General features: G+C 38.2%; 8 protein-coding genes, 2 long non-coding RNA genes and 3 pseudogenes across 14 annotated transcripts; 9 read left to right on the top strand and 4 right to left on the bottom strand.

Annotated features, from left to right (window-relative positions):
* LOC107841739 overlaps positions 1-9,962 on the top strand; it is a 16,346-nt pseudogene extending 6,384 nt beyond the window's left edge.
* Positions 9,963-16,954: 6,992 nt separating this feature from the next.
* LOC107841740 lies at positions 16,955-23,160 on the bottom strand (annotated as a pseudogene).
* Positions 23,161-25,584: 2,424 nt separating this feature from the next.
* Positions 25,585-30,613, top strand: LOC107843224 (solute carrier family 35 member F2). 3 transcript variants are annotated; one of them, XM_047395930.1, is made up of 11 exons: positions 25,585-25,937; positions 26,479-26,573; positions 27,450-27,507; positions 28,079-28,273; positions 28,575-28,651; positions 28,755-28,837; positions 28,967-29,018; positions 29,385-29,453; positions 29,651-29,737; positions 29,985-30,049; positions 30,358-30,613. In XM_047395930.1, exons 1-11 carry the CDS (start codon positions 25,808-25,810, stop codon positions 30,467-30,469), a joined length of 1,023 nt encoding a protein of 340 aa, XP_047251886.1. In that variant the 5' UTR covers positions 25,585-25,807; the 3' UTR covers positions 30,470-30,613. The 3 variants fall into 3 exon arrangements, 2 of the variants coding, with proteins under 2 accessions (XP_047251886.1, XP_047251887.1); XM_047395931.1 differs by lacking the exon at positions 30,358-30,613 and having other exon boundaries at positions 25,616-25,937; positions 29,651-29,822; positions 29,920-30,049; XR_007044355.1 differs by lacking the exon at positions 30,358-30,613 and having other exon boundaries at positions 25,617-25,937; positions 29,651-29,899.
* A 558-nt stretch (positions 30,614-31,171) lies between these two features.
* Positions 31,172-37,430, top strand: LOC107843223 (solute carrier family 35 member F2). 2 transcript variants are annotated; one of them, XM_016687465.2, is made up of 11 exons: positions 31,172-31,630; positions 32,162-32,256; positions 32,503-32,560; positions 32,775-32,969; positions 33,109-33,185; positions 33,277-33,359; positions 33,491-33,542; positions 34,324-34,392; positions 34,749-34,835; positions 34,968-35,032; positions 37,124-37,430. In XM_016687465.2, exons 1-11 carry the CDS (start codon positions 31,522-31,524, stop codon positions 37,200-37,202), a joined length of 969 nt encoding a protein of 322 aa, XP_016542951.1. In that variant the 5' UTR covers positions 31,172-31,521; the 3' UTR covers positions 37,203-37,430. The 2 variants fall into 2 exon arrangements, with proteins under 2 accessions (XP_016542951.1, XP_047251888.1); XM_047395932.1 differs by lacking the exon at positions 34,968-35,032 and having other exon boundaries at positions 31,175-31,630.
* A 2,011-nt stretch (positions 37,431-39,441) lies between these two features.
* On the top strand, positions 39,442-46,291 carry LOC107843225 (transcription initiation factor TFIID subunit 12). The gene is made up of 8 exons (XM_016687467.2): positions 39,442-39,998; positions 41,950-42,111; positions 42,234-42,743; positions 44,531-44,605; positions 44,927-45,005; positions 45,078-45,142; positions 45,278-45,313; positions 45,922-46,291. Exons 1-8 carry the CDS (start codon positions 39,501-39,503, stop codon positions 46,048-46,050), a joined length of 1,554 nt encoding a protein of 517 aa, XP_016542953.1. The 5' UTR covers positions 39,442-39,500; the 3' UTR covers positions 46,051-46,291.
* Positions 46,292-49,795: 3,504 nt separating this feature from the next.
* On the top strand, positions 49,796-56,240 carry LOC107843226 (probable uridine nucleosidase 1). Its single transcript, XM_016687468.2, has 9 exons — positions 49,796-50,181; positions 54,052-54,167; positions 54,321-54,380; positions 54,634-54,816; positions 54,900-55,004; positions 55,188-55,284; positions 55,391-55,498; positions 55,707-55,842; positions 55,924-56,240. The coding sequence occupies exons 1-9, from the start codon at positions 50,088-50,090 to the stop codon at positions 56,030-56,032; spliced, it is 1,008 nt and encodes a 335-aa protein (XP_016542954.1). The 5' UTR covers positions 49,796-50,087; the 3' UTR covers positions 56,033-56,240.
* A 2,207-nt stretch (positions 56,241-58,447) lies between these two features.
* LOC107843227 (GDSL esterase/lipase At5g03610) lies at positions 58,448-68,364 on the top strand. Its single transcript, XM_016687469.2, has 5 exons — positions 58,448-58,635; positions 59,494-59,784; positions 62,878-63,152; positions 66,617-66,920; positions 67,926-68,364. Exons 1-5 carry the CDS (start codon positions 58,593-58,595, stop codon positions 68,138-68,140), a joined length of 1,128 nt encoding a protein of 375 aa, XP_016542955.1. The 5' UTR covers positions 58,448-58,592; the 3' UTR covers positions 68,141-68,364.
* Positions 68,365-69,040: 676 nt separating this feature from the next.
* On the top strand, positions 69,041-82,427 carry LOC107843228. Of its 2 annotated transcripts, none has more exons than XM_016687470.2 (15): positions 69,041-69,861; positions 71,520-71,646; positions 71,741-71,781; positions 72,402-72,495; positions 73,295-74,289; positions 76,535-76,666; positions 78,100-78,172; positions 78,481-78,520; positions 78,759-78,831; positions 79,216-79,281; positions 80,062-80,142; positions 80,227-80,399; positions 80,844-80,896; positions 81,502-81,721; positions 81,807-82,427. In XM_016687470.2, the coding sequence occupies exons 1-15, from the start codon at positions 69,596-69,598 to the stop codon at positions 82,073-82,075; spliced, it is 2,703 nt and encodes a 900-aa protein (XP_016542956.1). In that variant the 5' UTR covers positions 69,041-69,595; the 3' UTR covers positions 82,076-82,427. The 2 variants fall into 2 exon arrangements, with proteins under 2 accessions (XP_016542956.1, XP_016542957.1); XM_016687471.2 differs by having other exon boundaries at positions 69,043-69,861; positions 80,850-80,896.
* A 784-nt stretch (positions 82,428-83,211) lies between these two features.
* On the top strand, positions 83,212-84,216 carry LOC107842269 (ubiquitin-conjugating enzyme E2 7-like). The gene has a single exon (XM_047395928.1). The coding sequence runs from the start codon at positions 83,601-83,603 to the stop codon at positions 84,099-84,101; it is 501 nt and encodes a 166-aa protein (XP_047251884.1). The 5' UTR covers positions 83,212-83,600; the 3' UTR covers positions 84,102-84,216.
* A 1,885-nt stretch (positions 84,217-86,101) lies between these two features.
* LOC124886972 lies at positions 86,102-87,058 on the bottom strand. Its single transcript, XR_007044354.1, has 2 exons — positions 86,948-87,058; positions 86,102-86,423 (listed from the first exon to the last, which is right to left on the bottom strand). It is a non-coding gene; the product is annotated as an uncharacterized LOC124886972 (long non-coding RNA).
* A 2,175-nt stretch (positions 87,059-89,233) lies between these two features.
* On the bottom strand, positions 89,234-90,088 carry LOC124886971. Its single transcript, XR_007044353.1, has 2 exons — positions 89,980-90,088; positions 89,234-89,483 (listed from the first exon to the last, which is right to left on the bottom strand). It is a non-coding gene; the product is annotated as an uncharacterized LOC124886971 (long non-coding RNA).
* A 1,564-nt stretch (positions 90,089-91,652) lies between these two features.
* Positions 91,653-102,414, top strand: LOC107843229 (protein NUCLEOLAR COMPLEX ASSOCIATED 4-like). Its single transcript, XM_016687472.2, is given in 17 exon segments — positions 91,653-92,010; positions 92,012-92,087; positions 92,608-92,700; positions 92,837-92,913; positions 93,133-93,194; positions 93,297-93,348; positions 94,370-94,470; positions 95,912-95,971; positions 97,836-97,909; positions 98,077-98,178; positions 98,758-98,816; positions 98,914-99,088; positions 99,794-99,967; positions 100,549-100,711; positions 101,292-101,349; positions 101,455-101,560; positions 102,047-102,414. Coding segments are annotated over 17 exon segments (1,890 nt in total). The 5' UTR covers positions 91,653-91,750; the 3' UTR covers positions 102,245-102,414.
* LOC107843230 lies at positions 95,984-98,069 on the bottom strand (annotated as a pseudogene).
* Positions 102,415-136,019: the final 33,605 nt, after the last annotated feature.

The raw sequence follows: 136,019 nt of genomic DNA, 5'->3' as shown, positions 1-136,019 counted from the left end.
TTCAACAATTCACAACCATTTCTTCAACGAAATTAAGCAAAACAAATCAATATCACCCAATATTCAATCACGTCTCACACAAATCAAACACGTATGATGAAATAAAATAAGAAGAGATAGAATTAGACCTCATGTGTCGATTTCAATATATATGGAGATAACACTATGCTCGGAAAACCTCAATTCGAACCTCGACCAACAAACCCGAGCTCGATATCTCCTTTTTCTCTGTTTTTCACCAACCCAGATCAAAAATTGAGAAAATAACAAAGACCCGTAACTAAATTCGCACACCCATCTACTGCTCCGTTCATTTTTTAACAATTCCCACTGGATCGGGGACTGGACAGGTTGAGAGCGGGAACTGAAGAAGGCTATTTTGTCGTTATTGTTTCCCCGGAGCTCTGGCAGCGATAGGAATTCGAGAATCAACCGAGTTTTGATGTTTTCTGGTGGGTTCTCGCCGGAACGGTGTAATTCAACGTCTTTTTCCTCTCTCCCTTCAGTTTTTCGATCACTCTCCGTCTCTCTCGATCTCTCCTTTCACTCTCAATCTCAGTTTTGATCTCTCGCTCTCTAATTACTGTTCTTTGTCCATGGTAGGTGTAGAGTGCGTATGAGTGGAAAAGAAGATTTGTGTGTGGAAGAGAAGATGGATAATGAGTGTTTGTGTGTTTGCTGTGAGTATGTATTCGGTTAGAGAGATGAAAATTGTGTGAGAGTGTGTGCTTCTCCTCCAATTTTCCAGTGAACTTCCTCCTTTTCTATTGTGAGATCTCTTTTCCTCCAAGCTAACACCGTGTAAAAAAAATATAGAGGGAGGGGGGTATTGTCACGTGGCAGGGTAGGGTAGATGAAGGTAGAGGTATGGAGTGGTGTGAGGATAAAGTTTGTAAGGATAAGATAAAAATTGTTAGGGGTTGTTATTTTTGTCATTTTATGAAGGGATAATTACATGGTTGAGAGTACATGATAGGATAAGGTAAAAAGGTGAAAGCTAATCTTTCGGAAAGATAAAATTAGGTGTCTACAGAAGGTTTCTAAACATCCATCTTCTTCGTCTCCAAATTCAAAAATCCCCAGCATCCATCTTCTTCTTCTTCTCCAAATTCAAAAATTCCCAAACTGAAAATTTCAATTCCAATTTCAAGTTACTAATAAGTTTCGAACGATTAACAATGGGTGAAATTCCTCCTTCTTCTTCTTCCCCCAATTCAATTCAACCACCGAACCTAATTATCGACCCCATCAGAGCTGCAAATGCGTACAAAAGATTTCAAATTTCACAATTTTCAATCTTTCCATGTCAAGAAAACCTCTGCATTTTGTGGTACAATTTTCACATTGTTTGATCTTTGATTTGACATCGTGGTTTATATGATTTAATTATGAAGTTTTAAAGTGAAAGTTTGATAATTAGGCTGACCAAGCTATATAACTAGCATTAGCAAATACATCAATAATTGGATTAGAGCTTCCATTAAGTAGTCATCCAGAAACACCCCATTTTGAGGCACTTTTAACATCATATTTATGTTCCATTTTTGCTGATCCTGTCCCTATGAAAATCACTAAAAGTTTTTCATAATCAGCAGGCTTGTCTGAGGAGAAATTTGGATTTTTGTTGGTGAAGTTTTCCATTATGAAGCTTTCCATTATACAGTTTGGGGATTGAGGTTGTTGTTGGTGTTTTGATGGTTTTAGTTTTGGAGGAAATTGTAGTACTACTGAGGTAGTGAGGTTTTGTAATGTGTGGGTAGTGTGTAGAGTTTAGGTGTGCACGATGGTATATCAATCAATCGCCGTCGGAGCTGCCTCACCGGCGATAAAATTGACGCAATTTTAGTGTCGCACCTTGTCTGCTAAACAAGGTAAATATCAAGTTAGAAAAAAAAATGATAAACTTTTCTGCACATATAATTAGATTCCACTATGCATAAAAGTGTATCTATAATTGGACATTGAAGAAAAAAAATTTGAGCTCATAACAATTGAGGTTTTGGACAACAATGGTGGTTTTGGATATTGAAGAAAAAAAATTGAACTCATAACAATGGATGTTTTGGACAACAATGGAGGTTTTGGATATTGAAGAAGAAAGAAAAAGAATTTAAATTAAAAAGAAAAAAGAAAAATTTATGAAAATAATAAATTTATTATTTTTTTCGTATCACGCTGACGTGGTGCTGACGTGGCAGGCGAGTGTGCAACACCACACCACATGTAAGTGGTATAATATTTTACAGGGTGTAAAAAGTTTCACTTTTATATAGTTAAGGTGTGTAATAGGTCACTTATATAGTTTAGGTGTGAACTTGACTTGTATAGTTTGGGGTGAAAACGATGCCTTTTTCCTGTTGAATTCTCTAAAATACACAATTTTTAATAAACCCAACACACATCTCTCGATATTATTGAAGAGGCTGAGCAACAAATATGTAATGTATCATGTACTAATTCTGTCCTGAGTCAGGGGTTTATCGAAAACAACCTCTTTCTACTTCTTTCGGAGGTGGTGGTATGAGCTACGTACGTATATTTTAGGTGGAAATACACTGGGTATGTTATGTTGTTGTTGTATTATCATGTACTAATTTTGTCCCAAGTGGGGGGTTTATCGAAAACAACCTCTTTCTACTTCTTCGAAGGTGGTGGTATGAGCTACGTACGTATATTTTAGGTGGAAATACACTGGTTATATTATGTTGTTGTTGTATTATCATGTACTAATTATGATGGTTTAAATAGGGGACTTAGGTCAAACAGAATGGACATCCTCAACTTTAGAACTTGTTGGTGTAAGTGACTATGATGTACTTTTGTTCCCTTCCTTCGACGTGGTAGGGTGCCACGTCATCATGTTGGGGTCCTACGCGGGTTTTGATGCCCAATTGGATCAATACACGTGTGGCTACAAGCTGACCTGGGGAAGGTCGATATAGGGAGGTGACACCATGGATTTTTGCGGTTTTACATGCACCATGGTACAACACTAATTTAGCTCATAAGGGGAAGGTGAAAGTATGAGGAAATCAATGGAAAAAATGTTGTACAAAGCAAAGAGTTGATGTTGTCTTTGGAGGGCATGTTCATGCTTATGAATGTTTTGTAAGTACTACTAAACTTATACATCATACATACGCTACGATATACTGATCGACAATATAAATAATTTTTACATTATCGACATAGTTTGACTTGAAGGTAATCGGACATATAAAAAAAGGAATCGAATTTTCTTGAAAAAAGTTCACAAATAACTAATTGTATGGTCATACATTGTAACAATGCTCTAGTAAAGTTGATGCCACGTGACTAGGAGTTCACGGGTTAAGGCCTTGGAAACAGCCTCCAGCAGAAATGCATGGTAAGGTTGCGTACAATACACCCTTGTAGTGAGCCCTTCTCCGGAATTGATATGCGTATAGCGGAAGTTTTAGTGCACCGAACTATCTTTTTTTTTACATTATAACAAATTTCACTAATTATTTGGTGTTATCAATTGGAGATGGAGGAAATAGGGAAGGACTATTGGGTTCATAGTATATGAAAGAAGTATGAATGGAAAAATGGAGAATAAAATGGTAGAGGGTAAGGAGACACTAAAATGAAAAGTGTACTCCCAAATTAGAAAGTTTACTCTTTCTCCCACATTGGTGGAAGAAGAGAACTTGAAAGTGTTTATAATCAAAAACACTTACTCTACATGGCAAGTGAGGTAAGAAATAATAGATGCATCGCGTCGTCGTCGTCGTCAATCCCTAAGACTTAATACACACTGACATTTATGATATGAACTCAACACCATCACGTGGTGGGAAAAAGTATTTCATAACTTTATAGACAATTGCACTAGATATTGTTATGTCTACTTGCTAAATAGTAAGGATGAAGCAATAGATGTGTTTAGGCAATATAAAACTGAAGTTGAAAATCAGTTAGACAAAAAGATCAAAATGATAAGAAGTGATAGGGGCGGAGAATATGAATCTCCTTTTGCGCAAATATGTGTAGAGAATGGAATAATCCAACATTGAAGGAAATGATGAATGTCTTACTTATAAGTTCTGGTTTACCACAAAACTTATAGGGGGAGGCTATCCTTACGGTCAATCGTATACTCAACAGAGTTCTCCATAGTAAGACACAATCAATTCCTTACGAAAAATGGAAAGAAAGGAAACCCAACTTGAAATATTTCAAAGTGTGGGGGTGTTTAGCGAAGGTTCAAGTTCCTATACCTAAAAGGGTTAAGATAGGACCTAAAATGGTGGACTGTGTGTTCATAGGATATGCTAAAAGTAGTAAAGCATGTCGATTTTTGGTTCATAAATCCAAACATCCGGATATTAATGAAAATACGGTAATTGAATCAGACAATGCTGAATTTTTTGAAAATATTTACCCGTATAAAATTAAACATGAATAGTCTAGTGGAGGATCTAAACGACCTCAAGATGAACCAAGTGAAAAATGTACATAATGAAGAAAATCTAAGACGTAGTACACGTCAAAGAATGTCAACTTTGTTTGGATCGGATTTTGTAACATTTCTCTTAGAAAATGAGCCTCAAACATTTAAAGAAGCGATGTCGTCGTCAGACTCATCTTTTTGGAAAGAGGCAGTCAATAGTGAGATAGATTCAATCTTAAGCAACCATACATGGGAATTGGCTGACCTTCCTCCCGAAAATAAACCGCTAGGTTCTAAATGGATATTCAAAAGGAAAATGAAGGCGGATGGTACTACTGAAATATACAAGGCAAGACTTGTAGTAAAAGGCTTCAAACGGAAGGAAGGCCTTGATTACTTTGATACATACTCGCCAGTAACAAGGATAACCTCGATTCGAACGTTAATTGCCTTGGCGGCGGTATATGATCTTCAAATCCATCAAATGGATGTGAAGACCGCATTCCTAAATGGAGATTTGGAGGAAGAAATGTACATGAAACAACCTGAGGGTTTTGTGGTTCCAGGAAAAGAAAATAAGGTGTGTAAACTTGTTAAGTCACTTTGTGGACTAAAACAAGCACCTAAGCAATGACATGCAAAGTTTGACTAAACCATGTTGGCAAACGGATTCAAGATAAATGAATGTGACAAATATGTAAATATTAAAGACAAACCAAATCACCAAGTCATTATTTGTTTATATGTGGATGATATGTTGATCATCAGCAGAGATATTTGTGACATAAATGCAACCAAACGAATGCTCAAGAGCAAGTTTGATATGAAAAACCTTGGAGTTGCAGATGTGATCTTAGGTATAAGAATCCATCGAACTCCACAAGGGTTAGCATTGTCACAGTATCATTATATCGAAAAAGTACTTGACAAGTTCAAGGATATGGAATTCGACTCGATTGGATGTGAACTTTGCACTTTAAAAGAATGAAGGTGAAAGTGACTCATAATTGGAGTACGCAAGAGTATTGGGATGTTTAATGTATATAATGAACTGTACACGACCAGACATAGCATGTGCAATTAGTAAATTGAGTCGGTACACGAGTAATCCCAACAAAACTCATTAGATGGCAATGAAAAGAGTTTGGGTATCTTAAATACACTCAAAACTATGATTTGCATTATAATAAATATCCTGCGGTACTTAAAGGATATAATGATGCAAATTGGATCACCGGATCGAACGAAGTAAAATCCACAAGTGGATATGTATTTACTATCAGTGGAGGAGCAGTTTCTTGAAAATCATCCAAACAGACTTGTATCGCTCGCTCTACAATGGAATCTGAATTTATCGCATTAGATAAAGCCGGTGAAGAAGCAGAATGGCTCCGGAATTTCTTGGAAGATATTCCGTATTGGCCCAAGCCAGTGGCACTAGTATGTATACATTGTGATAGCCAAGCGGCAATAGGTAGGGCAGGGAGCATAATGTACAACGGTAAATCTCGTCACATACGACGGAGACATAATACCGTTAGGGAACTTCTCTCTAGTGGAATTATCACTATTGACTATGTAAAGTCAAAGGATAATGTGTCGGATCCACTTACAAAAGACCTATCTAGAGAAGGAGCGAAAAGAGCATCCAAGGGAATGGATTTAAGGCCTAGGACGAGTCAACATGACGATAACTCTACCTAGAAAACTGGAGATCTCAAGAGCTAGGTTCAAGGAGATCAAAAAAAGTTGTGTCTGACAGGTTCAACATTGTCAATTACCCAACCCATTCTCATGATGTAGACAATGTATAGTAAACTAGGATAAGACTTAAGGTGAAAAGTCTTTTAATGATTATCTAAATTTGGCAGATTCGACCAAATAATTTAATCTACAAGATTGAACGTTTAGAAATCACCTATGCGAGGGTAAAGTAGAAGCCGCTTCAAAGAGAATGTTAGTAAAGGCCTATTCTCTAAGCTCTCATGAACCCGGGACGTGTTCATGGCTGAAAAGAACAAAATCATGAGAACCATAAACGTTAAAAGGCTGGTTGGGTGACATGAATTGTCTAGGTGTACATTAAAGCTCGACGGTTCAAAGATATCAAATCTACCGATTGACCGAGTGCATCCGATGCATGTTCACTACGGAAAGTTCAAAGGGAAACCCACTTATCCAGATGCAATTAATCTTTGCTTGATGATCCCATACTTGTCCGTAAAAATTTTACGAAAAATAGCCTTTCCCCATTCATGTGGGGGATTGTTGGGTTCATAGTATGTGAAAGAAGTGTGAATGAAAAAATGGAGAATAAAATGGTAAAGGGGAATGAGACACTAAAATGAAAAGTTTACTCCCAAATTAGAAAGTTAACTCTTTCTCCCACATTGGTGGAAGAAGAGAACTTGAAAGTGTTTATAATCAAGAACACTTACTCCACATGGCAAGTGAGGCAAGAAAAAATAGATGCCTCGCGTCGTCGTCGTCGTCGTCGCTCGCTCGGATGCCAAGCAAAAATGCAGTAAAAAATTTTCTGCAATTTCGAACCTCCATTTATATATACATGTAGTAACAGTTGCACTGTTTCAAGTGAACTGATGCATTGTTTTCGAACTAGTGCTTCAGAAATGATACATTGTTCTGAACTGAGGCTACAGAAGGTTACAATGGTTCAAAATGATGCTTCAGAAGGATGTAATCCTTCAATGAAGTGACACACTGATTCATGAAATAAGATGACTGTTCAGGAAAAGATGCAATTTTTGATGAACAAACATGAACTTACAGCAAAGGAGCAAACTTTGGAGTGAATCATTGCCTCTTTTCAGAAGAGGCATGTTGTGGCTATATAAACCTGGTTTCTTCTACAGGTTTAGTACAAAATTTTCAGATTAAAAATTCTCTTCTTGTCTCAAAAATATTCTGTGTGATCACTCAAAACATTTTGTGAGTTCAAAGATATTTCAACCGTTTGAGGTACTGTTGGTCTGTTAGCCATTTTATCCTGAGAGGAAAAATTTCACAACCTCGGGTACAGTGAGGGAGATTATTTCCTTAAGGAAAATCCGTGAATTCGGACGACTTGGCTATTTTCTGTTTCATCTTAATTTCTGCAAAATAAAATACACCTCTTGGAAAGGTCATTTTGATTTTCAGTTGACGGTATTTGATATACTTCATTGTGTTCTTGTTTATACTTGAACTCAAGTTGAAGTTGGTGTTGTAATATACAGATTCTATGTACCCGAAGTACAAATGAGCTAACAAGGACTTGCTATGATGTAAGTTTTTTGATTCTTGTTATGTTTTAAAGTTGGTTAATTAACTCGAGGTGTGTTCGTTTCATCTGAAAGCTTAACATATGTAGAGACTACACTTTTATTAACTTCGTCTTCAACACCATCTATATACCTCATGTTCGCAAAAAAGAATCGCACCGGCACGTGAGGGGCATGTTGATGATGAAATTAAGCAAAAACTTTTATTGAGATAAGCATCCAGTAGCCCCCCGAACTATGGCCAAAGTTGGTACGATACACTCCAACTTAACAGAGGTCCTATTACCCCACTGAACTCAATTTTAGCATATTTTTGTCACCCTTTTGTGCTGACGTGACACCTTTATTACATAAAATGTGGTCCACATGCATCAAAGATGTCACGTCAACTAAAAAGATTGACAAAAGGTGTCACGTCAACACAATATTACTCCATATATATATATTAGCGACACAACACAAAAAAAGAGAGAAAACAAGAAACAAAAGGCAAAACAAAACAAAACAAAACAAAACAAAGAGAACCATCTTAATTACTTATCTTGTTTTTTTTTAGTTGCTCTTTGTGGATATATGTAATTAATGTGAGTGTTATTAATTTGGTTCCGAATATATGAGTGTAAAGGTGCATGATTCCATACAAGAGAAGGTTAACGATGAAGTTGGAAAGCCCTGCTACCGACCATTCGTTATAACAAAAATTAACATATCATTTTAAAGCCGATCTAATCGGGACGGATAAATTTTTAAACATGCATGTTAGAATATTGCTAGCTTAGACTTGGGGAAAATGGGAATGATCCATATATAAATGCCACAAAGGCGTGAGAAATATATCAAAACTAGTGGTAAGGCCGAAAAGTACTACTATCAGTAAGCCACACATCAATAGAATTTTAAATATATTCAAAAATAAATAAAAGCGGGATATAAGTAACTTTTAGGCTTACAAATCCTCTATATTCAAAATATTAATTATATTTAAGCCAGACATAAGTCATTAAAGCAACCGTGCTAGAACCACGGGAATCGAGGGGTGCCTCACACCTTTCCCTCGATCGGTCAACCGAATTTCTTATCTGGAGAGAACAAGTCATTTCCTTTTGATTGGGGATTCAATAAGGTGACTTGAAACACCCAAACTCAATTCCAAGTGGTGACTCTGTAAATAAAATAATTCCTATTCAAAACGTCACTTTAATTGGAAAAACTCATTTTCTCTAAAACCTTCCCTAGCGGGATTGGATGTGGTAAAAATAGGGGTGTGACAATACTAGATGCTTTACTCTTTTTTTTTTGTTTATGGATGTTGTCAGTGAGACTCAAAAGCAGAACCTCTGCCTATTCAGACACCATACTGAAAGTTTGACGATATCATCTAAAAAAACTTTGTTAGAGATAGATCGCATTTTTATTTACTTAATTTCGTCTTCAATAGGCTAATATATATGACTGTTTTTGTTTATAGAGTGAAGTATCTCGTACCCCTGAACTATAACTAAATTTGCTACGACATACTACAACTTCATGTGGGTCCTATTACCCTTCTGAACTCAATTTTAGAGTATTTTTGTCACCCTTTTGTGCTGACGTGACACCTTTTGTCAACCTTTTTAGCTGATTTGGGCCTCTTTTTATGTAATAACGGTGCCATGTCAGCACAAAAAGGTGCGCTAAAATTGAGTTCAGGGGGTAATAGGACCAGTGGTGAAGCCAGGATTTTCATTGAGGGGGTTCAAAAGTAAACATACGAACTAATCGAAAGGGGTTCAACATCTACTATATATACATAAAAATATTTTTAACTGTATAAAAATAGTATAATTTTCCGTCGAAGGGGGTTCGGGTGAAACCCCTGATTACAAGGTGGATCCGCCACTGAATAGGACCCCTGTAAAGTTGGAGTGTGTCGTAGCAACTTTGGTCATAATTCGAGGAGGTACTGGATGCTTATATCTCTTGTTTATATTTTGAAGGTTTGAAAACCTAGCCCATCAATTATCTCAATGTTTAGAGAGGCAAGTTTTGGACATGGTAGATTGAAAGTATACAATGAGACACATGCACATTATTGGTCATGGCATAGGAACAATGAAACAAACAACACTTACACAACCATTGGTGATGAGTTATGGATTCAAAGTTTTGCTTCTTCTAAATCATGTTTGGTAGAGGAATTTCAAGAAATGAAGACTTATTTGACAAATGAAATTATTTTAATTATACATTTTTGTGTATCTCAATTTGATATTTTTAGACTATATTAATAGCAAATTAAAATCACATTTTTTTAAATATAAAGCATGTCGGTATATGTATATATACTAGAGGTGCATAGCCCGTGTCAGCACCGGCCCAACATTACAAATATTTTTTAGCACTAAAATTCGATATTGATGAGATATAAACATAAATGTACACTGATTTAATTAAATATTATAAATTCAAATATATAAATGACTTATAATAATTAATTAGGGGTAATATAGTAAAAAAAATATTATTAATTCTAATATATAATGACTTATAATAATTAATTAAGGGTAATATAGTAAATCACGAAGCAATTAGAGGTAATATAGGCAGACATGCCATCTATTTTTTAATTAAATATTATTAATCTTTTAATAAATAAATGACTTATAATAATTAATTAGGGATGATATAGTAAAATCACGGTTAAAGCAGCTAAAACAAACGCCATAAATATCTATTTTTAAAATTAAATATTATTTATTCTAATATATAAATGACTTATAATAATTAATTAAGGGTAATATAGTAAAAAAATATTATTAATTCTAATATATAAATGACTTATAATAAATAATTAAGGATAATATAGTAAATCATGGAGCAATTAGGGGTAATATAGGTAGACATGTCATCTATTTTTTAATTAAATACTATTAATTTTTAATAAATAAATGAATTATAATAATTAATTAGGGATGATATATTAAAATCACGGTTAACGCAGCTGAAAAAAGTGTCATACATATCTATTTTTTAATTAAATATTATTAATTCTAATATATAAATGACGTATAATAATTAATTAAGAGTAATATAATAAAAATATATTATTAATTCTAATATATCAATGACTTATAATAATTAATAAGGGGTAATATAGTAAATCATGGAGCAATTAGGGGTAAAATAGTAAATGACGAAGCAGTGGTCGAAACCAAATGATTATAATAATTAATTAGGGGTAATATAATAAAAAATATTATTAATTCTAATATATAAATGACTTATAACAATTAATTAGGGATAATATAGTAAATTACGGAGCAATTAGGGGTAATATAGGCAGACATGTCATCTATTTTTTAATTAAATATTATTAATTTTAATATATAAATGACTTATAATAATTAATTAGGGATAATATAATAAAAAATATTATTAATTCTAATATATAAATGACTTATAATAATTAATTAGGGATAATATAGTAAATCACGGAGCAATTAGGGGTAATATAGTAAATGATGGGGGTATTATACTAATCTATTTTTAATTAAATATTATTAATTTTTTAATACTTAAATGACTTATAATAATTAATTAGGGATGATATAGTAAAATTACGGTTAAAGCAGCTGAAATAAACGTTATAAATATCTATATTTTCAATTAAATATTATTAATTCTAATATATAAATGACTTATAATAATTAATTAGGGGTAACATAATTAAAAAATATTATTAATTCTAATATATAAATGACTTGTAATAATTAATTAGGGATAATATAGTAAATCACGGAGCAATTAGGGTGTAATATAGTAAATGATAGCGGTAATATAGTAAATGAAGAGGTGGTTGACTTGTAATAATTAATTAGGGATGATATAATAAAAAAATATTATTAATTCTAATTTATAAATGACTTATAATAATTAATTAGGGATAATATAGTAAACTACGGAGCAATTAGGGGTAATATAGTAAATGATAGGGGTTAATATAGTAATCTATTTTTTTGAATTAAATACTATTAATTTTTTAATACATAAATGACTTATAATAATTAATTAGGGATGATATAGTAAAATCACGGTTAAAGCAGCTGAAACAAACGTTATAAATATCTATTTTTTTAATTAAATATTATAAATTCTAATATATAAATGACTTATAATAATTAATTAGGGGTAATATAATAAAAAAATATTATTAATTCTAATATATAAATGACTTGTAATAATTAATTAGGGATAATATAGTAAATTATGGAGCAATTAGGATGTAATATAGTAAATGATTGGGGGTAGTATAGTAAATGAAGAGGTGGTCAAAACCACCTCACTAGAGGTGCATGGCCTGTGTCAGCACGGGCCCAATACTATAGACATCTTTTAGCACTAATATTTGATATTGATGAAATACAAACATAAATATACATTGATTTTAAACGATAACTTTTTAAATAATAACTATTTGACGGTACTCGCTAAGAAGTGAAGTTTTATAAGATAGTTTTTTTCCACATGATAAGAAAGCGCGATGTGTCGTGTAGTCGAGTTATTTTAATTGTTTGATAATAAGATTGAGACTGGTTACAAAATATAGAAAAGATGTAGAACTAATATTCATAGGATTATTTCATACAAAAACTGGAACAAAAGATACTTCAATTAACAATAAAGTCTTGGATCTCTTCTCAAAGATGATTATGGTTGAAGCAGCTGCAACAAATATGTCATAAGCGCATATGTTTCTTGTTTTAATTAAATATTATTAATTTTCTAATACATAAATGACTTATAGTAATTAATTAGAGGTGATATAGTGAAATCACGGTGCAACTCTTGAAGCAGCCATGTCGAAATCAATATTTTAATTAAATATTATGAATTTTTTAATACATAAATGACTAATAAAAAATATTATTAATTATAATATATAAATGACTTATAATAATTAATTAGGGGTAATATAGTAAATCATGGAGCAATTAGAGGTAATATAGTAAAATGACTTATAATAATTAATTAGGGGTAATATAATAAAAAAATATTATTAATTCTACTATATAAATGACTTATAATAATTAATTAGGGGTAATATAGTAACTCAGGGAGCAATTAGGGGTAATATAGTAATTGATGAAGCGCTAATCGAAACCATAGGTAGACATGTCATCTATTTCTTTCAATTAAATATTATTAATTTTTAAATACATAAATGATTTATAATAATTAATTAGGGATAATATAGTAAAATCACGGTTAAAGCAACTGAAACAAACGTCATAAATATCTACTTTTTAAATTAAATATTAATTCTAATATATAAATGATTTATAATAATTAATTAGGTGTAATATAATAAAAAACATTTTTAATTCTAATATATAAATGACTTATAATAATTAATTATGAGTAATATAGTAAATTACGAAGCAATTAAAAATAAAATGATAAATAATAAAGAGCTGGTCGAAACCAGCTCTTCTATAATATAAAAATATATATAGAGAGAGGCAGATGCAATACATCAGCTAATCGTTCATCTGAATTTCGAGATGGAGTAAGAGTTATAACTACGAGAGATAAGCATCCAGTAGACCCTTGAACTATGACCAAAGTTGCTACGATACACTTCAAATTTACAGTGGTCTTATTATCCCCTAACCCAATATTAGCGTATTTTTGGAACCCTTTGTGCTGACATGACACCTTTATTACATAAAATAGAGTCCACATCAAAGGTGTCACGTTAGCTAAAAAGGTTGACAAAAGATGCCACATCAGCACATAAGAGTGGCAAAAATACGCTAAAATTGAGTTCAGGAGGTAATGAAGCCCCCATGAAATCGAAGTGTGTCGTAGCAAATTTTGTCATAATTCAGAGATGTACATAATCCAATAGTTTTGACTAAACTTTCATATGTCTCAAGAAATACTTCACTTAATATGAATAAATAATATATCAAGAACCAAGTAAATTACGATTTCTAAAATGCATAAACTCAACATTCTAAATTTGTTTCCATATGAATCCGGTAACTTTAGCTTAAACCTTAAATATGTGTTAAATAATTCACTAAATAAGTATAAATTAATAAATTTCATAACTAAAATAATGTGTTCTTTATTTCGCTATTTTCTTTTTAAGTCATAACATATTACACAAGAAATTACAAAAATACAAATGTATTAAAGTTAAATATTTCTACCACATATTTGGTGCGAAGAACAACAACAAATGCAATTTGGATGCAAACTCAAACCTTGATGTAATCTAGTCAGAATTTTTTAAAAAATTTGTTACTATTGACACGTGTAATTAAAATTTCGTTGGCTAATGAGTTTAAAGAACTATTTTTTGTGGTCCAAATAATAATAGTAGTAATAATAGTTGGCAATGAGTTTAAAAAACTATAATGTAAAAAACAAAAAGAAAGGAGGACTCATGTCATTTAATTGAATGGTGAAGTGGCAAAGACAAAATAAATGACTATTTCATTTCACTTTATGTCAAATTCTACAAAAATAGCATATTTTTAAAAAATTTAATAATATTTTTAAAAATTCCGAGCAACTTTAGAGTAAGAAAAATCATAAATAGAAAACCTACCAATGAAGGGAGAAATTGTTTCGAGAGACCCTGACTCAAGTGCACCAAAATCAAGTAAAAGCAGTAAAGAAAGCATAACAGTTAATAAGGAAAGAGTGCAGAGCCTATGAGAGAAAAATAATAACGACAACAACAAAGAAGTAGCGTAATGATCTAAAATGATTAGCTGATTTTTCTTGTGTCAGTTGAACACTCTACCTTGCAAAATGATTAACTAAAAAACTCCAAAATTTCACATCACGTCAGCGATGAGATTCCATGTGACACAATGGATATGAGTTTCGAGTGTTTAATTGTTTAATTGCCAGTTGAGACTAAATTTAAAGGTTTGTTTATTAGGACTTTTACTTGTCATTTTAAACAATAATGCATGAATGTAAAAGATAATACTTAATAGAGCAAAATTATTTCTACAAAGCAAGCCATGTAGTATAAATTATTTTCTCAAAAAAAAAAAAAAAGGATAAATATTATAAAAGAAAATCGAAAAACAAAAGAAAAAATATACATTATGACATTCATATTTTTTTTGTGGAACCAAAACAACCCCCAATATTTTCCTTTCATTTCCAATTTGGTCCTCGTGGAGAACCACCACGATCACGATCACGATCACGTCGTTCCATTCCACGAAAGAGTCATCTGATCAGGCGGCTAAGATTAAATCTTCTCCAATTTCATCGCTTTGATCAACGGATTCTCCTTCGCTATTGTTTCTCTTCCCATTGGTTTAAAATCGAACGTGCATGCATGCAACTCCGGATACCTATGGGTCCCACAAAAAGTGGGCCCACACCTACACTTAAATCCCATTAACCACACCTTCTTCCTACATACTAAACACCTATTCCCCTCCACCACCAGTTTCTCTGCCGTATGCGGCGGCGCCACCACTATCTCCGGCGAGCTCAAAGGCGGAGAAAAATTGAAATTTTTAGCACATAAACTATGCTCTTCTGACATAGTTTTTTTTAATTCTGATCACTTAATTTTATACGAAAACAGTTTTTGTGAAGAAAATAAATTATGGGCTTTCTTATTGAGGGAAAAGGGTGTTGGAAAATAGAAAAAAATTGAAGATTTGAAGGTGAAATGAAGCGATGATCAAGAGAAGAAGAAGAACCAAAGGAGGGAATTTAATAATGAGAAGGATTTTTGATGATAATATATAGTGATATGATATAGTATTAATTAAAAAAATTAACAATAGGGACAGGCTGGAAGGGCCAAAAAGTAGCATATTTTTTTAAAAAAATCTTATTTGATATGTTCCTAATTAGAATTCAACTAAATTTAAATTAATATCAAAAAGTTCTACATCAACAATAAAAAAAAAAAATGACTTTGAAGTAAGAACTTAAATTTAAAATATCTCATTAAAAATGGGACAGTTCTTTTCGCTCCACTTTTATCATTGTTGGCTATTAGGAGCATTTCCATCATAATATTACTTATAATTTCAATAGAAATATATTATTCAAGAGTCTAACTCTGACTTAGTTGTAAAAGAAGTGAGTTAAGAATTATGAGGTGTATATTTGCATTTCGCGTAACAATTGTTCGATATATGTGTTGTGCAAGGTATTAGATATCTTGTGAAATTAATCGAGATGCGTATAAGCTGATCTAAACACTAATGATATACTATCAATTTTTATGTTTATTTTATAACATTTTTGTTATTTTTCTACCCCTTTTTTTTGTGCATGTGAAATGGGTCATAGAAATTCAAATAATATTGTAATGGGAATTAACACATCAAAATTTTCCAAAAATTGGTGGGGGATAATTTGGAAGGTTATCAACTTATTATGGTGGGATCACCAATGGATGTGGTGAAGTGGTTGACGTTGTTCCTCCGTTAATCAGAGATCTTAGATTTGAGCCCTGAGTATAAAAAAATTCTTGATAGGGAGCGCTAACCCTGAATGGTCCTACTAGACGTGAATCCAAATTAATCGGATTTCAATATGAGTACCAAAACATCGGGTGAAAGAAAAAAATTATCATGGTTGGAGTTCGGTGGATAAGAATGTGTGGTTGGCAATAGGTCGAGTGTTGATTAGGTAAATTGATTTGGTGAATGAATTTGATTAATTATATTGTTTTATAATATATCGTATCATATTATATTGTATTATTCTAATAAATATAATATTTTAAAAAAATTTAAGTGTTGCTTTTCGTTGTCAGATAATATCATATATAAATAATTTAAAGAATAAACTTACAAGAAATGTAAGGTACGTGTTAGGGCTGCTTTTAAAAAATAAGATAAAGGATAAAATATATACGATTATTAGAAATAACTAAATTCAAAATAAGAAGACAAAAAAGGCAATGACCTGATAAAATGAATCTTTTCGCCGTTATATAACAACAAATTCAACAGTACGATGCAATAAAATTTAAATAACAATCAAAATAAATTTATTATATTTAAAACAAATAATACAATACGGTACAATCATCCAAACAACGAAAAAGCTTCAATCAACATTTATTTACGACTCGTACTAAATCTGATCGACTGTCCACTCTCAAAGAATCAACAACGAAAGTAAAAAAGTGAATTAAACAGACTCGAATTTCTCATCGAATCAATAGTAATGTATTTTCACACAAGTGCAAACAAATGATATTTAATTATTTCAATATTAAAAATTAATTTATCATTTTCCCTTCTAGTGCATATTTTCTTACACCAAGAATATGTGTCTTTACCATATAATTTCTCCAATTGATTTTTGTCACATCAATTTCAAAATTTCTTTTTTCTTCTTCAGACATATCTTCCATTAGCTTTTGCATGTTGCCATTGTGAAACCTAGCAAAAAAAAAAAAACATTTATTAATGCATAATTTTAAGAATAAAAATTGTTTACTCCTAATAAAGAATCAAATTACAAATTGAATAGATCAATTACATGTAATATATTTTACACGTAATAAAGTTTTTAGCAATAACTACTGGAGTTCTGCATAGGTGTCTAAAACTATAACCAATATATTTATGTAATTATAAGACATTTCATGTAAAAGAAAATCATCTCTTTCCACCCTGAACTATACACAAAATTGCTGAGACACACTCGAATTTTAAGAGAGAATTAATTAAAATCGTATTTTGGCAACCTTAGTGCCTATGTGGACCGCCTTCAGTGTGTTGATTCACGTATGTGCCACGTAGGCACTAAGGTTGCCAAAAATATGATTTTAATTAGTCCCCTCTTAAAGTTCGAGTGTGTCTCAACAATTTCGTGTATAATTCGGGATAAAAACAAAGCATTTTCCTTCGTGTAATAATAAATGAAAAGTTTAAAAGTCTTAACTTGTTAATAAATATAAAAGTATTATATTATTTTTTTTTAAACGAACTAAAAAAGAAAAATCGCACGTACCATCCCTTTGTAGAACATGTAGGGTTCATAGAGTTTGCTGAAATTCTTCAAATATTCCACCTTCCTTTTAATTAAACGTATTTGAATATTTGTAAGCTGTTTTACATCTTGTACTTCATGCTGTTTAAGTAATACCTCCCATATATAATCTTCAAAATCAGAAATTTTGTCAAAAAATCTCATTTTTTTAACCTCGAATTTATCTCCTTTTGAATTAACAAAAGGAAATAATTGGAAAAGATCACAAGAATAGTCAAAAATTTGAGAAAATGTGACAGGATTTTGAGATGATGATGCTAAATGATAGACATTTAGTTCTGGATTTTGCAAATAGCCATGTTTTGCAATAGCAGCCATTGTTGCATTTACAACCATATCAAATGGAACCTGAATCATGTAAAAAGTGGTTAGGTAATGCAATAAAAAAATATTAACAATATAATTGTTGGGTATATATATATGACAGTTGAATATATAATTAAGTAAATAATAGTGTGTTATGTCGAATAGCTTAAACTTTTAAAAGAAATATCACAGTTCAACATGTAAGTATAGGGCTAGTTTAGGGTTCGAATCTCGCTATCACATTATTACTAACTATTACTGAATCAGGTCAGGATTAAAAGTTAGGGGGTGTAGATATGTCAAAGATATAATTCATTACGTAAAAATGTATTCTCTCTGATGGCTTTAACTTTTAAATGAGACGATAACACGCTTCAACATTATATTATAATAGACAGTATTATATTATTGGTCCTGAGTTTGAGTCTTGTTGCCACCTTTTATTTTCATGTGTTTAGCTCATAATAAGAAGGAATAAGTAAGCCAGGACATAGAGATATGTTGAAGATATAATTTAGTAAATAAAAAAGTATGATCTCTCTAATATTTTAAACTTTTAAATGAGACGGTCATCATGATTTACTGCATCCTTTCATAGTAGGTATTGGTCTAGGGTTCGAGTCTCGCCATCACATCACGCATTATGAAAAAAAAAAAATCACGTGTTTGACGCATGAAAAATAATCTTTCCAGAATCGGACGTAAGGGGGATATATATATATATATATATACACACGTATACCGATGATATAATTCATTAAGAAAAACATACTCTCTATAGTAACTTAAATTTTTAAATAAAATGATGACACACTCTAAAACTGTATATATCATATTAGGCAGTACGCCAGTACTGCTTTTGAGTTTAGTCTCGGTGCCACCGATTCATGTGTTTGTCCCATGAAAAAAATTAGATTGGGACGTGAGGACTTGTTAAAGATATAATTAAATAATAAGTAAATAAACATTTATTTTCTCTAATATCATAAAGATTTAAATTATATATTAAACCTATTGAAAAGGTATACTCACCAAGTCAACAAGGCAATCAGGATCAGCAAGAAGGCAAGGGAGGTTACCCTTTCGATAGAAAAATACTAATGGGTGGATTATGCTTCAAGAGAAATAAAAAATATTGTAAATGTTGATAATTTTACTAATTTATAAATAAGCAAAATATAGCGATAATTTTATATAAATTCATTAGTAAATTTCATTTAAACACTCGAATTATCTTTTATTATGATCGAGAGTATCTGAACATATGATGTAGTGTTCATATTATACACTTCCGACTCAAACGTTTGCAAAAAGCTTCTTGCATGGTCTCACAGATTCATTACATAGATAAATTAACTACTTAAAATATGTCACATCCTTTTATTATTCGTATTATCCTCAATAAACCATGAAATATGTCACATGTGATTAACTTTATGAAAACTTTTCTAGAATGTGAGACTGGAATGTCCGATATGAATGTTATCATGTGTCACGACCCGAGTCGGGGCCCTGACCGCAATGGGTATTCCGAATCATCAAGGTCCGAGAGACCCTCGTAACGTCCCGACCCACTAGTGATATTGTCCGTTTTGGGCTCAAGCTCGCACGACATTAAAACGCGTCATTAGGGAGTAAGTCTTGCTTACTTATATACTCAACATCCCTCCCGTGTTTCGCCAATGTGGGACTCGTTATCCTAAGTTGGGATATTGAGGTTTGCCCCACCGAATGGAATTTGCCTAGAGTCAGGACTGAGGTTTGCCCGCCTTACCAGAATTTGCCTAAACTCAGTTTGAACTCTAACCCACATCGACAGGGCTGACACAGGAGCAACTCTGATGATACCATTCTGGTCACGACCCGAGCCAGGGCCCTGACCGAGACGGGCATCCCGAACCATCAAGGCCCGAGAGACCCCCGTAATGCCCCAACCCATTAGTGATATTGTCCGCTCTGAGCCTAGGCTCACACGACTTTAAAACACATCACTAGGGAGTAAGCCTTACTTATTTATATACCCAGCATCCCTCTCATGCTTGCCGACGTGGAACTACTCCCTATTCTAAGTTGGAGTGTTACGTCATGTATTCATGTTCTCAATTAAAACAAATTATAATTGGAATATCTGAATAAATAATATTAATGCCTGAATCCTTGTATCCATCCTGAAAAAGGTTCTTTATAACTACTTGTTATTGTTGAGGGTCTAAGAATAAGTATTGGTATTTCATTTCTCATATTATTTATCAACATTTCACCAATTGCCTTTGTGAATGAATATGTATCTTGCGATCCATACAACTTTGCCCTATTTAATCAATAAGCATAAAGTAATTGTAAGAAAAAATAAAAAAGAAACTCTTTCTTATATATAATTAACTATTAAAAACACGCGAATTTTTAATAGAAATCCATCAGAAATATGTTTATCAGAAGCTTTTTAAACAGACATTTCATCAGAAATCTCACATTTTTTATGGATCTCTCTGTAAGCAGCCAGTCGTCAAATACCTTTTTGATAGTATTTCATTAAAAGTCTCATATTTATCAGAAATTCGCGATTCTCAAATAGTAATAATATATATATATATATATATATATATATATATATATATATATATATATATATATATATATAAAAAGAGAAAATACCTCTCAATTCAAAAAATCCTTCATTATTTGCTCCAAGCAATTGTTTGTAATATTGTTTTTCAATTTTGAGACTAACTCCATTTCATTTTCAGGATCCAATGATGGAAAATTAGTATAGGGAGAAATTGATGAGATTTTTTCTTTTATTATACTTTCTCCCATAGTAGAAGGCTTCTCCAATATTATCCCTTCTCTTTCTCCATTGGCAAAAGCTTTAAATTATATATATATATATATATTAATTCAAGATTGTAATCAAATGCATATATTATATACAGAGTAAAATATCCAGTATTTCCTGAATTATGATCAAATTTGCTACGACAAATTTCAACTTCACGGGAGTCCTATTACGTACCCGGCCCCTGAACTAAATTTTAGCGTATTTTTGTCATTCTTTTTAGTTGATGCCTCACCTTTGACATGGACCCCATTTTATTTAATAAAGGTGTCACCGTCAGTGCAAAAAAGTGATAAAAATACACTAAAATTGAGTTTAGTGGGGCTAATCGGACTCTTGTGAAGTTGAAGCGTGTCGTAGCAACTTTGGTCATAGTTCAGGGGTATCAGATGCCTATACATATATATGTTAGATTTATCTGTGGTATAATAATAGGTAAATCGATCTTCATATTAAGTTTGGTAATAAAACTTATCGTGTTCCGATCCGTTGAATCATACTGTCAGTACATATAACTTAAACACGATCAAAATATTCAAATGCATACCTGTAGAATAATGCATTAAAAGTTTAAGTTTCTTGCATTTCTTTGCAAACATCATGAGTTGATATGGACCATTCACATTAGCATTAAGAGCTAAATCATACCTAGAAACATATAATACAACAAAAAAATAATTAATTTTGTTAATTATATTAAATTGTTTATCCTAGTAGAATAATAATTTATTTTAATTTTTTAATTATAAAAGGAAAAAATAAATAACCTCTCATCAAATGTAGTGATGGCTGCTGAGTCAACAATCAAATCAATTTCTTGAGCAATTTTGTTATAAGTAATAATATCCATACCAAGATTTGGTTCATATATATTTCCAATTATAGGAACCAATTTATTTTGCATGAATATTTTGTAGGATTCACCATGCATTTCTTCTAGGTATTTGAATAATTCTGACTCCATAATCTGAATTTCAAACAAAATAAAAAATGTAAGTCGTTTCGTATTATCGACTGGTCGTGGCGAAGCCAGAATTTCAATAATAGAAGTCAAAATTAATCTGTTCACATTATCGACCAACGTAACCAAGTAAAAGAGCTAAAATTTTCATTACGTAAACGAAAAAAATTCTTAAAACTTACTTCATTTTTTAATCTGAGAAATGCAGCTTCTTTGTCCTTTGCTCTGATGAGTAAATAAATCTTATTTACCTTTGGTGTTGTTCTCAACATCTTTTCAATCAAAGCTGCAAAAATATCAATTATTTTAGATTTGCAAAAATATATCTACTGTGTCATAGCAAATATTTATATAACAAGATCACTTATTAGGTAATTACATGTAAATCTCTTAACAAATAGTATTAATTTGTAATGCTAAAAATGGAAATTAACATGCATGCTACTCCTTTTTAGTTTTTAGTATATGTCCCAATAATAAACAATGAGATCTTTCACAAGTAGGGTGGGATATTTTGGTTTAAATCGAGAAAATCGAAAAATCGAACCGAAATTTAATTTTGGTTTGATTTTTTGGTTTTTCGGATTGGTTTCGGTTTCAAATTTTTGAAATTTAGTTAAACAGTTTGGTGTTTGAATTTTCAAAAATTTTTTTTTGGATAAACCGAAAAATCGAAATTATATAAATAATATATTATAATTTATATATATATATATATGTATTATTATATATGTAAATATACTAAAATATAATATAATCTGATATAACATATAAATAGATAAATTAATCATTTAGTAACCCTAAATCCTAATATACTGCTTTGCTTTAGCCCCTAATATTAACGTGAAGGCTGCAACGACGCTCAATTATCCTCAGTTCGTCAGTTCATTTGAAATTTCAACATCGTCAATGGCAGTTGGCAGTCGTTTGCCCAGTTCGTCACTGTCGTCAGCAATTGCTGCCAAGTGCGTCACTGTCGTCACGCCAACAGCGATGACTCAACGAGGTCGATATTTATGGTTATTTCATGCGTGTTGAATTAATTATATTGGGGAATTAAAATAGGTTTGAAAAAAAGATTATTTTTCTTGAAAAATCATCAATTTTAAATGCTCACTATTTTAATCGTTAAAACTGAAATAAAAATCCAAAATAACCGAACCGAATTTGTAAAAATCAAACCAAACCGAAATAATTTTGGTTTGGTTATGGTTGTCATTTTCGTCAATCTAAAAATCAAAAAACTGAATCGATATTCAACAATCAAACCGAACAAATTGAATGTCCACCCCTATTCACAAGTGTTCGTTTCTTTATTAAACTTCATGGCAACTCAAAATGCAGCACATAAAATAAGAACGAGGAAGTATAATATTGGTTAAAAATAAAAAAAATGAATTACATTATAAACTGTAGCACCAGTGACAAAAATATTTTTCCCTTTAAAAAAATCAACAAAAATATTTTTCCCTTTAAAAAAATCAACAATTCCAATACCATTTTTGGCTTTTTGAGTTATAATTATTTCTTTTCATCCTCCATGGTTATGGCTTCAACATTATGTATTGCTTTGAGTTGATAATATTGTTGAGGGTGTCCAATATTTTCTAACTTCATGTAACATAATTTTTTTCTAGGTATTTTATGGTTTTCAAATGCTGAAATAGTTTAATTATATTCAAACCTAGGAGAGAGATAATTTTTGGAAAATAATTTAGTTGGTGATTCTCTTGTATTAAGAGGGAAAATATTTTTGAAGCGAAGCATATTGGACAAAAAAAAAAAAAGTTGTGGGATAGGAGATATACATTAATTCTTCTTTATTTATAGAGCTAAAATCTATGCTACTTGGTGTACCACTTGATGAATGTCAATAATATATATATTGATATTTTTTAATTTTTTTCCTTAACAAAAGAAATTCAAAACTTTTTCTTACCCCACCCCTACTACCTATTTTGACACCCCCACCCACCCGCGAACCAACCCCCTTCCCAAAAAAGATTTTTTTTTTAAAAAAGGATTCTAAAATGTATTTTTACGCTTTAGCTAAACACTAAAATGTATTTTTTGAAAAATATCTTTTCATTCACCAACCAAATACTAGAAAATATTTTTCATCCACCAACCAAACATAAGAAAACAAGTAAGAAATCAACTTGTTTTTCAGAAAAACATTTTCTAGGAAAATATTTTCCATGAAAAATATTTTTTTCATACCAAACACACCCTAAGTAGATTATTTTAATTTGTTTGACAAAAAAAAAAGATTATTTTATTGCAAATTATCTATTTGTTGTATCATCTGCAGATATTTCATATCCAATAATATCTCATATCCTAGATTCATAACAACTTATGACAGCAATTACATAATATCATTAATTACTTAACTTATTATAACTTCTTAAAATTTCAATCGTTTTAAATAATTAAAATTTCTCTATTGTTCTTAGATTTCCCTTTAGTTTTACTCACTGTTATTTTGTTGCTTGAATTATTAGTTGTAATTTGGATTCTCTAAGTATAATATACGTTAGAAATTATATGTGGATTTTCTTGGATCTTGTTTAATGCATTAATTTGAAATAAAATGAATAACTAAGTCTTTTGTAGCTTTTTTTTTTTTTTTTTTTGAGGAAATGTGCAACACATTAAAAGGTTCACAAGAAGACTAGGAAATATGCAATATATTTCTAAGTCCTAGAAAAAAAAATATAATATCCCCAATTATATGGAGTAGTAGAGTTGTCATGTAAAATGCTTGTGTCTATTCGTTAAATTTTATAATAATTTAAGTGTTTAGTTTTGCACATTCAAAGTTGAAAGTATTATCGATCGACTATCAGTTGAGGCCAAGTTCATGCATTATGCTTTAAAATACGAACTTTAGGTGGTGCAAAAGCACACTTAATTATCATAAATTTTAATAACTACATACATGCTCATCTTACGGAGGATATGATCCTTGATAGGAATGTATATATGGAGGACATTGATTAGGGTAAAGGGTTAGTGTGTAGGAGTATGTTTGTGGTAGTAGGGATGAAGAGTGTTTTGTCTGCATCTGTGCCCGTAGTTTCTTGTAGTCTCTTATTCGTGGTCAAAGACGGAGCTAGGATTTCAACTAAGGGGGTTCAATATTCAAAGCAAACATTGTCGATGGGGTCAACACCTATTATAACCACATAAAAAATAATTTTAATCATGTATAAATAGTATATTTTTCTGTCGAACCGAACCCCCTAAAGAAGGCTGGCTCCGCCCCTGTTCGTGGTATATTGGTGATATCTATATTTTTTGAATAGATATTTTATAGTACTACCTTGTGCGTGCCTTGTTTCGGTTATTATCCTTTACTATCTAACAGTGTGATATTCCTTGTTGTTGCTCGCTTTTAATCGATTTTTTTTGTTATATCGTTATTTTTCCTGAGCCGGTGCTTTATTGAAAACAGTCTCTCTACTTCATCTTAGGTAGTAATATGAACTGCGTACACTCTACCCTCCCCAGACCCCACTTGATAGGAATACGTACACTGAATATGCTGTTGTTGTATGCATGCTCATCTTATGTGATAAATTTTACGCGATACATGTAGCGTGCATGCATTTCATGCAGGAGGTCATAGATATCAGTCGAGCCCAAGTTAAAAGAACACGTTTACGTATATGCCTTTAAAGAAAGTCAATTGTGTTGACAGTTGGGTGGTTAACTCCCACCATTTCTCTCTCTCTCTTTCTCTTAGTACTAACTATTATTAATACTATAGTACTATTATTTTCTACTGAGTCCCCACAGAAAAAGAAACTTTAGCTCAGATTTGGGATCTATAAATGTAACAAAAAAAAACAAAGAAGCTATAAATATATTATATATCTTTCTTTTTCTCATATTTTTTCTCTATTTATAGAAGCTAAGCTTCTATTAATTGCTTTATTTTTCTGGTGAAGATTTGATTTTATTAGTTAGTTATGGATAATAGTAATTGGTGGAGGAATTATGAAGGCATATTGAAGACTTTTTACCCTGTATTATTGGGTCAACTTGTGTCTTTTGTTATGGCACTTGCTAGTTTTACTTCTTCTCTAGTAGCAAATCTTGGTAAGTTTTTGTTTTTGTTGATTTTCATTCTTTGATGTTGAAGCTGTTTGGGGTGTGTGGGGTGGGGTGGGGGTGGGGTTGGGAGGGGCTAAATGGGGTTATGTTTATTAATAGATTAGTTTGATTGTTTGGTTGGGACTTCACGACGGAGTTTAAGAAAGTAAAGAAAACGTTTTGAATCTTGTAATCTTAAATAAAGATATGTGTAATGTACCAAAATGTCACCAGGTGGGGGTGGGGTTACTGTTTTGTTTTGAATTATTATGATTTTATTTAGTTAGGCTAAATGGGGTGTTGTTTATTAATGAATCTTGATATTCCTCCGTTTTAATTTGTTTGTTTGGTTTTGACTTTGTCCTGATACGGAGTTTAATTAAGAAAGAAAAAGAGAGATTTTTGTATCGAAATGTGCTTTAATCTTGTCTGGTGTTAAACATGACACGTGTAAAGTTGAAATAGAACGTTATCAAAAAGGAAACAGAGACTGAAAAGGAAAGTACACAAACAAATTGATAGTTTTTTTTTTTTTGCATTTGTATAGGTGCAAAGACTCCACTTTCCCTATCATTTTTCTCTTACACATCTTTAGCTTTGGTTTATGGAGGAATCATGATTTATAGGAGGCAGAAATTACAGGTATTTTTGTTATACTCTCTCCGTTCGTTTCAATATGTTTGTCTGGTTTTGACTTGTTAGTGTCGGTTCGTGGTGTTTGGGTGATGTCTATGATTTCGAATAGATGGTTTATAATATTATCTTGTGGTTGTATTGTTTCCTGTATTAGCTAGCAGTGTTAGTTTATTTTGCATACTGTATTAATTTATATGCTTTCATGTTCCGTGTTTGTTATACCGTTACCTGTCCTGAGCGGCCGGGGGTCTATCAGAAACAGCCTTTCTACTTCATTGAGGTACTGGTATGGTTTGCGTACACTTTACCCTCCTCAGACCCCATTATGTGGGAATACACTGGGTATGCTGTTGTTGTCGTTGGTTTTGACTTGTCACGGAATTTAAGAAAGTAAAAGGAGGCTTCTGAATCTTATGATCTTGAATTAAAGATACGTGTAGTGCTTTAGATCTTGTAGTCTTAAACTTACCAGACAAAATGTTGGAGTTCGAAAACTTACTAAATATAGAAAGAGACACTCAAATGTGACGCTTAATCAAATGCAGAGCTAGGATTTTTAGTTTATGGGGTTCCGGACCATAGTTATTTTTGCTTACTAGGTTCTCGATAGATTATTTGTACATATTATATGAATTTTTTTAACACAAATACAAGGTTTGAGCCAAAACTACTAGCATTGTCGAACCTGTAGACACCATTGTGGCTCCGCTCTTGCCCTCAATCTCAAACTATCTCGTTTTGATTTATACAAATCCTTTATGCTTCATTCCGCAATGCTATTGACATCGACAAAACAAGTTTGTGAACAACTCGTTAGAATTTGTTCATCGTTATGCTATAGTAGTGAAAATTATTACGAGTATCATTGTCTTGAATTTGCAGGTTCCTTGGTACTGGTATGCCCTTTTAGGTGTAGCTGATGTCCAGGGAAATTTTCTCGGTAAGGCGCTTTTGTACTTTGTCCATACTAACTCCTGAACCATTACAGCGCTCGCAACATTGAAGTGAAGTGCTACCGATTCTTGCAATAGATACCGATAAATTTCCTTTTGTTTATGAAATGTGAGGTTCGGAATGTTTGGTGTTAGTATTTCGTAAGAACTTTAGGAATAGGTAAGTGCCAACGTGTTTAATTGTTCCCTTTTACATACTTCCTCTGTTTCAATTTGTTTGTCTGGTTATGACTTGACACGGAATTTAAGAAGACTTTTGAATCTTAAAGGCTTAAACTTAAGCACGTAGAATGTGCCAAAACGTTCTTTAATCTTGTGGTCTTAAACATGTCACGTGAAAAACTAGAAGTATAGAGTTGCCGAAAAGGATAGAGATCTTCTTGTAGAAACGGACTAAGAGGAAAGTAATACAAACAGATTGAAACGAAGGGAGTATCTCCTAGCGCGATCAATCCTCCGTATTGTGATTGAAAATATGTATTGTAAGAATTTTAGAACTTTACCGTAGTCATAATTATCCAGTATAAGAAAAATTAACTTTCGTTGAATGTATTGCAGTAAATAAGGCATATCAGTACTCATCGATCACCAGTGTGACCATATTGGATTGCTGGACTATAGCTTGGGTGATAATTTTGACGTGGTTGTTTTTGGGGACACGATATTCTCCGTGGCAATTCTTTGGTGCAGCAGTGTGTTTAGGTGGTCTTGGACTTGTGCTTCTATCGGATGCTAAGGCGAGTGGCGGAAGTGGTACTATCTGCTTTCTAAAATGGCTTATTTAGGTCATAAATCGAATAATGTTCCTCTATCTTTCATAATATTCTTATCGTCCTATCTCTCCCTCGAATTGTTGAAGGCTAAGTTACTCGGACTCTTCAAAAATGTTGTCGTACCCGCGTCAGATCCTCCAAAAACGCACTATTTTTGAAGGATCTGACACACTCCTGATGATATTTTTGATGTGACCTCTCTCTCGAGAGGAACAGAACGAGTGAGAGGCAAAAAGAAGCTAATTGTCCGCGTCCTTATGCTTCGATCATTTCTAACGCAGGTGGTTCCAAACCTATTCTTGGTGATATACTCGTCATCATAGGGACATTTTTCTTCTCGATGAGTAACGTTGGTGAGGTTGGTGTAATCTTGTCTCCTCGTATCTTCAAATGTTCCCTTCTACCGGAATAGTTACTCTAAAGACTTACGGTATGTTTAACTATAATTAGCTTTGGTGCAGGAGTTCTGCGTGAAAAAGAAAGATCGTATTGAAGTTGTTTCAATGATTGGTCTTTTCGGTTTGCTTATTACTATGATTGAGATGTACGTATCCTTTCTATCGAGAAACTGTTTTTCGCGTGCTTTTCTTATAGCCATGAAACTTCGAATCAAAATTTATCATTTCCAACACAGAAATTATGACGTGCATTAACAACTTTAACTTTCTCTCAGACCAATCTTAGAAAGGAAGAGTTTGGAATCGGTCAAGTGGTCTGCAGAGCTCGTAAGTGACTTAGAGTCGTTTTGTTATTTTCGCTCCTCTTAAATCATTGAGTATGAAAAGTGTCTCTCCAATGTTTAGTAGTTAACTGTGGCTGACGGTCTTGTGCCTTACTTCGTTGGAAAGGAGAATTCGAGACAAGAGATGAATATTTCAAAACCTTAGGATGGTTTAAAGAGTACCCTGCATGTTTGTTCACCATCCAGGATTGACATATTACCCAACTGATGTTTAACAGTTTGGTCGCGGGATGGGGGGTCGGGGTGGTTGGTCTGTCTAATGCTTGAATCCGAAAACTGTAGTGGGATGCAAGAAAAATTGGCTAATATATCCGCTATCGCGTGGTTTTTCTGTTTTCATTTTCTCCAGATATTAGCATTTTGTGGCTATGCAGCGGCAAGCTTTATGTTCTACACATTTGTTCCTTTTCTTCTCAAGGTAAAACTTTCGCTCTTCATAGTTTTTTCGCCTATTCTTTATGTTGAGCCGGGGGTCTATCGGAAACATTCTCTCTACTTCTTCGGAGGTAGAGGTATGGACTGCGTACATCTTACCCTCCCCAGACCCCACTTTGTGGGAACACACTGGGTTTGTTGTTGTTGTACTAAAGTAAGGCACGAGTAATTCAAACGCAGATGAGCGGCTCAACCTTGTTTAATCTATCTCTTCTCACATCCGACGTGTGGGCAGTTGTCATTAGAACCTTTTTCTACAAGCAAAAGGTACTTCTATCTTCTCTCTTTTTGTTTTCGATGAAGTTTGATGGTTTCCACCACACTTGCAGCCCTCGAGAGCCTTTCTCAGCTTAGTCTATGTTTGCTCGGACTCTTCAAAAATGTCGACGGATGCGTGTTGGATCCTCCAAATCGAAGGGTTCGACACAGGTGCGTCAACATTTTTGGAGAGTCCGAGCAACTTAGCTCTTAGTTTAGTTGATTTGTGCTGATCATTCTTAATTGAAAATTGCAGGTTGAATGGCTGTACTTTGTAGCTTTTGCACTTGTGTTTACTGGACTGATCATATACTCGAAAACGTATGTCATGCATTATCTTATCGTCGATTATGAACTCTCATATTATCATATTAAACATGATGGCGTAAATAACACGCCAAAGAATGTCACCTAGCGGTCAATGAAGAGGGTGATAACCTCGGAGACCAAATTCAAATCCCAACGGAAGCAAAAAACACTAGGTGATTTCTTCGTATCCCATCCACCTAAGCTTTGACGGACACAGTTACTCGGTATTTGTACTTGGGGAGGAAACAAGTACTTGTGAAATAGTCGAGGTGTGTGTCAGATCCTTGGGTTCCTAATATTACTTGTTTGTTCATCGACAGCGCGAAGGATCCAGTTATCGAAGAAGCAAATGCCGATGATCAACGGTACCAACTTCTTAACGACGACGAAGAGCAAGCTGATCATAGACATGATGAAAAAACTGTTTCATGAGTTAGTTGTATAAATCAATATTCATTGGAATTACATGTATTTCACATATTATTATACTTCTGAAATGTATTTTTTTAACCATAAGATAAAAGTTCTGTACTTCTGCAACATCTATATATATCAATTGAAGTTTCTTTTTTCCCATATCACTCCTTGAATTATCTCTCCGTTTCAATTTATTTGTCTATTTTTGACTTGACACGGAGTTCAAGAAAATGAAGAAGACTTGTGTGTCGTGTGATCTTAAACTAAAGAATAAAGATACGCAAACATTTTTTTTGAAATGGACCAAAAAGGAAAGTAAAGAAACAAATGAAACGGAGGGAGTATAGTTTATGTGGCGTAACTTAGTAGCCGTTTGAACGTGCATTTGAAATCATGATTTGAAATTATGAAATCGGATATAGATTGATCATTGAAGGGGAGCCTTGGAGTAACCGGTAAAGTTGCTGTCATGTGACCAGGAGGTCACACGGGTTCAAGCCTTGGAAACAGCCTCTGACAGAAATGCAAGGCAAGGCTGCGTATGATACAACCTTGTGGTGGGGCCCTTCCCCGGACACCACGCATACCGGTAGTTTTAGTGCACCGGGCTGCCTTTTTTTTTTTTGATATAGATTGATCATTAGGTGTGGCATTTAATTAATAATAAGCACTTGTTAGTACTAACCATAATTAATACTATTATTTTTCTGCTTAGTCCCCACAAATGATTGAGATTTGAGATCTATTATAACATTGTCAAAGAACACCATAAATACATCACAGACCTTTTCTTTTTCATCTGTTTTCTTAGCTTCTATTAATTGCTTTTCTCTGTTAATTTTTATTATAAAGTTTCGATTTTTTTTGCTTTTTTCCTATGTTGCTCGAACCCTTCAAAAATGTTGCCGCAAGCGTATCGGATTCTTTAAAAATTCATTGCTTTTGGAGTATCCGACACGCACCTGTTGATCTTTTTTAAGAGTCCGACCAACATAGCATTTTTCTGTTAGTTTTTCTTATAAAGTTTCGATTTTTTTTTCGCTTTTGGGGTGGAGTGGTGTTTAGATATGGATTATGAAGGCATATTGATGACATTTTACCCTTTGTTTTTGGGTCAAGTTGTGTCTTTTCTTAGGGCCCTCATGAGCTTCACTTCTTCTCTAGTGGCAAATCTTGGTAAGTTTGAAAATTCTTTACCATTTTTGGGAGGTTAAAGGTGGTGGCGGAGCTAGGATTTGTACGAAGGGAGTTCACAATATGAAAAAGTAAACACACGAAAGAGGGTTCAACATCTACTATAAAAAGGGCAGCTCGGTGCACCAAAGCTATTGCTATGCGCGGTGTCGGGGGAAGGGCACCACTAGAAGGGTGTATTGTACGCAGCCTTACTTTGCATTTCTGCCAGAGGCGGTTTCCAAGGCTTGAACCCGTGACCTCCTAGTCACATGACAGCAACTTTACCAGTTACTCCAAGCTCCCCTTCGGGTTCAATATCTACTGTATATGCATAAAACATAATTTTAACCATATATAAGCAGTGTAATTTTCCACCGAAAGGGGTTTAGCTGAACCCCCAGCCCTACCTAGCTCTGCCCCTGGTTGAAGGTTGTCGGGGAGGGGGGATGGGGGATGGGGTTTCGTTTATGAAAGAATGTTGATAGTTGTAGAAGCATTTTGAGTATGTGTATTTTGGTTTTGCATTTGTAGGTGCAAATACTCCGCTTTCGCTGTCATTCTTCTCGTACACAGCTTTAGCTTTAGTGTATGGAGGAATCATGATTTACCGGAGGCAGAAATTACAGGTACTTCGTTACTGTTCAATAGTCAATTTTGATATCGCTTAAGTACCAAACATAACTAACAATAACTACGCCTTGTTGCCTTCGATCGCACACAGATATTAACTCGTCACAGCAAAAATTGTTTATTCTTGTGTTGTTTTGAATCGTTTCTCTATTTTCTCATTGTAACGATGTACTCATCGCTGTATTAAGTGCATTTGGTTTTTTGTTTTACGTTATGGTTACCGATTGAATGTTGTCTTGCAGGTTCCTTGGTATTGGTATTCGCTTTTAGGCTTAGCTGATGTCCAGGGAAATTTTCTCGGTAAGGTGCTTCTCCGCTAAATGAACATTAATCAAAGCTATTCGTGCGCTAAATGAACTCGTTAACCATTCTGCGCCTTCAACATTGAGAATATAATTGTCTATCCTTTGCGCGTAGCTTGTTATGATTAAAGATATGTGGTAGAAAGGTTTCCGATATTTGTTTCATGTCATATCGTAGGATATGAAGTTAACTTTTGTTGAATGTACTGCAGTAAACAAAGCATATCAGTACTCATCGATCACCAGTGTGAGTATACTGGATTGCTGGACTATAGCATGGGTGATAATTTTGACGTGGCTATTTTTGGGTACGCGATATTCTCCGTGGCAATTCTTTGGTGCAGCAGTCTGTTTAGGTGGTCTTGGACTTGTGCTTCTATCAGATGCTAACGCGAGCGATAAAAGTGGTACTTGTCTGTTACCCAGAACGGAAAAAATGTTTCTCATCAATTTTGAGCTGAACGGAAAGGGTGGGAGGCAACGAGAAGCTAATTGCCACTCATAACCGGGAAGTTTGCTTATGCTTCGACCATTTTTCAATTGCAGGTGGTTCCAAACCTTTTCTTGGTGACATATTTGTCATCATCGGGACATTTTTCTTCTCAATAAGTAATGTTGGTGAGGTCAGTGTAATTCGTCTCTTCATAATTCGATATTGTCTCCTTTCTACCGCGTTGTTACTCTAAACATAAACGTAAGTGTTTCTTCTTATAGGAGTTCTGTGTGAAAAAGAAAGACAGCGTTGAAGTAGTTTCCATGATTGGTCTTTTCGGCGTGCTTGTTACCATGATTGAGATGTATGTATCCTTTCTACCTGAAATTTGCTTTTCACGTGCATTTCTTGTTTCCGCGGAACTTTGAAACGCGCAGTTTCTCACTTTAACACAAAGAAATCCGACATGGATTAATTACTTCAACTTCCTCTCAGACCAATCTTGGAAAGGAAGAGTTTGGAATCAGTCGACTGGTCTGCCGAGCTTGTAAGTGACAAGTCTTCTTATTTTTGCTCTGATTGTATCGTTTTTGTTTTCTGAATCTTGAGTCGAGGGTCTACCGGAAACAACCCTTGTACCCCAGAAAGGTAGGGGTAAGCTCTGCGTACACCTCACTCTCCCCAGACCCCACTTGTCGGGGAGTACATTGAGATAAAAGATGATAAATTCTTGTAGGAATATAGGTATCACGCTTGTAACAGATGATATGGAAGCCGCGATTCTTTCAACTGATACGTTCTATTGATGAACTAATGATTGCAGAATGGGAAGTTTCGAATAAATGCTTATTTGTATACATTTCGGACTCTTAATAGTAACTTAGAAACACTTCGGCTGCAAAACAAATAAGGAAACAAGGTAAGCCAGTTACGTTAGAAATCAAAGGTGCGGTCTACCCCCTGAGATTGAATTCGGATGGATGACCTTAACGAGAGGTGGATACAGAAGCGCTAATACAAGCTTGTGAGTTGTGTCCGAGTTCATTATCATTCGAACCAGAAACTTAAACCATCGAGTTTGAAATGCGGCTCACTAAGGATGGTTTGTGAGACACTTCCAGTGCTCATTCAGTGCGAAGACTGCCTCGTGAAAGTACTTTGTTGCATTTGTATTAAAAGCACACACACGTTTATGCACCATCGGCAGCTTCTCATCGTGGGGGTTCGGGGGGTGATTGGCTCTTTCTAAGGCTTGAACCTGAGAACTATAGCGGAATGAAAGGGAAATCGACTAATATGACATTGTTCGTTGTTTTTCTGTTTTTCAGATACTAGCTTTCTGTATCTACGCAGCGGCAAGCTTTATGTTCTACACCTTTGTTCCCTTTCTTCTCAAGGTAAAAACTTACTCTTCGTAGTTTCATTGAGTACTAGTTCTATAACCCACTTGATATGAAATTTATAACCCGATTCAATAACAACAGATATTCGTGTTGAGCAGAACCCAATAATCTTGGCCGAAACACTGTATTTGTGTGAAAAAATCGACTCAATATGTACAACTAAGTCATCCAGAACCCGTAAACTCAAAATTCTGAATCCTCTGATAATAGATTGACTTACTATTGTTATCGTAAATGCATGTTTCATTGCATACTCTCATTGTCTCACCGTCATGACATGGAATGACGCGTATAAATTTGAAGCATGCAATCTCATTATCATCTTTAATCAAACGGTAATTCAAATGCAGATGAGCGGATCAACCTTGTTCAATCTATCTCTTCTCACATCCGATGTGTGGGCTGTCGTGATCAGAACCTTTTTCTACAAACAGAAGGTACTTGTATCCATTATTTTCCGCGTTCAATGAATCTTAATGGTTTCAGCTGTACTTTCCGCCATTCATATCATAGCGTGTCCGATTTATTACATCAAATATTCTGTGCGGATCACTCAACGAAAATTGCAGGTTGAATGGCTGTACTTTGTAGCGTTTGCACTTGTGGTTACTGGGCTGATCATATACTCGAAAATGTACGTCGTGCTCTTTGAATTCGTTGTCTGATTATCGATAATGAATTCTCGTAGTAAGAAGATATACAACAACAACATACCCAATGTATTCCCGCCTAGTGGGGTCTGGGGAAGGTAAAATGTACGCAATCCATACCACTACCTCCGAAGAAGTAGAGAGGCTGTTTCCAATAGACCCCCGGCTCAAGACACAAGGACAGTAAATAAGATCGTAATAAAACATGAAACAAGATGAAATAACAGAAAAAGGCACCCACAGAGTATTACGATACATTAACACACCCCAAGCCCCGACCTCCCCCAACCCACCTAACACGCCATACCCTACTAACCTAACTCGAGTTCTCCATACTTTCCTATCTAGGATCATGTTCTCGGTAAGCTGTAACTGCTTCACCTCCCTCCAGTATTTATAAGCAGATATGAGATAAAATAACATATTGATTGCAAAATTCATACAAAAGTTGAGAAAAAGCAGACTTTCTATTGTACATCAGCTGCAACAAGTTAGTAGGATCTGAAAATGTGAACGAACTAAGTAGGCGTTTGGACATGCGATTTCATGTCATGATTCCAAATCAGCGTTGGACATGCAATTTCATGTTATAATTCCAAATTAGCGTTTGGACATGCGACTTCATGTCATGATTCCTGAATTGGCGTTTGGATGGACATGCGATTTCAAGTCATGATTCCTAAACCAACGTTTGGACATGATTGCATGTCATGATTCCAAATCAGCGTTGGACATGCGATTTCATGTCATGATTCCAAATCAGCATTTGGACATGCGATTTCATGTCATGATTCCTGAATCAGCATTTGGACATGCGATTTCATGTCATGATTTCTGAATCAGTGTTTGGATGGACATGCGATTTCATGTCATGATTCCTAAACCAACGTTTGGACATGCGATTGTATGTCATGATTCCGAATCAGCGTTGGACATGCGATTTCATGTCATGATTCCAAATCAGCATTTGGACATACGATTTCATGTCATGATTCCTGAATCAGCGTTTGGATGGACATGCGATTTCATGTCATGATTCCTAAACCAACGTTTGGACATGCGATTGCATGTCATGATTCCAAATCAGCGTTGAACATGTGATTTCATGTCATGATTCTAAACCAGCATTTGGACATGCAATTTCATGTCATGATTCCTGAATCAGCATTTGGACATGCGATTCCATGTCATGATTCCGAATCAGCATTTGGACATGCGATTTGAGATCATGATTTGAAATTCTTATTTACTCAAGGCCATGTAACAGCAATCTGAACTCAATCCCTATTTTTGAATCTTATACTAGTTGACTACGGGGTCTATCGGAAGCAACCTCTCTATTTCTTCGGAGGTAGTGGTATGGGTTGCGTATATTTTACCCTCCCCAGACCCCGCTACGTGGAAATACACTCGGTATGTTGTTGTTGTATACTAGTTGATTATATTCCTGAACCGGAGGTCTATCGGAAACATCCTTTCTACTTCTTCGAAGGTAGTGGTATGAACTGCATACATTTTACCCTCCCCAAACCCCACTATATGGGAATACACTCGGTATGTTGTTGTTGTATACTAGTTGATTATATTCCTGAACTGGGGGCCTATCGGAAACAACCATTCTACTTCTTCAGAAGTAGTGGTTCTTCAGAAGTAGTGGTATGGACTGTGTACATTTTACCCTCCCCAGACCCCGCTACGTGGGAATACACTCGGTATGTTGTTGTTGTATACTCGTTGATTATATTCCCGAGCCGAGGGCCTATTGGAACAGCCTTTCTACTTCTTCAGAGGTAGTGGTATGGACTGCGTACATTTTACCCTTCCCAGACCCCACTACGTGGGAATACACTCGGTATGTTATTGTTGTATACTAGTTGATTAAATTCTTGAGATAGGGGTCTATCGGAAACAGTCTCTCTAATTCTTCGGAGGTAGTGGTATGAACTGCGTACACATTTTACCCTTCCCAGACCCCACTATGTGGGAATACACTCGATATATTGTTGTTGATTATACTAGTTAGTATATATATATATATAGCTAGCTAATTATACTACTTGTTTGTTCATCAACAGTGAGAAGGATCATGTTATTGAAGAAGCAAATGGAGATAATCAAAGATACCAACTTCTTAATGAAGATGTAGTTGTATAAATCAATATTATGTGGTATAAATACTTTCTCCGTTCATTTTTACTTATCACGTTTCGCTTCATAAGCGTCGATCTGAACAGATACTGTAAGTTGCGATCCTTCTTGTATTAGTACGATGAAAAAATGTAGTTCAAAGTCGTTGCAGTTTGATTCTTGAGAAGCGAGACATGCCAAGTAAAAGTAAATCCATCTAATTCTATAATATGATGGTTGGTTGTTCGTGGCGTAGCTGTATTTACCGTCATATTTTAGGATCAATATCATATTGTCCGATGAAAAATAACAAGTGCTCAGTGAAATAATTAAGATACTAAGGGCCCGTTTGGCCATGGGTATTTTTACCTTTTTTTTCGAAAAAAAATTTTGAAAAAATTTTCCTGAGTTGGAAATTATGGTGTTTGGCCATGAAACTTTGAAAAATAATTTCGGAATAAAATTCCGAAAATGGAAAACAACTTTTTGTTGCTTTCCCGTTTTTCTACTTCCAATTTCAACTTCCATTATTATTACATATAACCCCAATCTTTAAATTTTTAAACAAAACCCTCTTATTAACTAAATTCCGTAATTTTTTTAAAAAGACCAAATTCAATAAAATAATTAATTCAAGTGAAAATAATTAAGAATCTTCATCAACAAATTTAAAATATATAAAATATATTTATATCTATCAATCATATTTATCAAAATATATTTTTCTGTATTTAATCGATTATGGTTAGATAAACTTATTTAGCTCGTGCTTGTGATATTTTTATTCAAATTTTAGAAGAATAACAATCATAATAATTAGTTTGTTGTTAATTATTTTATCAATTGAAGACATATAAATTATTTTCTCAACATTTGGTTGTATTTTAGTAGGTAAATTAGTAGTTGGGTAATTTTAATAATTTTTAAAAGTTGAGGGCATAAAATCATATTTAAAAAATATTTTTCAAAAGTTTTTAAAAAAAAAATTTCAAAAAGACATGGTGAAACATAACTCTAACTCCAACTTCATCTTCAACTCTGAAAAAAAATAATTTTCATGGCTAAACGGCTACTAACACGACGTATCTTAGTATCTAAACGAACACTTGATAAAATAGTCGAGATCCATGTGTTAATGATGAGAGATAACATTAATAACAAATTGTCGAGGTATTTGTATTAGTGGGAGATAGCATATTAATATCGATGTCATCAGCGTTACAAAACAGGTTCATCCATGTCATTACTTGTTAATTGTGATTTTTCAAAAACAACTTTGCCACATGTCGTTTTACTAGAGACCCACATCATTAATTAAAATTATGGAAAAAAAGGCTCAAATATGTCATCGAACTATCAAAAATGACGCATTTATATCATCCCTTAGAATTTCAATAATTTTTCCTTAATTGAAAGGAAATAAGAGATGGAAATTTTGTAGGGTTTTCATCGGATTTTACATCTTCTAAATGAACCTTTTAAAAGTACATGTATTTGTGATAGTGGTATATTAAGTTTTTTTTTTTAACATCTAAAATCTATGTGTATCTTTTTAATTAGGTGGCAGCATTTGGTTGGAGTACTAGTCCACGTAGGAGCGATTTTCACGCATATGTGTTGAAAGATCGAATTATTTTTTTGTTCAACTTTTATATAGTTAAAGAGTCTACTTGTACACTGACAAAGTTAACATCTAAAATCTACGTGTATCTTTTTAATTAGGTGGCAGCATTTGGTTGAAGTACTAGTTCACGTAGGAGCGATTGAGTTTCACGTATGTGTTGCAAGATTGAAGTATTTTTTTATTCAGCTTTTGTATAGTTAAAGGGCCTACTTACACACTGATAAAGTTAAAAATTATTGTTATAATTTAATGTCAAGTTAAAGGTCTTGTTTATGTATTATGCCTTTTGACAAAACGCTTAATAAATACTGGACTTGTTTTGCAACGACGATGATATAAACGAGTCAAACTTTTAATGGATGATATAAATGGATCATTTTTGATACTTTGATGGCGTATTTGAGTCTGTTTTCTTTGTTTTAATTAAAGATGTAGACCTCTAGTAAGACGACACGTGACAAAGCTGTTTTTGAAAAATCATGATTAACAAGTAATGGCATGGATGAACTTGTTTTATAATGGTGATGACATAAATGAGCCAAATTTTTAATGAATATAAGCATTTCTGACAGTTCGATGACATATTTGAGTCTTTTCTCGTACATATAATATACATACATATATATATATATATATATATATATATATATATATATATATATCCCCAAAATCCTCTCTACTAAGTAGTAATGATTTGAGAAATGGAGCAAACTCAACAACCACCCTCAACTCCAGCGACGGTGCCGTCGCCGGAGCCACCAGCTGAACAACCAATTCCACCACCGTCTTCCTCCTCCTCTTCCACCGCCGCCGCCGCCACAGCAACCACCACTACCTCAGTAGCATCACCACCTCTAAACCCTACCACAACCACCACTACTACTTCCGCCGCCGTTACCACTACTTCCGTCGCTGTCGCCATAGTTCAACAGCAAACTCCATTACTACCAAGACAGCCTTTTACTCGTACATGGCAACAGCCATCACCTTTTCAACACTTCTCTTTACCACCTCCACCACCACCACCACCACCTCACTCATTATCTTCATCTTCGGTTTCGGCTTCGTCTTCGATTTCTGTGCAAAACCCTAGAGGTAGTAATAGTAGTAGTGGTGGTATGGCAATGGGAGTACCTGCTCATCATCATCATCATCCGACGAGCTCTTTCTCTTCATTGACTTCCCCTTCTTATGGACAGGTAGGTATTAAATTGAACTTTTTTTAATGCTAATTTTAGCTAAAGTTAGATGATTTTTGGTTCGAGGTGGTAAAGTTGTCCTCATGTGACGAGGATGTCATGGGTTTGGGTTCGAGCTGTGAAAATAGTCTCTTGCATAAATGTGAGGTAAGGCTATGTAGAATAGACCCTTAGGAGTCTGTGCATAGTGGGAGCTTTAGTGCATCGTGTTGCTATTTTACAATTTTTGGTTCGAAGGGGATAGTTGGAGTAACTGGTAAAGTTGTTGTCATGTGACGAGGAGGTCATGGGTTTCGGTTTCTATGCAAAACCCTAGACTTACTAGTAGTAGTAGTGGTGGTATGGCAATGGGAGTAGCTGCTCATCATCATCATCATCCTACTAGTTCTTTCTCTTCATTGACTTCGCCTTCTTATGGACAGGTAGGTATCAAATTGAACTTTTCTTATGCTAATTTTAGCTAAAGGTAGATACTTTTTGGTTCGAGGGGAGCGTTGGACTAACTGGTAAAGTTGTTGGGATGTGATGAGGAGGCTGTGAAAATAGTCTCTTGCAGGAATGTGAGGTAAGGTTGTGTAGAATAGGCCCTTAGTGGTTTGATCCTTTCTAGGAGTCCGTGCATAGCGAGAGCTTTAGTTTATTGGGTATAAAGTTGTCCTCATGTGACTAGGAGGTCATGTATTCGAGTTGTGAAAATAGTCTCTTGCAGAAATGTGAGGAAATGCTGTGTATAATAGACCCTTAGTGGTTTGGTCCTTTCTAGGAGTCCGAGCATAGTGGGAGCTTTAGTGTATCGTGTTGCCATTTTATAATTTTTGGTTTGAAGTGAGCGTTGGTGTAACAGTTAAAGTTGTTGTCATGTGACGAGGAGGTCAATGGGTTTGAGCTGTGAAAATAGTCTCTTGCAGAAATGTGAGGTAAGGTTGTGTAGAATAGACCCTTAGTGGTTTGGTCCTTTCTAGGAGTTGGTGCATAGTGGGAGATTTAGTGCATTAGACTGCTATTAGACAATGTGTGGTTCTAGGGGGAGCCTTGGAGTAACTGATAAAGTTGTTTCATGTGATGAGGAGGTCATGGGTTCAACCTATGAAAATAGTCTCTTGCAGAAATGTGAGGTAAGGCCTTGTAGAATGGACCCTTAGTTTGGTCCTTCCTAGGAGTTCGTGCATAGTCGGAGCTTTAGTGTATCGGGCTGCTATTAGATGATGTTTGGTTCTTGAACAGAAAAGATTGCAAATTTTTGACTACTTAGAGAATTTTTTGTTCTCAAACAGCAAAAAGTTTGCAAATTTTAGCCTACTATAGACGCTTGTGGTTTGGCCATTCTTCGGACCCCAAACATAGCGGGAGCTTTAGTGCATTGCGCTTTCCATGAATAACATGATGTGGTTAGAATTCAAACAGTTTGCTTTACCACATTAATAGTTCCCCATTATTGGGTCATAGAGAATCAAAATCGGGACTTCAACATGTGTAGGACTTAAGGGTAGATGTAGGCAATGGATTGTGATTCTACCATGCAAGATTCATTCTCTGTCGTTCACCTACTGTTTATTTCGAGACACAATACAAAGTGCCATAGTCAGTAGCTGGGTAAAGTCTAACCTAACTGTCGGAGATAAATCGACCAAGCCATTATATTTTGTCAAATACATCTAATGGTTGGTGCTATTTAATTAGTTTCATACTGGGTATGCCAAACTTCAATCAGTGGACAAAGTAACCAGAGAGGTTTCTTGATAGTAAGACAGACATATAATGATTCAGATTGCTAAGGCGATTTTGGATCTTAGTTACTCTGGTTTATGTGGTTGGGTCTATTATTGTTGAATTATGAATTTGGTTCTTTGAGTTAGGAATTTGCGTACGTTATACTTTTGTGTGCATTCACACCCCTGGGCTCTCGGTTTATGTTGTGTATTGCATATTAACTGATTCTTGTTATCTGTAGGTGAGGCAGCCTATACAAGGAATGCATGGGATGGGAATGATAGGATCACTTGGCTCAACTTCACCGATGCGGCCTGCAGGAGTTACACCTCAGCAACTGAGACCCGTCCCCTCTCCTCTTAGACCTCAGACAAGCATCGGTAGTCAGTCTGCTGCTACACAGGTTAGTAATTTCTTGCGAGAGATATCAATTCTTTGTATTTCCTTTTTATTTGTTTGGTTCTTTAGGTCCAGGTAGCTGGAAAATATTGAGGTTAGTTGTTTCTTCTTCATTTACCCTTGCAGAATTTTCCTGGCCATGGCATGTTAAGAGTTCAGTCAGTGGGATTTCCTTCGCCCCAATCACATACTACTACCTCTCAAAGTCCCAGGTCCCAGAATCAGCCATGGTTATCTTCAGGCGCACCAGGGAAGCCCCCTTTGCCAACACCGTCATTGAGACCTCAAACTGGTCCGCAGTCTTTGCATCAAAGGTCCCAGATTCTTTCCTCTCATCAGCATACTGTTACTACCACATCCTCTGCCCAACAGTCACAACCTTCAACCTCAAGTCTGTCCCAAGATCATTTGGGGCAACAGATGCCTCCATCCAGGATTCAACAATCATTATCTAATCAACCACTTGCCCGGGGTCAGGGATTAGGAATCCAGAGACCTTCATCGCATGCATTGATGCAATCCACTGCAGTCCAGCAAGGACCTCCTAGTAAGGCTGCTACGCCTACCACTGTAGAGATGGGGGATCCTTGTGCTAGGATTCTAAGCAAGAGAAGCATCCAGGATATTGTAACACAGGTTAGTGTGGACATGTTAAAACTCGTCGTCTCCTATTTTTCAGAATATTGCATGATATACCTGATTTAGAGAGTCCTTTTTCTTGAAATTATTCCTTTATGTGCCGACCTTTTTATAAGTACTCCTGTATAGATTGATGAAAGTTAAAGGAGAACATATGTTCAGGCTTTACTGTCTTCACTATGTCGGCATGTAGATTAAGCTGGATCACTTCACAACGTTAATTTCCTGCATGGTATTACATTCTTGTCAAAGGATGAGGAGCTTCCACCATAAATTCCGAATTTTCATTTTGCTTGTTTGGTTGTCTTATCAGTGTTTCAGACTTGGGAATGAGACATAGTTGTTGGTTTTCTTATTAGTACTAATCTTGCTCTTACATGGCTCAAGTAATTTTGAAATTTGTGTTAAAAGTAAGATTGTTGAACTCCATGTCAGTTGATAGGATGAGATACTTTTGCTTGCGTTGTGTTGACAATGCAGCTATAATAGGTTGTCAGGAATTGAGAAGTTATTAATGTTAACTAGATGATGTAGCTAACAGAAAAAGGATACAGTTGCTTTGAATTTATTGTATCTTGTAGTTTGACATAGTCATCTTTTTTTGGGGGGGTGGGGGGTCGAACCCCCACTACTATGGTGAAGGTGTGAGCAGCTTTCCAACTGAACTACACCCACATGTAAATAAAGTCTTAATTAAGATTTTATGTAGTCTTTATCTTTACGTTTGGATATATGATTTAGTACAACAACCATCACGTACCCGGTAAAATCCCACAAGTGAGGTTTGGGGAGGGTAAAGTGTACGCAGTCTTATAATTTTAGTTAGATATTAAATTCTAGGTAGGTTCGAATGTTTTTATTTGCTTATTGTTAGAATTCGCCCAATGGCAAGATTGAACAGATGATGCCCTCCTAAATGGTGATGTTACTTGTAAAACTTTATCCTTTTAACTTGCAAGCTGAGATTAGTTAGCTTAGGGAACCTAGTAATAGGTAGCTCTCCAAGTCTTTCTAGCTCTAATTCTTGAAGAGGCAAGTAGGAAACTCCCTCAGAAGATGTTTCAGCTTGATAGGGGATTACAAGGCGGGAATCGAACCACCGCTAACAAGGTAAAATTTTAGGTGGCTAGACCATCTGGGCTACCATGATTCTGCAAGATAGTGACTTTTAATTTTTAGCAGTATAATATAAATTATGATTGCTACTTAGGAAGTTAATCTCAGTTATGCATCCTTGTTAAATTAGTAGGGAATAAGTAGTCACCATTTACCGGAGTGTGAAGCAGCACTACAGCTGTGGATTTTCGGTGTGCAGTCCATGGTAGTTTTTTTTCAAAGTACAAGAAGTTTTCACTATCCTTTATGAGGATGTGCTTTTGGCTTTGAATTAACCAAATGAGTGCTACAGTGATCTGTCACTTAAGCACTCATCGTGGGTTCAAACCCTACAACGGACAAAAGTATGTTAGTTAAGTGGATGACTCAATTGATAGTACTTTCAACAAAAAAAAAGAACTGTGTTTTTATCAGTCGCTGCACTGGGAATGGAGTGCTATCACTAGTTGGTGTTTTGGTAAGAGTACCTGTTTTTGCCTCATTTTTGGCCAAAATAACTCCTAGTGTACAAGGCAGGTTAAAAAAAGGAGAGCAATCATGTTGAATTCTTTGGTGTATAAATAAAATAATAGAAGCCTTGTCAGTCAGTCATACTCGTGCTATTTGATTTTGGTATCAGATCTCTGTCTGTTCTTTGCCTTTGCTTGACCTGCATCTGTCATTGACAGATTGATCCATCAGAGAAATTGGATGCTGAAGTTGAAGACATCCTCGTTGATATAGCAGAGGAATTTGTGGAATCTGTAAGTTCATATTCTAGTTATTTCACACTAAAGCGTGACTTCCATTTTGAAATCTCATCTTACTGTCTGATCGGTATATTGTAGCTTATTCTCAGAAGTACTCTAGTGGGGCTGAAGTTTTGGCCTTGCTTTAACAGAATAAAGCTAACTAGTTCGTTTTCATAGATAAATGCCATTACTTTTCAGTTGTGCAATTCCATTCAGCTTAATGTGTATCAGTGTCCCTTTGGACCTGTATATTCTCCAGCCAAATGAAAATACTATTATAACTCCTTGTTTCTGCACCGGTCCTTAACTACTTCGTGCTTTTTGCTTGAGCAGATTACCACATTTGGCTGTTCGTTGGCCAAGCATCGAAAATCCAATACATTGGAGGCAAAGGACATCCTTCTGCATCTTGGTAAGTTACCTTCTATTCCTGACTGGTGCAACAATATGCAGTACCTAACCTACTAAACTATACTTGATACAGAAAGGAACTGGAATATGACCCTCCCGGGTTTTGGCGGGGATGAGATCAGAGCCTACAAGAAGCCGGTGAGTTCAACTACTGCTTTATTTTAAAAACCTCAATACACATTTAGATTTTTCTGAAAGATACTTTCTTTTTGATGTATTTGTTATTCACATTTCTTCTGTTTATCTGATTGTTTCCAATTTCGGTTTTCTCAGTTTACAAGTGAAATCCACAAGGAGAGAATTGCTGCTGTAAGTTAAACTTTTACTTCCCTTTTGTTTGTTCGTAGTTGGTAAAGTTGCCTCCATGTGTCCACGAGGTCATCGGTTTGAGCTGTGGATACCGCCTCCTGCAGAAATGCAGGGTAAGGCTGCTTACAATAGACCCTTGTGGTCTGGCCCTTCCCAGGACCCCTCACTGAGCGGAAGCTTTAGTGCACCGGCTTTCCTCCGTTTGTTCAACAATAGTTCTTATGTATGTTCATAGCCCAAACACAAGTTGGCTGTTTGATTGTGATTTGTTATGCCTTTACATCGGTGAGAAGATAATATGACATACTCCCTCCATTTCTAAAAGAATGACCCGTTTTTTGACAACGGAGTTTAAGAAAATAAAGAAGATTTTTGAATCTTATGGTCTTAAATATGCCATGTAGAAAGATGTAGTTAAAGAGTTGCTATCCTTTTTTTTTTGAAACGGAGGGAATATATAGATTCGATGTTGATGTTTCTGGCTATGTTCCTTGGACTCTCCAAAAATGTACTATTTTTGGAGACACCGGTTAACATTTTTTCCGAGTCCGAGTAACATAGGTTTCCGGTTGCTATTATCTGCTGATCGATCGTTGTTCATTCAACAGATAAAGAAATCGGCTCTCGCGACCGAGATGGCAAATGCAAAGGGCTCAACACAAACTGGTGGGACTATGAAAAGCCATTTAGCAAAGAATGCAGCTAATATTTTGGGTTCCCCTAATGCCAAGACATGAAAAAAAACTGTGCAGTATGGTGAAAACAAAAGGCAAAATTTGATCTAATGAATTTTTTTTTACTGCCATGTAAAATTAAATTTCTCAACTTAGAAGTAGTATTGAGAAAAAAAATATTGAAAATGTATTAATCTTTTTTTGTTTTTGAGTTCAAATGGGAAAAAATGTGGGAAGTGATATATTTCTCAGATGTAAATATTTTAACAGATAATATCCATTTGGTTGATTTTTGCTAATTTTATACTCCCTGTCCCAATTTATGTGACATGCTTCACTTTTCGAGATTCAAACAAGTTAAGTTTAACCAAGAATTTGCACATGAAATTTACAATCTTTTTGAAATAAAATTTTATATATTTGAAAACTAGTGAAAAATTACTGCTCCCTCCATCCCAAATTACCTATTCCAAATTGAGATGACACATTGATTAAGAAAAATACTAATTAATAACATAACTAGTTTACCATAATACCCTTATTAAATGAAATTTACATTTTAATTTGAAGAAAAAAATAATTAATGCAAAGGGTAAAACATGAAAAAATTTTTTTATCTTTTCTTGATTAATGAAAAAAGATAAGTAAAATGAGAGGCTAAATTAGGAAATTTGGGATGGATAATTTGGGTCGGAGGGAGTATAAGCCACAATCATTGAAACATATATGAAAAAAATACGATCAAATACAGGCATATGTTTGAATTTCGAAAAGCGAAATATGTCAAATAAATTGAGACGGAAGAAGTATATATGTATGTGTGTATATCGACATAGATTAAATGAGCTAATCTTAAGTCTCTCTACCTTCACAAGGTAGTAGTAAAGTCTGTGTGCATTACACCTTTTTCAGATTTCACTCGTGAAATTTTATTGAGTATGTTATTATTGTTGGTGGTACTCCTGTAATATTATTTAATTGTTGGTAATTTTCTTGTATTTTAAAATCAAACACTTATAATTCAATTTTGTTTGGTGTTGAAAAGTCATTTGTATCAATCCATGTGCATGTTGAATTATTGAATGGATTATTAACACTAATTCCATGTATTTTCCAGGTCAAATACATGTGCTATAACGTGCAATAATTTATGTTCAACAACTTTATAATAGTAATAAATAAAATAACCAATATTATTCTCTTTTAACTTATGTTTATCGTCATCTCCCTTTTGTTTTATTTGTTTAAATTTTCGATAACTCGAAGTTAATTAGGTTAAATGATCTTTATTTATGAGTTTTTTTTTTTTAAATAGACAGTAAGTTTTTTCGCTTCACATTGACATATATAACGTATATGCGATTATACCATATAGTATACTATTATTTGATTTTTTATTTTCAATTTCTTTTTTTTTTTGCCTCCCCTCTTAGTCTTTCTTGTTTCACTAACTAGGAGGTAATTAAAGGATATACTTTAAGTTGGTGGCAAAATTCTACAAATTACAAATTTTTTATAATATATAGTTCCTTAAAGATCCTTAGTATAAATAGTTAATTCTTTGTTATGATAGTTTAACAAGAAAGTAAATTATTGTCTTTTAAGGTTAGGTTAATGTAACATGATGTTAGAGTCGTCAAAATAATCTCTTGTATAAATACACGATAAGTTGTATATAATAGTTTTTTGTGATTTGGTCCTTTCTCGAATCTCGTGCGTGGCGAAAGCTTAATGCATCGAGCTGTCTTTTATTAATGTAACACTTACTATCAAACGGTCATTTGATCACAAATTTTGTGCGGAGAAATGGTTTTCATGGAAAATTTCTTTTGTTGGAACTGAGGGGTGCTTTACCATCTGAGCAACCCCCTCTTTGTCTCGTTCCCCTTAGGAGTATTTATTGATTAAGTTTTATCGAAATTGGACGATCTTATTTGTCAAATTACCTAGCGACCATGCACCAACGACCCCAAGGCACCATGAGCACCGATGCACCGAGGAATCATGGGCACCCCCGGCGCCCTGTAGAGTAGATCTGGTTGGTTCGGCAGGGCTGTTGGAGCCATATTACAAAATAAACAGGCGAAACGGTACAAACTGAACCTTTTTGGCGACTTTCAATGAATGTTAGCCTACGGTTCGGAGGTGGGCCCGGAGGCAAAGATCTTAATTGGGTCCAAAACTGTGTTTTTGGATCAACATATTTATCAAAGAAAATCTAATAAGATCAAAGTCAAATCCCATTTTGTAAATCTAGAACTCTCTTAGTCCATATTTAAAAATAATTTAATGTGAAATTGTCAAAACATTGATAGTTTTGGTTGGAAAAAAAACCCATAGAAAATTAATGAAATTTAACACTATGTATTTTGGTATTATCTTCCAAGCGATTTAACCAAAGAAATATGCCATGGTATAAAAATAATATTTTTTATCCTCTTTATGAAAATTTTGAAAGAGCTTAATTATTAAATTATAACCTAGTTATTATTATATATTAATTTGAGATCGCTGAAGTAATACATAAACGATAAATTTTGGATTTCAATGAAACCTCGATCGATGTAACCTATATAAAAAGTAGTAAATGAAAATAAATACACGAGGTCTTGAATTCCACGTCTGGAAATAACGTCATCCTTAACTTTTAGATATCGAGTCCCAAGTGAAAAATTCAAATAGAATACAATGTAAACAAAATTAGAGTACTAATTTTTCGCGTGTCGGAATATACTAACTTGGGATCGTTGGTGCACGGCAGAATCCATAAACTTCAAATCCTAAATACTCTTCTATCTTCAAGTTCTTGAACCCTCAAAAATAAAAAGAAAAATAACATAAACATACACGTTAACTTATCATATTTTACATAAATTTTCACCTTTTCAAAGTAATTACAAAAATCTCAACTAATTATACATCTTTGTTGGATGTATCAAAAGCTAATTGTGTATCTCGACAGATCCAAAATAAAAAAATGTATATGTATCTATGTATTGAGAACTAATTATGTATCTAGACACACTCAAAAATAAAAATTTTCAATAATTATGTAAAATATCGAAATTTTTTTATAATTAAGCTCCAAACTGTAAAATTTACGTTGTTTGCCTAATATGTATCTTTATTGGATATTGGGAGCTAATTATGTATCTCAATAGATCCAAAATTGAAAAATAAAAAGTATCAAGAGCAAATTATGTATCTATGTATTAAGAGCTAATTATGTATCTCGACACACTCAAAAACAAATTGTTTCAGTAATTATGTAAAATATCAAAAAAATTTATAATTAAGCTCCAAACTATTAAATTTACGTTGTTTGCCTAATATGCGTCTTTATTGGATATCGGGAGCTAATTATGTATCTCAATAGATCCAAAATAGAAAAAAAAATGTATCGAGAGCAAATTATGTATCTATGTATTGAGAGCTAATTATGTATCTCGACACACTCAAAAATAAAAAATTTCGGTAATTATGTAAAATGTCAAAATTTTCTGTAATTAAGCTCCAAACTGTTAAATTTACGTTGTTTGCCTAATATGTATCTTTGTTGGATGTCGGGAGCTAATTATGTATCTCAATAGATCCAAAATTAAAAAAATTGTATCGAGAGCAAATTATATATTTCGACACACTGAAAAACAAAAATTTTCAGTAATTATGTAGAATATCGATTTTTTTTATAATTAAGCTTTAATTTGTTAAATTTACATTGTTTGCCTAATATAAAATTCATCTTTTAACTTGTGGATACCGAATACCGAATGCAACACATCGAGAATCAAATTAAGATACCAAATTTACAACTTGGACAAATCCAAATAACCTTATCTACTATTCTTTCCCGAAAAATTATAAATACACAAAAATTGACTCACCAAATCAAGAAAATCATAGCACAATTTTTTGGAAAATTCATATCCTTTTCCACTAACCCCACAGTTATTATTTTTTTTTAATCTATGATCTAATTTTTATTATTATATTACACTTTCATTGTCTCCAAAAATTCCCCCAATTTTTTTTTCCTCCTCAATTTTTTTCCTTTTTTTTTTTTTTTTTTTTTTTAAAAAAAAAAAGAATTAATTTCAAGAATGTCGAATTGTGATGGTGATTTGGTGAATTCCAACAAGAATTGTTTTGCTAAGCAAAGTGGAAAGATAATTATTGATACTGATCCTGGCATTGGTAATAATTCTTCTACCTATTTAGCAAATTTCAGTATTTTTTTTTTCAGTTTGTTTTTCATGAATGATTTTTATTAATATTCAGCTAAATTGTTTATGTAATGGAAATTGGGCTTTGGGTTTTTTAGACAAATAGTTTTTTTTTTTCAGTTTCTTGATTTTTAAGTGTTGTTTGTTTTTCATGAATGAGTTTAAAGATTAGATTTTTAGTAATATTCAGCTAAATTGTTTATGTAATGGAAATTGGGTTTTGGGCTTTTTAGACAGAGTTTTTTTTTTTTTTCAGTTTCTTGATTTTTTTTGCTGATGTCTGTTTTTTATGAATGAGTTTAAAGATTAGATTTTTAGTAGTTTTCAGCTAAATTGTTTGTTTGATTAAAATTGAGTTTTAGGTAGGGAGCCTTGGGTAACTGGTAAAGTTGTGTTATGTGGTCACAGGTTCAAGTCGTGTAAATAGCCTTTTGTATAATAGATAGCGGTTCAATGGAGTTGTGTTGAATATCATGAGGTCGCAGGTTTAATTCCCAACAGAGATAAACATTAGGTGAATTCTTCCCATTTGTTCTAGCCTTGGTGGACAGAGTTACCTGTACCTGATGCTGATGGGAGGTGGGAGGTATTCCGTGGAATTAGTCGAGGTGAAGGCAAGCTGGCCCCGACACCACGGTTATCAAAAAAAATAAATAGATAGCGAGAGCTTTAGTGCAGGGGGCTACCCTTTTGTTTAAATATTGAGAACTTTAGCAAATTTCAGTAGTTTCTTGAATTTGTGTGTAACTGGTGTAAATTTGCCTCCATGTGGCAAAGATGTCACAGGGTAAGGCTGCGTACGATAGACTCATTATGTATGTCCGGGCCCCATGCATAGGGGCAGTTTTAGTGCACCGTGCTTCCGTTTGGATTTCTTAGACAAATAGATGACTTTGTGGTATGATCTTCTCCCTTTTGTTTAAAGTTGGGAACTTTAGCAAATTTCAGCTGTTCTTTTTCAGTTTCTTGAATTTGTATATTCATTTTTCGTGCCACACACAGGACCTGAGGGTGTATATGACACTCAATGGCGAACCGTCCGTGGGTCTCAACACGTTCTTAATCGGCCCTCCGATAGTTAAGAGAGGGAGTGAGATTGCCTTCGTAATTGGGCAGCCGTTAGGTTACTACAAATCTTGGTCTCTAGTTACTTTGCCCCTCCACTATATAGTGTGGTTGGCAGCAAAGTATGCATACCCAACGAATACAAACCCTTTTGCTGATTACGCTTTAATAGGTGATGATATCCTAATCACTAATGTAAGATGGCAAAGCAGTACAAGACACCGCTGGATAGACTTGGTGTTTAGCAAAATCGATAATATCCGAGGCAAATGGACTTGTCTCCGATCTCTCTTAGTGTATTATTGTCTTGTCGGACGGCCGTAGGTCTGTGCACCCCCGCAACCAAGTATTCGTTTTCCGAATTTAAAGTTGAGATTTTTATTGATATTCAGCTGAATTGTTTGTTTGATTAGAATTGGTTCTGATTTTCTTAGACGAATAGATGACTTTTTGATAACATCTTCTATCCTTTTGTTTAAAGGAACTTTAGCAGATTTTTAGTTTCTTGAATTTAGGTGCTGATCTTTTTTTCATGAATGAACTTAAAATTGAGATTTCTATCAATTTTTGCCAAATTGTTTATTTTGATTGGAATTGGGTTTTTGAGTTTCTTAAACAAATATATTTGACTTTTTTTGGGTAATGTTGTATGGTTTTGGGAGTTCTTATGTGAATGTGGTGAAGGGGAACCTTGGAGTAATTGGCAAGTTGCTACCATGGACCAGGAGGTCACGCGTTCAAGCTGTGGAAATATCCTCTTGCAAAAATGCAGGGTAAGGATGTGTACAATAGACCCTTGTGGTCTGGCTCTTCCCCACGCATAATTGGAGTTTTAGTGCACCGGGATGCCCTTTTTTTACGTGAATGTGGGGTCTTTTTCTGGATTTCAGCTCTGTGTATCTTAGGAAACTTAAAGATTCTTCCTTTTTATTCTTAAAAGTGCTTAAGAGACTACTTTACCTGTGGTAGTGGTATGGACTGCGTACACTTTACCCTCCCCGGATCCCACTTTGCGGGAATACACCGGGTATGTTGTTGTAAAAGTGCTTAAGATGACAGATTCTAATATAAAAAAAGGGTCCAACTTACTTTATTGTGTCCATTTTTATTTCCATTTTGTTATTATTATATGGAAGATGTTCTCCATCTTTCTTGAATTTGTGAATTTTGGGATTCTTTCTGGTTGTTTTAGTGAAGAGAATCTAGTGATAAAGCTGCTTTAGTCGTACTAAATTAGTTATACTTTTATTAAAGTACGCTATTAACTTTATCTATGATCTTCTCCAATCCTTATTAACAAATTATAATACTTCTTTTAGTCAAGGAATGTTTTGTTACTTTCGTAAATAAGTAAGAAGATAGCACTAACACATAGGCACCTTTGAAATTATATTGCTTTTCTTTCTATCATGATTTGTCTACACTTCTTTTGAGCCGAGGGTCTATCAGAAACAACTTATCTATCCCGCAAAAGTAGGGGTAAGGTCTGTATACATCCTACCCTCCCCTGACCCGGGATTACACTGGATATGTTGTTGTTGACTAAGTTGCTCGGACTCTCCAAAAATGTTTCCACACCCGTGTCCGATCCTTCAAAAATACACTATTTTTCGAGGATCCGACATGCACCCGTAGACATTGTTGAAGAGTCCAAGCAACTTAGGTTGTTAGGTTGTTGATGTTTGGTAGCACCTATAGATGAATATTAGTTTGCAAACTTTGTTTACCTAGTGTATCACTCTTAGCTTTAAATCGAACATGCTATCATTAATTGGAGAATATGTAGCATCAACTCTGTATTGGAAACTTCGAGCTTCAATAATATCGAGGAAGCTAAAGTAGCAAAGATGGTTGACTGTTATATAACAAAAGGATAAGACGAAATATCAATAAGAGTATGCTGTGAGTTCTATAATGGAGAGAGTAAGCAAAGTATCAAATAAAGCAACCAAGGGTTGGGCCTAGTGGTCAATGAAGTCGGGTGTTGGTGGGAGGTGACAGTTATCCCGTGGATTCAGCCGAGGTGCGCGAAAGCTGACCCGGACACCACGGTTATCCAAAAAAATAGTATCAATTAAATGCAACCTTTGGAAAAAAACCAATATCGAACTCAAAGAGAGTCGTTCTTTTATCAGAAAAGGATGTATTCGAGAAGGGTAAACACAATGTAATAGCAGGACGTTTCCCTCGAATGCCTGATTTCCTTATTCTCCCCCGTATCCCAAAAGAGCTGAGTTGATGAGTTTTTCCAGTGTGTATGTCTTCTTTCATGTCGACCCAAATCAGTAAAGTTGGCTAACGCCAATTATCACCAGTTTGAAAAGTTTGTAGGAAGCTTGTCACTTATCTTAGATTGGAACGGCTTGCCCTTTCTGTTCTGAAATCACTTCTCCGGTAAAACTGTTTTCTTCGGGAAAGAGAAGTTTCCAAGGGCATATCTTGCAGTGACTTTCTGGCATAGAAATTGTGCTTCTTTCAAGTAGAAACTAATGTGCATGTGCCGTTAGTAATGTGAAACGTGGCATCTCATCAACCAAGAAGAAAGATTAAGTATAATACTTATTGATGCCTGAAATTTTTTCAAGAAATTCTTTCGTTTCTATCCTCTCAAATATGGGGAAAAATTCTTTCGGTGAATGAAAGACAAATACCTAGGTGTCTCTCGTAACAATGTTTAACAGGCTGAGTTGTGTTTATGTGTGTTTTCGATGAGCTTCATGTTCGATTTGGTTCCCGTTTGTCATGTTGGAGCTAATTATGTTTTCGTTGATGTTAGATGACAGTATGACAATACTAATGGCGTTTCAGACACCAGGAGTTGAAATCATAGGCTTGACTACAATCTTTGGCAACGTTACGACAAAAGATGCTACACGGAATGCGTTACTTTTGGTATGTTTTTTTTATGTTTTTTTTTATTTATCAGTACGTTGTGGTAAGTATAAATATCTTTCGTTTCTCCGTGTTTATGATTTTCATCTATGAGATGTTTGTGAGTCAAGTTCTTGATAAGTTACTTCTTTAACTTAATTTGCAAAATGATAGTGTGAAGCTGCAGGATATCCGGATGTTCCCGTGGCGGAGGGTAGCCCCGAACCTCTGAAGGTAATTTTGCCTCTACATTTAACAAATATTCCTTCTAGTAGCAACAATTTGTTCGCTTTGCAATCTCACGTACTATTCCAAACAACAAGAAGTAAATGAAAGAGACAAATGCAGGGTCGGAGTTAGAGCTTCGCCTACAGCTCGGCTGAACCTAGTAGCTTTGGCTCGCTACGTTCTACTTAAAATTCCACTTTATACGTATAAATAATTTATACATACTTCCATCTAACGTTGATCCTATTTTTTGCTATAGAGAGGGGAACCGCGTGTTGCGGACTTTGTTCATGGTTCAGATGGATTAGGCAACTTATTCTTACCTTCTCCAAATTCGAAGAAAATCGACAAATCTGCATCTGAATTCTTGGTGGAAAAAGTTTCTGAACATCCCGGTGAAGTGTCTATACTTGCACTGGGACCATTGACAAACGTAGCTTTGGTAGGTTTACGAAACTTCCACAACTTTTAAGTTTCTGATTTTTCCTTTCATTTACGAAATTTTGATCGTTATCTGTTTGTTAGGCTGTCAAGAGGGACTCAACCTTTGCGAGCAAAGTGAAGAGAGTGGTCGTACTCGGTGGTTCCTTCTTTGCTTTGGGAAACGTTAATCCTGCTGCCGAAGCAAATGTTGGTGATTTTTTCTGTTGTGTATTATACATCATTTCATATGTCGTTAGCATCTATAAGGCCAATGTTTGCGTGTTCACGAATTCATTACACGAAGCTGAAGAATCAGTCATTGTAGTATACATTATTCGATCATCAATTTCATTACCGTCTTCTCATTTGCATAGTTTTCTGACAAAACAGATTTATGGGGACCCCGAGGCCGCTGATGTTGTGTTTACGTCAGGAGCAAATATTGATATCGTAGGCATCAACATTACAACACAAGTCAAATTCAAAGGTGAATGTTCACTGTTTAAATACGTCGAAGACTTCTAATTTTTGCGCCTTTAATTGTATAGTATCGTTCGCTTCTCAATAAATAGTATGCGCTTCGATGATTTTAGATGATGATCTTGAAGAACTAAAGCAATCAGAAGGGAAACACGCTAAATTATTGTGCGATATGTGCAAATTTTACCGTGATTGGCATGTCAAATCAGACGGTGTCTACGGTAACTTCTGTTCTTATATTGTTTTTGGATGTCCGGCATTGCTTCTTAAACCACTTTCTTGCATTTCTATCGTCATCATCTCTTATCAACTGGCGCTCAGACTCTTCAAAAATGTTGCTGCACCCGTGTTGGATCCTATAAAAGTAGTCTAACGTCATTTTTGAAGAGTTCGAGCAACACAGAACTTAAACGTCTGTCCACTTTGCAGGAATTTTCCTACACGATCCAGTTAGTTTCGTGGCATTAGTTCGACCTGAACTTTTCACATTCAAGAAAGGCGTCGTGAGGGTTGAGACACAGGGCATTTGCGTAGGTCACACGTTGTTAGACCAAGGGCTAAAGAAGTAAGTATTTGCTATATGTCGCTTTTGACTCTCCGAAATTTGTTGTCGTACCCGTGTCAGATCCTAACATCGATATATTAGGTGGAATACAAGCAACCCTTGGACGGATTATTCCCCAGTTTCAGTCGCGTGGACAGTTGATGTAGATGAAGTTCTGAATTACATAAAGAAAACGTTGATGAAACCGTGAATACCATTGGATTTATCGGTCTCTGCCACGCGTGAATCCTGCACGGAGATCGAGGAACGTCGTGTTTTTCTAACAACATCCATCACAACTATTGTTTTTACTCTTGTTTTCCTCCATTCCTTGCTACTATAAATAAACCTCAGTTAGTTCTGGGAAAATATGTAAAGGGCTTATAAAATGGAGGTCATTTTCATGATTCTTCCTTTCATTTTTTCTTGTTTTATATTTTCGCCTCGTCCCCGAACCGATAAAGTTGCTGTCATGTGATCAGGAGGTCACTGGTTCAAGCCTCGGAAACAGCCTCTGGCTGAAATGCAAGGTAAGGTTGCATACGATACACCCTTGTGGTGGGGTCCTTCCCCAAACCCGGCGTATAGCGGGAGTTTTAGTGCATCGTGCTATCCTTTTTATATTTTCGCCTCATCCTTGAATTGGTAAAGTTGTTGACATGTGCACCAGGAGGTTACGGGTTCAAGCCTTGGAAACAGCCTCTGGCAGAAATGTAAGGTAAGACTGCGTAAAATATACTCTTGTGGTGGGACATTTTTTCGAACCCGGCGTATAGCGGGAGCTTTACTGCACTGGGTTGTCCTTTTTATATTTTCACCTCGTCTTCGAACGGGTAAAGTTGTTGTCATGTAATCAGGAGGTTACAGGTTTAAGCCTTTGGAAACAGGCCCTGGCAGAAATGTAAGGTAAGGTTGCGTACAATACACTCTTGTGGTGGTGGGCCCTTCCCCGAACCCTACGGATAGCGGGAACGTTATTGCATCGGGCTGCCCTTTTTATATCTTCGCCTCGTCGTTATTGATGTTTATGTCTATTTTCCCACTCCTAATCAGATCTCGAGTTTGAGCCGTGAGAAATTCCTGATAGAGAGCACTTCTTCTTTAAATAGACCTTACATTGCGCGAATCTTGATTAATCGAGCTAACGAGTTATAGACAAAATTGCGCATTTTTTTCGTAAAAATTATACGAGCTAGCCACTTTTCGATTTGTTTTTAAAAAATAGCCGGTATATGAAAACTCTTTGAAAAGTAGCCACTTTAAAACGGAAATACCATAAATTATTTTTCTCAAAGTTAACTATATAGTAAAAGTTTAAGTGAAAAATGCAACTTTAATTAAATTGGAATTACAATATTACACAAAAGAGAAGACTCATTTGATTTATACAAGTAACCTTTTTTAAAAAAAAATTATTTTATTGGGATTATTTATGAGTAAACTTTAATTTTCTTTTCCATTTAATAAGCAAAGTTTTAGCATAGAGTTGCATATTACTCTAACCAATTTTTCCCAATAACTAAAACTTACAAGCAACCCTCAATTATATGTTTTTCTTCTTTTTAAAATTTCACATAATAATAAAATATAAATATAATTTATCTATAAAAAGGAAAAAAGAAAAAGACATGTTGCCAAATGTATTTTTTTAGAAAAATAAGTTAAAATGTCGTTTTTTCCTCATCAAATAGTAATCAATAATCATCATGCAATTAATGACAATACAATAATATATAATTAATGTAATCTAATCTATTTAAAAATATTTTTGTAGAAATGAAATATATATATATATGTGTGCGCGCAATATACTCCTTTCTTCTCAATTTACGTGACATTTTATTTTTTAAGAGTCAAACAATTTCTCTTTCAGAAATACGACGGTCTATCGAAAACAGTATCTATACCTTCACAAGTAAGGGTAACATTGCGTACACACCATCGTCCACAAATCCCGCTTATGAAATTGCACTGATTATGTTGTTCTTCGTAAACAAGTTTCTCTTTGACCATGTTAATTAATTATTATGACTTGCAATAGTTCTTATGTAGCTTTCAAATACGTAAATTTTATTGTGAGTAAATACATTGTTTTCACCCTGAATTATAAACGAAATTGTTGAGACACACCCGAACTTAAAGGGGGTCTTATTACCCCCTAGACTAATTAAAATTGTATTTTTGGCAACCTTAGTGCCTACGTGACACATACATGTGCCTACGTGGATCTTCAGTGCGTTGATTCACGCAGTGTGCCACGTAGACACTAAGGTTGCCAAAAATACGATTTTAATTAGTTCAGGGGTAATAGGACCCCCATTAAGTTGAAGTGTGTCTCAGCAGTTTCGTTTATAGTTCAGCGTGAAAATAATGCATTTTTTCATTTATTTTAAAAAACTTAAAGATTTGACGTTCAAATTTATGATCAAAATTAAGAAATATAATTCTCGGTTTGGAATGAAATTAATTAATTTCGTAAAAGAAACCACCAATGTGAATATGAATTTTTTAATTTAAAAAAAATAATTAGTAGACCCCTTATATGAACTTTGTGGCTACTTTATTACTTTGAATTGGTAAAGATCCAATTATTATTTTTATATTTACCAAATTATACTCCACTAGTCAATGTCCCATTTCTACTCTTTTTATATTTATTTACTATTTTTATTTTTTAAAATCATGTCTATAAATAGGTTTTTATAATTCATAAATAGAATCTCACTTTTCTTCTTCCTCTATTTTCTCCATATCCTTCAAACAAAATCTCCATGAAGCTCTCTAATTTCTTCATTTTCTCCTTCTTCATCTCAGGTATATATTTATATATATATAAATTTATTTTTCACATTATTAGTAGTGACGAAATCAGAAATTTTGTACCGTGATAGAATGAATATCATTTTTTTTACGTTGTTAATAGTGGTGAAATCAGGAATTTAAAGTTATTTTGTGAATTATGTATACAGAATAATTATCGATAAAAGATGTTCAACTGTCCACCTTTTTTGTTTATATGGCTTTGCTAATGATTATTAGTGTTGTTAAACATATGGTTTAGGTGTAATTACATTATAAATATTTTTTTTTATTATCTTCCATTATTTTTAATATGAGCTGAGGGTCGATCGAAAATAAATCTTTTACCTTCACGATAGTGATAAAGTGTGCGTATATTCTATCTTTTCAGACCTCATTTGATGGGATTACATTAGATATAATACGTTGTTGTTTCAGCATGACTTCTTCACTATCATGTTTCTTTTTTTTTTTTTTCAAAATTGCTTCGAAATGATTCACTTGAACTGGAGAGTTTATCGTAAATAATTTTGCTACCTTAACAAGATATAAGTAGAGATAAAGTCTACATACGCACCACCTTTCTTAAATCTCATATGAAAATACATTGAATATGTTATTGCTATTACTATATCATTACTGCATAAAATTTAAACGATATATATTTACATGTTTCTTTTTTTTTTTCCAAAATTGCTTTGAAATACTTTACTTGAACCGGAGAGTTTATCGTAAATAATTTTTCTACCTTTAACAAGGCAAAAATATAGATAAAATCTACATACATACATGCGACCTTTCTTAAATCTCATATGAAAATACATTGAATATATTATTGTCATTATTATATATATATATTTGTAATATTTACAGGATTTTTGTGGAGCGTTCAAGTTGAAGGTTCGACTCGTCACCATCACAACCATCACCAGCACCAGCACCAACATAACAACAATAACCCAAATATTTACAAAAATGACCCAAAAAAACACCAAATATATGGTTTTAAACCAACAAAATTATTTGTATTTGGTGATTCATATGTTGATACTGGTAATAATAGAAAATCAATTGCTAATTCTTGGAAAAAACCTTATGGTGTCACTTTTCCCGGCAAGCCTTCTGGTAGATTTTCAGATGGACGTGTCCTCACCGATTACCTAGGTAAATATTTCTCGCTACGTTTTAATTTATTTGTCTGAATTTAACGTGACACAAAGTTTAAGAAAATAATCGTTTTGGTCATTGATATCTTTAAAAAGATGAAACTAAGGATCCGTTTGGTAGGAGAGAAAAGATGAAGCTTATAATCTCATATTTCGATGGGACAAATTAAAATGCATGGAATAACTTATCCCCAGAGTACCCGGATTAGTTATCTCGGGATCGTAGTATTTTTCTTATCCGACCTCCTTGAGGGTGGGATAACTAATCCCGAGATTAGTAATCTCGAGATAACTTATTTTCCAACCAAACACGCACCGCCGGTGCTCGCTTTTGTAAAAAAATTTAAGACTTTTGAATCTTGTAATGTTAGATTAAAGATCCTTAATGTAGTTGATTTTGTCGTCTTTAACATGTCATATGAAAAAATGAAATAAAAAAGTTGTTAAAAAGAGAATTATTCTTTTTAAATGAATTAAAAAGAAAAGTAGGCCATATATTCATTTGGTATATACATTCTTTTACATACATTCTATTTTCGCTCACCGGAGAAATTATAATATATATATATATGATGATGATGATTAGAATAGTGTAAATGAGGTTTGAGAAGGATAAAATATGTGCAGTTCGTATCACAATCAAACAGTAGAGAGAATGTTTTCGATAAATTTTCAACTGAGGACATATATATATATTACTGTTGTTGTTGATGATTAGACTAGCGTATATGAGGTTTGAAAAGGATAAAATATATGCAGTTCGTATCACTACTCAGACAGTAGATAGACTGTTTTCGATAGACCCTCGACTCATGACATTAATTAGAAGAATGTATATTTAAAAAATACTCGACCTGTTTAGTTGACGTGACATGTATTTGAAGAGAATAGTATCTTGCTAAATTTAGAATTTATTTTTAAATTCTAAACGTTTCATTTTGCTATATATTTTTTTTATAGACGTCCGATTCAAGTAAAATGTATTATTAAAATTACTAAAAGTTAGTAAAAAATTTCTAATATAAGAGAGTATTGCAAAAAATATAAAAGGATTTACTTTTTCTAGTGTGGATTAATCCTAATAACTTTTTTGCTTCTCCCCATGCCATTCTTTTTCATCATTGTGTTCCACTTTATCTTTATTATCTGTATTTCAACTTTTGATTTATATTAACAATTTGTTTTTTAATTTTTTAATTTTTTTCATAGTGGGTTGCTACTGACTTTTTTTCTTGTATGCTTTTTTTTCTGGGGCATGACATGTTGCATTATTATTCATACTTTTGCTTCTTTTTCTGCCTCATCTTGTCAGACCACCATAATTACTTTGATTACTTTTCTCTATCAATTAAAAAAAAAAAATCAACTTTTTTATCTTATACTAAATAAACATGTGGCTTTATATGTGAAAGTGTGACATTATTAAAGAAGAAAAAATGTTTTATTACCGCCTTGAATTATACGCAAAAAGGCTGAGACACATCTGAATTTTAGGAGGGTCTTATTATCCTATCGACTAATTAAAATCGTATTTTTTATAATCTTAGTGCCTACGTGGACCCTTCAGTGTGTTGTGTCACTTATGTGCCACGTACGCACTAAGGTTGTCAAAAATATAGTTTTAATTAGTTCAAAGAGTAATAGGACCCTCTTAAAGTTCAAATGTGTCTAGCCTCTTCACGTATAATTCAAAGTGAAAATAGAACATTTTCTCTTAAAAAAAATTAATAATTAGTGCAAAACTGAGTTTGGTTTTACTCTTTTATGGTCATTGTCGTTACCCTATTACTTGTTCAATGCACTTTTTATTTGTCCACTTTCTATGAATATTATTCTACCAACTCAATTATGTTGTCTTGAGTTAGGTCTTTTTTCAAAAATAAAATAATAATAATAATAATAATATGTTTGTAGCTTGCATGCATTTTGATTAACTTTTTAAATAATTTTTTATCAACACACGTTTCGACTAATTATCCATTTAGACTATGACAGAGCCGCCTTATGCTAAGAAGACCTAGTTAAACAATGCAATTTTTTCTTTCGTCGGAAAATTATGTTGTTTAGCTAGGTTAGAATTTTAGTTTTATGTATATACAATACATGTTGACTCCTATTTTTTTTTTTTTTTTTTTTTTACGTGTGTCTACTTTTGTTATATTATGTTATCCCTTAGTAAAATTCTCGACTTTGCTACTACTTTCAAGATTTAGATAAATGAGAAAACCCATTAATTAATATTTGTCCTCGATGTAATTCGAATCTGAAACCTCATGATTTTCGACTTATTTCATAGACCACAAGATCGATCACACTCTTAGGTGCAAGTTTAACTAATATCCTCTAATTATGTAGAGAAATTTTAAACCTATGTTGCTCGGACTCTTCAAATATGTCGATGGATGCGTGTCGGATCCTCCAAAAATAATGTATTTTTGAAGGAGCCGACACGCTTGCGGCAGTGACGGAGCCAGGATTTTCATTAAGGGGATTTAGAAGTAAACATACCGATTAGTCGAACGGGGTTCAACATCAATTATATATACATAAAAATATCTTTGACCATGTAAAAATAGTATCAAAATAGTATAAATTTTTGTTGTGGATTCAGGGTGACTCCGCCACTGAACATTTTTGGAGAATCCGAGCAACTTAATTTTAAACAATGTCATCTCTCTATCTATTGATGCAGCAGTTAATTAACTTGTATTATATTTAAGATTATTAATTATTATCACTTTTCATAAATAGTTATTAGAGAAAATGTTCTATTACCACCTTGAACTATACACGAAAAGGTTTAAACACACCCAAACATTAGGAGGGTCCTATTATCCCTCTGGACTAATTAAAATCGCATTTTTGACAACCTTAGGCACATAGGAGGGTCATATGTGCCACGTAGTTGTCAAAAATGCGGTTTTAATTAGTCCCAGGGGTAATACGACCCTCCTAAAGTTCAGGTGTGTCTCAGCCTTTTCGCTATAGTTCAAGATGGTAATAGAGTATTTTCTCTAGTTATTACAGATATTAATTTTTTGAGTAATCTGATAATATAATTTGTTTTTTTTTTTTTTAATCCAAAAAACAGCAAAATTCTTTGGAGTGAAGTCACCAGTACCATATAGATGGATGAAATATGCAACAAACAGATTAAGATATGGAGTAAATTTTGCATATGGAGGAACTGGTGTTTTTAATACATTAGTTCCAGAGCCAAATATGACAACACAAATTGATTTTTTCCAAAAATTAATGGCTGAATCAGTGTATACAAAGGCAGATATTGAAGAATCTTCATTGTTCTTGCTTTCTCTTGCTGGAAATGATTATGGTGCTTATCTTGCTACTGGTGGTACAGTTCAGGTACTTTAATATAGTAATAGTTTATGATAATATTGTTTTTTGAGATAATAATCCAGTACCTTTCCGAACTATGGCAAAAGTTGCTACGACACACTTCAACTTCGCAGAGGTCGTATTACCACCCTGAACTTAATTTTAACATATTTTTGTCACCCTTTTGTGCTGACGTGATACCTTTATTAGATAAAATGGGGCTCACGTTAAAGGAATCACGTTAGCTAAAAAGGTTGGCAAAAATATGCTAAAATTTAGTTCGTGAAGTTGAAGTGTCGTAGAAAATTTGGTCATAGTTTAGGGAGGTATTAGATGCTTTACTCTAGTTTTTTTTTTTAATAACTATGGTGGTCGAGTCAGCTTGCGTGTGATCAGTGAGGCTTGCTCATATGGTTTGAGCACCTCCATCGTCAACCGGTAGCTAGGTTGAGGATTCGAGTCATCCTGGAAGAGTAGGTGGAAACACTATTGATTCTACTGATGTAGTGGGATGAGATGGAACCAAAAAAGTCAGTTTGCATGAACTTCGATAAATTTTCCAATGTACCTACTACCTCTCATGCGAACAGTGAGGCTTGCTCGTATGATTGAGCGCCTCCATCATCAACCGGTTGTGAGGTTGAGGATTCAAGTCATCCTGGAGAGTAGGTGGAAACACTATTGATTCTCTTGATGTAGTGGGATGGGATGGAATAGAACCAAAAAAGTCAGTTTGCATGCAATTCGATTAATTTTTCAAGATACCTACTACCTCTCGTGCGATAAGTGAGGCTTGTTTATATGGTTGAGCACCTCTATCGTCAACAGGTAGCGAAGTTGAGGATTTGAGTCATCCTGGAGAGTAGGTGGGAACACTATTGATTCGATGTAGTGTGATGGGATGGAACCATTGCATACACTTTGATAAATTTTCCATTATACCTACTACCTCTCGTGCGATAAGTGAGGCTTGCTCATATAGTTGAGCACCTCTATCATCAACCGATAGTGAGGTTGAAGATTCGAGTCATCCTGGAGAGTAGGTGGAAACAGTATTGATTCTCTTGATGTAACGGGATTGCATAGAATGGAGCCAAAAAAGTCAATTTGCATGCACTTCGATAAATTTTACAATATACTTACTAACTCTCATCAATATGAACACCGAATAATTAACAAATCTATTCACTAGTGCGTAGTCAAATAGTTATAGATTTATGTAGTATGCAGTGTTGTCTCACAAAGTGGAGCATGGGAACAGTAAAGTTTACGTAAATATTACCTATATCCTAGAGATAAGATAGAGATACTGTTTCCGATACATAGCTAAAGATTGAATAGAAGGGCATCTTGTATATTAATGTGTGCTGACACTATAAGATATTGACCAAAACCTACTTTTCTTGGATTTTTATGTACAATTTTCATATGAAACAAATGTAAACAAACAAAAAAAAATTTGATTATTTTCTTGGCTCTTTTTATTAGGTGACATGCACTAATTTCCTAATGTGCCACACCAAGAAACAACAAAAAAGAAAAATATTTTAAATTTAAAATAAATAAATCGACCTAATCTACGAATCTATTTCAATTATCAACGAATTTTACATGAAATGAGGATTGTTATTCTTTTTACTTCTCGAGGTATAATGACAGATTGAGAGATTTGACTAGAAGGAATAGATGAAGAAATTTTGTGTTGTATCAGTAATCCTTTATAATATATATCCAAATACTTCTTATTTGTGAAATTTGTGAAAAAGACAAAGAGAGGGGGGGGGGGGGGGGGGGGGGGGGGGTTATTAAAACTTAAGTTGTGACTAAGTTGGGATAATTGTCATAACTCAAGCTCGTAACACGTATTGTCTAGTTTGATTCAGCAGTGTTCACGAATTTGTACCATAGACTTTGTTATTATAATTCCAAAAGCACGTATATTGTGTGAACTTATGTTATATCTTATATAATTCTTCACTTTTTTCTTTCAGTCTGATACGAGAATTGCTTAAGATATCATGCACCTCTTCTGTAGAAATTTGTCAGCGTAAAAGCCTGTCAGTCCTTTTATTTGACCCGTCCCTATCAACCCATCTTCCGTCATGAGTGTCGATCACGTAGATAGCATTATTATTTTTGTGTCACTGTTAAATTGTATGACTATCTCATCTAAAACATAAGCTATGATATCTCATCTAAAGCGTAAGTTGTTAGAGGTAGTGACATATACGTAACGTGTGTTTCACTCTCCGTGCTAATTTATGTGTCATCAATTAATAGTGAACATATCAAGTTCATAAATTTAGAATAAAAGTTTGACCGTATGATGATAAATTATAATTTCAAAAATAGTACTATAGTCCTTGAACTGAAAATGTTCAGTGAGCAGTTGATATTTAATCTAGAATACCAGGGCCTATTTGTATATTAAATGGTTGCTGACACCAATTTAATTAGAGGCTGACCAACCTACTTCTCTTGGATTTTTATCTACAATTATTATTTATTATTTTGGAACAAATTAAAGAATTTGGTGAGCCATATTAAAGGACAAAAACATATTAATTATAATTCTTTTCTAGTTTTATATTTCAAGTATTTTTTGTTCTCTTTACCTACTTAAAAATATTGTAGTCTCCTTTGAAAATAGTGAATTTTTGTAAAAATCTGACATTTGTCCAATAGTATTTGTAAGAGTTCGAACAACATAAATTTTCGGCACATATATATATGACACTATAATAATATGCATTTGTGCTATATTGCTCGGACTTTTCTTGTCATCATGTGCGCAGAGGCGGAGCTACACTTAGGATAGGGGGTTCATCCGAGCCTCCTTCGATGGAAAATTATACGATATATACATGATTAAAATTATTTTTTATGTATATAGAGTAGATGTCGAACCCCCTTCGGTTAGTTCGTATGTTCATTTGTGAACCCCCTTGGTGATCAAAATCCTAGCTCGGCCACTGCATGTGCGTGTTGGATTCTCCAAAAATCCGAGCAACACAGTTTATTTTACGTATAATGTAACAATATGCATTTATGCTATGTTGCTCAGACTCTTTGAAAATGTCGCCGCGTGCATGCATGTCTAATTCTCCAAAGATACGACAATTTTGAAGGATCCGACACAAATGCGCCCGACAACATTTTTTAAGAATCCAAACAACAAAGATATTACATACATGTGACACTATAATAATATGCATTTATGCTATGTTGCTCGAACTCTTCCTGTCATCATGTATGCGTATTGGATCCTCCAAAAATCCGAGCAACACAGTTTATTTTACGTATAATGTAATAATTTGCATTTATTTTATGTTTGCTCAGACTCTTTGAAAATGCCGTCGTGTGCATGCATGTCTAATTGTCCAAAGATACGACAATTTTGAAGTGCGTATGCCAATATTTGAGAATCCGAGCAACATGTTATAATTAATTAATTAATTAATTAATTAATTAATTTATTTATTTTTTTGTAGAATCTTCCTGCCTTCATAACAAGTGTGGTAAATCAACTAGTTATAAACATGAAAAGAGTGAACCAGTTGGGTGCAAAAAAGATAGCAGTAACAGCATTGGAACCATTAGGATGTTTACCACAAAGCACAATTTTAAATTCATTTCAACAATGCAATGCTACTGAGAATACTGCTGTGGATTTTCACAATTCACTATTGCAACAAGCTGTGGAGAAATTGAACAATGAAACAATTGGTTCAACTTTTATGATTCTTGATCTTTTTAGCTCTTTCAACACTGTGTTGAATAGCAAAGGAGTGCCAGGTATGTCACTCGATACTTCGTTTCAATTTTTTTGTCTGGTTTTGATGTGACACGGAGTTTAAGAAAGTAAAGACTGTTGAATCGATCGATCTTATAATGGTCTTAAATTAAAGATATACTTAGATTGTATCAAAATATCGTTTAATTTTGAGGTCTTAAACATGTCCTGTGGAACGTTAATCGTTAGAATTAAGGAGTCTTCAAAAGAAGATACAGGCAACCTTTTTGAAATAGACTAAAAAGAAAAATACGATAAATAAATTGTAACAGAGGAGGTACGTAGACCGGGTGGCGGGTCTAGGATCGGGGTCGAACAACCAGATCAATTACGAGTCATTTCCTAGCCTGATTTTCCTTTTTTTTTTTTTTAGTGTTTAAAATTAAATGAAATTAGGGTTGGGGGTCTAATATCTGTTTTGGAACCCTGACTAATTCGAATGACGACCGCATAAACCCTAGTAAAGGAGAAAGTACTCTCTACCAGGATTTTATTTTTTTTCAACTTGTAAAGTCATTTACAGGCCCATAGCATACGGTCGTGGAATGGTTGAGATCCTTCCACTTCTAAGCAGAGGTTTTGGTCCCACATGTCCCTCCGAGTGTAGCTATATATATTTAAATTTTGGCAAAATTTATTGTAACACGTCTCAAACATGAACCCCTTGACTATTTATTACCGTATTTCTGTGGTATATATTTGTCCAGCTCGACCATTTCAAACCCTCACGCGCTCAGTGTGTGTATTCACGCAGCGGTCCAGCTGGACAAATATATACCACAACAATACTGTAATAAATAGTTGAGTGGGGGGGGGGGGGGTTATAGGACCATCGTAATAAAGTTGAGGTATGTTACAACAAATTTTGCCACAGTTTAGGTATATTTCGAACCTTTTTCCCTTCACTTTATGGAAATAATCTATTCCAAACTCAATAATTTAACCTATATCAGCTGTAATACATAATTCATAAACTTAAAATCTTGATTTCGTTTTTATTTTTCCAGGAAGCACGAGGTTCGAGACACCACTAAAACCATGTTGTATGGGAATAAGCAAAGAATATTCGTGCGGAAGTATGAATGAAAAAGGTGAAAAGATGTATACAGTATGTAATGATCCAAAATCTGCATTTTTTTGGGATAGAGTTCACCCTACTGAAGCTGGATGGAATGCTATTTATAATGCTTTGAAATCTACTCTCACTCAAAAAATATTATAATTTTTTTTATGTTAATTAATATCTTAGGTTTAAAAGTTTGTTGTTATGTTTAATTAGGGATAGAGTCTTTGTACTTGGAAGTGATCTTAAGAAAATAAATGTAATTGCATTTGTAGTTCCAAAGTTTTTGTGATATTTATTTTAGGGTGATTTGTACAAGTAAGATTTTTCAGTGTCATCGTTTAAATTTTGATCTTATTTATGAAAGAGATACGCATTCAGTATCCCCTCGAATTATGGCCAAAGTTGCTACGAGACACTCTAACTTCATAAGGATTTTATTATCCCTGAACTCAATTTTAGCATATTTTTGACGCTCCTTTGTGCTGACTTGACACCTTTATTATATAAAGACTCTCGGGTCAATTGCTGAAAATATGAAGATGATAATTCTTGATTTACGAAAATGAGAAGCATAATATTAATAGGCGACTTATGTTCGAACTCTTCAATATATTATCACACTTGTGTGGATTGAAATTATTCTCGACTCTTGAGACACTTGATTTATTTTTGTTTCTTACTCGGTATTTGATATCTTCCATGGGGTTAGTTCTCATTAATTCAAATTCGCGATATATTAATGAAGAAGTGTTTTCTATTAAAATTTATTTCATTCTCAAAAGTCGAATCTGAAATCTCTAATTAGAAGTGAATGAATCACACTCTATCATTCCAACATAACCCTTGGGATATGATGGATAGCGGTGTGGCGGCGGAACTAGTAGCAATGATTAGAGGAAGAAGATCATTTTTTTTTTTAAAAAAAAAGGCAAATTAAACGCCCTCATCACGCGCGCGCTCATCTAGCGTGAATCACAATCAATGTGCCACGTAAGTACAAAATTATCAACTTGACCTTTAGCCCGAGTATCATAGTTGGTTAGTCATTAAATCAATGCTCATCTAGCGTGAATCACAATCAATGTGCCACATAAGCAAAACATGTTTAAGTGACACACTGATTGTAATTCACCAAAACGTGTTTAAGTGGTTCAAATTTAAACCGATTGAGGTGTTCAATAGGTATAAGATTGGTTACGGTGTTCAAGTGAATTATCCAAACAAGTTTAAGGGCCAAACCAATCCAGCTGGCCGTTCAATCTCGGAAATCTTATCGGTCGGCAGATCAGAGACGAACGACCACGATCCAGGCCTTACCAGCACTGAAGGTGTACGAATCAATGAACCCACGAAATCAACTTTCGTTTATGACAAAATAAACCGACATACGATCACTATATCTTATTGATATTGATTGAATTTCGACTTAAACCTCAAATTTTCTTACACCTAGCGTACATATCGAAATCATCCTTTCTATAATATACCAAAAAATATATATATTTTTATATATATTAAAGTAATATCCAGGTCGAGGGTTCGATTCCCCAGCAGCCAAAAAATCCCCACAAATAAAACCCGATTTCTCTCGCGCGCTTTTCCAACACCGTTATGGAAACCGCCGACGCCGGCGAACTTCCGGTGGACGGAGAACCGAGCCGCCGGAATAAATCTCCGGCAACATCGCCGGGAAAATCAACGGAGAAAGTTTCCGGCGAGTTTTCGTCGTCGGGAATTAGAGTGTCATTGTTCGATTATTCAGTGGAGAATCACTTTAAAGCTGTTGATATGATTTGTAAGCTCACCGGTGTACCGGAGATTGAGGATGATGATGAAGTTGAGGTTAATCGATTAGCTTCTTCCATCACATTCTTAACGTAAGTTGAAAAAAAAATTAATTTTGATTTTGAATTACTAGCTTCGTTTTACTTGTCATAGATTTTGCTTTTCGAGTGTTGAACTGTACCAATTTCACGTTTTTCGAGAGTCAAACTGTAGGAATTTCATGTTTGGTTTCTCGAGAGTCGAACTGTATGAATTTTCGAGAGTTATGAATTTCATGTTTAGCTTCTCAGAATCAAACGGTATGAATTTCTCGTTTTTCTTCTTGAGAGTCAAACTGTAAACTTATACATTTTGCTTTTTGAGAGTATGAATTTCATATTTTGTTTTTCGAGAGTCAAACTGTATGAATTTCAGGTTTAGCTTCTCGAGGAGTCAGATGGTATGAATTTCAAGTTTCGGTTTTTGATAGTCAAACAATTTCATGTTTTGTTTCTCGAGAGTCAAACGGTATGAATTTCAGGTTTAGCTTCTCAAGGAGTACGCTATGAATTTCAAGTTTTGGTTTTTTTGAGTCAAATTGTATGAATTGCATGTTTAGCTTATCGAGAGTTTAACTCTGAAGTTCTCATAGCTTCTCAAGATTCAAACGTTATGAATTTCAAGTTTCGGTGTTTGAGAGTCAAACTGTACGTATTTCATGTTACTATCGAGAGTCTAAATGCTTGGATTTCAGTTTTGCTTTTCGAGAGTTAAACTGTATGAATTTCACATTTTGCTTCTTGAGAGTTATGAATTTCATGTTTTGTTCCTCAAGAGTCAAACTATATGAATATCAGGTTTAGCTTCTCGAGGAGTCAGACGGTATGAATTTCAAGTTTCGGTTTTTGAGAGTCAAACTGTCTGAATTGCATGTTTATCTTATCAAGAGTTCAATTCTATGAAGTTCTCAGAGCTTCTCAAGATTCAAACTTTATGAATTTCAAGTTTCGATTTTTGAGAGTCAAACTGTACGAATTTCATGTTACTATCGAGAGTCTACCTGTATGAATTTCAGTTTTGCTTCTCGAGAGTTAAACTGTATGAATTGCATGTTTAGCTTATCGAGAGTTTAACTCTATGAAGTTCTCAGGCTTCTCAAGATTCAAACTTTCTGAATTTCAAGTTTCTGTTTTTGGGAGTCAAACTGTACGAATTTCATGTTACTATCGAGAGTCTAACTTATGAATTTCAGTTTTGCTTTTCGAGAATTAAACTGTATGAATTTCACATTTTTCTTCTCAAGATTCAAACTTTATGAATTTTAAGTTTCGGGTTTTTGAGAGTCAAAACAGTATGAATTTCAAATTTTGCTTCTTGAGAGTTAAAAAGTATGAACTTCACATTTGCTTATTGTGAGTCAAAAGATGTGAATTTTGATCAATATTTAAAGATAGATTTTTTCTATCATATTAATTATTAACATAAGAATGACTGCAATTTATGTATTTCTCATGTAGTTTTGGAACATCTGAAGTTTTAAATTTTGAATATTGGATTAATCTAATTGGATTTAGCTTCAAAAGTTGGTTAAATTGACTCTTGTAAAGCGAAACATGATAAGTAAAAGTGAATGGAGTGAGTATTTGTGACGTGAAAATTTGTTAATTTCGTGTAATTTTTCAAGCTGAGTAAGTACAAAGTTACTTCTTTTTTCTGCTCATATATGCTGAATTTTGAACTTTCGTGATGTAAATTATGTTGATACATGCAGAGAATGGAGATATCTCAATTACAAAAAAAGAGAAGTTAAATTTGCTTGTGAGAATGAGAGATCAAGAGGAAAAGATGTGATTGGTGAAATAAGTTTGCCTCAATTCTCTTCTGCGGAAGTTCCAAAGGTACATTTTTGTTTTTGACATTTTGCTGAATATTTTCAATATTTATTGTCCTTTTCTGGACATAGTTCTGATGAGATAAGCTGATCTGTCGCAGAAGCAGTTGGTTAATGAGCAGCCAGTTCCCAAAGAATCGAGGTAGGCAGTGTTATTATTTTATTTTGTATAATATTGACATAGATAAGTTTAAATGGAAGCATCCAAGGGTGTAGCTTAATGGTCAATGATGTGGGTTGAGCATCATGAGGTCTCAGATTCCATTCCCAGCAGAGACAAAAACATTATGTGGTTTCTTCCCATCTATCCTAGCCTTGGTTGATAGAGTTACTTGTTGCTGGTGCGAGGTGGTAGGTATCCAGTGGAATAGTCGCAGTGCGCCAAAGCTGGCCCAGACACCACGGTTATAATAAAAAAGAAGATAAGTTTAAATGGTCATCAACATGTGCGAGATAGATAACTTCTTAATCCAGAATCCGTTAATCCATTAATTATCTGTTTTCAGAAGTCTTCTCCTCTCCTTCTTGTTTCATAGTACTGAGTTGGTTATTGAATCTATCTTCTGAACATTGAATTTTTGAAACTGTTTCTCTCTTTAATGTTTCCATTTTCTCTCGATTGTTCTGTTACAGACAGCGCTTCTGATCCCTTGAATATTTTGGACAAGACTTTGTTGTGCTTTTGGTTACACACTGGTCAATTTATTTATAGATATGTTTGCACAATGATTTAGACTGGCGTCTATATTGTATCTTTTGCAGCAAAGATTTTGTAATGTATATTGGAGGTCAAGTGTGGGGGATGGACTGGTGTCCCCAAGCTTATGAAAATAGGGATACTCCTATCAAAAGTGAGGTAGTGCTCTTATAAATCTACTTTTTCATCCTTTCGTTATCCTCCTCAAAAATAAGGTTAAATAAAAGAAATTCAATGATGTCGAATGGACGAGTCTGTCTCCTCGCCAATTATTTTTTGGTGCCTTCTCTTTTGTTCTAGAGAGAATATTAATTGATGAATTGTATATTGAAATTTTTCACTGAGACTTGACTATTCCGAGAATTGAGCAGACATTCCACATCCATTATTGTTTATTTGATGTGCAATTGGTCACTACAGAGAATGAGAGCTAATCTTGAGTTACCAAGAAAGATATTAAGGTAACAATGTAAGAGAAAATCTGGTTAAAGAGTGAGGACAATGAACTGATAGATCCTATCTTTGAGTCACAGTAGCACAGTGAATTTCGCTTGATTTGTAGCATTTAACCCTGAACTATTTGATTCTTCCTCCCTTTAATTGTTTTAAAAAGCTTATGGAAATGCAGCTGTTTTCGATGTGTCGTTTAATATGACGTCTTACTCATCAAAAATTACTATGTCCGAAACAGTCTTAATGGCCCAATGGAGAATTCTAGGGAGGCGTAAGAAATGGAATCAACTTTTCATCATAACTGTTTTGCCATTATAATTTTTACTCACTCTGTACTGAATGTCTCATGGTGATCTATTTTATCGAGAAAGCTCATGTCTGTATCTACTCCTTTTTTTTATAGGCACACTTACAGCTCATGTCTGTATCTACTCCTTTTTTTTATAGGCACACTTACCCAGATATGATCCATTTTGATTTCTTGCTTTTTCAATCGATTCTGCAGTTTATCGCAATTGCTCCTCATCCTCCCGAGTCATCATATCACAAGTATGGTGTCCTATATACAGGCAGAGGTGTAATTCAGATATGGTGTCTGTTAGATCTCATTCAAAAAAAAGATTTAATTGTGATAGAAGATTTTTTAGCTCAGGTAAACAAAAAGACTTCTCGAAATTCAACAAGAAGTGAATCAGCATCTGGACCTCAAAAACCAAAAGGAAGACCGAGAAAGAACCCTAGTGAAGCAGTTAAGAAAAAAACACCCGGACCCCAAAAGCCAAGAGGAAGACCGAGAAAGAAACCTGTAACTGAATCTTTAGGTGATAGAGATTGGGACGACCACAATTTACAACCTCTTGCTATAGAGTACCCGCAGCAATCAACAGAAGTACCTGAAGATTTGTCTTGTGGAAATATGATTAATGTCCAAGTAGATTTTGGGCAAAATCAAGAAAGATCTATTAATGCGGCATCTCTAGATTCTCAGCTTACTACTTCAAAGAGGAGAAGTGTGAGAAACAAGGCAAGATCGAAACGTCAGACTGATAACTCTGGTGTGATTCCACAGCCAACACAAGATTTTGCTGAAGCGTCTTCAGTTGTGAGTTCCCAGACATGTGATAGCAATGGTCTCGATTCAGCAGGGTTCAATGAGAGTGGTGCTTCTGCAAACAGAAGAAAAAAAGAAAAAGGAAGGACGGAAAACCAAACTCATAAGTCTACCTTGGATTTGCCAACACAAGATATGAATGAAGAATCTCCCGACATGTCCCAAACACCTGAGAGCCATGGCAATGTTTCCACACAGTTTGATGAGAATGGTTCTCATGTAATGCAGCACATACCAACGGATGTTTCTCTACCTAGAATGGTGTTATGTTTAGCTCACAATGGAAAAGTAGCATGGGATGTTAAATGGAGGCCTTTAAATCACTATGATGTCTCCAGACATAGAATGGGTTATCTTGCTGTGATACTGGGAAATGGAGCTTTAGAAGTGTAAGTTCTCCCTTTAAAATTTTGCTCTATATAAAACTTTCATGGAAAATCTTTATTTTCTCTGGGTTCCTGGTGGGATTTTAAACAGAATGAATCCCCTTGATGCAATTAGTATGTCGGTAACACGTTTATTTTGAAATCGGAAAGATATAGGGTCGCCAATTTTATAACCTATTAAGAGCTTCAAAGACGAGAGTGCAGAACAATGGAGCTGTGAATGTGAATTAAACTATACCCATTTCCAAGCGCCATTTTGAAATCCTTTCCTTTGTCACACAAGTTATGGAAACTGACAAAGACGTAACATGTGAAGGTTTTCCTTTCCTCTTCTATCTATAAGGCACATATATGGACAGCTGCTGAATATCTTAGACATCAGAAAGCAAAAAAGCTTTCGAGATGAACTTCAAAAGAAAAATCTGCAAAGGGTGTTTTCTTCTTTGCCTCCCTTTGTAAATACTTCTAACTGAATAGTCAGTGCTTTGCACCTCCTAATCTCAATATGAGAGTGCAACATTGCATATTTAAATCATATGTAATACAAAGCAAATATCTGGTTTGATTTGATTTTGACTTAGTTCTACGTTACAGTTTCTTATTCTTTTATAAGGGACTAGTGTTACATCTTTAGGTTAGAAAGTTATCCAGACATGTATATAAAAAGTAATGATAGCAAGGTTCTAAATTCACCCCTTAAAAACATAAAAAGATGTTTTAAATGCAGTATCACCTTTAAAGATCTCTCACCTTTGAATATTGAAAGATTCAACATCTCCCACCTGAAAGTACTCTTAACTTAGTTTGTAAAACTACTCAATCCAATTGCTGTCAAAAGTAAATCCCAGCATACCATCTCCTTATACTGTTGGCAGATGCTCATGGAGCCTCTGAAATGAGGAAAGTTAGGTGATCGACTGAGACATTTCCAACCATCTCTTCAGGTCCTTCTCTCTCTCTCTCTCGAACTTTGTTCATTTAATTTAAATTCCTTATCATTCTAATTCTGCTCTTAAATTCCTTCTTCTTCTCCATTTTTCTTATGCCACTCAGCCTTGTTCAAATATTCTTTTCTTCTCCTAGGAGAATTCAGGTCCTTCTTTTTTCTCTGTCACTTTCTTGAATGTGCGACCTTTAATAGGAGCACAAATTGTGTGATTTTTCACTCTTTTTTCCTTATCTTCTTCACTTAATTGGTCCTTTTATCTCTGTTTATTGAAACTTGTGTCGAGCTTTCTGCTGCTATGTCTATTCACTTGTTTCTCCATGTCAAAGTGTATAATGCTTTTGTACAGTGTTGAGGAGTTTGTGATTTTTTTGAATTCATTTTTTGGAGAAAAAGGAGTTTGGCACATTTCTTTGATCTGCTTCCTACTTTTTTCTATTGATTTTAAGCACACGTTTCCATCTTTTCTTCAGCCATCTGTTTGCAATTTGGAATCAAAGTTTAACAGATCTTCATATAAAACTTGAGTTCACATCCACATTGTATGCCATGATCTTTGTATATGGCTGAAGAATTGTAAATTTCACTTCTGATGGATTTCCATAGTTCCTCCCTATACCTCACTTTGTGGGAATATACCGGGTATGTTGTTGTTATGGATTTCCATAGTTGAGGAGGACGAAGAAGAATAAGGTTCCTCCTATAGTCAAATTCTTTGTAGGCTGCAGTAGTCTAGGCCATTTTGATCATTAACTAAGACACATGGATGTTGAATAGCACCAAGAAGGCTGAGCTTGGAGTAATTTCTTAAATGTTTAAGGCCTAAAAAGTATTGGCCTGGGGAAATGACTGTGATTCAGTTATACCTTTATCTCCATGAAATGGACCAATTTATTAGTCATATATGGATGTTGTTAAGTATCCCACCTTGGAAGAGGAAAGGGTCCTTGGTCTCCTTATAAGGCTTGGGCAATCCTCCTCCTCATGAGCTAGCTTTTGGGGTGTGAGTTAGGCCCAAGACCAATTTTCACATATTCAAGATTGTTTTCAAATCTTGTTCTTCCGCATGCACAAATACAAGGAAAGACTGCGTACAATAGACTCTTGTGGTCTGGCCCTTCCCCCGACCCTGCACATAGGGGGAGATTTAGTGCACTGGTCTGCTCTTTTTTTTCAGTTCTTCCTCATTGCTACGTCTTTTAGTTTTGTACAACTTCTTGCATTCCATCTTTCACCCACCATTAACGGTGTTTTTGGTGTTATATGATAATGCAGTCTCATAACCCTCATTATCTAATGCAGGTGGGAGGTTCCTTTTCCTCATACAATTAAAGCTATTTATCCTTCTGGTCAAAAGAAGGGTACTGACCCTCGGTTTATGAAACTGCAACCTGTATTCAGATGTTCAATGCTCAAGGGCAGTCATGGGCAAAGGTAGTTTAGTGCTCAGAGTTCAATTGCTCTTTCTGTTCTGTTGGATGATTCAAAATGTTTTTGCTGTGACATATTTACTATGATTTGTACATATGATTTTTTAAGAAGTTTTACTTTCTGCATTTGCATTCCTTTCTTTATGACTTGTTCACTGTTAACAATATTTGTCTTGTTGAAGTTGAGATTATGTTCCATGTGGTGAACTAAGATCAGGAAAATTCTTGGAACAGTACTGATGTAATTGTGATTTTGATGATTGACAAAATAACTGGTGGACCTGGTACCAGCTATGCATGTTTGCGTGGTCAACTGTACAGCTGTGATTCGTATTCGTACTATCTGTGCAGACGTGTGGCAGCACTGCAGCAGGACTACAGTGGTCCTTTCTTTCCTAAGCCAATAGCGTTCATCCTAGGTTTTGGCCTCTCTCTTATATAAGCGGATGGGACAAGAGGCAAAACCTAGTTTTTGCATATCCTAAAAATTCATATTTGTCTCTGCAAAACCCGCCATTGTTTTCCAAATCAAAGCTTATTCAACAAGGGACCTGCTCGCTGTCAACGATAATTTGTCTTAGTTCTTTGTTGTCTTAAGTCTTTGTATCTTGCTCTAATATCGTAAGAAGCTTTTGTAGTGTTGTTATCTTTGTTTCACTGTTCAGTTTGGAGTTGTATCTGCTAGAGCTAGTTGATAGTGTGAGATTACAAATAGGGTTATTGTAATGAGTTACAATAGAGTTGTTACAAGGGTGAGGTGGTTAAGAGTTTAATCCTAGGATTACAAGAGCTTGTGATCAAACGTTACGCAGTTGATATGGTTAGTTGTTGAGAAATCCTACGAGGTAGGTCGTGGTTTTACTCCCTTGATTAAGGAGGTTTCCACGTAAACAGTGCGTGTTCTCTTTACTTGTTGTTTTCATTATTTACCTTCCACTGTTAGTAGTCGTTCTCAGTCAAGGACCTGGTCCCTTGACTCGTGGTGGATTCATACAAGTCATCAAGTACCATTCGAATAGATTTTCAATTTTTCATGATTCAGCATAGTGATGGATATGGGGTTGTAGACTTCAAAGTTGGCACTTAGACAAGTGTTGAACTTCAGAGTAGACGAGCAACATCTCTCTGTATTGGTTGAGCTTTCTGCACTATTAACTTTGTCTCTTTTTATGATATGTGCATAACCATATCTGCTAGTGGTTTTCTGCTCCCCCATAACTTTTCATCTTACAAAACCCATAGTGGGTATTGGGCATGATAGATTCTTAACTTTTATAATTGTCTGTAGTACTTTTATAAGTGTGTGTATTACAAGTTTAACATTGTCCTTTGTGTGTGCAGCTTGTTTATTACTGTAAAACTTATAGAATTTTCTCTTTCTGCATGATCTGTCAATCTGTCTAAATTAACCTCTCGTCTTTTTCATCTCTGTTGTAGCATTCCGTTAACATTAGAGTGGTCTGCTTCACCTCCGTATGATATGATTCTCTGTGGATGTCATGATGGAGTGGTATTCTTCTTGTTTCCCTTTGTTTTTTCAAAATAGTTGTACAGGCAACGGTAAATTCAGTTGCATCGCTGAACCCAAGTACCTGTAGTCTGTTTCAAATCTTAATTGTTGGAGTCTGTTTGTCCTATCTGTCTTGCACTTATTTCATTCCCTTGAAGCCATGCTGCTACAAACTATAATAATCTCATTATCTTTAATCAATATCTTGTTCATGCGAAATGCGCTTTGAGTACTAACAAAAGATTGAGAGTGAGTCTGCTGGACTTCTACTATATAGCATTGTAAAACTGATAGGTGCATTTGGATAGGTTGCTTTGTGGAAGTTTTCGGCCAATAATTCATCTAAAGGTATTAATTAACTTCTGTATTGCGCTTTTCTTTGGTTTCATGAGATTCAATTTAATGAGGTGGCTATTTTGTTAGCTTATTCCTCTTTTCACTTTCTGGTTATGCAACATGTCTTGAATTATGGTTTGTGTTTAAAGTTTGAGTTACATTCTTCCTTCCCAAAAGACTTTTCTCAAGTAATATTATAGTGTGCTATTTTTACAGTTGTGATTTCATGTTACAGTCCTTTTGCCTGCAGACACAATGCCTTTGCTTTGCTTCACTGCGGATGCAGGTCCTATTCGGGCGCTTTCCTGGGCACCTCTGGAAAGGTTTGTGGTGCTAAACTTATAAGAAGTCACTTCGAAAGCAATATATATGGTAACTTCTCTAAAATAAAGGCTATGTTGCTTTTAATTTTCATAAAGCAGCATTAATTGCATAATTCTGTAACTGGTACATTTTGAGTCTACTTAGTTATTTTGTGGCTTGTAATTTGTTTCAACATAAGTTGGAATATGAAAATTGTAGGGTGAATCAGCATGAAAGGTTTTGTTGTGATGTGTATCTTTCAATGCCAGCTATTTCTTATTGGTTCAAGAATTTCAGTTTTTTCAACAGTATGATTAAGATAGTGAGAATGTAGCGACTGTCTAAGCTTCTCATGTGTTTTATCTGGTTCACTGGTTGTCTACTTGATACAATGTTGTATGCAGTGACTCAGGGAATGCAAATATTATCATCACAGCTGGTCGCAAGGGGCTGAAATTTTGGGACTTAAGGTAAGCTTGTTTCTTTATATGCTTTACATCCTCTAATAGTGTCTATAGTTGCGATTTTTCCCTCGGGTAATTATACCGTTTAATTTTCATCCTGCTGAAAGAATAGAAAGAGCAGAAGAGATACATAATGATTTGAAGTAATCCATACACGTTCTTCTGTATTTATTTCCACTCACAGTCCTCGTAGTTTCTTGAACGACGATCCTTTTTAAATAAAAGATTGCAAGTTCTTTTTGTCCTTTCCGTGATTCACTGTGCATCCTTTTTTTCTTTGAAGAGACCCCTTTTTTTAAAGGAAAATATGTTTCGTTTTGATTAGTTTGTATATATGTAAGTCCCAGGGCTCATCATACTTATGTGAATTATACATAGCGCAGCTCAAGCAGTATTCTGCAATGGAATATGACCTGTTTTATATTGCTTTGCAGTAGTTTCTAATGAAAAACTATTATTTGGTTGTATGCTAATGCCCTGATAATTGATGTGGACTGTAAGAAAATTGTTTATCCTCAGATTGTGAGGATAATGAAGGGTACTTTCTCGTTCCTTTGCTATATAGTTTCTTAAGGCAAACATATGGTTAGAACACAATGGTCAACCCTGCTATACGAAATCTGTAGTCGCCAGTTGGATTGATTTTATTAAGGGGCTTTCAAGCAATCTTTAGGTTGCAAAGCCCATATCAGTTACTTGTTGTATTGCGTTTGTATATATGTGTGTGTGTGTGTGTGTGTGTATCTTTTTTCTTTTACTTAATATCCTACCTTGTACTTCTTACAGGGATCCTTTCCATCCTTTGCGGGATTATAATGTTGGTCAGGGAGTTTATATATGCAGTGTGGACTGGTTGCCAGAGCCTAGGTATGAGCATATCCTGCTAACGAATTTGATTTAGATATCTACTTTTCACGCCTTTCTCTCAATTGTATTTGTTAATGTTCATAGATTTATCATAATATCATGTGATGATGGGACACTAAAGATCCTTAGCTTGCCGAAGGCTGCATATGATGCACCTGTCACTGGAAAGCTTTTAGTTGGAACTAAACAACAGGGATTCCATAGTTGCACTCGGTCTCTACTTGGGATATGGAGTTTGCACGCTTCTCGAGTAACAGGTTTCAACTTTTCAAATATCTGTTACTTTTTCCATCCTGCAATGATCTTGCCACTTACATAGACTTAAGTAGTATCGAAAGGAGATACTCGTGAGTGATCAAACAATCGTTTGCATAATGGCTCTGAATTTCTGTGAGAAAACAAGGGGCAGTGTCTATTGTTTCATGAGCTTTCTGTCTTCAACTTGCACTTTCTGTTTTCACTAAAGGGGACTGAGGAGGGGGTTAGAAGAGAAGGGCATGCAATCTAACTCTCTATGCACACTGCAGCTTAGATGAAGACAAAGGATCGGCTTAACTCTAAGGCCTCGGGTGTTGTGGATGGAGGCATTGTGTGTCTGAAATATATATTTGATATCGATAGATAAAGTTACATTTTCCTTGAATTCTAGCTTATATGCTTGTAATCTAACCTGAAACATTTCCCTTGAACTTTTTTGCAAGTTCCAGGCATGGTTGCATACTGTGGGGTAGATGGTACAGCTGTTCGGTTTCAGGTTTGTACTGATTAAGATGAATTTTGTTAAATATGTTCTTTTCATGGTTTTCCTGCTGTATTCTATGTATTGAATGTTCAGAATGGTCTGGCCGACATTGTTACTGTGGTCATAGATATCTGGATAAGGGTTGGAAAAGTTATACTAAAGAAGTTTATGGTAAAACATACAATGGAATCTATACAGTTTCCTTGAGGAGGATATTTCAAAAGATAAATTGTCCATTCACACTGACCTCTGTGCTTTCACTTAACTAGCCTGGAACTATTGTATTTCTCGATGTAGTAACGTAATCAGCCTTCTCTTTTTTCCTTTTAGTTAAAATTACACCCCTATGATCCAGTCATCAATCCCTTGTTCTCATTGATAGGAGAGCAAAGTAACAATATGATTTATGAAGATTCCATTTTAATGGCCTTGCCCGCCTAAGTTCTAACACAAGGGGTGTGTTTGGCATGAAGGAAAGCATTTTGCTTTTTTCTCATATTTGTTTGGTTAAAATTTTAGAATTTTTTGCTAAAAAGAAAGTCCAGAACTGTATGTTTGGGAGGTAAACTGTATGTTTGTCTAATTAGAGGCCTTATTCATATTACCTTTATACTCAGATGGCTAGCAAAATGGAGAATGATGCTGTGAGAACTCGTATGCCGCATTTTCTCTGTGGATCATTTTCCGGGGATGAATCAGGTGTCTGCATTGTTACTCCAGAGCCAAATACTCCCTTCCGAATGATCTACTCAGGGAAACAGTGGCGTGATGCCATCCCGAGATCTCCCCATGGTGTCAATCAACGAGCGATGGATCAATCAGATGCACAACCTCTGGGTAACATATTCAACTGCTCTACTGATTTTCATTTACCAATTTTGCTACCTCAATTCTTAGCGTGGTTCATCCTGTCATCATGCAGCTCTATGTTATGGCAATGATCCGAACGTTGAAGGAGGATCAGATGACGAGTTAGCATCTCAGACATCCAAAACAAAAACAAAAACCACAAGCAAGGAACCGTTGGTTGCTGAAGAAGAACCAACAAGATCGAAAGTGAAATTTGAACAGTTACCTCCCAAAATTTTGTCAGTCAACCGTATAAGATGGAACACGAACAAAGGCAGTGAGAGATGGCTATGCTATGGAGGAACTGCCGGACTGGTACGTTGTCAACAGACTGATTTATAGACTCTTTGATTAACTAACTTCAACAAAGGGAGGATGTAGAATTGTAAGCTTGTAGTAGTATTAGTATTAGTAAAGGGCATCCCGTTGCGCTAAAGCTCCTGCTATATGCGGCGTCCGGAGAAGGGCCGGACCGCAAGGGTCTATTGTATTAGTATTAGTAAAGGACAGCTCGATGCGCTAAAGCTCCTGCAATGTGCGGGGTTCGGAGAAGGGGCAGACTACAAGGTTCTATTGTATTAGTATTAGTATTAATTGTCATGTGTTTGACTATTTTATTTATAAGTTATCCCCTTGGAGGTAGTGTATGTTGTATGTATATTATAGCAATTTCAAAGAGAAGTATTGGAGTTCATTGAGCATTTGGATATTTAATAAGCTATTTCAAGAGAAGTATGGTCATAACTTATTGGTAAAAACAAAGTGTAGTCTTATGAGTGGGGTTTGGGGAGGTTAGCGTATAAAACAATTTCACTTCTATCTTATGAAGGTAGATAAATCCTCGGTTTGCGTGACGCATTTATAAAATACAATATGGAAAGGAAACATAGTGAAGAAGTCATGCACTAAAAATATATGCACTCTTAAGAATTGCTTCTAATTCAAAGAATAAAATCAACATAAATGATGCATATATGATCACTATTTATATTCAATGTACATCGACAATACTCAATAGGACTATAATTGACCAATAGATTCTTGATTTACACAAAAATAATTTGACTTTAAACTACATATAATTTCTTTTAATAACCATACAAAATACTACAAAACCATAACTCAAAAATCTTTCCTTATTTCTTAAATTCTAATAGGAATTAGAGAGTTTTTAATTTTTTTTTTGGGAAATCACGTGCATGCACTATTAAAACTTAACGTAGTTATACCAAAAAAAAATAAAAAAAATTCACTTAGAATCCACCGTAAATTTGGAAAGCAAAAAGTCAATATAATACCCCTAGTTTTCAAAATTGTTGGCCCTCTTTCTAGAATGATTTGTTTCAATTCCTGTTTTTTTTTTTTTTTTTTAAATCAAGAGAATATTATTATATTGACCAAATAAAGTATACACTCAAATATATATTATCAAAACATAATTAATAAGATTAATTTGATAAAATAAATCCCTAATAATTTTGTTTTTTTCACTCAACTAATATAAAAACCCAACATAGATTCCAACACAAATTTGGAAAACAAAAAAGGTCAATATAATAAGCAATCGAATTTAATACAAACTAGGAAATATTAAAACACAACTCAATAATTTCTCCTTTTTTTTCAACCTTTGGTATCCCAGTTATTCACAAACTCCCTCTCACTTCTAAAATAAATCCAAAACAAAACCCAAAAGAACACATAAAAAAAAGAAAAAAAAATATACCTATATATACCCCATATACAAAGAAACAATAGGTCTCGAAGGAGAACTCTTTCTTTCTTTCTTTCTTTCTTTCTTTCTTTCTTTCTTTCTTTCTTTCGCTTTTTGTGTTATACACATAATATACACACAATAATAACAATAATGGCTTCTTCACAAGCTGCTCTTCTCCTTCAAAAACAACTCAAAGACCTAAACCGGACTCCGGTAGAGGGATTTTCAGCCGGTTTAATCGATGAGAACAACGTATTTGAATGGAGTATATCGATCCAGGGTCCAGAAAACACATTGTTTGATGGTGGATTGTTCAATGCCACGATGATTTTCCCTATCGATTACCCTAATAGTCCACCAACGGTGAAATTCATCACCGATATATGGCATCCTAACGTATACCTTGATGGTAGAGTTTGTATATCCATCCTTCATCCACCAGGTGATGATCCATTGTTTTATGAGTTGGCTAGTGAACGTTGGACCCCGGTTCATACTGTCGAAAGTATAATGTTGAGTATAATATCAATGCTTTCGAGTCCTAACGATGAATCACCAGCCAACGTTGATGCAGCACAAGAATGGAGAGATAATAGGGCTGAGTTTGTGAAGAAGGTGAAACGTTGTGTGAGGAAGTCACAAGAGATGTGAGTTTTGCATGCATGCATGCAAGGAGAAGAAAAAAAAAAGAAATTTTTATTTATTCTTTGTTGGTTTTTAATTAGAATTTATTTTTTGGTATTAAAAGATTGCTGGAGATTTTATGGTTTGGGTTATTAGGTTGTTTTGAATTTTGTTGAAGTGTGGTTTTAGGTTGTTTTTGTTTTTCTGCAATTTAACTGTTATTGATGTTTTTGTTTTATCATGTTAGGGTAAAAATTTACTAAAATTGTGATAAATAACCAAACATGCGCTGTGGTGTAGTGATGTGGTTCGACCCCCAGGTATGGAGAAAGAAAATCCTATTGGGAGCGCAATGGAATCTGGTGGGGGGGGCCCCCCCCCCCCCCCCCCCAGAATAGGCCCTGCAGTGCATCACGATTTGAATTAGTCGGGATCCTGTTGGGAGCGCCACCCCCAGAATGGGCCCTGCAGTGCATCACGACTCTCCAATGAGGGTACCGGAGACCGGGTGACAAACCAAAAAAAACAAATTGTGATAAATAGTTTGCATATACGAACTTTGAACTTAGAATATATTGAAAGTATAGTCTTAATGGTTGATAGTATAGAATTGAAATCCTGAATTTGCTTCTGAATAGAATAGTTAAGGTATATATAGCAAACGGTGGACGCCAAAACCTACATGACTTGGAAGAAAATAGAGAAAGAGAAACGTTTTAAAAGATTTTAGGAGAGCGCGCTAAACCTTGATTGAAACTCAGCCTTGGTGGATAGGGTTACGTGGTACCTGTTGCTGGTGCGAAGCGTGACAGGTATCCTGTAGAACTAGTCGAGGTGAAAAATAAAAATCATTCTGAATACACCAACTGATGTCAACCTCCAGACTCTATGGTGTCAAAGACTTTGCCATGTAATTGGTTTGATTGTCCAAAAAATTCCCAAATTAAAGACGATGAATAAATTTGTCATTCTATTCTTTGATAAATGCCTCTTCTATCACTAGGTCCTGGATTACTATATTCTTCTTTTGGTGCAACAATGTGTTCAAATTTGTCATATGATAACTCCAAAAGAAAAAAAAAAAGGGCAGCCACGTGAACTAAAGCACCCGCTATGCATGGAGCTGGGAAAGGGCTGGACCGCAAAGGTCTATTGTGCGCAGCCTCACCTTGCATTTCTGACAGAGGTTGTTTCCATGGCTTGAATACGATGACTCCAAGCATTATGTTTATCTTTGGTGATTCACCATGTATAGGGAAATTTGATGAGGTTGAGATTAACTCACTTTTTTTCTTTTAAGTTTTGTATAGGGAAAAGGAGATCTTTAATGGATTTCTTAAGGCATAATACATAAATATGTCCTTTAACTTGACCTCAAATCACATATATGACCTCCAACTTTGGGTGCATAAGTAGACACTTAAACTTGTGTAAAGTTGAACATGTAGACAGACACAAACGTTCTATGTGGCATAATACACGTAGGACGCCATGTAGGACAAGTTCGTGTGTCTACTTTCCTAATGTATAGGAAACTATTTTTAATGTATATATAGTAAACGTCGAAACCCTTTCGACTAGTTCGTGTGTTAACTTCTTTATATTTTGAACCCCTTAGTGAAAATCCTGGTTCTGCCACTGCTTCTTATGCCGAATCATCTTGTTCAACAACATTGTATTTATTCTTCCTCTAATAGTCTCCCAAACATATTTGTAAGCAAATTTGTCATTTGAATTAGCTATTCTTTCTACTTCTTGAGGTATAATGACTGATCCAGGCTCAACTAGAAGGAATAGACGAAGAAATTGTGTTATATTTGGTAACCCCTTATAACACGAAGATTTTCAGTCCTTTGATTTATCAATCCCAATTGAAATCGTTAACACGAGGATTTTGAGTCCTATAAATCCTCATTCAGTTATCGATTTTTTACACTATCAGATCATTTTTACTTGTTCTTGAAGGTAACATGTCAAATAAATTAATGCTAAGGAATGTATCATAATTATGGCAACATGTATCACTCTTAACATAATAGTTTTGAAGTCCACATTTATTTAAGAAATTGAAACATACATAGACAAGAGTCGATACATCGACGATACTAAAAACTTATCCCACACCCAATGCAATATAAATGTAAACATCGAGCGTGAATAAATTTTTATCCCGACGTCATCAATTCTTGGGTTTCACACCACCATCCATTTCAAACATCTTTGAATCTTTAAGGCAAATGCATTGATGTGCAACACAAATGGCTGGAACTCTACAAATTTTGAAACATTCACCAGATTTGTTGCAGTGTTTCAGACCAGAAAGCATCTCAATGGGAGTACTATTTGCAACTGCATATATATCAAAATATTTAATTAGAAAAAAAATAAATCATCATTTCACATATATATGATTAATTGATTAATAATTAGGTTCACGATATGCATAAATATTTAATGAATTTCTTAACGTGTATATATATATATATATATATAAAGCATGATTTTGGATAAAAGTTATTGGTCGACCGTGCTGCCTCAGGGAGGCTGGGGAGCAGCGTAGTGTGGGCCTTTGCGGCCGTTTGGGTGGTCAAACGGTCGAAACGGTGCGAACGAAGCATTTTTGGGGTCAAATAGGTGTGCTATAGCTCACGGTTTGCGAGATGGGCCCGGGGCCCGGGCTCATGTTTAGTGATCTACCCCTAACGCAAACATCAAAGCTAATTACATAGCTTGAGTTTAATTCGTGATCTATAGATTACATGGGAACAACTTACCGTTACTTCAAAGCTACCGTCTTCACATTATAATGAAAAATAATAAAATTAAAATAAAATTAATAACATATGATGATTAATAAGAATTGAGAAACAAACCCATGATGATCAGCAACAAAGCAACAAAAGAAGCAGATTTCATCACAATTTTGGCCATATTTTTTTTTCACTACTTTACTTTATAAAAGAAAATATTATAAACTTTGGAATGATTTGGAGAAAGTTCTTGTTTAGCATTATATATATATATAGTGGTAGTGCAATAAAAGCAATTGGTCAATACTTGTTTTCTTTGGGTTATTGATTTGAATACAATTTGCTAATAAAATTATATGGTTAATGACATTAATTAGAAGTTAATGCAAATGGGGTGATTCGGTAGCTGGTTAGAATTATGCTATGTGTGAGTAATGAAGATATTAACTATGCAAAGATTCGTTATTCATGTATTAATTATCCCATCTTTTGTCCGAAAAATAATATATAGATTTCATCATAACTTGTACATGTATAATTATGTGGATTTCTAAATTGCAAATCAAACACAATATGGGATTTAATACATATATTATTCACCTCCAAACCAGCTACCAAATGACCTTAAAGATTAATCAATCTTCATTTTAGAAAATAATAGAATATGGGTCAACCTTGTCCTTATGAGGTATTATTATTTAATCCACCCGTCTTTCCCAGTCCCTAAAAGCTCTTTGAGGGTCTCGCCCTCTTTCTCCACTCAAGTTTGAAGTTCAGCGACTTTCATCATTGACGAATGTCTGCGCTAGTAAGACAAAGAAATGGAAAGTCTATGTCTTTGAATGAATTAGTGTATTTTAAAGTCGTGTGAGTCACCAACATGGGTTGTGGTACAGCGGATGGGGCTGTTCTACCCTTAACCAGAGGTCGAAGGTTCGATCCTGAGCATGGAGAAAACTCTGTTGGGAGCGCTACCCCCCGAATGGGGCCCTATCCGGCACGAATCCAGATTAATCGGACTCCAATGGGGGTACTGGACACCGAATGGAAAAAAAAAAAAAAAAGTCGTGTGAGTCTAAGCTCAAAAAGCGGACAATATTATTGACTAATTGGGTAGTTAAAGCTATATAACTCTTGAAAATATTCTTATTCTTATATGTTTCCAATGATGCAGTTGAACATTGATCGAAGGGTGGTCAGTTGAACATCCTTCATCAAAAAATTATACCGTATATAAAAAAAATAAAATTATATATATATAGATCAAAAACTACTTTTGAGAAATATATTTAAATTTTTGAACACCCTTAGCAAAATTCTAGAGTATAATAATTAGTTATAGTTGCATTAAAATTTAATAATTAATTTAGCAGAATATTCAGTTTTAATGAAATTTTGTGACGCAAATTCTCTTCAATATTTTTGACCTTGCATCTCTCTTAAAAGTTTTGAAGTCCACATCGAAACATAAATGATAAGAGTCTATACATTGACTATTAAAATTTATTCCACACTCATACATAGCATTTAAATATCGAGTGCAAATAAATTTTCTTTGTGACATTAATCCTATGCAAAAACATCTATAAAAAATACACTCAGGCATAAAACAATAATGACAATCACGTTTTTCATAACATTTTTCCAATTTTTCTTCTGCCACTGTATTAAATGGAATATCTGCAACTGAAAATAATTAAACAAATTAAATCATAATTTCAAATATAAACTAAAATATAATCCATTCATTTTTGAATTACATAAGCAGATTTAGGATTTTGCGTTAATAATTTTTGTTTTCTCACTCAATTTTTTACATATACATACATAAAGATTGGATGAACAAAAAACAAAAGGAAGGGAAATTAAATAGTTTATACAAAAAAAAAATAAAATGAAATTAATGACATAAAAGTAGCATGATTAAACAGAAAAAATTGAACTGCTAATCATATATAAAAATGAACTTAAAAATTCTATTTAATAATGGGTTACATATGATTGATCTATTTAGTGATGAATTATCAAAAATATTTTGTTAACCAACAAATTATTTAACGATAAATTAGGGTTAGGGAGAAATAATTAATTATAACTTTTAATTGATTTTGAGAAATATATTCTATTCATAGTATTATATTATATAGGGGTGAAAGAAAATCTAACTTGTTATTAGTGTAATCTCATGAATTTATATAATTTTATTTATAAAAGAGGGTCATGGACAAGCATTCATAGTTATATATATATATATATATATATATATATTTTGTCAATTTTTTTGCCTTTTAAAATAATTTTAGAAAAGTACTTAATTAAAGGAAATTAAGTATTTAATAGTTAGGATTTCCTATTTCTCTATATCAATTCTTTAACACATTAGTATTCATAATTTTTAGGAAATTGAAATAAACAGAACAAGAATTTTGAAGTTCACATTTATTTAGGAAATTGAAACATACATGATAAGAGTCGATAGATCGACCATAAAAAATGATTCTCCACTCGATTCATGTGAATAAATTTTCATCTTTATATTAATTCTTGGGTTTAACGCCACTTCAAACTTGGACTTGCCAATGCAATAACATCTATGGAAAATACACAATAAAAACAATCACTTCTTCGTCTGCAACCTTATTGGATGAAATTTCTGCAACTGAAAGTATTTAAAACAAATCAAATTATCATTTCAGATACAAACAAAAATATAATTCATTTGTATTTGAAGTACATAACCTCATCAAGAATTTTGAGTTTATCATCTTTGAATTCTACTGAAGGTTACTTATTGAGTCTTGAATAAATTAGTTATACGTAAAAAATAATTGCTAATATAAATACAAGATTTTGGTCAAAACTATTGAATTTTGTCAAGTCTATAAAAAAAAAAGGGACAAACGAAAAATAAGAGATGATAAATTAAATAATTTATACAACAAAAAAGAATTGAAATTAGTGATAGAGAGATTGCATAAAAAAAAATCGACTGCTAATTATATTTAACAACTATTTTTTTTTTGGAAAGACTATTTAATAATAGGTTATTTATGGATTAACAAAAAAATATTTTTTTCAGTTATTTCTCTCGCTCTCTATATATACTAGCAAGGAATTATAAAAAAAAAAAATCTATTAAAAAATGAATTACTTACCCATGATGATTAGCAATAGGGCCTTAACAAATATTGCAGATTTCATAAGAGTCTTCTCCATTTTTTTTCATACACAAAAATTTCTATTGAAAAAACTAATTAATTGTAACTTTTAATTGATTTTGATTTGTAGCTATGTATTCTATAACATTATACTCCTATATGGGGGAAAAAAATCCCACTTGTTATTAATGTAATCTCATTAATTTATAACATCAAGACAAGGCTCATTTACTGCATTAGTTATTTATAGGGAAAATAGTCTTATCTAGGGGCAGAGCTAGCCCCTTCGTCGAAAAATTATATTATTTATACAAATTTAAAATTATTATATATATATATATAGAAGACATTTAACCTCCTTCGACTAATTCTTTTATTCACATTTTTTAATTTTAAATATTAACTCCGCCACTGATCTTTATCTCCCTCTACATTTTTTTGTTTGAAAATGTAGTTGTTAGTCAACTTAGCTTAAAAATGCTTTTTAACTAACCAAATAGTTCATAAATATATTTTCTACAAATGATTGCTTTTAAAAAGGGGCCAATCAAATCTTTTTGACATCATTAGTCCTAGGCCCAACCACTGAACTGTGGGCTAACACCCATAAAAAATGATCCGTTCACATCGTTTCACCCGTTTGACTATCAAAATGGCCCTAACGGCTCCGCTGGGACTATCCAGATCTGCTCGACAGGGCGTTAGGGGGCCTTCGGTTGATTTTTGCCAAAATACGCTCCTGGCCCACCAACCGAACCGAAAGTCGTCAAAAACAGCCGTTCGCGCCATTTTACCTATTTGACCACCAAAAGAACCTCACCGGACCACCCACATCTGCTCCACAGAGCGTCTGGAGGGGGGAGGGTAACCTCCCTGGCCTCGAGCCCACCCACCGAAAGTCGTCAAAAATGGTCCGTTTGCATTGTTTCGCCTGTTTGACCATTAAAATGTTGCCCCTCATCGTTCGTCCATACCATCGCCATAACCTTGGCCGTTTTCTTCGAAAATATAGCAACTAATTCTTCAATTTCTCCTCTTTCCCTTGATGAATATTGACTTAAAAGATTAAAAAAATATTCAAGATTGATTAAATAATTCAAAAAAGACAATGAAATTGGTGAAATCGATTTGATATGGATAGGTGCAGAAGTGAGAGAAATAATAGTGCTGAAGTTTCAAGTGGAGAAGTTACCCCTAGTTTTGGGAGTGGAAGGTTGTCATAAATCAAAAAACGTGATTTGGAGAGTAAATGGTGGAGTGTTACTTGGTTGAGGGAAACTACAATATGTAAGTAAATTAATAAAAAGGCAATTTTAAATGATATTTACAATATAATTTGAAGAAAAAATAATTAATGCAAAGGATAAAACGTGAATTTTTCTTTTGTTTTGTCATGATTGATAAAAAAAGACAAGTAAAATGAGACATCAAATTAAAAAAATTGAGATCGATAATGGAATGAAGGAAGTATTAATGACTCTAAGTATGTGGATTTGTGTAATTTGTATTTTGTATTTTTATAAACTGTTACTACAAAAATATAAATACATCTATATTTTATATTTTTATAAATTATTACTATAAAAATATAAAATACATATCTAGAGCATTAAAAATTATATATATTTATATTTTGATATTAATAATTTATAAAAATATAAAATACAACTTGCGCTACCTTAAACCCTGTGTTTGCGAACATCCTCCTTCCTCTACACTTCCTCCATTGCTTAAATTTGTAAGCTATTTGCAATTGAGTCAAAAATCTATGGCAGCAGCAAAGAAGCAGAAGAAAAACAAAGAGAAATACACATTATCAGAACTGAAAACCCTAGGTCACCAACTTCTTTCATCAAGAGCACACATCAACAATCTTCCTCTTCTCCTTTCATTCATCAATCCATCTACTCGCAGTCCAAAATACACACTCGAATCTCTACTTTCTCTTCAGTCATTTTTCCTTCCTCTTCTTCCCCGACTCCCTTCTTCTACTAGTTCAGTCTCGCAGAGTGATCCAGAGTTTATTTATTCGTTCCAAGTTTGATGACCTCGTGCATTCCCTCCTTTATATTGCTATTTGTTCCGAATCCGATGAAGCACTCAGAGTAACGGCCACTCCGACTTACTCTTTAAGTATTTTTCAATTTATGTGGCTCACTTTGAATTTCGACAGTCAGAATGTTAGTTTCATTCTGAATAGTTTTTGTTGTGAAAGATGATAGTATCTGGTTGCCCATGAAATGCATTAGAGTTGTTTTATTGAATTTTTCTGGGTAATTTAGAGTGGAAAAAGTAAATACCGAAATTTTTTGAACGTGTAACACTGGGAAAAAAGTGAAAGAATTTCATGGCCAAACGGCCCTTAATTTTTGACTGTGAATTCGGGTTAATGATCTTTAATTTTTTAGAAAGAAAATTTACATATTTGAAAACTACTTTTATAAAGTATTTAAGTGACACGAATGAAAATATTAAAAAGATTATGGAAAAATTACTGTTAAAGAAAAGACTTGTTTGAATCTCAAAATTTGAAAGGTGCTACATAAATTGGGATAGGGGAGTAAAGTTTTTCTCATTGAAGGATGGATATGATGTGTGTGTTTTAACTTTGGGTTGGATGATTAGGAAGTTGTGTTGGATACGTTGATGGAGTTTGTGAAAGTTGGAAATGGTGGGAAGTTTCACTCTGCTATTTACCACAGGCTTCTTGATCGCATTGTAAGTTACAGTAATGGCCACATCTTTTATTTATTGCATTCGTAGTTTTTGCAAGGAACTTCATTTGAGGATACTTTTGTTTTCTTTCTAATGGTCGAAAAAAGATACATACTTTGGTTCTCTTTCTATGTTGCAGGTTCATTCCTCCCTCGATGTCCATGATGTTTTGCTCGATTTGCTCTCATCGAAGTATTTTAAGTACATTGATATACGGTATGAAGACTATTTCCTCAAATGATTATGTTTTTAAGGAGAATGGAAGTAGGGGATTCTCTTAATTCTATTTTTAGCATGGCTGAGATACGTTCTTATATGCTGAGACATTTCATTGAGCTTCATACAGTTCTGTCTGTTGGCTGCATTCATGTTTAATCAGGTTAAATAATGATCAGCCCAAATACATTTTTATATGTTTTTGGTTTCTTTCATCAGATATTTTACTTATATCAGCTTCAAAAAGCTTTCCCAAAGCATAGGAGCCAAAGATATCTCGGGTATAACTACCTTATTTACCCCATATTAATATCATCTTCTCTTTACCTCGTTTATTTTTCTTGCACGTGTTCTCATCCCTTTTTTGTTGTTTCTACTATCAGATGATAGAAGGGAGGGCCTAGACACTAGCAGTGTGAACAAGCCAGAATCAAGGTTGGTCTAAATATCTGATTGATGCTTATTTCCTTCCGTGAGACATTACTTGATGGTTTAATTCCATTTTTTATCATGTGGACAATTTTTTTCCTTTCTCAATTAATGTATTATAACTATTTTTCATTTTGTATTGGGTGCTGATTGTTTGCAACATTTGATTAACTATGGTAGATATTTGTGTTACGGAAAGCCAAGGCAAGTAATATTGTATCAAATATGATTATGTCATGCACCCAAGGGTGTGGCCTAGTGGTTCAATGAAGTGGGACGAGCACCATGATGTCTCAGGTTAAATTCCCAACAGAGACAAATACTAGGTGATTTCTTCTCATCTGTTCTAGCCTTGGTGGACAGAGTTACCTGGTACATATTGCCGATGGAAGGTGGCAGGTATCCCATGAATTTAGTCGAGGTGCGCACAAGCTGGTCCGGACACCACATTTATCATAATAAAAATAAAAAATATGATTATGTCATCTACTTTTGATGCTTCTGTGAGATTTATTTACCCTGATCAAATTTCATCTGCATGATGGTTCTCAAAAAGAGTATTAGTTCACCTTTTATGTCCTTATCTAATTATAGATGCCAAGGCCCAAGTTCAGCCTTGCTTTCTTTTCAATTGGCTTTTCTTTTCCAACTCTTCTACAGATCACAGAATTTGCATGTCTTAGAGAATTGAAAACGGTTATTTTGGCATGTCATTTGTAAACTGCGCCCTTTAACACCTTTTCAGATCCAGGATATATATATATATATATCTATTTAATTTGCAATAGAAGTCTTGTTTCTTTCCATCCCATCAGATGTTTCTACTTTCTACTATTAAATACGTTGACATTTGTTTTGACCAAGTGTATATGATGGTTTTTTCTTTTGGTTCTGCATGCCGCATCTATTTTCAACTAATAGAAGCAATTCTTCCTTTTAGTCATTACCCAGGAAGTTTTAGTTTATTCGTGTGAAAACATTGGGCTCATTATTTTTCTTTTGTAACTTTGTTTTTCATGGTTTAAAGCTTGGACCTCTCAGTTCACAAGTTATATTATCTACTATCACGTATCCCTCCCTTGGAAGGTTCAGATGTCAAGTCAAAATATGATATGTGGAAAGCTGCAGGTAATTTCACTTTCCCAATTATTTAATCCAGACATAGTGCTTCATCCCTATTTAACTTCTAACACAAGGATAACCACTAAGACTTAGTCCCAAGCACGTTAGGGATGACTATAAGAACCTCAATGGCCATGTTATTCCATTTACCTCTATCCGACATCTACTTGTATTGATATATGGAAAAATGTTTATCCTAGCAGAATTCACGATCCATCATCGTTATTTTGGCTATTTATTGTTGTTCAATCACTTTTTATCAACAAATAGCTTTTTATGTTTTTAACGGTATATTGCAACTGTCGTTAAGAATTGGAAAGATAACATTTCAAGGTTCTGATCTAAAGATTACACTTCATAGCCTTGTATTTTGGGTATTTGCAATTTTTACACCTTATGTATTAAGTTGGCAAAGTAAGTCGGTCTAAAGACCATATGAAGGGAGAGGATTGTGATGGGTTGATGATCAGGTAGAAACAATCAGCTTTTTTTTTTTTTTTTTAAGAAAACTGGTATGATTGTATTCTTCAGCATTAAGGGTATGCTAGAAAGGTCAGTGACGAAAATGAAGTGATGCAATAATCAACACAAAACACTAGTGAAAGCTAAAATCGAAGCTCAAGGAACTACAATAGTGAAAATGCGGGAGGTCCAAGAAAAACCTCCGAGCCTATCTCACAGGGAAGTGAGAGACCCTCGGCTATTAACTAACCTTCAACCCTAATACGCGACCTCTAAACTCTCCTATCTAAGGTTGCCCTAGGTAAGGTCAAGATGAACCAGGTCCTATCTAATCACTTATACCCAATACCTTTTTGGCCTGCCTCTTCCTCTCCTAACGCCCACCACTACTAATCGCGCACAACTTTTCACTGGGGCATACGCACTCCTCCATGCCCAAACCATCTCAATTTCACTTTCCTCATCTTGTCCACCGTGGAAGTCACTCCTACCTTGTCCTGTATCTCATCATTCCTAATTATGTCTCTCATAGTATCACCACGCATCCACCTCAACATTCTCATCTCCGCAACTTTCATCTTCTGAACATGAGAGTTCTTAACAGGCCAACACTCAGTCCCATACAACATAGTCGGTCTAACCACGTAGAACTTACCTTTTAGTTTAGGTGGTACTTGCTTATCACACAATACCCCAGAAGCTAGCCTCAATTTCTCCATCGCGCACCACTATGATGTGTGACATCCTCATCGGTCTTGCCATTACCTTGGATTACAAATCCTAGGTACTTGAAACAATCTCTCTTGGGGATAACTTGAAATAATCTCGCCATTCCACATCGATCTCAGGTGTAGATACTTGCTGAGTGAGGGCAGTAAAATACCTAACGCATAGCTGTAATGTGTATACGGTGCATGTATCACTCTATTTGGTTTTGATTTTTGAAACATTCATTTGGCAGGATTGTTTTTATTTTTTTGCACAGAATATGGTTGCTGGCTTTGCTTATGCATCACTAATCTCCATCTGAGGCACCAAGTCAAATGTAAGTTTCTACTTAATGAAAAGAAGAAAAAGGAATACTAAGTGGCAACAAAATGATCATTAAATCTGCGACTATGAATGAAATAATTTTGATGCGAAGGACAATTGTCCTCGGATGTCTTGGCTGAGAACTTTGCCAGTGCAACTTCAATTATTCCGAACTCATCACCACCCGTATAGTAGCCAACATTGTGTCATGAGATAGCATTCTTTGCTTGTTTTGAAATTGAGTCCTGGCCTTGTTAAGGACTGAATTTGGTGACTTGGACATACTCTTTTCAGTCCCAGATACACGTTGCTCAGCAACTGGGATTTTTTTTTTTTTTTTGGCGTGGAACCAAATACATTATGAAAAGATTTATTTCCTGAATAAGCTTCAAATCCTCCTCCAAGGAAGAGCTTAAGGAAATTAATTTTATCAGATGAAGCCATGTACTGGTGCTAAATGGTTCTCCACCAATCTTGATTGAGATCCCGGGACTATAGCCATCCTCTAGAAATTCCAATTTCCAATATATCTCGAAATGTGTTTATTTGATTATTAAGACCCTTTTCGGCTGGCCCTTTACTTCCAGCCTCTGCTGAAAGGGTTCTTACCTGGTTCAGGACTTTTTTCCTTGATCCCTGTATATGTTATATTCACTAGATTTGTTAGCTTCATCTGTGGAGCTGTCACTAGATCCTTTAGATTTTCCAGAAAACTTTTCCAGACTCCACTTCAAAAACTAAAGCAAGTGCTTTGTCTGCTGCAATGCGCACAGATCGGTCTTCCTTGTCTAGAAGAGTTGAGAAGCAGGAGATTGACCCTTGCCAACTTTTTGGGGTTAGGTGTCCATCCATGGTAGTAAGAAGGGAAGACCATGAAGATACAACTGCTGTTATCGTTGCTCGTAAAGGTTTAGCAGTAGCCACATTAGGACCCAGTTTTGGATTAATGACTTGCCTCATCAATTGCATAGACTTTCTGTTTATTTTGGTTCTTCACCACCAACAAAGGTGATAATGCCAAACACTCCAGTATCAAGGGTGTTTTAGAAGTATCAGACCTAGATTTAAGAGCCTCTGAGATAGGTGTTGCTGATTCTTCCAGAATCTTGTGCTTTGACCCTAGGGCCAGCAGTTAAAATTAGACGCCCAATAACATGCGATGGGAAAGCTGTCTCCTCGGAGAAACCATGTTCAATGGAACTCAAATATTGTTACAATAATGTGGCTAACTTCTTTTCAAGAAATTTGCGTTGGATCTTGAAACCCTCTTAAATTGATGTCAAGCCTTCTCTCTTGTTGAGTCCCTTTTTCTCATTAAGGGCATCCATGCGTTGATCAAGGACAATCTCCTTATCAAATTGAACCTCATCCAAACCAGATAACATCATATCCGACCGAGTAGTTGCCGATGAACTCACGCTATGTGTCATCACTCTCCAGCATCGCAGCATTCCTACATTGTGAACTTCTTCTACCCATGGTGAACGCTTCCTGGTAACAAAGGTTAGAAGCAAATACAAGGTTCACTAAAAATCTGACTATGTAAAGGAAAGGAATCAAAAGGCGAAGCTGGCATTGAACAAACAGAGAAATCAAACTTCTAAATTGAAGAACAATTTATCTATAAAAAAGCTTTTGAAAGAAAAATCGAGAGGAGGGGAAGATGTAGAGAAATTACCAGATCACAAGGAAAAGAAAAAGAGAGTTTGACAGGATTCTACAGTTTAAATTTTAGCAGTTTTTAGTTTTTACTAGTTCAGGCCTAAAGCAAGCTGCTCGTATCATTCTTCTTGGCAATGCGTGCAATGTGACCTATTCTAACTTAATATTTTTGTCTTATTGCCTGTTGATGTGATTTTATATTTATGTGGATTTAGGTATATTTACTGGAAAAGAAAATGAGAAAGAGCACACCGGAAAGCAGTGCAAGGATGAATCAACTAATATCAAGGTATCTAGTGAAAAAACTTCGTAATTAAAAAAGAAAAGAAATTAAGAATTAAAAAAAGACCTTTTTCTTTGTGTACCTCACATTGTTAGAGTGTTCGTTATGGACATTTACTGATTCTCTTTGGGTTTTGATGCAAGCTAATATTTTAAATACTTCGTGATTTTCAGGTTTTATCTCCAGCCAACATTGCAAAAAAGATGAAACTGAGATTTACTAAAGCCTGGATATCATTCCTTGGACTTCCACTTCCTGTTGATCTTTACAAAGAGGTAAATAAACAGTCCATTGACTGGATATCTATTTCATGCATTGGAACAAGGTCTTGGTGCTTTTATTGTCTTTTTAATTTCATATTTTGGGAACGTCTGTACTTCCATGATCTCTTCTCCTCCTATTCTTTTCTTATCCAGTACCACAACTTGATCCAAGTTGTGGTTAGTGGGTGCTGTCATATTACACCGTGATTTTCATTTGAATTTTAATGTTTTGTAGTGCATGTTTATGTGGAAAAATAGATATCCGTCCTATGGCTAATAGTCCCTCAATATGATTTAGCAGTTTTCACGAGTTAATCTTTATCATGAAACTGTACAAAATTGTGAAATTTTAGCATAACCTTAGCTTTGACCAACCTCAACTAGCATTTGAAAGTCGATGGGCAACAATTCTGGGACAGAGAAGTAAAATCTATTTCACATTAACTTTTCCAAAGACCCTCTCAAAAGATTTGGTTGAAGTGGTATTATTCCAAAGTCAGCTTTGTTTGTGTTTCTGTTCTGCTTTCTAACTCCTGAAACGTGATTGTTATGACGATTTCTAACATTCTCTCTTTTGCTTTCTGATCTCAGGTTCTGGTGAACCTTCACCAAGTTGTTATTCCCTATCTGTCTAACTCTCTCATGTTGTGGTAATACATTGTACTCTGTTCTTGTTTGTCTCATTGATTCTATTCATTCAGACTTAACAAGTCTTGATGAGTGACTCCAGTACTTTTTCATATGCAGTGATTTCTTAACCCGGTCATATGATATTGGCGGGGTAGTCAGTGTGATGGCTCTTAGCAGCTTATTCGTTCTCATGACACAACATGGTCTTGATTACCCCAACTTCTATGAAAAGCTTTATGCTCTATTGGAACCTTCTATTTTTATGGCAAAACATAGGGCTAGGTTCTTCCAGGTAATAGCAAAATTTTTATTTTTCTCTCGTTGTATGGTTGCTATGCGGACTTTCAAACAATGAGATCTTTTTTTGGGGATTATAGTTTGTGTTTGTTTTGGTTTGGAGTTACAATTGACTTGAGCTGCTATACCAATCCCATATGTAACATGAATTTCCACCTGAAGGCAAGGACTATCAGACTTTCTTTGTTGCATGCTCCCAAAGAAAGTATGAATTACTGTAAACTTGGAAATGTTCTGCATATGCTACATTTTCTGCCTATCGGAAACAGCCTTTCTACTTCTCCAGAGGTAGTGATATGGACTGCGTACTTCTTACCCTTGCCAGACCCCACTGTGTGGGAATACACTGGGTTTTTTGTTGTTGTTGGTTTTCATTGGATTACTGTCATCTCTGTAGTTTAGGAAGTGAATTCAGATTCATGAAGTCCATCGTAGTTCCATCATTGGTTCTCTGGAGGAGTATGCATACTGAACTGATCTTATCAAGCAGAAAAGGGTTATTTGAGATATGTGATATTTCGTGTGTTGCTCATTGAAAAATGAGTTAATTTCTGATCAATAAAGAGAAGGTGTCAGTACAACATGGTTTACTTGTCAATTAATTTGTGATTGTCTTGGATGGAAATATTTTTTTCAATATGTTGCAATATGGTAGATCTAGTTATGTTTATGGACGCTAATTGCAGAATGTCACTTGCAGCTTCTTGATTCATGCTTGAAATCACCACTTCTTCCTGCATATTTGGCAGCTTCATTTTGTAAAAAACTCAGTCGGCTATCACTTGCCGTCCCTCCTTCAGGAGCATTAGTCATTGTCGCTCTAATTCATAATCTCTTGAGGAGACATCCTTCCATAAATTGCTTGGTGCACCAGGTAAGACTATGGCATCTTACCCTACTTTTCTGCTGAAGTCATTGTTTGAGATGTTGTATCTATGTGGGGCAGTGAAGGACTAAACTGAGATTTAGGGAACCCCTAGTTTGTGTAGAAAACAAATTTATTGAGCAATGGAGCGAAACGGATCTAAATAGAGCAGAATGGATGTACAACACTCATTTAGTTAACCCTGACTAGTTTGTGATTGAGTAGTTATTATTTATTTTGTGAATGGATGACACAACTTGTGTGACGCAGGAAGGTGAAATGTCTGGCCCTTTTCTATTTTTGGTGTAAACATGAATATATGGAAGATGTAGAATCTATTGTTGATGTTATAGGATCTCTGTAAGTAGGTTATAGCTTAGTACTTCTTCCTTTATTCCATTGTAAGTATGAATGACTGCAGTTTTTATGCAGCAAATAGTTATACAAAAGATGTTACCTTCTCAAAAAAAAACTTGTGTGACGCAGGTGCAAAATATTTCTGTTTGTAAAATGTCATAGTAAAGTTTTTACCTGCTACCTTGTAACTGTAGATTTGTAAAGCTCATATTTGAGGTAAAAATTCTTTGTAGGAGGGTGGTAGTGAGACTACTACAGACATTAAAAGTGCAGAGAGTAGTGGGGCTGATGATAGCAACAACGTCTCCAGTCCCAGCAGATTAAAATCAAGCATGAAGACTGGCATTGATCCTTTTGATGACAAGCAGACTGATCCGTTGAAGACTAACGCAATGAGTAATTTTCTCGTTTCATGGCATATTATAAAGTTCAATAGTTCAGCTATCACAGTCTCCTGCACCACTTCTTGTTTCCTTCGAAATTGTGTTGAAAATGCATTCCCATGACCTTATAACTCTAAGCTTCAGTGGTTCAACCAATGTCGTGTCAAGCATTTTGCCGTCTCCTCTTTTTTCTTTCTAATCTGTTAAAAGGCTTTTCAAAGTCCCCAATCAACTTGAATTGGTACTTGTCTAATTATTTTTTTTTGTTTGGGGTTATATTACTACCGTTTTTGGTGGAGAATACTTTCCATTCTTCTTTCGGTGGAAAGGGATGGCCAAGGAATTACTTGGCCTTTTTTAGCTAGAGGATCTTTGCATTGGTGTTGGGATCAAGTATGCCTTTAAGTGGAAGTTAAGTTTTCTGGATCAATATTCCGAGTGTTTTTGCTTAGTCATTAGAAATGCTTTGGTTGTTGGGGTATTTGTAAGGTATAGAAGTGACTAGTGAGCGCTTCCTCAATGTAAAGTTCATTTTGCTTGTTTAAAACACTATTTTTGACATAGATGATGTGTTGAATTCTACCATTCCACAGGGAGTTCTTTGTGGGAAGTTGACACACTTCGTCATCACTACTGCCCACCGGTTTCAAGGCAAGTGTATCATATGATTATAGGTTCTCCTGTGTCAATGGGCATTTATGGTTGGTTTAATTGAGCTTTTGAACTAAGTCTGTTTCTTCTTTTACGTGTTGTTAGATTTATTTTGTCCCTTGAGAATGATTTGACAGTAAGAGCTAAAACTACTGAAGTTGCAGTCAAAGATTTCAGTTCTGGTCCATATGCAACAATTTTTGGTGATGAGGTAATGTTCACTAAGCAACTACAGTTGTTTTGGTTACATAATGATAATCATTTACTTATCGGTTGACAATAATTTTTCTAGAAAAGTTTGCTGCAATTGGCTGACATACTCTCTTCAGTATTACAATTGCTTTAACCGATGAATTGTGTCATTTGATTAAATGGCCTGAGTTGCTTTTTCTCTTTTGGGGCTGTCGTAGACCTCACAGTCGCAGGACTAAATTTCCTTTCGTATTGGGTTTTTGACATCCCTTTTTCGGGTTTTGGCATTTTAACTCCGGGGTCTATGGGAAACAACCTCTCTACTTCATTTGAGAGGTAGTGGTATGGATTGCGTACACTTGACCCTCCCCAGACCCCACATTGTGGGAATACACTGGGGGTATGTTGTTGGCATTTTGACTCGTCTCCATGTTGTATGCTGGCAATCTGCCTCCTGTAATGTTGCATGTAATGGCCGTTCGTAACTATGATACTTAAAATGCAGATTAGGAAGCGAGTTAAACAGGCCCCCCTTGCATTCTACACAGCAACTCCAACTTTGTTGTTTTCGGAGTCTGATTTTCTAGGTTGGACTTTCAAATTGAAGGAAGATAAGGATAGTACTGTAGTTCTCGACAATATATCCAAGGAAAAAGGTCATTTTTCTGCGAAGCAAAGTCGAGGGGAGAGCGAGCTCTCATGATTTTACCGGAACCAAATGGTTCTCAACCTGATGTAAATGTTCGTTACTAATTTTTTGTTTCTAATTTGTATCATGATCAAATCAAATTTCTCATTTCTTTCGGGAAGCAAATCTTTTGACAGTTTCACTAAGCTATATTTTAATGCATAGTGGCTTGTTAGCATTTATTCTTGATAAAAGTCTTGTATCTTGTCACTGTGGAATGTCGAGGAAAGGATAGAAATTTTGGGAGAATTTACTTTTACTAGTTAAGTGTACGGGCGTTATACATATATTTCACGTTGATCAATGCTCTATTTCGCACGTTTGACCACACAAATGGCCCTGCCCACCTCAAAGGCCCGTCATAGGCTGCCCACCAGTCTCTCTGGCATGCCTTAGTTGATTTTCGACCCATGGCACGCTCGGACCTCCGGCCAACCTTCAGAATTGTGGGCTACAACACATCGATTTGGTTCGAAAATACCTCGTTTGCGGCGTTTCTTCTGTTAGACAACCCAAATGGCCTCGCCCCACCCAAAGGTCCACACTAGGTTGCTCACCAGCCTCCCTGGCACGCTTCCGTCGATTTTTAGCTCACAGCATGCTTGAATTTCGGGCCCACCCCTAGAACTGTGGGCTATAGCACATCGATTTGGCTCGAAAATGTCCCGTTCGCGTTGTTTGACCACCAATTTGTCCCTGCCCACCTTAAAATCCCACACTTGGTTGCTCCCCAGCCTACTTAGCATGCCCCAATCAATTTTGGGCCCATAGCACGCTCGAACATCGAAATCGTAGGCTATAGCACATCGACTTGGCCTGAAAATGCCCCGTTTGCGTCGTTTCGCTCATTTGACCACCCAAATGGCTCTGCCTACCCCAAAAACCCACACTACTCTCCCCAACTTCCTTGGCACCCTCCGGTAGATTTTTGGCCCACAGCACGCCCCGACCTCCGGCCTACCCCCAGAACCGTGGGCAATAACACATTGATTTAGCCCGAAAATATCTCGTTCGTGTTGTTTCGCCCATTTGACCACCCAAATGGACCCGCTTACCCCAAAGGCCTACACTAGGCCGCTCCCCAGCCTCTCTGGCACAACCCGATTGATGTTGGGTCCACAGCACACTCGGACCCCAGGCCCACCCTTGAAATCATGGGCTATAGAACACCGATTTGACCCAAAAATGCCCCGTTCGCGCCATTTTGCCCGTTTGACCATCCAAATGGCTCGGACCACCCTAAAGGTCCACACTAGGTCGCTTTCCAGCCTCCCTGACACGCCCCAGTTGATTTTGGGCCCACAACAAGCCCGAACCTCGAGCCCACACCCGGAATCGTCAGCTATAGCAAATCGATTTGGCCCAAATACGCGCCCTTCGTGCCGTTTCGCCCGTTTGACTACCCAAATGGCACCGCCCACCCCAATGGCCCATACTAGGCCATTCCCAAGCCTCCCTGACACGCCTCAGTCAATTTTGGGCCTACGACACGCTCAGACCCCGAGCCCACCCTCGAAACTATGGGCTATAAGACACCGATTTGGCCCAAAATCGCCCCTTTGTGCCGTTTCGCCCGTTTGACCACCCAAATGGCACCACCAACCCTAATGGCCCATAGTACGACACTCAAGCTTCCATGGCACGCCCCAGTCGATTTTAGGCCTACGACACACCTGGATCCCGGGCCCACCCTCAGAACCGTGGGCTATAGCACACCGATTTGGCTCGAAAATGCCCCTTTCGCGTCGTTTTGCCCATTTGACCACGGAAATGGCGCCGCCCACCCCAATGGCCCATACTAGGCCGCTTTCAAGCCTCCCTGGCACGCCCTGATCGATTTAAGACCCACGACACACCTGGACCCTAGGTCCACCCCAAAACCGTAGGCTATAGCACATCTATTTTCTCGAAAATGCCTCCTTCGCGCTATTTCTGTAGTTTGACTACCCGAATTTCATCGCCAACCCAAACGGTCCATGCTAGGCAGCTCTCAAGCCTCCCTGGCACGCCCCGATCAATTTTGAGCCCACGACATGCACATACCCCGGGCTCACCCCCGACATTGTGGGCTATAGCAAATCGATTTAGCCCAAATACGCGCCCTTTGCATTGTTTCGCCCGTTTGACAACTCAAATGGCACCGCCCACCCTAATAGCAAACACTAAGCCGCCCCAAGCCTCCCTGGCACGCACCATCGATTATGGACCCACGGCCCGCCCGGATCTCGGGCTTACCCCCGGAACCGTGGGATATAGCGCAACGATTTGGTTCAAATACGCACCCTTTGTGCCATTTCGCTCGTTTGACCACCTAAATGGTACCGCCCACCCCAATGGCCTACACTAAGCAGCTTCCAAGCCTCCCTGACATACCCCGATCGATTTTGGGCCCACGGCATGCCCGAATCCTGGGCCGACCTCTGGAACCATGGACTATAACATACCGATTTAACCCAAAAATGCTCCCTTCGTGCCGTTTTGTCCTTTTGACCACCCAAATGGCATCAACCACCCCAATGGCCCGCACTACGCCGCTCCCAAGCCTCCCTGGCACACCCTGATTGATTTTGGGACCACGGCACGCTCGGACCCCAAGCGCACCCCAGAACATTGGGCTATAGCACACTGATTTGGCCCAAAAATGCCCCCTTTGCGCCATGGGCTATAGAACACTGATTTGACCCGAAAATACCCATTCACGCTGTTTCGCCCGTATGTCCACCCAAATGGCCACGAAAAATTAAATGGACCAATCTGGGATGATCCTCAACCTCCCTGGCACGCCCCGATCAATTTTTGGCCCACAGCACGCCCGAACCCCGAGCCCACCCCCACAACCGTAGGTTATAGCACACCTATTTGGCCCGAAAATGCCCTGTTTGCACCGTTTTGCCCGTTTGTCCACCCAAATAGCCACGAAAAATTAAATGGATCACACTGGGATGATCCCCAACCTCCCTGGTATGCCCCGATCAATTTTTGGCCCATAACACGCCCGAACCTTGGGCTCACCCACGAAACCGTGGGCTATAGCATATCGATTCATCCTGAAAATGCCCAATACACACCGTTTTGCCCGTTTAACCATTTAAATGGCTACGAAAAATCAAACGGACCACACTGGGACGATCCACAACCTCCCTTGCATGCCCTGATCAATTTTCGACCCACAACGCGCTCGGACCCTGAGCCCACCCACAAAACCGTATGTTATAGCATACTGATTTGGCATGAAAATGTCCCGTTCCCCACGTCGCCCGTTTATCCTCCCAAATGGCAACTAAAAATTAAACTGACTACACTGGGACGATCCCCAACCTCACAGGCATGCCTCGGTCGATTTTCGGCCAACAGCACGCCCTGACCCCGGGGCCACCCCCAAAATCGTGGGCGTTAGCACAATGATTTGGTCCCAAAATGCCCCGTTCATGCCGTTTCGCCCGTTGGTCCACCCAAATGGCCACGAAAAAAAATGGACCGCACAAGGACGATCACCAAACTCCCTGACATGCCCCGATTAATTTTTGTCCCACAACACGCCCAGACCCCGAGCCCACCCCCAAATTTATAGGATATAGCATATTGGTTTAGCCCGAAAATGCCTCGTTCGTGCCGTTTTGCTCGTTTGTCCACCCAAATGGCCACGAAAAATTAAACGGACCACCCTGGGATGATCCCCAATATCCTTGGCATGCCCCGATCGATTTATGGCCCACAAAATGCTCAGACCCCGAGCCCATCCCTAAAATCGTGGGCTATAGCACACCGATTTAGCCCAAAAATGCCCCGTTTACACTGTTTCGCCCGTTTGTCCACCCAAATGGCCACGAAAAATTAAACAGACCACACTGGGACAATTCACAACCTCCATGGCAAGCCCCGGTCGATTTTCGGCTTGCAGCAAGCCCGAACCCGGAGCCCACCCCTAAAATAGTGGGCTATAGCACACCAATTAGGCCTAAAAATGACCTGTACTCACCGTTTTGCCCGTTTGTCCACCCAAATAGCAATGAAAAATTAAACGGACTTTATTGGAACGATCCTCAATCTCCCTGGCATGCCCCGATCAATTTTCGGCATAGAGCACGCCCGAACCCTGGGCCCACCCCCGAAACCGTGGGCTATAGCATACAGATTTGACCCAAAAATGCCCTATTTGCGCCGTTTCACCCGTTTGTACACCCAAATGCCCACAAAAAATTAAGCAGACCACACTGAGATGATCTCCAACCCGCCTAGCACGCCTCGGTCGATTTTTGACCGTCATCACACCTGGACCCCGGGACCACCCCTAAAACCGCGGGCTATAGAACACCGATTTGGCCTAAAAATGCCCCTTTCGCGCCGTTTCACCTGTTTGTCCACCCAAATGACATGAAAAATTAAACGGACCACACTGGGTTGATCCCCAAACTCCCTGGCAATCCCCGATTGAATATCGACCTGCAGCACGCCCGGACCCCGGGCCTACCCCCAAAACCAAGGGCTATAGCACACCGATTTGGCCCGAAAATTCTCTGTCTGCACCATTTTACCCCTTTATCCATACAAATGGCTACAAAAAATTTAATGGACTACACTGGGACGATCCCCAATTTTCCTGGCACGCCCAGGTCAGTTTTCGGCTTACAGAAGGCCCGGACCCCGGACCTACCCCCAAAACTGTGGGCTATAGTATCCCCAATTTTTTGCCGTTTTGCCCGTTTGTCCTTCCAAACGGCCATGAAAAATTAAACGGATCACACTGAGATGATCCCCAACCTCCCTGGTATGCCCTGATCAATTTTTGAACCACAACACGCTCGATCCCTGGGCCCACCACTAAAACCATGGGCTTTAACACAACTATTTAGCCCAAAATGCCACGTTCGTACTGTTTCACCCGTTTGTCCACCCAAATGGCCACGAAAAATTAAACAAACCGCATTGGGAAAATCCCCAACCTCCCTGGCACGCCCCGGTCGATTTTCGACCCATAGCATGCTTGGAACCCGGGTCCAGCCCCAAAATTGTGGGCGATAGCACACCGATTTGTCCTGAAAATGCCCCGTTCATGCCATTTCACCCGTTTGTCCACCCAAATGGCCACAAAAAATTAAACGGACCACATTGGGATGACCCCCAACCTCCCTGGCATGCCTCGATCAATTATCGGCCAACAGCATGCCCGGATCCTGGGCCCACCCTCAAAATCATGGGTTATAGCACATCGATTTTGCCAGCAATGCTCCCTTTGCACAGTTTCGCCCATTTGTCCACCCAAATGGCCACGAAAAATTAAACGGACCACACTGGGACGATCCCCAACCTTCCTAGCACGCCCCAATCAATTTTTATCCTACAGCATGCCAGGACCACGGGCCCACTCCCAAAATCGTGTGCTATATTACACTAATTTGGCCCGAAAATGCCTCATTAGAGCCGTTTAGCTCGTTTGTCAACCATAATGGGCACGAAAAATTAAACGGAGAACATTGGGATGATCCCCAACCTCCCTGGCACGCCTCGATCGATTTTTGGCCCATAACACGCCCGAACCCCTGGCCCACCTCCTAAATTGTGGGATATAGCACACTAATTTGGCACCAAAATGCCTCGTTTGCGCCTTTTCGTTCGTTTGTCCACCGAAATACCCACAAAAAATTAAACGGACCACACTGGGACGATCCCCAACCTCCCTGGCATGGCCCGATCGATTTTTGGCCTACAATACGCCCGGACCTCGGGCCTCCCCAAAATCGTGGGCTATAGCACATCGATTTGGCCCAAAAATGCCCCGTTCGCGCTGCTTCGCCCGTTTGTCCTTCCAAATGGACACGGAAAATTAAACAGACCACACTAGGATGATCTCCAACCTCCCTGGCACGCCTCGGTCGATTTTTGGCCCACAACACGACAGAACCTCAGCCCCACCCCAAAAATCGTGGGCTATAACACACCAATTTGGTGCAAAAATTCTATGTTCGAGCCATTTCACCATTTGTCCACCCAACTAGCCATGAAATATTTAACAGACCATATTGGGACGATCCCCACCTGCCCAAAAACACGTCGTTCATGCCTTTTTGCCCGTTTGTCCACCCAAATGGCCACGAAAACTAAACGAACTACATTGGGACGATCCCCAACCTCCTGGGAATACCCGAATCAATTTTTGACCCACAGCATACCTGTACCCGAGCCCACCCCCAAAACCATGGACTATAGCACAACGATTTGGCCGAAAAATGCCTTTTTCCCATTATTTCGCCCGTTTGACCACCCAATTGGCCACGAAAAATTAAACGGACCACACTTGGACGATCCCCAACCTCACTGGCATACCCCGATCAATTTTTTGCCGATAGCACAACCGAACCCCAGACCCACCCCACAAACCGTGGGCTATATCACATCGATTTGGCGAGAAAGGCCCTGATTACGCCGTTTCGCCTGTTTGTCCATCCAAATGGCCACGAAAAATTAAACGGACCACATTGGGATAATCCCCAACTTTCCTGGCACACCCCGATCGATTTTCAGCCTACAACACACCCGGAACCCGATCTCACCCCCGAAATCGTGGGCTATAGCACACCGATTTGGCCCAAAATGCACAGTTCGCGCTATGTCTCCCGTTTGTCCACCCAAATGGCCACGAAAAATTAAATGGACCATACTGGGATGATATCCAACCTTTCTAGCATGCCTCGATCAATTTTTAGCCCACAGCACACCCGTACCCCATGCCCACCCCCGAAACCATGGGTTATAGCACACTAATCTGGCCCCAAAATGCCCTATTCGCGCCGTTTCGCCCGTTTGTACACCCAAATGGCCACAAATATTTAAATGGACCACACTGGGATGATCCTAACCTCCCTGGCATACCTTGGATGGTTTTCGACCCACGAAACGCTCGAACCAAAGGCCCACCCCTGAAATCGTGGGCCATAGCACACCGATTTAGCCTAAAAATGCCCTATTTTGCCTATTTTTCACCCAAATGGCCACAAAAAATTAAACGGACCACACTGGGACGATCCATAACCCCCTGGCACGTCTCGATCGATTTTTGGGCCACAGCACGCCTGGACCCCAACCCCACCCCCAAAACCGTGGGCTATAGCACATCGATTTGGCCCCAAAATGCTCCATTGACACCGTTTCACCCGTTTGTCCACCCAAATGGCCTCAAAAAATTAAACGGACCACACTGGGACGATCCCCAACCTCCCTGGCATGCTCTAGTCAATTTTTGGTGCACAGCACGCCTGGACCCCAATCCCATCCCCAAATCTGTGGGCTATAGAACACTGATTTGGCCTGAAAATGTCCCGTTCATGCTGTTTCACCCGTTTGTCCACCCAAATGTCCATAAAAGAATAAACGAACCACGCCAGGACGATCCCTAACCTCCCTAGCATTCCTCTATCAATTTTTGGCCCACAATACTTCCAAAACCCGAGCCCACCCCCAAAACTGTAGGCTATAGCACACCGATTAGGCTTGAAAATGCCTCGTTCGCGCCGTTTCATCCGTTTATCCATTGAAATAGCCACAAAAAATAAAACAAACCACACTAGGACGATTTGACTTGAAAATGACCCGTTTGCGCCGTTTCGTTCGTTTGTCCACCTAAATGGAAACGGAGAATTAAACAGACTACATTGGGACTATCCCCAACCTCCCTGGTATGCCCCAACTGATTTTTGGCCCACAACTTTCCCAAACCCCGGGCCCACCCCCAAAACCGTGGCCTGTAACACACCAATTTGGCCCGAAAATGCCCCGTTCTCACCGTTTTGCCAGTTTGTCCACCCAAAAGGCCACAAAAAATTAAACGAACTACAGTAGGAGGATCCCAACCTTCCTGGCACTCCCCGATTGATCTTTGGCCCACAGCACCCCCGAACCTCGGGTCCACCCACGAAACCATAGGCTATAGCTTACCAATTTGGCCCGAAAATGCATCGTTGTGCTATTTTGCTCGTTTGTCCACACTAATGGCTACAAAAAATTAAACAAACCATACTAGGATGATCTCCAATCTCCCAGGCATGCCCCAATTAATTTTCGGCCCACTGCACGATCGACCACGATACCATCCCTGAAACCGTGAGTTATAGCACACCGATTTGGCCTGAAAGCACCGCATTCGCACCGTTTTGCCCGTTTGTCCATCCAAATGGCCACAAAAATTAAACAGACTACACTGGGATGATCCCCAACCTCCCTGGCATGTCCTGGTCAATTTTCATCCCACACCACGCCAAGACCCCGAGCCCACCCCCAAAAGCATAGACTATAGTATACCAATTTGGATCGAAAATACCTCGTTCGCGCTGTTTTGCCCGTTTGTCAATACAAATTGCCACAAAACATTAAACAGACCACACTGATATGATACCCAACATGCCTGGCATGCTCCGGTCAATATTCGTCCCACAGCACGCCCGGACCCTGGGCCCACCCCCAAAACTGTGGGCTATAGCATATCGATTTAGCCCAAAAATGTCCCGTTCGCATTGTTTCGCCCGTTTGTCCACCCAAATGGCCACGAAAAATTTAATTGACCACACTAGGATGATCCCCAACCTCCTTGGTATGCCCTGGTTGATTTTTGGCCAACAGTACACCCAAACCCCGAGCCCACCCCCAAAACCGTAGGCTATAGAACACCGATTTGTCCCGAAAATGCCACGTTCATGTTGTTCTACCGGTTTGTCTACACAAATGGCCGCAAAAAATTAAACGGACTACACTGGGGCGATCCCCAACCTTCCTGGCATGCCCCGGTCGATTCTTGACCCACAACACGCCCAGACCCCAGGCCTACCCCCGCTACCGTGGGTTATAGCACACCGATTTGGCTCGAAAATGCCCTGCTATGCCCATTTGTCAACCCAAATGGTCACAAAAAATTAAAAGGACCACACTATGACTTTTCGCAACCTCCCTGGCACACCCCGATTTATTTTTGGCCCACAGCATGCCAGACCCTAGGCCCACCCCCAAAACCGTTGTTTATATCACACCGATTTTGCCCAAAAATATTGCTTTCGCACCGTTTCACCGGCTTGACCATCCAAATAGCCACGAACAATTAAATGGACCACACTAGGATGATCCTCAACATTCTTGGCATGCCCCGATAGATTTTTGGCCCAAAGCACGCCCGTACCCCGAGCCCAACTCCAAAATGATGGGCTATAACACACTGATTTGGCCCAAAAATGCCCCATTCATACTAGTTTGCTCGTTTGTCCACCCAAACGACCATAAAAAATTAAACTGACCACACTGGGACGATCCCCAACTTCCCTGGCATGCCTGGGTTGATTTTCGGCACACAGCACACTCGTATCCCAGGCCCACCCTCAAAACCATGGGCTATAGCACACCGATTTGGCCCAAAAATATACTATTCGCGCCATTTCGCCCGTTTATCCATCCAAATGGCCACGAAAAATTAAATTGACCATACTGGGACTATCCCTAACCTCCCTATCATGCCTCTGTAGATTTTTGGCCAACAGCACACCCAGAACCCAGGCACACCCCTGAAATCAAGGCTATAGCACACCGATTTGGCCTAAAAATGCCGCTTTTGCGCCGTTTCGCCGGCTTGTCCATCCAAATGGCCACGAAAAATTAAATGGACCATACTAGGATGATCCCTAACTTTCGTGGCATGCCCTGATAGATTTTTGGCCCACAGCACGCCCATACCCCAAGCCCACCTCCAAAATCATTGGCTATTGCACACCGATTTGGCCCAAAAATGCCCCGTACGCACTATTTTGCCCGTTTGTCCACCCAAATGACCACGAAAAATTAAACTGACTACACTGGGAAGATCCCCAACTTCCATGGCATGCCTCAATTGATTTTAGGCCCACAGCACGCCCGGACCCTAGTCCCATCCCCTAAACATTGGGCAATAGCAAACCGATTTGGCCCGAAAATGCCCCTTCCGCACTGTTTTACCCATTTGTCCACCCAAATGAACATGGAAAATTAAACGAACCACACTGGGACGATCCTTAAACTCCATAACACGCCCCAATCAATTTTCAGCCCACAGAAAGCTTGGACCCCGTGCCTACCCCCAAAACCATGGGCTATGGCACATCGATTTGGCCTAAAAATTCCACGTTCATGCTGTTTTTCTCATTTATCCACCCAAACGACTACAAAAAATTAGACGGACCACACTGGGATGATCCCCAACCTCCTTGGAATACCTCGATCGATTTTTGCCCCATAGCACGCTTGAAACCCGAGCTACCCCTGAAACTATGGGCTATAGCACACTAATTTAGCCCAAAAATGCCCTATTCGTGCCATTTTTCCCATTTGTCCACCCAAATGGCCATGAAAAATTAAACGAACCACACTGGAACGACCCCTAACCTCCTTGACACACCCCGATCAATTTTTGGCGCACAACACGCCCGGACCTCAGGCCCACCCCCAAAACCGTGGGCAATAGCACACTAATTTGGCCCAAAATTGCCCCATTTGCACCGTTTCGGCCGTTTGTCCACTCAAATGGCCACAAAAAATTAAATGGACCGCATTGGGATGATCCCCAATCTCCCTAACGTGCCTCGGTTGATTTTGAAACCACATCACGCCCGAAACCCGAGCCCACCCCCAAAATTGTGGGCTATAGCACACCGATTTGGCCTAAAAATGCCTCGTTTGCATCGTTTTACATGTTTGTTCTCCCAAATGGCCACGAAAGATTAAACGAAGTACACTGGGATGATCCCCAACCTCCCTGGCATGCCACAATTGATTTTTGGCCAGTAAAACGCCTGGAGCTAGGCCCACCCCCAAAACCATGAGCTATAGCACACCAATTTTTCCCAAACATGCTCCATTCGCGCTGTTTCGCCCGTTTGTCCACCCAAATATCCATAAAAAAATTAAATGGACCACACTAGGATGATCCCCAACCTCCCTGAATGCCTCGATCGATATTTCGCCCACAGCACACACGGACACCAGGCCCACCCCTGAAACCGTGGGTTATAGCACACTTATTTGGCCCAAAAATGCCCCATTCACGTCGTTTCGGTCGTTTGTCCACACAAACGGACACAAAAATTAAACAGACCATACTGGGATGATCCCCAACCTCCCTGGCATACCTCGGTTGATTTTGGGAACACAGCACACTCGTATCCTAGGCCCACCCTCAAAACCCTGGGCTATAGCACACTGATTTGGCCCAAAAATATATCGTTCGCGCCATTTCTCCCGTTTGTCAACCCAAATGGCCACGAAAAATTAAATTGACTACACTAGGACTATCCCCAACCTCCCTGGCATGCCTCGGTGGATTTTTGGCCCACAGCACACCCAGACCTTGGGCACAGCCCCAAAATAGAGGCTATAGCACACCAATTTAGCACAAAAATTCTGCTTTCGTGCCGTTTCGCCGGTTTTTCCATCCAAATGGCCATGAAAAGTTAAATGGACCACACTAGGATGATCCCCAACTTTCTTGGAATGCCCTAATAGATTTTCGTCCTACAGCACGCCCATACCCTGAGCCCACCTCCAAAATCATTGGCTATTGCACATAGATTTGGCCTAAAAATGCCCCGTTCGCGCTATTTCGCCCGTTTGTCCACCCAAATGACCACAAAAACTTAAACTAACCACACTGGGATGATCCCCAACTTCCCTGGCACGCCTTGGTTGTTTTTCGGCATACAACACTCTCGTACCCTAGGCCAACCCTCGAAACTATGGGCTATAACACCCCTATTTGGCCAAAAAATACCTGTTCGCGCTATTTTACCTGTTTGTCCACTCAAATGGCCACAAAAAATTAAATTGACCACACTTGGACTATTCCTAATCTCCTTGGCATGCCTCGGTTGATTTTTGTCCCACAGCACACCCAGACCCCGGGCCCATCCCCAAAATCGGGGCTATTGCGCACCGATTTGTCCCAAAAATGCCCCGTTCGCGCCGTTTTGCCCGTTTGTCCACCCAAATAGCCAATAATAAATAAAAGGACCATACTGCAACAATCCCCAAACATCCAGGCATGATATGATCAATTTTTGGCCCACAGCACGCCCGAAATCCAGGCCTACCCCCGAAATCGTAGGCTATAGCACACCGATTTGGCCCGAAAATGCACCGTTCACGCTGTTTTGCTCGTTGTCCACCTAAATGGCCATAAAAATTTAAACGGACCACACTGGTTTGATCCCCAACCTCTTTGGCAAGCCCCAGTTATTTTTTAACCCATAGCACGCTTGAACCCCGAGCCTACCCCTAAAATCGTGGGCTATAGCACACTGATTTGGCCAAAAAATGCCCTGTTCGCATTGTTTCGCATGTTTCTCCACCCAAATGGCCACAAACAATAAAATGGACCATACTGGGACGATCCCCCACATCCTTGGCATGCCCTGGTAAATTTTAAGGACGCAGAATGCCCGGATCTCGAGCCCACCCCTAAAATCATGGGCTATAGCACATCGGTTTGGCTTGAAAATGCCCTTTTTGCATCGTTTCGCCCATTTGTGCACGCAAATGGCCACAAAAAATTAAACGGATGATACCGGAATGATCCCGAACCTCCCTAGCAAGCTCTAGTCAATTTTTGACCAACAACACACCCGAAACCCGAGCCCACCCTAAAATCATGGGCTATTGGACATCGATTTGGCATAAAAATGCCCCGTTCGTGCCTTTACACCAGTTTATCCACCCTTATAGCTACGAAAAATCAAACAGACCACAATGGGACGATCCCCAACCTGCCTGGCACACTTCGATCAATTTTTGGCCCACAGCACGCCCAGACCCCGATCCCACCCCCAAAATCGTGGGCTATAGCACATTGATTTGCCTGAAAATGTTCCGTTCGCACTTTTTCACCCATTTGTCCATCCAAATGGCCACGAAAAAATAAACGAACCACACTGGGACGATCCCCTACCTCCCTAGGATACTCTAGTCAATTTTTGGTGCACAGCACGCCTGGACCCCAATCCCATCCCCAAATCTGTGGGCTATAGAACACTGATTTGGCCTGAAAATGTCTCGTTCATGCTATTTCACCCGTTTGTCCACCCAAATGTCCATAAAAAAATAAACGAACCACGCCAGGACGATCCCTAACCTCCCTAGCATTCCCCTATCAATTTTTGGCCCACAATACTTCCAGAACCCGAGCCCACCCCCAAAACTGTAAGCTATAGCACACCGATTAGGCTTGAAAATGCCTCGTTCGCGCCGTTTCATCCGTTTATCCATTGAAATAGCCACAAAAAATAAAACAAACCACACTAGGACGATCCCCAACCTCCTTGGTACGCCCCTATTAATTTTTGGCCCACAGCATGCCCGATACCTGGGTCGACCCTGAAACTGAGGGTTATAGCACATTGATTTTGTCTGAAAATGCCCCGTTCGCGTTGTTTCGCCCTCTTGTCCACCTAAATAGCCATGAAAAATTAAACGGACCATACTGGGATAATTCTCAACCTCCCTGGCATACCTCGATTAATTTTTGGCCCACAGCAGGCCCGGACCCCAGTCCCACCCCCAAAATCGTGGGCTATAGCACACCAATTTAGCTCAAAAATGCTACGTTCGCACAATTTTACCCATTTATCAACCCAAATGGCCACGAATAATTAAAATAACGACACAAGGATGATCCCCAACCACCCTGGCACGAACCGATAGATTTTTGGCCTACAACACGCCCGGATCCCAGGCCCAACCCTGAAACTGCAGGCTATAGCACACCGATTTGGCCTGAAAATGCCTCGGTTTGTCCATCCTAATGGCAACAAAAAATTAAATGGACCACACTGGGATGATCCCTAACATCCCTGGCACGGGTCGATCGATGTTTAACACACACCATGCCTAGACCACGGGCCCAACCCCAAAACCATAGGCTATAGAACATTGATTTGGACTGAAAATTGCCCGTTCGTGCCGTTTTACCCGTTTGTACATCCAAATGGCCACGAAATATTAAACGAACCACAGTAGGATGATCCCCAAACATCCTGGCATGCCTCGGTCAATATTTGGCCCACATAATGCGGGGACCCTGGGCCCAACCCCAAAACCGTGGGCTATTGCACACTAATTTAGCCTGAAAATGCCCCGTTCACGCCATTTCTCCCGTTTGTCAACCCAAATGGCCACAAACAATTAAACGGACCACACTAGGACGATCCCCAACCTCCTTGGCAGACCTGGGTCATTTTTCAGCCTACAGCACACTCAAAACCCGTGCCCACCCCCAAAACCATGAGGTATAGAACACCAATTTTGCTCAAAAATGCCCCGTTCACGTTGTTTCGCTCGTTTTTCAGCCCAAATAGCCACAAAAAATCACAAACCTCCCTGGCACATTTTGATCGATTTTTGACCCACAACACGTCTAGACCCCGACCCACCCAAAAACCATGGATTGTAGCACACTGATTTAGCCTGAAAAGGCCCCACTTTGCTTGTTTGTCAGCCCAAATAGCCACAAAAATTAAACGGACCACATTGGGACTTTCCCCAACCTCTCTGGCATGCCCCGATTGATTTTTAGCCCACAGCACACCCGAACCTCGGGCCCACCCCTAAAATCGTGGGTTATAGCCCACTGATTTAGCCCAAAAATGCCCCGTTTACGCCGTTTCGCCCGTTTGTCCACCCAAATAGGCACAAAAAATTAAACGGACCACACTGGGACGATACCCAACCTCCCTAGAATGCCCCGATTGATTTTTGGCCCACATCACGCTTGGACCCTGGGCCCACCCCCAAAATCGTGGGCTATAGTACACCGATTTGGCCTAAAAATGCCCCGTTCGCACTGTTTCGCCCGTTTGTCCACCCAAAAAGCCACGAAAAATTAAACAGACCACACTGGGATGATCCCCAACCTTAATAGCAAGCTCCGGTCAATTTTTTCCCACAACACGCTCGAACCTTGGGCCCACCCCCAAAAATTATGGGTAATAGCACACCGATTTGGCCAAAAAATGCCCCATTGATGCCGTTTCGCCCGTTTGACCATCCAAATAGCCACAAATAATTAAACGTATCACACTGGGATGATCCCTAACCTCCCTAGCACATCTCGATCAATTTTTGGCCCACAACACACCCGAACCCTAGGCCCACCCTAAAATCGTGGGTTATAGCGTACTAATTTGCCCCAAAAATGTCCCGTTCGCGCCATTTCACTCGTTTGTCTGCCCAAATGGCCACAAAAGATTAAACGGATCATACTGAGATGATCCTCAACCTCCCTGGACCGCTTTCGTTGATCTTTTGCCCACAGTACACTCGGACCCAGGACCATCTCCAAAACAATGGGCTACAGCACACTATTTTTTCCCAAAAATGCCTTGTTCACGCCGTTTTGGCAGTTTGTCCACCCAAATGGCCATGAAAAATTAAACAGACCACACTGGGATGATCCCCAACCTCCCCGGCATGCCCTAATCAATTTTTGTCTCGCAGCACGCCCGAACCCTAGGGCCACCCCTAAAATTGTGGACCATAGCACATCGATTTGGCCTGAAAACATCCCGTTCACGTCGTTTCGCTCGTTTGTCCACCCAAATGGCCACAAAAAATTAAAATAACCACACTGAGATGATCCCCAACCTCCCTAGCACACCCTAGATGATTTTTGGACCATAGTATGCCTGGAACCAGGGCCCACCCTCGAAACTGTAGGCTACGACACATCAATTTGTCTCGAAAATAACCCATTCGCGCCGTTGAGCTTGTTTGTCCAACCAAATAGCCACGAAAAATTAAACACGCCACACTGGGATGATCCCTAACCTTGCCATCATACCTTGATCGATTTATAGCCCATAACACGCTCGGACCCCGGTCCCACCCCCAAAACCATGGGCTATAGCACACCGATTTGGTCAGAAAATGCCCCGTTTGTATTGTTGTGCCCGTTTTCCCACCTAAATGGCCACAAAAAATAAATGGACTATACTGGGATGATCCCCAACCTCCCTGCCATGCCCCAGTCGATTTTCGGCCAACAGTACACCCAAACCCCGTGCCCACCCCCAAAACCGTGGGTAATAGCACACCAATTTGGCCCTAAAATGCCACGTTCGCGCTGTTTTGCCCGTTTGTCCACCCAAATAGCCACAAAAACTAAACGGACCACACTGGTATGATCCCCAACCTCCCTGGCATGCCACGATTGATTTTAGGCCCACAGCACACCTGGACCCTGGGCTCATATCCTAAACAGTGGGCAATAGCCGACCGATTTGGCCCGAAAATGCCCCTTTCGCGCTATTTTACACGTTTGTCCACCCAAATAGATATGAAAAATTAAACAAACCACACTGGGACAATCCCTAACCTCCATAACACGTGCCCACCCACGAAACCTTGGGCTATGGCACACCAATTTGGCCCAAAAACTCCCCATTCACGCTGTTTTTCTCGTATATCTACCCAAATGACCACAAAAAACTAAATAGACCACACTGGGATGATCCCCAACATCCCTGGCATGCCCCAATCGATTTTTTCCCCATTGCACTCTTGAAACCCGAGCAACCATGAAACCATGGGTTATAGCACACTAATTTAGCCTGAAAATGCCCCATTCGTGTCGTTTTGCCCGTTTGTCCATCCAACTGGCCATGAAAAATTAAACGAACCTCACTGGAATGACCCTTAACCTCCTTGCCACGCCCCGATCAATTTTTGGCCCACAGTACGCCCGGACCCCAGGCCCACCCCCAAAACCGTGGGCTATAGCACACCAATTTGGCCCGAAGTTGCCCCATTTGCGCCATTTTGCCTGTTTGTCCACCTAAATAGCCATGAAAAATTAAACGGACTGCACTGGGATGATCCCTAATCTCCCTAGAATACCTCGGTCGATTTTCGAACCACAGCACATCCGAAAACTAAGGCCACCCCCAAAATCATGGGCTATAGCACACCGATTTGACCAAAAAATGCCTCGTTTGCACTGTTCCACCCGTTTGTTCTCCTAAATGGCCATGAAAGATTAAACGTTGTACACTGGGATGATCCCCAACCTCCCTAGCATGCCACGATTGATTTTTGGCCAATAAGACACCTGGAGCCAGGACCACCCCCGATACTATAAGCTATAGCACACCAATTTTGGCCGAAAATGCTCCATTCGCGTTGTTTCGCCTGTTAGTTCACCTAAATGGCCATAAAAAATTAAACGGACCATACTAGGATGCTCCATAACCTCCCTGGATGTCCCGGTCGATATTTCGCCCACAGCACGCCTGGACAACAGGCCCACCCCTGAAACCGTGGGCTATAGCACACTTATTTGGCCCAAAAATGCCCCATTCACATCGTTTCGCCCGTTTGTCCTCTCAAACGAACACAAAAAAATAAACAGGCCATACTGGGATGATCCCAACCTCCCTGGCATGCCCCGGTTGATTTTTGGCGCACAGCACGCCCGAACCCCGAGCCAACCCCCGAAACCGTGGGCTATAGCACATTGATTTGGCCCGAGAATGCCCCATTTACGCCCTTTTACCAGTTTGTCTACCCAAATAGCCATAAAATAATAAACGAATTACACTGGGACAATCCCCAACCACCCTGGCATGCTTCGGTGTATTATTGGCCAACAACACGACCGAACCCCCAGCACACCCCTAAAATCGTGGTCTATAGCACACCGATTTGGCCTGAAAATTTCTCGTTTGCACTGTTTTTCCCGTTTCTCCACCCAAATGGCTATGAAAAATTAAACAGACCACACTGGGATGATCCCCAACCTGCCTGGCACAGCCCAATCAATTTTCATCCTGCAGCACGCTCGGACCCCGATCCCATCCCCAAAACTGTGGGCTATAGCACATCAATTTGGCCTGAAAATGTCCCGTTCGCACCTTTTTACTCGCTTGTCCACCTAAATCATCACGAAAAATTAAATGGACCACACTGGGATGATCTCCAACCACCCTGGCATGCCCTAGTCAATTTTCAGTCCACAGCACTCCCGAACCCCAGGCCTACCCCTAAAATTGTGGGCTATACCACATTGATTTGGACCAAAAATGCCCCGTTCATGCTGTTTTTCCCGTTTGTCCACCCAAATGGCCATGAAAAATTAGACGGACCACATCTATACGATCCCCAACCTCCCTGGAATGTCCCGGATGAATTCTGGCCTACAGTACTCCCAGACCCCGAGCCCACCCCCAAAACTGTGGGTTATAGCACACCAATTTGGCCCAAAAATGCTCCATTTGCGCTGTTTCATCCGTTTGTCCACCCAAATAGCCACGAAAAATTAAACAAACCACACTGGGATGATCCCCAAACTCCCTGGTATGCCCCGATCGATTTATCGGCCTATAGCATGCCTAGACCCCTGGCCCACCCCTAAAATCATGGGTTATAACATATCGATTTGGCTTGAAAATGGCCCGTTTGCGCCGTTTCGCCCGTTTGTCCACTTAAATGGCCACGGAGAATTAAACGAACCACACTGGGATTATTCTCAATCTCCCTGGTATGCCCCGATTGATTTTTGGCCCACAGATTGCCCGAACCTCGGGCCCACCCCCAAAATTGTGGCCTATAACATACCGATTTAGCCCGAAAATGCCCCATTCGTACTGTTTCACCAGTTTGTCCACCCAAAAGGCCACAAAAAATTAAACGGACCATATTAGGATGATCCCAACCTCCCTGGCATTCCCCGATTGATCTTTGTCCCACAGCACGCCCAAACCTCGGGTCCACCCATGAAACCATAGGCTATAGCATACAATTTTGGCCCAAAAATGCATCGTTGTGCTATTTTGTTTGTTTGTCCTCACAAATTGCTATGAAAAATTAAACGAACCATACTAGGATGATCTCCAATCTTCCAGGCATGCCCCGATTGATTTTTGGCCCACTGCATGATCGACCACGATCCCACCCCTGAAACCGTGAGTTATAGCACACCGATTTGGCGCGAAAGCACCCCGTTTGTGCTGTTTTGCCCGTTTGTCCATCCAAATTGCCATAAAAAATTAAACGGACCACATTGGGATGATCCCCAACCTGCCTGGCATGCCCCGGTCAATATTCGTCCCACAGCACACCCAGACCCCAGGCCCATCCCCAAAACCGTGGGCTATAGCATATTGATTTAGCCCAAAAATGTCTCGTTCGCGTCGTTTCGCCCGTTTACCCACCCAAATAGCCACAAAAAATTTAATTGACCACACTAGGATGATCCCCAACCTCCTTGGCATGCCCTGGTCGATTTTTGGCCTACAGTACACCCGAACCCTGGGCCCACCCCTAAAACCGTAGGCTATAGAACATCGAGTTGGCCCGAAAATGCCACGTTCATGTTGTTCTACTTGTTTGTCTACACAAATGGCTACAAAAAATTAAACGGACCACACTGGGATGATCCCCAACCATCCTGGCACGCCCCGTTTAATTCTTGACCCACAAAACGCCCAGACCTCGGGCCCACCCCCAATACCGTGGGTTATAGCACAATGATTTGGCTCGAAAACGCCCTGCTATGCCCATTTGTCAGCCCAAATGGTCACAAAAAATTAAATGGACCACATTGGGACTTTCCACAACCTCCCTGGCATGCCCTAATTTATTTTTAGCCCACAGTACGCCAGACCCTGGGCCCACCGCCGAAACCGTGGCTTATATCACACCGATTTGGCCCAAAAATATCGCTTTCACGCCGTTTTGCTGGCCTGACCAGCCAAATAGCCACGAAAAATTAAATGGACCACACTAGGATGATCCCCAACCTTCTTGGCATGCCCCAATAGATTTTTGGCCCACAGTACGCCCATACCCCGAGCCCACCTCCAAAATCATAGGCTATAGCACACTGATTTGGCCCAAAAATGCCCCGTTTGTGCTATTTCGCCCGTTTGTCCACCCAAATGACCACAAAAAATTAAACGGACCACACTGGGATGATCCCAACTTCCCTGGCATGCCTCGGTTGATTTTTGGCATACAGCACACTCGTATCCCAGGCCCACCCTCGAAACCATGGGCTATAGCACACCGATTTGGCCCAAAAATATACCGTTCGCGCCATTTCGCCTGTTTGTCCACCCAAATGGCCACGAAAAAATAAATTGACCACACTGGGACTATCCCAACCTCTCTGGCATACCTCGATCAATTTTTGGCCCACAACACACCAAGATCACGGGCATACCCCCAAAATTAGGGCTATAGAACAGCGACCAAAAATGCCGCTTTCGCGCCGTTTCACCAGCTTGTCCATCCAAATGGCCATGAAGAATTAAATGGACCACACTAGGATGATCTCCAACCTTCTTGGCATACCTCGATAGATTTTTGGCCCACAGCACGCTCATACCCCGAGCCAACCTCCAAAATCATTGGCTATTGCACACTGATTTGGCCCAAAAATGACCCGTTCGTGCTATTTCGCTCGTTTGTCCACCCAAATGACCACGAAAAATTAAACTAACCACATTGGGACGATCCCCAACTTCCCTAGCATGCCTCGGTAGATTTTTGACACACATCACGCTCGTACCCCAGGCCAACCCTCGAAACCATGGGCTATAGCACACCTATTTGGCCCAAAAATACCCCGTTCGTGCCATTTCGCCCGTTTGTCCGCCTAAATGGCCACAAAAAATTAAATTGACCACACTGGGACTATCCGTAATCTCCCTTGCATGCCTCGATCGATTTTTGTCCTACAGCACACTCAGACCCCGGGCACACCCCCGAAATCGAGGCTATAGCACACCGATTTGGCCCAAAAATGCAGCTTTCACACTGTTTTGCTGGCTTGTCCATCCAAATGGCCCAGAAAAATTAAATGGAACACACTAGGATGATCCCCAAACTCCTTTGCATTCCCTGGTTGATTTTTGGCCTACAGTACACCCGAACCTCGGGCCCACCCCTAAATCGTAGGTTATAGAACATCGATTTGGCCCAAAAATGCCACGTTCATGTTGTTCTACCTATTTGTCTACACAAATGACCGCCAAAAATTAAACGAACCACACTTGGATGATCCCCAACCTCCCTAGCTCGCCCCAGTCCATTCTTTACCCACAACAGGGCCAGACCCCAGGCCCACCCCTGATACCGTGGGTTATAGCACACCGATTTGGCTCAAAGACATGTTGCTATGCCCATTTGTTAGCCCAAATAGTCACAAAAAATTAAACAGACCACACTATGACTTTCCGTAACCTCCCCGGCATGCCCCGATTAATTTTTGGCCCACAGCACGCTAGACCCTGGGCCCACCCCCAAAACCGTTGTTTATATCACACTAATTTGGCCCAAAAATATCAATTTCGCGCCATTTCACCGGCTTGACCATCCAAATAGACACAAAAAATTAAATGGACCACACTAGGATGATCCCCAACCTTCTTGGCATGGCCCGATAGATTTTTGGCTCAAAGAACGCCCATACCCCGAGCCCACCTCCAAAATCATGGGCTATAGCACACTGATTTGGCCTAAAAATGCCCCATTCGTGCTATTTCACCCGTTTGTCCACCTAAATGACTACAAAAAATTAAACTGACCACACTGGGACGATCCCTAACTTCCTTGGCATGCCTCGGTTGATTTTTGACTCACAACACACTCGTATCCAAGGCCCACCCTCAAAACCATGGGCTATAGCACACCGATTTGCCCCAAAAATATACCATTCGCGCCATTTCGCCAGTTTGTCTACCCAAATGGCCACGAAAAATTGAATTGATCGCACAAGGACTATCCCCAACCTCCCTGGCATGCCTCTGTGGATTTTTGGCCCACAGTACACCCATACCCCGGGCACACCCCCAAAATCGAGGCTATAGCACACCGATTTGGCCTAAAAATGCCGCTTTCACGCCATTTTGCCGGCTTGTCCATCCAAATAGCCACGAAAAATTAAATAAACCACACTAGGATGATCCCCAACTTTGTTGGCATGCTCTGATAGATTTTTGGCCCATAGCACGCCCATACCCCGAGCCCACCTCCAAAATCATTGGCTATTGCACACCGATTTGGCCCAAAAATGTCCCGTTTGCACTATTTCGCCCGTTTGTCCACCCAAATGACCACGAAAAATTAAACTGACTACATTGGGACGATCCCCAACTTCCCTAACATGCCTCGATCAATTTTAGGCCCACATCACGCCCGGACCCTAGGACCATCCCCTAAACATTGGGCAATAGCAAATCGATTTGGTTCGAAAATGCCCCTTTTGCGCTGTTTTACCCGTTTGTCCTCCCAAATGGACATGGAAAATTAAACGAAACACACTAGGATGATCCTTAACCTATATAACACACCTCGATCAATTTTTGGTCCACAAAACGCTTGGAACCCGTGCCCACCCCCGAAACCTTGGGCTATGGCACATCGATTTGGCCTAAAAATTCCACGTTCACGCTGTTTTTCTCATTTATCCACCCAAATGACCACAAAAAATTAGACAGACCACACTGGGATGATCCCGAACCTCCCTGGCATGCCTCGATCAATTTTTACCCCATAGCACGCTTGAAACCCGAGCTACCCTTGAAACCATGGGCTATAGCACACTAATTTAACCCGAAAATACCCCATTTGTACCGTTTTGCCCGTTTGTCCACCCAAATGGCCATGAAAAATTAAATGAACCACACTGGAATGACCCCTAACCTCCTTGCCACTCGTCGATCAATTTTTGGCCCACATTACGCCCGGACCCCAGGCTCACCCCCAAAACCATGGGCTATAGCAGACTAATTTGGCCCGAAAGTGCCCCATTTACGCTGTTTCGCCTGTTTGTCCACCCAAATAGCCACAAAAAATTAAATGGACCACACTGTGATGATCCCCAAACTCCCTAGCATGCCTCGATCAATTTTCGAACCACATCACGCCCGGAACCCGAGACCACCCCCAAATCATAGGCTATAGAACACCGATTTAGCTTTAAAATTCCTCGATCGCGCTGTTTCACCTGTTTGTTCTCCCAAATGGCCACAAAAGATTAAACGAAGTACACTGGGATGATCCCCAACCTCTCTGGCATGCCACGATTGATTTTTAGCCAATAAAACACCTGGATCCAGGCCCACCCCCATAACCATGAGCTATAGCACACTAATTTTGCCCGAAAATGCTCCATTCGCGCTGTTTCGCCCGTTTGTCCACCCAAATAGACATAAACAATTAAACGGACCACACTGGGATGATCCCCAACCTCCCTGAATGCCTCGGTCAATATTGTGCCCACAGCACGCCCAGACACCAGGCCCACCCCTAAAATCGTGGGCTATAGCACACTTATTTGGCTAGAAAATGCCCCATTCATATAGTTTCGCCTGTTTGTCCACTCAAACGGACACAAAAAATTAAACAGACCATACTGGGATGATCCCCAACCTCCCTGGCATGCCTCGGTTGATTTTCGGCACACAGAACACTCATATCCCAGGTCCACCCTCGAAACCATGGGCTATAGCACACTGATTTGGCCCAAAAATATACCGTTCGTGCCGTTTCTCCCGTTTGTCCACCTAAATGGCTACGAAAAATTAAATTGACCACACTGAAACTATTCTAACTTCCATGGCATGCCTCGGTCGATTTTTGGCCCACAGAACACCCATACCCCGAGCATAGCCCCAAAATAGAGCCCATAGCACACCGATTTGGCTCAAAAATTCTGCTTTCGTGCCGTTTCGCCGGCCTGTCCATCCAAATGGCCATGAAAAGTTAAATGGACCACACTAGGATGATCCCCAACTTTCTTGGCATGCCTTGATAGATTTTTGGCCTACAGCACACCCATACTCTGAGCCCACCTCCAAAATCATTAGCTATTGCACACCGATTTGGCCCAAAAATGTCCCGTTCGCGCTATTTCACCCGTTTGCCCACCCAAATGACCACAAAAAATTAAACTGACCACAGTGGGATGATCCCCAACTTCCCTAGCATGCCTCAGTTGTTTTTCGGCACACAACACTCTCGTACCCCAGGCCAACCCTCAAAACCATGGGCTATAGCACACCAATTTGGCCCAAAAATACCCATTCACGCTATTTTGCCCGTTTGTCCACCCAAATGGCCACAAAAAATTAAATTGACCACAATGGGACTATCCCCAATCTCCCTGGCATGCCTCGGTCAATTTTTGTCCCGCAGCACACCCAGACCTCGAGCCCACCCCTAAAATCAGGGCTATAGCACACCTATTTGGCCCAAAAATGCTCCGTTTGAGCCGTTTTGCCCGTTTGTCCACCCAAATATCCAATAATAAATAAACGGACCATACTGCAACAATCCCCAAAGTTCATGGCATGATACGATCAATTTTTGGCCCACAGCACGCCCGAAATCTAGGCTCACCCCCGAAATCGTAGGCTATATAGCACACCAATTTGGCCCGAAAATGCACCGTTCGTGCTGTTTTGCTCGTTGTCCACCTAAATGGCCATAATAAATTAAATGGACCACACTGGTTTGATCCCCAACCTCTTTGGCATGCCCCAGTTATTTTTTAACCCATAGCAGGCTCAAACCCCAAGCCCACCCCTAAAATCGTGGGCTATAGCACACTGATTTGGCCAAAAAATGCCCTGTTCGCGTTGTTTCGCATGTTTCTCCACCCAAATGGCCATAACAAATTAAACGGACTATAATGGGATGATCCCCCACATCCTTGGCATGCCCGGTCAATTTTAGGGACGCAGAACGCCCGGACCCCGGGCTCACCCTTAAAATCATGGGCTATAGCACATCGGTTTAGCCCGAAAATACCCTATTCGCATCGTTTCGCCCATTTGTGCACCAAAATGGCCATAAAAAATTAAACGGATGATACCGGGATGATCCCCAACCTCCCTAGCACGCTCCAGTCAATTTTTGACCAACAGCATGCCCAAACCCTGAGCCCACCCCTAAAATCGTGGGCTATTGGACATCGATTTGGCATAAAAATGCCCCGTTCGTGCCTTTACACCCGTTTATCTACCCTAATGGCTACGAAAAATCAAAAAGACCATAATGGGATGATCCCCAACCTGCCTGGCACACTCCGATCGATTTTTGGCCCACAGCACGCCCAAACCCCGATCCTACCCCCAAAACTGGTTGCTATAGCACATCGATTTGGCCTGAAAATGTCCTGTTCGCACTTTTTCGCCCATTTGTCCACCCAAATGGCCACGAAAAAATAAACGGACCACACTGGGACAATCTTCTACCTCCCTAGCATGCCCTAGTCAATTTTTGGTGCACAGCGTGCCTGGACCCCAATCCCATCCCTAAATCCGTGGGCTATAGAACACTGATTTAGCCTGAAAATGTCCTTCTCACGCCGTTTCACCTGTTTGTCCACCCAAATGGCCATAAAAAAATAAACGAACCACCCTATGACGATCCCTAACCTCCCTAGCATTCCCCAATCAATTTTTGGCCCATAATACTTCTAGACCCCGAGCCCACCCCCAAAAATGTTGGCTATAGCACACCGATTAGGCTTGAAAATGCCTCGTTCGCACCATTTCGTTCGTTTGTCCATTGAAATAGCCATAAAAAATGAAACGAACCATACTGGGACGATTCCCAACCTCCTTGGTATGCCCCTATGAATTTTCGGCCCACAGCATGCCAAGACCCTGGGCCCAACCCCAAAACCGTGGGCTATTGCACACTGATTTAGCCTGAAAATGCCCCGTTTGCGCCGTTTCTTCCATTTGTCCACCCAAATGACCACAAACAATTAAACGGACCACACTAGGGTGATCCCCAACCTCCTTGGCAGACCTGGGTCATTTTTTGGCCTACAGCACGCTCAAAACCCATGCCCACCCCTAAAACCGTGAGCTATAGAACACCAATTTTGCCCAAAAATGCCCCGTTCATGCAGTTTCGCTCGTTTGTCAGCCCAAATAGCCACAAAAAATCACAAACCTCCCTGGCATGTTTCGATCAATTTTTGACCCACAACATGCCTAGACCCCGACCCACCCAAAAACCGTGGGTTTTAGCACACTGATTTAGCCCGAAAAGGCCCCACTTTTCTTGTTTGTCAGCCCAAATAGCCACAAAAATTAAATGGACCAAATTAGAACTTTCTCTAACCTCTCTGGCATGCCCCGATTGATTTTTGGCCCACAGCACGCTCGGACCTCGAGCCCACCCCTAAAATTGTGGGTTATAGCCCACTGATTTAGCCCAAAAAAGCCCCGTTTGCACCGTTTCGTCCGTTTGTCCACCCAAATAGCCACAAAAAATTAAACGGACCACACAGGGACGATACCCAACCTCCCTGGAATGCCCCAATCAATTTTTGGCCTACATCACGCTCGGACCCTAGGCCCACCCCCAAAATCGTGGGCTATAGTACACCGATTTGGCCTAAAAATACCCCGTTCGCACTGTTTCACCCGTTTGTCCATCCAAATAGCCACGAAACATTAAACAGACCACACTGGGATGATCCCCAACCTTAATAGCAAGCCCCGGTCGATTTTTGGCCCACAACATGCTTTCTTGGCATGCCCCAATAGCTTTTTGGCCTATACCACGCCCGAACCCCGAGCCCACCCCCAAAATCGTGGGCTATTAGACATCGATTTGGCATAGAAATGCCCCGTTCGTGCCCTTACACCCGTTTATCCGCCCCAATGGCTACGAAAAATCAAACAGACCACAATGGGATGATCCCCAACCTGCCAGGCACACTCCGATCGATTTTTGGCCCACAGCACGCTTAGACCCCGATCCCACCCCCAAAACTGTGAGCTATAGTACATTGATTTGGCCTGAAAATGTCCCGTTCGCAATTTTTCGCCCATTTGTCCACCCAAATGGCCACGAAAAAATAAACGGACCACACTGGGATGATCCCCTACCTCCCTGGCATGCCCTAGTCAATTTTCAGTGCACAACACACCTGGACCCCAATCCCATCCCCAAATCCATGGGCTATAGAACACTGATTTGGCCTGAAAATGTCCCGTTCATGCTGTTTCACCCGTTTGTCCACCCAAATGACCATAAAAAAAATAAACGAACCATGCTATGACGATCCCTAACCTCTCTAGCATTCCTCGATGGATTTTTCGCCCACAATACTTTCGGACCCCAAGCCCACCCCTAAAACCGTGGGCTATAGCACACCGATTAGGCTTGAAAATGCCTCGTTCGCGCCATTTCGTCCGTTTGTCTATTCAAATAGCCACAAAAAATAAAACGAACCACACTGGGATGATCCCCAACCTCCTTGGTACGCCCCTATGAATTTTCGGCACATAGCATGCCCAAAACTCGGGTCCACCCAAAACTGAGGGTTATAGCACATCAATTTTATCTGAAAATGCTCCGTTCGCATCGTTTTGCCTGTTTGTCCACCTAAATGGCCATGAAAAATTAAACGGACCACACTGGGATGATCCCCAACCTTTATGGCACGCCCCGATCAATTTTTGGCCCACAGCAGGCCCGGACCCCAGTCCCACCCCCAAAATCGTGGGCTATAGCACATCGATTTAGCCCGAAAATGCCCCATTCGCACCGTTTCACCCATTTGTCGACCCAAATGGCCACGAATAATTAAAAGAACGATACGAAGATGATCCCCAACCACCCTGGCATGCCCTGATAGATTTTTGACCTACAACACGCCTGGATCCCAGGCCCACCCTGAAACTGCAGGTTATAGCACACCAATTTGGCCTGAAAATGCCCCGGTTTGTCCACCCTAATGACAGTGAAAAATTAAACGGACCACACTGGGATGATCCCTAACATCCCTGGCATGCCCCGATCGATGTTTAACCCACACCACGCCTAGACCACGGACCCAACCCCAAAACCATTGGCTATAGAACATCGATTTAAACTGAAAATTGCCTGTTCATGCCGTTTTACCCGTTTGTACATCCAAATGGCCACAAAACATTAAACGAACCACACTAGGATGATACCCAAACTGCCTGGCATGCCTCAGTCAATATGTGGCCCACAGCATGCCGGGACCCTGGGCCCAACCCCAAAACCGTGGGCTATTGCACATTGATTTAGCCTGAAAATGCCCCGTTCGTGCTGTTTCTCCCGTTTGTCCACCCAAATGGCCACAAATAATTAAACGGACCACACTAGGATGATCCCCAACCTCCTTGGTAGACCTGGGTCATTTTTTGGCCTACAGCACGCTTGAAACCCGTGCCCACCCCCAAAACCGTGAGCTATAGAACACCAATTTTGCCCGAAAATACCTCATTCACGCTGTTTCGCTCGTTTGTCAACCCAAATAGCAACAAAAAATCACAAACCTCCCTGGCACGTTTCGATCAATTTTTGACCCATGACACGCCTAGACCCCGACTCACCCAAAAACCGTGGGTTGTATCACACTGATTTAGCCTGAAAAGGCCCCACTTTGCTTGTTTGTCAGCCCAAATAGCCACAAAAATTAAACGGACCACATTGGGGCTTTCCCCAACCTCTCTGGCATGCGCCGATTGATTTTTGGCCCACAGCATGCTCGGACCTCAGGCCCACCCATAAAATCGTGGGTTATAGCCCACTGATTTAGCCCAAAAAAGCCCCGTTCGCACTGTTTCGCCCGTTTGTCCACCCAAATAGCCACCAAACATTAAACGGACCACACTGGGACGATACCCAACCTCCCTGGAATTCTCCAATTGATTTTTGGCCCATATCACGCACGGACCCTGGTCCCACCTCCAAAATCGTGGGTTATAGTACACCGATTTGGCCTAAAAATTTCCACTTCGCACTGTTTCGCCCGTTTGTCCACCCAAATAGCCACGAAAAATTAAACAGACCACACTGGGATGATCCCCAACCTTAATAGCAAGCCCCGATCGATTTTTGGCCCGTAACACACCCGAACCCTGGGCCCACCCCTAAAAATGATGGGTAATAGCACACCAATTTGGCCAAAAAATGCCCTATTAGCGCCGTTTTGCCCATTTGACCATCCAAATAGCCACAAAAAATTAAACGTACCACATTGGGATGATCCCCAACCTCCCACAGCACGCCCATACCCTGAGCCCACCTCCAAAATCATTGGCTATTGCTCACCGATTTGGCCTAAAAATGCCCTGTTTGCACTATTTCGCCCGTTTGTCCGCCCAAATGACCATGAAAAATTAAACTGACTACACTGGGATGATACCCAACTTTCCTGGCATCCCTCGATCGATTTTAGTCCCACAGAATGCCCGAACCCTAGGCCCATCCCTTAAACATTGGGCAATAGCAAACCGATTTGGCCCGAAAATGCCTCTTTCGCGCTGTTTTACCCGTTTTTCCACCCAAATGGACATGGAAAATTAAACGAACCACACTGGGATGATACTTAACCTCCATAACACGCCCCGATCAATTTTCGGCCGATAGAATGCTTGGACCCCGTTCCCGACCTTGAAACCATGGGCTATGGCACATCGATTTGGCCTAAAAATTCCCCGTCCATGTTGTTTTTCTCATTTATCCACCCAAATGACCACAAAAAATTAGACGGACCACACTGGGATGATCCCCAACCTCTCTGGCACGCCTCAATTGATTTTTCCCCATAGCACGCTTGAACCCCGAGCTACCCCTGAAACCATGGGCTATAGCACACTAATTTAGCCCGAAAATGCCCCATTCATGCCGTTTTGCCCGTTTGTCCACCCAAATAGCCATGAAAAATTAAACGAACCACACTGGAATGACCCCTAACCTCCTTGCCAAACCTCAAACAATTTTTGGCCCACAGCACGCCCAGACCCCAGGCCCACCCCCAAAACCATGGGCTATAGTACACTAATTTGGCCCGAAATTGCCCCATTTGCACCGTTTCGCCCGTTTGTCCACCCAAATGGCCACAAAAAATTAAATGGACCACACTGGGATGATCCCCAATATCCCAAGCATACCTCGATTGATTTTTGAACCACAACACGCCCGAAAATCGAGCCCACCCAAAATCGTGGGTTATAGCACACCGATATTGCCTAAAAATGCCTCGTTCGTGCCGTTTCACCTGTTTGTTCTCCCAAATAGCCACAAAAAATTAAACGGAGTAAACTGGGATGACCCCAACCTCCCTGGAATGCCACGATTGATTTTTGGCCAATAAAACACCTGGATCCAGGTCCACCCCCAAAACCATGAGCTATAGCACACCAATTTTGCCCGAAAATACTCCATTCGTTCTGTTTCGCCCGTTTGTCCACCCAAATAGCCATAAAATATTAAACGGACCACACTAGGATGATCCCCAACCTTCCTAAATGCCCCGGTCGATATTTCGCCCACAGCACACCCGGACACCAGGCCCACCCCTGAAACCGTAGGCTATAGCACACTTATTTGGCCCGAAAATGCCCCATTCATGTCGTTTCGCCCGTTTGTCCACTCAAATGGAAACAAAAAATTAAACAGACCATACTGGGATGATCCCCAACCTCCCTGGCATGCCTCGGTTGATTTTCAGCACACAGCACACTCGTATCCCAGGCCCACCCTCGAAACCATGGGCTGTAGCACACCGATTTGGCCTAAAAATATACAGTTCGCGCAGTTTCTCCCGTTTTTCCACCCAAATGGCCACAAAAAATTAAATTGGCCAGACTGGGACTATCCCCAGCCTTCCTGGCATGCCTCAGTGAATTTTTGGCCCACAGCACACCCATACCCCAGGCACAGCCCCAAAATCGAGGCTATAGCACACCGATTTGGCCTAAAAATTCTTCTTTCGTGCCGTTTCACCGGCTTGTCCATCCAAATGACCATGAAAAGTTAAATGGACCACACTAGGATGATCCCCAACTTTCTTGTCATGCCCTAATAGATTTTTGGCCTACAGCACGCCCATACCCTGAGCTCACCTCCAAAATCATTGGCTATTGCACATCGATTTGGCCCAAAAATGCCCCGTTCGCACTATTTCGCCCATTTGTCCACCCAAATGACCACAACAAATTAAACTGACCACACTGGTATGATCCCCAACTTCCCCGGCACACCTCGATTGTTTTTCGGTACACAGTACTCTTGTACCCCAGGCCAACCGTCGAAACCATGGGCTATAGCACACTGATTTGGCCCAAAAATACCCGTTCACGCTATTTTGCCCGTTTTTCCACCCAAATGGCCACAAAAAATTAAATTGACCACACTGGGACTATACCCAATCTCCCTGGAATGCCTCGGTTGATTTTTTTCCCACAGTACACCCAAACCCCGGGCCCACCCCCGAAATCAGGGTTATAGCACACCGATTTAGCCCAAAAATGCCCCGTTTGTGCCGTTTTGGCCATTTGTCCACCCAAATAGCCAATAATAAATAAACGGACCATACTTCAACGATCACCAAACTTCCTGCGATGATTCGATCAATTCATGGCCCACAGCACGCCCGGAATCCAGGCCCACCCCCAAAACCGTAGGCTATATCACACCGATTTGGTTCGAAAATGCACCGTTTGCACTGTTTTGCTCGTTGTCCACCTAAATAGCCATAAAAAATTAAACGGACCACACTGGTTCGATCACCAACCTCTTTGGCATGCCCCAGTCATTTTTTAACCCATAGCACGCTCGAACCCCGAACCCCCCTAAAATCATGGGCTATAGCACACTGATTTGGCGAAAAAATGCCCTGTTCGCGTTGTTTTGCATGTTTTTCCACCCAAATGGCCACAAAAAAATAAACCGACCATACTGGGACGATCCCCCATATCCTTGGCATGCCCCGATCAATTTTAGGGACGCAGAACGCCCGGACCCCGGGCCCACCCCTAAAATCATGGGTAATAGCACATAGGTTTGGCCCAAAAAAGCCCTGTTCGCATCGTTTCGCCCGTTTGGCACCCAAATGGCCACAAAAAATTAAACGGATGATACCGGGATAATCCCCAACCTCCCTAGCACGCTCCAGTGAATTTTTGAGCCACAACTCGCCCGAACCGCGAGCCCACCCCCAAAATCGTGGGCTATTGGACATCGTTTTGGCCTAAAAATGACCCGCTCGTGCCTTTACACCCTTTTATCCACCCTAATGGCTATGAAAAATCAAACAGACCACAATGGGACGATTCCCAACCTGCCTGGCACACTCCGATCAATTTTGGCCCACAGTACGCCATGACCCCGATCCCACCCCCAAAATCGTGGGCTATAGCACATCGATTTGGCCTGAAAATGTCCTGTTTGCACCTTTTCCCCCATTTGTCCACCCAAATAGCCACGAAAAAATAAACGGACCACACTGGGATGTTTCCCTACCTCCCTGGCATGCCCTAGTCAATTTTTGGCGCACAACACGCCTGGACCCCAATCCCATCCCCAAATTCGTGGGCTATAGAACACTGATTTGGCCTGAAAATGTCCCGTTCACGCCGTTTCACCCGTTTGTCCACCCAAATGGCCATAAAAAAATAAACGAACCACGGCAGGACGATCCCTAACCTCCCTAGCATTCCCCAATCGATTTTTGGCCCACAATACTTCCGGACCCTGAGCCTACCCCCAAAACTGTGGGCTATAGCACACGGATTAGGCTTTAAAATGCCTTGTTCGTGCCATTTTATCCCTTTGTCCATTGAAATAGCCACAAAAAATGAAACGAACCGCACTAGGACGATCCCCAACCTCCTTGGTACTTCCCTATTATTTTTCGGCCTACAGCATGCCCGAAACCTGGGTCCACCCCGAAACTGAGGGTTATAGCACATCGATTTTGTCTGAAAATTCCCCGTTAGCGTCGTTTCGCCTGTTTGTCCACCTAAATGGCCATAAAAAATTAAACGAACCACACTGGGATGATCCCCAACCTGCCTGGCATGCCCCGATCAATTTTTGGCCCACAGCAGGCCCGGACCCCAGTCCCACCCCCAAAATAGTGGGTTATAGCACATCGATTTAGCCCGAAAATGCCCCATTTGCACCATTTCACCCATTTGTCATTCCAAATGGCCACAAATAATTAAAAGAACGACATAAGAATGATCCCCAACCACCCTGGAATGCCCCAATAGATTTTTGGCCTACAACACGCTCGGATCCAAACCCCAACCCTGAAGCTGCAGGCTATAGCACACCGATTTAGCCTGAAAATGCCTCGATTTGTCCATCCTAATGGCAATGAAAAATTAAACGGACCACACTGGTTTGATCCCTAACATCCCTGGCACACTCCGATCGATGTTTAATCCACACCACGCCTAGAACACGGGCCCAACCCTAAAACCATAGGCTATAGAACACCGATTTGGACTGAAAATTGCCCGTTCATGCCGTTTTACCCGTTTGTACATCCAAATGGCCACGAAACATTAAACGAACCACACTAGGATGATCCCCAAACTTCCTGGCATGCCTCGGTCAATATTCGGCCCACAGCATGCCAGGACCCTGGGCCTAACCCCAAACTGTGGGCTATTGCACACTGATTTAGCGTGAAAATGCCCCGTTCGCGCCGTTTCTCCCATTTGTCCACCCAAATGGCCACAAACAATTAAACGGACCACACTAGGATAATCCCCAACTTCCTTAGCAGACATGGGTTATTTTTCGGCCTACAACATGCTCGAAACCCGTGCCCACCACCAAAATCGTGAGCTATAGAACACCAATTTTGCCCAAAAATGCCCCGTTCAAGCTGTTTCGTTTGTTTGTCAGCCCAAATAGCCACAAAAATTCACAAACCTTCCTGGCAAGTTTCGATCAATTTTTGACCCACAACACGCCTAGACCCCGACCCACCCAAAAATTATGG

Source organism: Capsicum annuum, chromosome 9 (genome assembly GCF_002878395.1).
Source record: "Capsicum annuum cultivar UCD-10X-F1 chromosome 9, UCD10Xv1.1, whole genome shotgun sequence".
In the NCBI taxonomy this organism is placed as follows: domain Eukaryota; kingdom Viridiplantae; phylum Streptophyta; class Magnoliopsida; order Solanales; family Solanaceae; genus Capsicum; species Capsicum annuum.
The sequence above is the reverse complement of the archived record's forward strand: the minus strand, read 5'-3'. Positions and strand labels throughout refer to the sequence as shown.

What these genes read in the sequence shown, in the direction of transcription:
- LOC107843224 (XM_047395930.1), top strand. Translation starts at nt 25,808, where the DNA reads ATGGATAATAGTAATTGGTGGAGGAATTATGAAGGCATATTGAAGACT. An exon ending in ATAGGAGGCAGAAATTACAG is followed by an intron (nt 26,574 to 27,449) that starts GTATTTTTGTTA and finishes TTGAATTTGCAG; the next exon opens with GTTCCTTGGTACTGGTATGC. An exon ending in TAAGGCGAGTGGCGGAAGTG is followed by an intron (nt 28,274 to 28,574) that starts GTACTATCTGCT and finishes TTTCTAACGCAG; the next exon opens with GTGGTTCCAAACCTATTCTT.
- LOC107843223 (XM_016687465.2), top strand. Translation starts at nt 31,522, where the DNA reads ATGGATTATGAAGGCATATTGATGACATTTTACCCTTTGTTTTTGGGT. An exon ending in TAACGCGAGCGATAAAAGTG is followed by an intron (nt 32,970 to 33,108) that starts GTACTTGTCTGT and finishes TTTCAATTGCAG; the next exon opens with GTGGTTCCAAACCTTTTCTT. An exon ending in CTTGTTACCATGATTGAGAT is followed by an intron (nt 33,360 to 33,490) that starts GTATGTATCCTT and finishes ACTTCCTCTCAG; the next exon opens with ACCAATCTTGGAAAGGAAGA.
- LOC107843225 (XM_016687467.2), top strand. Translation starts at nt 39,501, where the DNA reads ATGGAGCAAACTCAACAACCACCCTCAACTCCAGCGACGGTGCCGTCG. An exon ending in TCCAGGATATTGTAACACAG is followed by an intron (nt 42,744 to 44,530) that starts GTTAGTGTGGAC and finishes TGTCATTGACAG; the next exon opens with ATTGATCCATCAGAGAAATT. An exon ending in GGACATCCTTCTGCATCTTG is followed by an intron (nt 45,006 to 45,077) that starts GTAAGTTACCTT and finishes TACTTGATACAG; the next exon opens with AAAGGAACTGGAATATGACC.
- LOC107843226 (XM_016687468.2), top strand. Translation starts at nt 50,088, where the DNA reads ATGTCGAATTGTGATGGTGATTTGGTGAATTCCAACAAGAATTGTTTT. An exon ending in CACGGAATGCGTTACTTTTG is followed by an intron (nt 54,168 to 54,320) that starts GTATGTTTTTTT and finishes GCAAAATGATAG; the next exon opens with TGTGAAGCTGCAGGATATCC. An exon ending in ATCCTGCTGCCGAAGCAAAT is followed by an intron (nt 55,005 to 55,187) that starts GTTGGTGATTTT and finishes CTGACAAAACAG; the next exon opens with ATTTATGGGGACCCCGAGGC.
- LOC107843227 (XM_016687469.2), top strand. Translation starts at nt 58,593, where the DNA reads ATGAAGCTCTCTAATTTCTTCATTTTCTCCTTCTTCATCTCAG. An exon ending in CTACTGGTGGTACAGTTCAG is followed by an intron (nt 63,153 to 66,616) that starts GTACTTTAATAT and finishes ATTTTTTTGTAG; the next exon opens with AATCTTCCTGCCTTCATAAC. An exon ending in GAATAGCAAAGGAGTGCCAG is followed by an intron (nt 66,921 to 67,925) that starts GTATGTCACTCG and finishes TTATTTTTCCAG; the next exon opens with GAAGCACGAGGTTCGAGACA.
- LOC107843228 (XM_016687470.2), top strand. Translation starts at nt 69,596, where the DNA reads ATGGAAACCGCCGACGCCGGCGAACTTCCGGTGGACGGAGAACCGAGC. An exon ending in TCCTGGGCACCTCTGGAAAG is followed by an intron (nt 78,832 to 79,215) that starts GTTTGTGGTGCT and finishes TGTTGTATGCAG; the next exon opens with TGACTCAGGGAATGCAAATA. An exon ending in CTGAAATTTTGGGACTTAAG is followed by an intron (nt 79,282 to 80,061) that starts GTAAGCTTGTTT and finishes TACTTCTTACAG; the next exon opens with GGATCCTTTCCATCCTTTGC.
- LOC107842269 (XM_047395928.1), top strand. Translation starts at nt 83,601, where the DNA reads ATGGCTTCTTCACAAGCTGCTCTTCTCCTTCAAAAACAACTCAAAGAC.